At 39.6% G+C, this 144,179-nt stretch overlaps 3 protein-coding genes across 14 annotated transcripts; 2 read left to right on the forward strand and 1 right to left on the reverse strand.

The window, feature by feature from the left end:
- The first annotated feature begins 16,457 nt into the window (after positions 1 to 16,457).
- Positions 16,458 to 93,337, forward strand: LOC131258353 (uncharacterized). 10 transcript variants are annotated; one of them, XR_009178072.1, is made up of 13 exons: positions 16,458 to 16,881; positions 18,871 to 18,946; positions 49,373 to 49,458; positions 50,420 to 50,513; positions 50,622 to 50,698; positions 50,786 to 50,913; positions 58,265 to 58,336; positions 61,176 to 61,246; positions 79,349 to 79,424; positions 91,763 to 91,906; positions 92,106 to 92,194; positions 92,332 to 92,436; positions 93,278 to 93,337. XR_009178072.1 is itself a non-coding variant. In XM_058259617.1 (12 exons), the coding sequence occupies exons 1-11, from the start codon at positions 16,579 to 16,581 to the stop codon at positions 92,143 to 92,145; spliced, it is 1,167 nt and encodes a 388-aa protein (XP_058115600.1). In that variant the 5' UTR covers positions 16,458 to 16,578; the 3' UTR covers positions 92,146 to 92,194; positions 92,332 to 93,226. The 10 variants fall into 10 exon arrangements, 6 of the variants coding, with proteins under 6 accessions (XP_058115600.1, XP_058115601.1, XP_058115602.1 ...); XR_009178073.1 differs by having other exon boundaries at positions 93,275 to 93,291; XR_009178070.1 differs by having other exon boundaries at positions 16,459 to 16,881; positions 92,317 to 92,436.
- LOC131258356 (uncharacterized) lies at positions 28,113 to 30,177 on the forward strand. 3 transcript variants are annotated; one of them, XM_058259626.1, is made up of 3 exons: positions 28,113 to 28,491; positions 28,573 to 28,648; positions 28,728 to 30,177. In XM_058259626.1, exon 3 carries the CDS (start codon positions 29,252 to 29,254, stop codon positions 29,978 to 29,980), a length of 729 nt encoding a protein of 242 aa, XP_058115609.1. In that variant the 5' UTR covers positions 28,113 to 28,491; positions 28,573 to 28,648; positions 28,728 to 29,251; the 3' UTR covers positions 29,981 to 30,177. The 3 variants fall into 3 exon arrangements, with proteins under 3 accessions (XP_058115609.1, XP_058115607.1, XP_058115608.1); XM_058259624.1 differs by having other exon boundaries at positions 28,113 to 28,648; XM_058259625.1 differs by having other exon boundaries at positions 28,573 to 30,177.
- LOC131258355 (uncharacterized) lies at positions 62,778 to 64,185 on the reverse strand. Its single transcript, XM_058259623.1, has 3 exons — positions 63,708 to 64,185; positions 63,339 to 63,629; positions 62,778 to 63,261 (listed from the first exon to the last, which is right to left on the reverse strand). Exons 1-3 carry the CDS (start codon positions 64,123 to 64,125, stop codon positions 63,215 to 63,217), a joined length of 756 nt encoding a protein of 251 aa, XP_058115606.1. The 5' UTR covers positions 64,126 to 64,185; the 3' UTR covers positions 62,778 to 63,214.
- Positions 93,338 to 144,179: the final 50,842 nt, after the last annotated feature.

Raw genomic sequence — 144,179 nt, forward strand, 5'->3', positions numbered from 1 at the left:
AGAGAATATTAAATATGCACAAAGTAGCTTAAAATGAACACAAACTTATCTCAGAGTGATGCCTTGATTTTTATTGAATTGGATTGTGAAACTCTGAAATTCGTGCTCTACTTATAGTTACAGAAATCGCATCTTCGACTGGTCTTGAGGACACTACGACTGGTCGTAAGTTGAATAGATTTTTGAATTTTTGAGCACGATCGGATAAAACCATTTCACGACTGGTTGTAGGCTGTTCACGACCGGTCATGAGCCCTCCACGACTGGTCTTGACCAACCCATGACTTGTCGTGAGGCGCCAAGTTCCGTTGTTGTAGTTTGAGTCGTAGCTGCTGGACTGGTCATGAACGAATCGTGCACTGTTCACACGATCAGTCGAACAGAGTCCAAGACTGGTCGTGGCTCAACCAAAAAATTTTGAAATTTTGCAATAACTTAGGACTGGTCCTAGAATTTCTTGGACTGGTCGAGGTAGTGCTAGGACTAGTCTTAGAATAGTCCAAATTCACTTAAAGTGATTTAATTTGAATTATGTATACAAAAGGACCTACCCTAAGGTCAATCTAAGGTCTTTCATACCTGGGACATGAAGTATGAACATTGAAACTTCATTTCTTCAGATGATGGTTGACCTTTGACGATTATGAAGCTTAAGATCTCTACATGATGTAGCTTGAACTTGAGATCTTCTAAAGCTTGGATTTGTCGTTCTTAAGTTGTTCTTCATCTTGAGTTGAACATTATCTTGAATCTTGAATAAGCACTCGTCTTTTCGATGTAGCTTCAAAAACTCTGAACATTGAAGCTTATAGAAGTGGACAAAGTACTTGACCTTGCATTTCTTGATGTCGATCACCATTCTTAACTTGAAGCATTGTGATGTAGTGTCTTGATCATATAAATCAACATGCTACACAAGACACAGATTGTGTTTTTGGCACCACAAAATTTGACAACCAAAGGAGTAGGAAACCATAGCACTTACAACTATGTTCCGTATGCTACAAGCACAACAAAACTAATTGTTGGAAGAACATAAGGAGAGGGAACGTTCCTTCTTTACCAAAGATTTGCCTATTCCCAAGGATCACTCCTTTCTTGACTCGCAAATCGCCATTTACTAGGCTTGGTCGAAAGTGAGCTTAGCTAGGAAAAGAGAAGCCGAGAATCGAGTCTCCACTTATAGCATCTGTGTCGACCAGCTCCTTCATCTTCTTCCAATCCTCATTGAAAAAGAATGTCTGGAAATCAAAACAAGAGCAAAACGAAGCCGAGAAGCAAAAACTCCTTGAAGAGTTCGATGAAATGAAGGCTAAAATTTTTCGAATCACTCGGCCTCTTTGTTTCCCCTTTTTTCTTTTATTTTTCTTTTGTAATGCGGTTGACGACCAGCATATCTTTGAATTAATTTCTCTTTTATTAACTTTCCGTATATGTCACAATTGATTTTTGTATTATATCATAGAAAGAAATTCTTCTTCATCAAATTGTCCTTCTAGGATATTGACCCATTTTTTCACTATTACAATCAGTCACATTTTAAGATATTTGGAGCGATCGATTAACTCGAATTGCTTATCATTATGACATGAGATTCGTCAACTAACTGCCCTTGGTCGATTAAAGGTACAATGTTACCTGTCTCATTGACATCCCTCTTCGACTAAACTTTTTCCATCGTAACTTGACCGCTTAACACTTAGCTCTTTACACACACACACACACACACACACACACACACACACACACACACACGTAACCAAGTGCTTACTAGATCGTATTGAATGTGTGCCGCTTTCTATGGAAACTCATTTACTCATGTTGTGTACTTTAACCTTCTAGGAGTTGAAACGACACTCCAGCCACTTAACTCGGGTTTCCCAACCATTGAACCCTATCCAGTGCATGCATTTATTACTCCTAGTGATGCTTATAAAAGCACCACTCAGCCAGCTTCACGTTGCATTCACAACTTTCATTTTAATAGCGAGCCTTGACTTCCACGGCTTCTTCTCACAATCACTGATTATGCTAAAGGAGACGCTCGAGAAGGGGATTAAATACTTCTCTCACTCTCCTCTCCTTCACAACATTTATCCCTTTACCAGTGATGCCGTAAAGGCAACAAAAACTGATGAACCTTTACGGGAGATCCTAGAGGTTCTTTCTAACTTAAAGTGCCTTGGGGACATATACTCCAAGGCCAATTTAGAGTTACGATGGTGTGCCATCCTTCTAGAGGAACAATTAGCCATTCGTGTTGTGCCCAAGATCCTCTTAGCTCATTATGACGATGCATGGAAGGACAAGCTACACTGGACTCGCTAACATCGCTTTGACAAAATAATGTTGCGATCACTGGAGGCTTGACACAATAACCTCTTTGCCGATCTCTAGGAAGCTAATTAAGCATCTCTACCTAGGGCGAGATCGGTCAGATTCTTAAGAACTCCTGACTTCATTGAGTCCCAGATAGAATTCTATCAGACTCTTAAAGAATCTGGCAGGTTTGAGAAGCTGAAGGCCGAGCAAGAGGACATAGCAGTCAACCGATGCCTTAACATGGTGATTGCCCTTCTTCACTAGTCCACAAGCGAGCGCCCGTCATGTAGGAGCAAGTACGAGCGAGCTAAGTAGGCAATGGAGTTGGCCACTAGGAAATTCAAAGAGTTCAAAGCAGCCTATCTATAATATGGCCGATTGGCCGATTATTTCTCCCTTTCTCTATTTTCACTTTTTTGTTTTTCTTTTTGTAATTAGGTGGCCTCTAAATTTAAGGCCATTTTTCTTGTAATACAAATTTGTTTGCATTTATTCTCCTGCCATAGTAAAATACTGTAATTCCTCTCTTTCAAATTTATTTAGTTTGTTCTTATACCACTTCTCACAACAAGGAATAGTGAGTTTTTAGGAATCAGCCGTTAATTGGAGCCTTTGCAACTTTTCCATTTATATCTTTTAAGATATAAGCTTCACCTTTGAGGACTTGGATGATGATATATGGTCCATCCCACATGGGAGACCATTTTCTACCTAAAGCACGATCTGTATGCCAGATTGGCAACACGACTTTCCAAAGCATTTCCTCTTCTCCGAAGGACTTTCCTTTTACCCTCTTGTTACATGCCAAAGCGACGGTCGATTTGTTGACAATGATAAAATCAAGGGCTTTCATTTGGATTTCATCCACCCTTTCAAACTCGTGTAACATTACCTCTGTAAACTCAGGAGGGGTTAACTCAGCTTGATGGGCGATCCTCAAAGATGGCATAATGACTTCCAGGGGTACCACTGCATCATGCCCATATATTAATGCGAACAGGCTCATCCCAATACTAGTATGAGGTGAGTTTTTGTATGCCCAGAGTGCCTCCTCAGATAGTTTCATGTGTCATTACCAAGAATTTTCCTCAATCATCTTTCTCAAGATATTCTTAATTACCTTATTGCTAGCCTCAACTTAACCATTGACCTTTGCATAATACGAAGTCAAATGTAAATTTTTTATTCTATACTTGTCTGTCATAGCCCTCACCTCTTTTGTTGAAAATGTTACTCCTCGGTCCATAGTGACCGACTCTGGAATCCCGAACCGATGGATAACATTATTTTCAATAAATTCTATGATTTCTTTGTAGCCAACCCATTTCATGGGCTTTGCTTCTACCCATTTAGTGAAATAATCAATAGCCACAATAATAAATGAATCCATACGTGTCGAAGGTGGGTGGATTTGACCTATCAGATCGATCGGCCATCCTCGGAAAGGCCGGGGCTTTATGATTGAATGTATTTCAGTGGTAAGCACATGTTAAATTGGCTAATTCCTTTAGCAAGCCTCACAACCTTTGGCATATCAGATGCAATCGACCATTATTGTTGGCCAAAAATACCAAGAGTAAGTGTGAGCCTCATTTTTCTTCCTACTTAGTGAGCTCCACATATTCCTTCATGGACTTCATCTATTGCCAATAAAGCTTATTTTTTAGACATACATTGGAGCAAGACTCCATTGGCCCATTTTCGGTAAATTTCATTATCAATCATGACATAATTGGCGGCCAACCTCCTTACATTCCCGCCAACCTTAGTGCATGGGCTCTGAAGGTAACCCATGAAATGAACTCTCCAATCCTCCCTTTCTAACTCTACTTGACATATCTCCATGGAAACTTCTCTTTCGAAAATCGATGGCAGGGACCACCTTTGGACAATGACCGTCCTTTCGACCGATCCCCTCATGACATCGAGCCCCACAACTACCTGTGCTACTTTGTTAGCATCCAGGTTATGATCCCTTGTAATATGCATTATCTCGACTTCCTCAAAACTGTCTATCATCTAAGATGCTAAGGCGTAGTATGGTAAAAGAGTTGTACTAGTACATTTGAAAAGCCCTGTCATTTGGGTAATAACCAATTGTGAATTGTCCATAATTATCACACTTCTGGCACCCAGTTCCAACAATAATTTCAAGTTAATTATCATGGCTTCATACTCGTCCTGATTATTAGTCCACTCAAACTCCAATTAAAATGCAAATTCATGTCTATTTCTATTTAGTGCAATTAAGATAATACCAGCTCTTGATGCTTTATGGGTCTTTGATCCGTCGAAGATCAACTTCCAAGGGGTTAACTATATGCAATATAGATTTAAAATATCTGGAGAGATTTGATATTTTAAGTTAGACGGATGGTCGACCAAGAAATTGGATATGGCATGGCCTTTTACTGCTTTTTGAGAAACATAACAAAGATCAAATTTGGATAAAGCCAACACTTATTTGCCAATTCAACCATTCAAAATCTGTTGATTCAACATATATTTTACTAAGTCAGTTACTGCTCTTATATTTACTCTTTCAACCAACAATAATGTCTTAATTTGGTAGCCGCATGTTAAGTGTCAAATATTGCATATTCTCCCCTATTTTATATCTTGGTTTTATAAACATAATACTGCTTAAAGGTATATTTTATACATGTTTGTGTTACAAGGTGAATCTGAAAGCTTGGAATGTAAAGAATGCTAAAAGCATGGATTTGATGCTCAAGAATCACCAAGGCAAAAGATGGATCTTAGGAGGCCAAGATTGAAGAATTCATATACCAAAGATCCAAGGAAATTAAGTGAGGAATGAAGAGAATCGAAGATTTGATGTTATGCCTTGAAAATCGGGGGTCGAGCAAAGCTCAAATCCCGAGTTCCAATGCAACTCTTATGCAACATAGATTATAATGATTATTATGAGTGCATTCAAACATGAGTGGGATTATACTAAAACAGTATATCATACTTCAGGGATAACTAAATTAAGCAAGCAGAGGACTGTGATAGATATATAAAGTATATAAGTGGTTTTAAATCCCCTGAGTATGAATATATAACAGGGCTGAATATATACATGTTTTGTGTCAAATTATACAAAATACCAAAATGTAAATGTCCAACTAATCCGTAAACCCCTGTAATCTCATCGAATCAGCATGAGGTCTACGTAGACCCACCTGAGAGCTAAACGTACGATAATTCTTCCTCCTCATCCATGAAGTCCATTTTAGCTGCATAGACTCCACCATTACCTGTATCTAAACCAAAGTTTGGGTGGTGTTTTAAAAACACCGTCCCAGGTGGGAATGTGTAGCTAATTCAGTGGAACTATAACGCAAAGGTTAACATGTTATCAATTCAGTCAAGCAGTAATGATAAAGCAATATAGCAAGCATTCTTAAGTACTCTGGTTAATGCAAGGATGATATGTTATAATGATGCATGCCCTTACCTGCACTCCCTCTTGCGACAACATTTTACGATCGCGGCATGCACCCCTTCCTCTGTGCTCAACACCAACACCAAAGGCACATGCAAATGCGGTGCATGTACGTGATTAGCCAAGTTCTTAATTAGGCTTATTCATACAGCAGGTTGGGAAGCTAAGGTACCTCCCTTTATATCACTACCGAAACAATGATCCTTCTAGTGTCGTCAATCCTAGTTAGTCACATACGATATGCAAGTTCGCGAGTTTATACTAGTGGTTGCTACGGGGGGCTCGTCACCACAGCGTAGTCCTAGTGTATACTCGAGGTCACTCCACCAACGCCCTACCAACTGACAGTCTATTTTTGAAGGCTCGTCACCAACCCGACTAGGGACCACAGCCAGGCTGCGCCAGTGTAGGCCGACAGCTCGAATACAGTGTCTCATACCACCGTATTCGGCTCACGAGTTTAGGTTGCCCACTGGTCACTACAGGGAGGCTCGTTGCCCCAGCGTAGGCCGACAACTTGAACACGGTGTCCCATACCACCATACCCGACTCATGAGTCTTAGCGGATCGAGGTACCAAGGTTAAACAGGCTTTCCACTGGTAAGTTTGGTACACCGTGTTCTAAGTTAATAGTCATGGCAAATCCTTTCACAAGGGGATTGTCATATATACAACAACCTCGTATTCTAAGTTAATAGTCATGGCAAGCCTAAATCATGATTCCACTTTCATTCAAACATTTCAATAAACACATGGAATGCATAATGCATTCACATAGTTCACATACATGTATAGTTTATCAGATACATCGCAACTAAGATCATATGACTGCAATCAAGTAGACATAAATCATTCCCGACGTTGAAAGCCTTGAAAACCATAACCTAAGGATTTATAGTCCGCACCTTTCACCAGTAAACCTGTATCGAGCTCAGTTTGAACATTACGTCTTTGTCTACAGCACAACGGCTACCTGAATCACAAAATAGGTTAGCTATTTCGTCAATTCATCTACTCGGATACCTAAAACAGATTAGGGTTAGGATTTCTTACCCATAAATGGATTCAGATTCGTCGGTTTAGTGACACGGGGGAAGGGATTCAACCGGTGAAATGGCAGGAATGAATCTCAGCATCAAACCACAACTCTCTCTCTCACTTCTCCCCACTTTCTCCTTCTCCTTTCTCTCTTTTCTCTCCTAGGGTTAGAAAAATTGTATGGAATGAGAGAGGGGTGGGTTTAGGTCCATATATAGGCCTAGAACTGATGAAAATGGCCCCAGGGCCATGGTATACTTAGGTTATAGCCAAAGGTTGTATCTCATCTGGAGGCCCATTTCATGCATACGGTCTGGAAAAAGTTCCCTGACATCGAATCTAGGTCAGGTTAAGATTTTGGTCCGATCGGATCAGTGGATCGACCGTGGAGGACCCGTTTCAGTTCAACGGTCACCGGTACTTGATCAGGGCCACAAGTGCATTGACATGTGTTGGAAATTTTCTCTGATCTGAGGGTATAGTTAGGTCAGAATCTAAAGGTCTGAAACCATAAATTTGGCCTGGAAGTGAACGGCTCAAATTACTTAAGTTTAAGTTCATTTTTTAAAGATATTCGCATTTCCCACACACTTCACTCGAGGCTCAAGTTGTGCATTTTTGGATACTATCTGTATTTGATTTTTGAGATTGTTGTCAAGCCCAGTAAGGTGGTCATAACCGTATAGTTTCGAGATAATCAGACTTTCGACACATGGTCCAGGTCTGATACGGAGTTTCAATGTGCTCCCAAGAGCAATTGGGTTTTGAGATTGCCCCTAGGTTTTTAACTAATGTTGGTTTAGTGATTATAATGGGTTTGGGTCTTTTATTTTGTATATAAAGTGGTTCAAGCCAAATCCATCGATTGTTTAGTTTAGTACTTAACTAAATTCTACCCTAATTATGACAGAATATGGTCCTAGGACAGTTCTATGCCACTTTTTGAGATTTTTAGAGAGTATATTATTTTAATTATTTTTTTAGTAGTTTATCATCAAGTCTACTCCATCTCCACCAAATTTCATTAGATTTTGTGTTGTAGAAAAATTCTAAAAATTCTAAAAGCAGCAGCTGTCCAAACTAATAAATTCTGGATAGTTGTCACAACGACTTATATTTAAATATATTAAAAAAATTTATATTTTTTTACTTATTTTTATATGAAACTAGACTTATCAAGCTTCAATCTGGATTTTGAATCACGTAAATTGGAGTTATAACGAGGGAGATATGACTTTTCGAAGTCGAACAAAAAAATTACAAAAAACTGCAGGAAACGGGCCGCCCGACCCGTTGCGGCCTGCTGGGCCTGCTAAACGGCGAGGCCTCACCGTCACGGCGATGCCATCGCTGACTCGCTGTCCTGTCTAGTGGTGGTTTCGCCACCCAATATTTAGAATGTGTGTATTTTACAAACCAGAATGAGTTATTTGATATGCAATATATGATTTTGGGGTAGGAGAAGATGATCTATCCAAATAGCCTAGTTATTTCATGATATTTCAAAATTTTAATGGTCAAAAACCTATTTTATTTATTTACTAAATATTTATAATAAATTTTAATTTCATTATTGTTCTTTATCATTTAAACTTTAGGATTAGTGTCTAATATGAAAGTACTTAGAAACATTTGAAGAATAGGGTGGTGAAAAGTGAGATTTTGAAGGAAATGGATTAAAAAAGGGATTTGAGACTTTGGGATTGAGTTCTGAGAAGTTAATAAGGTGTCAAGAACGACCCACTACCTAAGGATGCCAACTCCAAATTGGCAAAAATTTGGGGTGTTACATTTGAAGTGAAGAAAAGGAATACAGGTGAAATTCGACTAACCCAAGCGCTGTTCGACTAGCCCAAGCTCTGCTTTGACTAGCCCAAGTTCTGCCTCGACTAGCCCAAGTTTTGCTTCGACCAGCCCAAGAAACTTCGGCTCGGATTCCATCAACATTATCTTTTAAATTTGTGTGACCTTCGACCAGTCGAAGATTCTACTTGACTAGTCAAAGGTGACCTTCGACCAGTCGAAGATTGCCCTCGACTAGTCAAAGGTTATATAGATTTTGCGTGGACTGCATAAATTTGAGGCGGTTCCGGACTTTTCCAACTCATTGCGAAAGTTGGATTTCCCCAACTATGAATAGGAGTTCCTAGGATGCTCCAAAGCATCTTATAGGGTTTAAGGAGTGGAGCAAAAGTGTGGAGAGCTGCTACCAAGAGTTTGCTTCTTCTTCCTTAGTTTGGTTTTATATTTTTTTTAAGAGTTCTTAGTTCAATCATGTCTATGGTTGGCTAAACCTCTTAGCTATGGCTAAGAGGTGAAGCTTGTAGCATGATTGGGATATTTACTTTGCTTTAATTCATATTTATGTTGAAATTCATTGAATTCTAGTTTATTTTAAAAAATATTTTCATTTTTCAATGGTTTATTGTGACTTAAATTACAGTAGACGCTGCGTTAGCTTTAAGTATCTTCTTTTCTTATTTGAGATTATGGGATTGGTAAATCCCATTGTTTGTCATCGTCTCCTGGGCATGGTTTGGTGACGAACTCCCTTCCAATCTTCACAATCCTCTTTCATTGAGGCTAGATCAATGAGAAGTTTAGATATTTGATTATCTCTCTTTCTAATTGGATAAGATAAGACTCTGATCCAATTGGATCTCTTGAATCAAGTAAGGTAGCATCTCAAGAGCTATAAGTGGATCCTTGGCACCCTAGTTCCCACATTTAAATTTATAAGTTTCAATTACCTTATTTAAAATCACTCTCTTAAATATTTCAGAGTTAGATTTACATCTTCTTCTAGTTCTATTTCTAGTTACTTTCAGAAACATACGAGTTAGTCCCTGTGGATTCGACCTCGGTCTCACCGAGATTATTACTACATCCGACCTTACAATTGAAACTTGTTCACAACCCCAAGTGTAGGGTCGTGATGTAGTAATAATCTCGATGAGACCGAGGTTGAATCCACAAGGACTAAACTTGTACGTATTTTGAAAATAACTAGAACTAAACTAGAAGAAGATCTAAACCTAAATTTGGAATAAAAGAGAGTAATTGTGAAGGATTTATCAAATATCAAAAGGGAACTAGCATACTAAGGATCTGCTTGTAGCTCTTGGGATGCTACCTTTCTTGATTCAAGAGATCCAATTGGAATCAGAGTCCTATCTTATCTAATTGGAAAGAGAGATGATCAAATCTTTGAACTTCACAATCTTCTTCCATTGAGGCTAGATCACTGCGAAGTACAATAATAAGCATAACTTTTTTATGGCAGAATAATGTCTCTTGGTGTCGAGTAGTGTTTGGCTCAGATAATAAGCAGCACACTCTCTCCGGTTATCGTCATCCTGTTCTAGGAGAGCTCCAATCAATTCTGCTGATGCTGCAACATACAGCTTGAGTGGTCGACCTTCAACTAGCGGCATCAACACTGGTGGCCTCATTAGTTACTCTTTGATCTTCTCAAAAGTTTGCTGACACTCTGGCTCCCATTTAAATTTAAGCCCTTGCTTCAACTTTATCGATGGAGAAACTATATTGGTCTTCCCTACATAGTTGGATATGAATCTTTGCATGAAATTAACTTGCCCGGGAACCGCTGCAACTTTGGTTTGTTCCTTAGCGGGTGAGCATGTATAATCGCTCGAGCCTTGTTCTAGTCGACCTCGATCCCTCACTGATGTACCAAGAATCCTAGAAAATTGTCGGCCGATACTCCAATAGCACACTTAAGGGGATTCATTTTTAACTTATGGAGTCTCATCCGTTTGAATGATTTGTGCAATTGAGCGACGTGGATCTCCACGTCGGCCGACTTTACTACTATGTTGTCAACGTGATAATAAACCACCCGATCATATCGTAAAATATAGGATTCATTGCCCTTTCATATGTGGCCCTTGTATTTTTAAGCCCAAAAGGCATTACCACCTAGCAGTAGGTCCCTAGAGGGCCCAGGCACCTAAATACCATTTTCGGCACATCGTTCAGCGTTATGTAAATCTAATTGTACCCAGAATGGTCATCCATTAAGGACACGACTCTATGCTCAGCAACCCTATCAATCAACTGATTGGCCATCACCATCAGGTATTCGTCCTTTGGCGTAGCTAGATTAAGATTTCAAAAGTCAATGCAAACTCATAATTTTCCATTCTTCGTTATGACCGGGACTACGTTTGAAATTCATTCAATTTATTTGATAGGCCTGGTGAAACTAGCCTTCAAAAGTTGTTTGATTTCTTCCTTTATTTTTTAGATCACTTCCACCATCATTCATCTAGGTGGTTGTTTATGTGGCCAATACCCTTCTTTTATAAGTAGTCTATGTTTGACCAAACCCCGATCAAGTCCTATCATCTCATGGTAATCCCATGTGAAGTAATCAACAAACTCTTTGAGAAAATCGGTCAATTTCATTTTCAAATCGCTGATGAATGTAGGCTTTGGTCTTACTCAGTCACTAGGTTCACCTCCACTTGAGGATCTTGAACTTGGGCTTGAGAATCTTCCAGCTTCCAGGAGCCTCCCTAAGCTCCATGTTCTCTTCCCCGACTGAAGCATCTACATCGGCCATATTCACTAGACAATTGTCGTTGATATCTTTCAGGCTTTCTTCAAGCCTTCTTATTCTGGCCATAAAGTCAGCCCGACGCTAGTTATCTTTTGGTGTACCAATCATGGAATTTTTTCAATGGTACAATGTGGAGCCGTCCAAAAAGGAATAATGTACTTCGGCAGGTCATCAACCAAACAAATCACTTCTATGATATCTTGCATAATGTTGTCTTGATTCTTTTTTATAGATATTCCAGTCGGTAGACCATACTTATTTCTCCCAGTGAACCGGATCGCCCCTACTTCTTCGCCATAATAGTAAGCTTCATTTACATTCAACGTGCCCAATAAGGGTTTATTATCGGCCAAAACCAATTCAACTTTATCCTGATTCCAAAAAAATATGAATTGGTGTAGAGATGATGGAATAAATATAAATGAGTAGATCCAATCTCTGTCGAGTAGAGCATTATAGGTAAATGAGGTATTGACCATAAAAAATGGGGTCAATATAGTTTTAGTCCCAACGGTCAGGTCAACTGGCAGGATGCCATGAGGATTTGTAATGTTGCCTACAAAATTACTAATCGTGACCTTAGACGGGATCAAATCGGCCACTGTCTTCCCCAATTTTGGCATAATTCTTAGTGGTAGGAGATTAACAATAACCCCATTATCGACTAGAATCTTGGTGACTGGGCAACCATCAAGTTGGGCAGATATATACAATGGCTTAATATGCTGCATTATGTCATGAGTAGGTCTTTCTATGACTACGTACCCTTTTCGACGTGGTTCCTGATTCCACTGTAATTGTGTTCACATGTGGTATTTTGTCTAATCCAGGTTTCCTTTTAATTACTTCCTTCGATGGAATAGAAGCATGCAATATTACTACAGGAGGGCTAAATTCCTCCACATCGCCCCCCATCTTTCTTGGTTGGGCCGGTTTACCCTTAAAACTGGAAGACAAAGTGAATACCGTATTGCAATGGAATACGACGGGTGGCAATGTCCCGAACATAATCTCCACACTCAGACATTGCCCCATAGTACTTCTAAGCTCTCTTGAGTATTAGATTTTCGAATGTGCTCAGTGCTCTCGTCGGCCACAATGTCAGACGATGTGGTTGTTGGTGAGACCACTTGTAATGCTTCGGCGATCGCTACTAGTTCATTCACTAATCACTTATCTCCTGGGAAGCATTCATCACTGATATAATCAGATAGATTATCATAGTCGTCTTTTTCTTTTGGTCCCGTCGATTCACAAAGTTGGTCGAAAATATTGGCATCCTGTTCACACAACACACGAGGTAGAACCACTTCGATCGGGTTAGTGCCCATATATTCTTCAAGGGAAGGGATTTTTCAAAACGGTCGTGGTTGTACTATTCTTTTTTGGGGCACGTCTTCAACTTTTGTTGATTCCCTTCTCATGGCCGCTTTATGCCTTTACCCACGACATTTTCGAGTTTGAGTCAATGCTTCTGACACTATTGGGAATTTAGGATGCATGACTCGTTTCAAGACTCCCTTCTAAGTTGCTGGAGGTTTAATCATTTTTTGCTTTGACATTTCACTTTGAGAGTAACGACCAGAGGGTGAAGGTGCTCCCTGCGGCTGATGTTGATTGTTACCTTCAATTCGTGGAGCCATATATCAGGCTTGCAACCTTGGTTGAGGTGGGTCACTCCATCGTGGAATGTTCCTCTTGGCACATTAATCACATAATTGTGCGCCTTGACCGTTTTGCCGAATTGCATTTGGCGAAGTAGTGATCGGGCGAGAAGGTTGATGTCGCCCTTGCCTCAGTCACTGCAGTGTGCTTTCACCACTGGTTGGGCCAAGATCAACCCTTATTTGTGGTCAATTAGCCTTCCTCAAGTCTGTTGTTACCATATTGACTTCAAGGCTAGGCGGGAACATATCTGTATTGATTAACATCGCTTCCTCGCCCTTCTCAAGGAATTTCAGTAGCTTACGGTCGATATTGCCCTGGTCTATGTTCCTTAATATGACACATTTGTTAGTTGAATGAGAACAAGTTCCATGCTATTTATAGTATTATAATTTTTGCAATTCGTTAGCCAAAGGTATCTTATGATTTATAGGAAGCTTGATAAACTTTTCAACCAACAAAATTTCAAAAATCTATTCGGCTTGCGGGATATCAAAAGTGTAAACTTTTTTGGGCCTTTTGTGCGATTGATATGGTCGATTCCGCCTTGACCAATGCTGAACATATGAGTGGCTTTTTAGCTACCACTTCAGCAATTGTGACCTCGTAATTCGGGTCATGATAATATGTCCCAATTGATGAGATCTTTTGCCTAGTACCTTCTTGCAAGAGTTCTTCGTACCTGGAGACCTTCCTATTTAGGTCGTACAGGTCTATGAACTCTGTCCCAATGAAATTCTTACGAAGTTTGTACTTGAGCCCATCTTGTGCAAATCGCACAGATTCAACTTCAGTCCTAACAACCTTATATCAGCTTTTTACCATTTTAAACCGAGTAATATAGCTCTCACATATTTCTCTCAGTGGCTGTTGGAAATGGACGAGATCGGCGATAGTTATTTCCCTGTTCTTAGAGAAAAACTATGCATATAATTTTTCTTTTATTTTTTGTCAAGTATGAATTGAATTTGACAATAGATTAAAATACCACATGAAAGTTGTGGCTGTTAAGTGAATGAACGAATAATTGTAGTTGTTATAGTCATTGTTCGCTAACTCGCCACACTTCATAGTGAATCGACCAACGTGCTCGATGGTCGACTGGCCGGGATCACTCGAAAATAAGGAAAAATTTGGACGATAATTCCATGGTAACGGATGTTGTTAATTGATCCATTAGAATAAGGCTTATGGTAAACTGGAATAGTATTGTGGCTGAGTACTTGGCATGCAACCTCCTGGACCATTTGTATGATTTGGTCATGATCCATCCGCTGAGGTTCAACTACCAATGGTGGATTGGGATTAAATTAGTTTGGACCCTATTGGAACAACGGATTCTTAGAGAATTGTTGGGGGTTATATCCTCCCGCTACACCCTAATTTCAAATTTCATGAATGAAATTCCTAGTCTCCCGCTCTGTTCATCTAAACTCAGGAGGAGACAGAGCATTCCACGTCTCCTGAACTAGAATTGGTGGTGGATTCCTCTGAGGAGGAGGCACAGATGGTGGCTGAGTTGTATGGCCAATTTAACTTTCCTCAGCATTATATTGCACTGTTGTTGGAGTTCGTTTGGATATCACTGCCATCAATCGATGCATGGCCTCAGCCTAACTAGCCATGTACCTATTAGTATTCTTAGTTTGAATATTGAACTGCTCAACTTGGGCCCTTCCATATTCCTGAACATGCTAGATACTCATCTGTACATCACGGAGTATGACTGTTATCTCTTCCAGAGAAATGGTTCGACAGGTTGATGCCCCTTCTTGGTTCCCGGTGACGAGTGTCGGGCTATTGTCAAGATTTAATGCGGCCACTTGAATCGGCACATCCTCGGTTGGAGGCAGTGCGATTAGTGTAGAGGGTTTAACCCCAACAATTCGATTGCTTCTTCTATTTATAATTCTAATTGGTAAAGTTACGCCAATAAGTTAGAGACAGGGTCCCACCAGGCATGCCAAAAATTTGTTGCTGCTTTGCACGACTGGTGCACAATAAATATTTATGGCAACTAAATAGTTTGTTGTCCCACTGGGCGTGCTAAAAGCTTGTTGTTGCTCTGCACGACCGGTGCACAGTAAATATCTATGGCAACCAATTAGTTTGTTGTCCCAATGAGCGTGCTAAAAACTTGTTGCTGCTTTGCACGGCTGATGCATGGTAAATATTTATGGCAATCAAGTAGTTTGTTGTCCCACCGGGTGTGCCAAAAACTTGTTGCTGCTTTACACGACTGGTGCATAATACATATTTATGGCAATCAAGTAGTTTGTTGTTTCATTGGGCGTGAGAAAAACTTCTTGCTGCTGGTTTTTGACAGTTGGAATGCGGGTGTGCCAGAATTGAATTTGCGGCTCAATTCAAACTAAACAACTATGACCCCAATCGTTGAGATAGACAGATACGCAATATATAATCGAGATCGGATGCCTATTTAGCCACTCACTTAGTGTGTAAAATAGGATCAGACAATATTCAAATGGTAGGGTTCATCCTTTGATGATGGGTTACACCTTTACGTTTTGTAGGAAAGGATTTTTTTCGGTACAAATAAAAGAGAATAGAAAAGGATTCTTACAGTCGGTCGCGGAGAACAACTGCGAAACAACTTTCCGAGTAAAGAATTAAATTAAGCGCGTGAGCATAAATTCAAATTACAAGTAAGATTACCAACTACTTGATTAACATGCTAAGGATTGCACTATGAATGTTAAAAAGCAAGTGGAAAGTAAATGATTACACTAATAAATATAATTTACTTGACATAAAGTAGAAATGATTATACTAATTGAAAGTATAAGTAAAATATGAATTTGGTTTGGTTTGGTTTGGTTGGTGTGAGAATTCTTTTTCTAATGTATTTCTATTTTATTTTACAGCCTTTTGGCCTTTCGTAGACTTCCTTGTAACCAATCTTAATAACCACTTCATACCTTTTTGCTTACTGGACTGAATTCTACTCGGCGGCTTACACAATGTTGTAATCTTATTTTATGCATTACAATACAATCCTCTCTATATTAACACAAATCTTCGAATACATTAGGCGGATTCATTCATATCACACGTAAATTGCTCATACTGGTTCCCACAGGAAATGTTGACAGTTGGGGTGAACAAAGACAATGTTATTCTCTAGTTCGTGTATTTTCAACGGTTATTCCTGCTGCTAGTTTGACGGTTAACCGTGTCTTCTGTAATTTTTCAGAAATAAACCATCCCTGTTAGGGTCCTGCACATGGGTGGACCTGATTTGCAAACGACGCTGCCACGTGTATCTTAGAAATGGACATACCTTATCCACTTCTGCGGGCTCCACTGTATCGTCTCCCCATCCAAATGAAGATGCTGTGGTGGGGCCCATTAGCCTCAACAAAAGGAGAGGTGCACTCCTCCCCGCCGCTCACCCATTACATATTCATACCATTTGAATCCACCAAACATCCAAATTCCCACTCAAATTCCAGAAGAAAAGAAGAAAAAAAAAAAACCAGAATAAAAGAAAGAAAGGAAAATGAGTTGGGCGCTCTTCTCATCTCCTTTTCCTCCCAACCTCCTTCGTCCACCGCTCACCTATTCTAAAAACAACGATGTTCTGATGATGGCATTGACACCCAAAAGAAAAATTCCGAGAAGACAACTCCTAATAGTCTCTGCTACTTCTTCCTCTTCCGACGAGAAGAAAGGCAGTCAAGGAGATGACGACAACCCTTCTTTCAATCCCTTTGGTTTTGTCACTGATAACCCTTCCAGCCGTAGTGCAATTCAGCTCCCTGAATCCCCTGCTGAGGATGGAAACGTCGGCCAAATGCTCTACGTATGTAACCAACTATTCAAGCCATGAGTTACTATAATCCACAATGAATTCTTCGTATTTTGCCATGATCATGGCTGGCGGTTGGATGATCACAACCCTTTAAATAAGGGCCTGCAAAATGGATGGTAGGATTAGTGCTGCAACTTGGATCTGTGTCAAACCGATCCCGACTGACCTGAACCGAGTTTGAGTTGGATTTTCAAGGTCCTCCGGTCGGTTCAGTCTAAAAAACACCAAACCAATTTCAGTTTGGGTTGGGAATAATCACATGTATTTGGGTCGGGTTGGTTGGGACCAACACACCCAAGTTGCAACCCTAAGTAAGACCATCTTCTTTTTTTTTTTTCTCTGTCCATTTTGCACACCCTTTAATAGTATGGCCATGATTATCTGTTCATGGTATGTTCTCAGACATGTGGAATCTACCATCATTCCTCTATCTATTTTTGCGTTTCAATTGCGGAATGTTTTGATACTCTGGCAGAGTGTGATGTTTAATACATTGCATGGGCAATTTAAAATTTAAAATTAGATGTATGCAAATGGAAGTAGATTGTCCAAATAGCAGGTATCTGCACTTTAAATGCCCTTGGTGGATGTCTAGTGGATGGTTAAAATGAAAAATAGTGTTCAACAAACAAATGTCCATTCAAATTAGATGTTAGGATTGTCTAATTAATCTGGTGTCAGGGTCATGGAATATCTACAGTGGATCACATAATTTGGTGGTTTAATTTGAGTTATGTTTATGCCATGTGTACTAACTATTTTATGCATATGAACCATCACACCATCCCTCAAGGCATGCAAACACATCTAATGATCTGGTCATCTGCACCCAATTGTAGTTCACGCCACATGCACCTGACATTTGGTCTGTCTGATTATTGATCTTGACTGTCCAATTGGTGCATATCATTATTTATGGGCCACTGTGCTAACATTGTACTGATAAGATTATCCTAACCATCTGATCAAGGGCCTGAAAATGGACTATCCAGCTCAGCTATAACAGAAAAGCTCTACTAATTTATCTAGAAGGTCCATTGGTCACAGCTTGGATTGCCCATGGTACTCCTGTGTCAATTTGATGGCTGCTAATCATCCATTTGACATCCAGTGAAATGTGCAGTTAAAAAAAAAGAAGAAGGTCAAATTCAAACATGGTTTTGGAATGGTGGTCCACAATGAGTGGAATGGCCAGATGAAAGGTTGAAATTTATGTTTTGGACTGTCCAAATATTCCACTATGCATCTGCAGGTTTGTACAGGATTCTTCCTCATGTATGTAACAATCTGATACATTTCATGCATACTATATTACAATAAACATGAGTTGTTTTAGGCATGTAGACAGTCCAATCATTGATCTGGATCATATGGTCAACACACTCTCCATCGACCATATATCCTAAATCACATGATTGGACAATCCTAACCATCTGACTAATGTCCTGCAAGATGGACAGTCCAGACTAGTTGCAACTTGCAACTCAGAACAGGTCCCATTCCCATCATTGATCTGTGGACTGTAAATGTGGGGGCTTAACCTTTGATTTTTTCTCAACAGTCCTTGGATTAGTCGACCTACACATTTGATTGGCGTTTTGCAAAGTGGAGGCTACAACTTACAATAAAGAGGCCTATAGTTAGATGATTATGATTGTCAGGGATTTAGTTATTGAAGCCAATAAAGATCGGGTTGGACTAGTTGAAAGGTCAAGATTGAGGATTGGAACCAAACATATCATATTCACTACAATACCATGTACATGAGATTCCCCTGATATATATTAGCTTTTCTTCTTTGTTCATTTATGGTTTGCTTCAATGTGAAAATTAACCATGAAAGCATAAAATGCGGAATTGCTGCTGAATTGATTCACCAATGATTTGGATGTTTCCTTTTGTTCGACTGCATAGTTCATTGTTTCTCTTAGACAAACTTTCACTAACTTTTATAATACATTGCTGTGTTTTGTTATGCAGAGAATAGAAGACAAAGGGAAGGAGAATGGTTCTTATGTCAAATCTGGGAAATTTAGATGGTTTGTTAGAGAAACAGGTACCTTTTCCCTTATACTTGCCTTACAAAGATACATGTAATAATACTAGATGAGTGATATAGAAAGAGAAAACAACAAAAAGGGAAGGTGGAGATTGGGCATTGGGCAATGATGTCTACTGAGTTCCATCATTCTCAATTTTGAGTCCTAGTTAAAAATAATTGATATCTCAAGCTATTTTATTTGTTAAGTGACGTATGCAACACATTGGATGGTCAACCACTTATGTATGTTTTCTGATCAACCTATCTCCATCACTCAAAGAACTTAATGTTGAAGATATAAACTCAGCTCACTTTTTTCTCCTTATCCACACACTCACACCCACACACCCACACACACTACATGGGTCACTCAAACCCACGACCTCAGTGTTGAAACGCAGCTCACTCACTACCCATTGAATTAGTTGTTAGGATCGACTCAATCTGTGTATCTCAATTACGCATAGGAGTCTCGTAAAGTCCTTCATTAACTTTCTAAATAAATCTATTGATTTCTTATTTCCTCGTTTGTGACTCTTAAACATGTGCTAACCAAAGACCACAAATATTTTCTAGTTTTACAAAGCTTGTGGAAGTTTGAAGTAGTCAATGGTGTTTGAGATCAAGAATAAATCATCATCATCATAATTCATAATTTCGTGCTATCTATCTGGGGTTGGTTTTGTGGATTCTATTTTTCCAGTCACATCAGGTTATATGACATTACAATTAAATATTTATGTTATGCCCTGTTTGGTTGGCACTTAAAAATGATTTCATCTTATTTTATTTAATAATTATGTATTAGAGATCATAGTTTATACAAATTATGGGCTATCAAGGTCCCAAAAACTCTATCATGTAATTACTTTTAAGTTTTAATTAAAATAAGATGAAGTCATTTTTAAGTGCCAACCAAACAGGGGCTTGAACATATGTAATATAAAACTAATATGCAAATTCATAATAATAATATTTCAATAATAGTAGTTTATTTTGCATGCCACTCAGGATTTATGTCAGTGAATAATGTTATTGCGTTAAAATATAAAAACTTTGATTCAAGTATGACATCTTATATAATGCAAAAATTTGAATGACATTACTAGAAAATTAGGAGAGAATCACAACTACATAACAGGGTCTGAATTTCGGTCAAAATCCAAAGATGAATGATGATCAAAGATTGAGAAAATGGAAGAGAAATTGAGGTGAAATAAAAATAGGGATGGCTTGAAACACTTGAAGTCTCTTGTGGCTTCTAGAGCTTAAATAAAACAATGGATATTGAAAAATTACAAGTATGAGTTTCTCTCCATCTTGCCATTCACCTTTGTCGGATTGCATTAGCTTAATTGAAAAACACTTTAAGTTTGTTTTGCTGTGACCATGGCTTAGTGGGCAATGGACCTCTGGAGATTTGAGAAAGAAATGTTGTGTTTGATCTAGGAGGCTAGTGGATGCCTTTGTAGGGTCCTATGGGCCAACATCCAGTCACCTGGCTGCATTGATTGACACTACTCTTTAATTCATGTTTGAATAGAGAAGCAATCAACATCAAATGTCGCAACCCATGATTAGGCCATGTGGGGGTGCCTTATCTATGGTTCATAGTATCCAATCTAAGAGGATGCCAACAAGCACCACGTGACCACATAACATTCAACTGTTAGGACCCTAACTCGAGGACAATTCTCTCTAAGAAGGGGAGTCTATGTGGGAACGTGGCCGTGGCCTTGGCCTACTTAGATGGATCAGATTGGGGTATTTTTAAAGTTAGTTTTGGGTTATTGGGGTTAGTTGTGGTTAGCAACTAACCACAACCCATGGCCAGGCCCCATGAAGCACATGTGGGATAAGGTCAAGGGGGGTATTTTTATTTTTATTTTTTTGGTTAATTTTGGAGTTTGGAGGGTATCTTTATAATTTCCTTCTTGTATTGTTCTAGTTGCTAGTAAGGGAATTATAGAATTTGTTAAAGTTAGTTTTGGGTTATTGGGGTTAGTTGTGGTTAGCAAATAATCACCACGATTAAGTAGTGCTAGTCTTGATTAGTTTGGAGTTTGTTGGAAATTAGTTATGTTAATATTTTTCTTTTTCTTTTTGGATTCAATGTCCTCATTGTGAGGTTCCTCTGTTTATATAGAAACTCTAGGCTAATTACAAGGCTAAATTGCAGCCATTAACATCAATCTAGGCTAACAAACAAGGAAACAATAACTATACAAGATCTATACAATCAATAACTATACAAGATATATGCAGTGTTCGAGTTGTCGGTATTGCTACAAGCTTCGCTGGCCGGAGATAAAGATATAATATCGTTATCACTGATAATATCGCCGATAACCGGAAATGCAGGGAAAAAGGGGGAAATATGGGGAAAATAGTGAAATTTTTTAGTGAAACTTCAGGACATGCCTAAATACACATATTTACATATTCAGGAATGAAAATTTTGCAAAAAGAATGCATTAAATTAGAAGTTTCCATTTAATGGGGGCCAAAAAGTATGCGTTGTCGTAAGAAATCACTCAAATAGTAACCAAAATTAGTTTATATAATACAAATGCAAGCTTACAACAATTAAGAAATGCAAAAGTAAGTAAATTGACAAAAATACACATTTCTGGCCATGTTTCATCCCCACATAGAGTGACGAGGTAGCTCGTAATCATTGTCCGGATCCTGTGAATGTATTTGGCAATATTGTTTCCATGTCATCCTCTGCTCGTACCAATTAAGGAACTCTTTCCTCTTCAAACTGTACGAGTACGCCTAGACATGGGAATTGCGTGACATACATCGATGAAATTTTGCATGGAGAACAATCAAGTCCAACCCGATTCCATTGAGTTTATTTGGTAATCATACGGTATAGAATATCCCTATCGAAAGGGTCAATAACTTAAGAACTATCTTCCTACTGTACCCATGGGTAGAAGAGCGTGACTGAAGAGCTGTCATGGCCATACCCATGATATCCCCATGAGCATAAGGTGGGACAGAGGTGAAGCTCCCCTGATCTGAACTTATGTCCATAAATGACAATCCCGTGTGAGAGCATACGACGTGGTCTTGGGACTCTCGAACATATTGGTTATTTGCTGGATGGAGAGATCCATGATCCTCGTTGTGAGTGGCATGGTCAAAGCATTCCTCTGAACTCACCAACGGATTCTTGGCTAGCCGTTGTACCCCACCATCACCCCCACCCCACCGACATTTACTAGGGTACCTCCGTCCCCTCCTCATCACCGTCTCTGTTCCGTCATCGTCCCGGCCGTCTAGTGGGGTTGGCTCATCATCATCATTCACTACGACTTGATGATGAGGAGGGGGTCGTGAAGATGCTTCCTCACTCTCATTGGAACGTGCCGAACGCTTCACCAAAGGATCAAAGGAGTCCGTATTCGCCGTCTGTTCATCAACTACCTGATCGACATCGATACCCAGAGCTGCTGCTCCCTCGGCTACCTGTGGAGTAGGGCCTCCATCTGCATCATCTAAAACTGCCTCTCTCTTACCTTCCTATTGTAGTTGCAGTAAACAAGCTTTTGTAGCGGCAGTAAACAAGCTTTTGTAGCTTCTTATATGCCAGCCTGTTCCTCTTACTGGTGTGTATGAGTGACCATGTGCTTCATTTCCTCTCACACGGTGAGGAGGATACAGTCTGTGCGAGAACAATGCGGGCGTGTTGACTCCGTACATCGCCTACCACTCACCTATATATCCATGAGGAGCTTGTTTTAGTTTGAAGTTTAAACAAAAAATGCAATTACCTAATTATATTACCATACTCACACGGCATCATTGTTTCAATCGATGCTTTTGCTAGTGCGGATGAGAACTTACCCCTCGCATCCTTAAACCGCAACAACTGTAAACACGGATTCACAGATCATTATTTTTAATCACCCATATTTCTAGAGGCTGTAAGGAAGAAATTTTATTGCATCACCTGGTTACCGAAATCTGCTTGCGCTGTTGATTCTGGGAACAATTGTTCAAACACCTCGTGGACGGCCATCGTCAAATTTTGATTCTCATGGAGTCGACGTTTATAATGAAATTTGGGATTCAGGTAGTATGCTGAAACTCAAAATTTTAGTTACTCAGTTGTATTAACATGCAAACAGAAGTGATGCTTAAAGTACTCAGTTGTCAACAAACTTACCAGCTTGGTGGAGTGGATGCTTGAGAGTCCCAGTCCATCGATGATCGATGATATTGATCACCCACTGATACGAAGTGGGGATTGCAGTCATTATCCCCTGTCTCATAATTCTCATAAGCTCATACATTGACCCCATCGAAGGCTACATCTCATTATAAACGGCTCATAGGACCTTGTTCAACGGATGTAGGAAGGAAACGACGTTGTGAACTTTATCCCAGAAGGTATCGGAACACTATATTCGAATAGGTCTTTGCACCCTCAGTCTTCTTTTGATTCCACTCCAAGTATCTCTCGGATCTGAACAAATTTCTGAGACCCACGCGATGCCTGTATAAGCTGTCGAGTGCAATGAGGTTCGTGGCGAATCGTGTCTCGCATGGTCTAATGATGTCCCCTCCACAACACTCACGCATTACAGCTAACAACCATGAGTGATTGTATATAAAGTCTGGAAAGAGTCTGCAGATTGCATACTGAGTTAACTTTATGGGGCCTACTATGATTTATACATACAATTTGATGGGTCCATGTAAATGGTGGAAGTTATCTCCCAACTTATTCCTCTCGTGTAGCCCATTTAATTAACTGATCATCCTGATTTTTGGGAATTTGGAGTAAAAATCACAGTTTCATAGGATGGACGGGTTGGATTTTACTTTATGAATGCATGTGCATGAAAGCCACATGGAGCAACGGGTAAAGGATTAGGTGCGGCCCCAGCCTCATCCACGATAGTGCGGTCCCAGCCCCCACCATGATGTATATGTTTCATCCATTTTTACATACCATTATAGGGCTTTATACCAAAAATGATAGGAATATAAATCTCAGGTGGACCACACCACAGGAAAATAATAGTGATTGGATATCCACCATTCATCATGGTGGGGCCCACAGAGCACTAGCCATCGGCCATTGGTTGCAGGGGCGTAGACAATTTTAGGTCATGAGCCTAAAAACGAAGTATATCCAAACCTCAATTGGACCACACCTTAGTCAACAGTATAAATTGAAATCTACCGTTGAAAATTTCTTGGAGGCTACAGAAGTTTTGGATCAAGCTGATCTTTGTGTTTTCCATTCATCCATGTCTGTGTGATCTTATGAACAGGTTGGATGAGAAATAAACATCACTGGGGGCCCTAGAAAGGTTTTAACGGTGGAAATCATTATTCCAACTGTTTCCAATGGTATGGTCCACTCGATCTTTGGGTATGCTTAAATTTTTGTCTCAACGCCTAAAATAAGATGAAAAAACGGATGGACCGCAAGGATCGACCAGATATATTCTAAGTGGGCCCAGAAGAATGTGCTCGGTACGTAGCGTACGGAACCACGTACGCAATCCCATTTACGCCCGCCCGATCCCCATTTACGCCCGCCCGATCCCCAAATTCCAAAAACCCATTAAAAATTTCAAATTTTCATCTCCATCCCACCGATTTCTCCAAAATTTCAACCGAAAATTCCTCTCCCTCATCCCAAATAAGAGAAAAAAACCCTCAAGATCTCGCCCCGCAAGCGGATTCGAGAAGTTAGAGGATTTTTTGACGGAAAAAAGAAAATTTTTGGGGTTGAATCTTACCGGATATTGCCGATCTGCACTCAAGGCTTTGAATTCGCGTCTTCCTCTAGATCCAGGCGAAAAGTAGGTAATTTTTCGATTTTTTTTACATTTTTTTTGCCGACAACTTCCCGTTTTATCGACAAAGGGGGTTGTTGGCTATAGTTCTCACCCGTGGTTGGTGGGAACAGTGAAATATCAACGATATTTTGGAAAATACCGATAATCAGGCGAGATTATCGGTGATTTTTGAGAGCGAATCGAAAAAACGGGGTTTTGGTGTCGCATAGCCAGTGACATCGATATTATCGGCGATATTTTGATAATATCGCCGATATTTATACACTGATCGGGACAACATATATTTAGCCATAATTAGGTCATCTAATTATGGCATGATTGTGTCAATCGGGACAACATATTTAGCCATAATTAGGTGTCGCCGACTATGCGACACCGAAACCCCGTTTTTCGATTCGCTCCCAAAAATCGCCGATAATCTCGCCTGATTATCGGTATTTTCCAAAATATCGTCGATATTTCACTGTTCCCACTAACCATGGGTGGGAATTGTAGCCAACAACCCTCTTTGTCGATAAAAGGGGAAGTTGTCAGTGAAAAAATGTAAAAAAAATCGAAAAATTACTTGTTTTTTCGCTCGGATCTGGAGGAAGACTCAAATTCAAAGCCTTGAGTGCAGATCGGCAATATCCGGTAAGATTCAACCCAAAAAATTTTCTTTTTTCCGTCGAAAAATCCTCCAACTTCTCGAATCCGCTTGCGGGGCGAGATCTTGAGGGTTTTTTTTCTTATTTGGGATGAGGGAGAGGGATTTTCGGTTGAAATTTTGGAGAAATTGGTGGGATGGAGATGGAAATTTGAAATTTTTGAAGGATTTTTTGAATTTGGGGATCGGGCGGGCGTAAATGGGATTGCGTACGTGGTTTCGTATGCTGTTAACGTACCGAGCACATTCTTCTGGGCCCACCGAGAATGTATCTGGTCGATCCTTGCGGTCCATCCGTTTTTTCATCTTATTTTAGGCGTTGAGACCAAAATTTAAGCATACCCAAAGATCGAGTGGACCATACCATTGGAAACAGTTGGAATAATGATTTCCACCGTTAAAACCTTTCTAGGGCCCCCAGTGATGTTTATTTCTCATCCAACCTATTCATAAGATCACACAGACATGGATGAATGGAAAACACAAAGATCAGCTTGATCCAAAACTTCTGTAGCCCCCAAGAAATTTTCAACGGTTGATTTCAATTTATACTGTTGACTACGGTGTGGTCCAATTGAGGTTTAGATATACTTCGTTTTTAGGCTCATGACCTAAAATTATCTGCTAAAATGGATGAACAGAGTGGATAAAATACATAAATCACGGTGGACCCCACAGTTGAAACCTTCCTGCTTCACGTTCTACTACTCAAGTGAGTCGTACTAAAGGAAAAATGTGGTTTGGGAAATTCCAACCGTTGAAACCTTCCTGGTTCAACAGTGATGTTTAGATGCCATCCGTACCGTTAATAACGCCATTACTGTTGAGATGAATTGAAAACAAAAATATTGGCATGAATCAAAACTTCTGTGGCCCCACAAATATTTCAACTATGGACGTTTAATTATCACTTTTTAGGCTCAATTGAGCTTTAGATATGGTTTGTTTTTGGCATCATGTCATAAAATGAACTCACAAAACTAATGAACGGGGAGGATGTTTCACAAACATCACAGCAGGCCCCACCTGAGCTTGCAGCGCAGGAAGGAAATCTCAGTCATGCGCTGCATGGGGTGGAAAGGTTTCAAGGGTGGAAATCATTATTTCCACTATTTCCTGTGGTATGGTCCACTTGAGACTTGTATAAGCTTCAATTTTGGGCTCAACGCCTAGAATGATATGAAAAAACGGATGGAAGGTGTGGATAAACCACATAAATTCACAGTGGGCCCAACTTAGAGTGTACTGAGTAACTTAGTAGCTAATCCGATTTCTGAATTGGCTACTGACAAAAGCCGTAGCCAAAGACACCTAGAACCATTGCTCAACTCGCAGACTGAGTGGAGATACCTCGTTTCAATCCATGGCATCGATCCCAGTAGGGTGGCTAACCCAAATGGCTACTGATGTGACGTCACCGAGTTATGTGGACCCAACCATGATGCATGTATTGTATCCATACCATCCATTAATTTGGAGATATATTTTTATGTCATGAGAAAAAGAATGAGATAGATCTAAAGTTCAAGTGGACCCCACCATAGAAAACAGTGGGGACAGTGACGTCCAGCGTTCAAAACTTTTTAGGGGCCACTGAAGTTTCTGATCAAGCTGATATTTTTATTTTCACTTCATTTATCTCGATGTTAACTTATGAATGGATTGGATCTCAAAAATACATCACAGTGGACCCTATAAATATTTCAACGGTGGGTGTGATTGCTCCCACAGTTTATTGTGGTGAATCCACTTTAACTTTAGATCTATCTCATTCATTTTCTCACACAAAACGATCTCTGCAAATGGTTGGATGGTATGGATACAACACACACATCATGGTGGGTCCACATAGCTTGGTGACGTCACTTCAGTAGCCACTTGGCTACTGCATCTAATCCACGTCCAAAAAAAAAAAAAAAAACGAATTGTCTACGCCCCTGCAACCAGCCAATGGCTAGTGGTCGGTGCTCTGTGGGCCCCACCATGATGAATGGTGGATATCCAATCACTATTATTTTCCTGTGGTGTGGTCCACCTGAGATTTATATTCCTATCATTTTTGGTATAAAGCCCTATACTGGTATGTAAAAATGGATGAAACATATACATCATGGTGGGGGCTGGGACCACACTGTCGTGGATGAGGCTGGGGCCGCACCTAATCCTTTACCCGTTGCTCCATGTGGCTTTCATGCACATGCATTCATAAAGTAAAATCCAACCCGTCCATCCTATGAAACTGTGATTTTTACTCCAAATTCCCAAAAATCAGGATGATCAGTTAATTAAATGGGCTACACAAGAGGGAATAAGTTGAGAGATAACGTCCACCATTTACATGGACCCACCAAATTGTATGTATAAATCATAGTAGGCCCCATAAAGTTAACTCAGTATGCAATCTGCAGACTCTTTCCAGACTTTATATACAATCACTCATGGTTGTTAGTTGCAATGCGTGAGTGTTGTGGAGGGGACATCGTTAGACCAGGCGCGACACGATTCGCCACGAACTTCATTGCACTCGACAGTTTATACATGCATCACGTGGGTCTCAGAAATTTGTTCAGATCCGAGAGATACTTGGAGTGGAATCAAAAGAAGACTGAGGGTGCAAAGACCTGTTCGAATATTGTGCTTTTCGATACCTTCTGGGATAAAGTTCACAACGTCGTTTTCTTCCTACATCTGATGTACAAGGTCTTAGGAGCCGTAGATAATGAGATGTGGCCTTTGATGGGGTCAATGTATGAGCTTATGAGAATTATGAGACAGGGGATAATGACTGCAATCCCCACTTCGTATCAGTGGGTGATCAATATCATCGATCGTCGATGGATTGGGACTCTCAAGCATCCACTCCACCAAGCTGGTAAGTTTGTTGATACAACCGAGTACTTTAAGCATCACTTCTGTTTGCATGTTAATACAACTGAGTAACTAATATTTGCGTTTCAGCATACTACCTGAATCCCAAATTTCATTATAAACATCGGCTCCATGAGAATCAGGATTTGATAATAGCTGTCCACGAGGTGTTCGAACGATTGTTACCAGAATCAACAGCGCAAGTAGATTTCGGTAACCAGGTAATGCAATAAAATTTCTTCCTTATAGCCTCTAGAAATATGGGTGATTAAAAATAATGATCTGTGAATCCGTGTTTACAGTTGTTGCGGTTTAGGGATGCGAGGGGTACGTTCTCATCCGCACTAGCAAAAACATCGACTGAAACGATGATGCCGTGTGAGTATGGTAACGTAATTAGGTAATTGCATTTTTCGTTTAAACTTCAAACTAAAACAAGCTCCTCATGGATATATAGGTGAGTGGTGGGCGATGTACGGAGTCGACACGCCCGCATTGCAGTTATTGGCAGTCCGTGTTCTCGCACAAACTGTATCCTCCTCACCGTGTGAGAGGAATTGGAGCACATCGTCACTCATACACACCAGCAAGAGGAACAGACTAGCATATGAGAAGCTACAAAAGCTCGTTTACTGCTATTACAATATGAAGTTAAGAGAGAGGCAGTTGTGGGTAGATCGAGACATGGAGGAAAATCAAGACCCGTTAGACCTATTGTCTATAGGTAACATGGCACAGATAGGTGATGATGATGAGGACCCACTTTATGAGTGGCTCAAATCAGCTGATTTAGATGATGCGGATGGAGGCCCTGCTCCACAGGTAGCCGAGGGAGCAGCAGCTCTGGGTATCGATGTCGATCAGGTAGTAGAGGAATAGAAGGTGGATACAGACTCCTTTGATCCTTTCGTGAGGCGTTCGGTACGTTCCAATGAGAGTGAGGAAGCATCTTCACGGCCCCCTCCTCATCATCAAGTCGTAATGAGTGATGATGATGATGAGACTCAACCCCCACTTGACACTGGTCCTGGGGACGACGACGACGACGATGACAACAGTGATGAGGGAGGGGAAGGAGGCACCGACACTAGTATAGGTGGTACTAGTGGGGGTGGGGGTGGCAGTGGTGGGGGGTACACAACGGCTCAGAGCCAACGATCCGTTGGCCAGTTCACTAAGGAGCAGAGCTTTGACCATGCCACTCAGGACGAGGATCATGGATCTCGTCCACCATCCAGGGCGAGAGCATCAGAGCCCAGATATATGTTCGAGCGTCGTTCGAAGAAGAAAGCCGGACTCGCCGCAGCTGATGCTCTCACACGCAACTTGTCATCTATGGACATAAGTTCAGATCAGGGGAGCTCCACCTCTGTCCCACCTTATGCTCATGGGGGATATCACGGGTATGGCCATGACGGCTCTGACATTCAGTCACGCTCTTCTACCCATGGGTACAGGCAGCCGGAAGATAGTTCTTCGAGTCATGACCCTTTGACAGGAGGATATTCGGGGTACTTGTATGACTGGCAGCAATACTATCAAGGAGTCGGGGTTGGACTTGATCTATTCCCTCAGTACCCTGCTCAGGAAATGTCGTCGATGTATGTCACACAATTCTCACGTCTAGGCGTACTCGTACAGTTTGGGGAGGATGACTATCAGAGGTACATAAGAGAGTTCCTTAATTGGTACGAGCAAAGGATGACCTGAGAATAGTACTGCCAATATGTTGGGCAGCAGTACTACTCTCAACTGCCACGGGATTTGAACAATGATTACGAGCCACCTCGTCACTCTATGTGGGGATGAAACATGGCCAGAAATGTGTATTTTTTTCAATTCATTTACTTTTGCATGTCTTAATAGTTGTAAGCTTGCATTTGTATTATATAAACTAATTTTGGTTACTATTTGAGTGATTTCTTACAACAACGCATACTTTTTGGCCCCCATTAAATGGAAACTTCTAATTTAATGCATTCTTTTTACAAAATTTTCATTCCTGAATATGTAAATATGTGTATTTAGGCATGTCTTGAAGTTTCACTGAAAAATTCCACAATTTTCCCTATATTTCCCCCTTTTTCCCTGCATTTCCGGTTATCGGCGATATTATTGGTGATAACGATATTATATCTTTATCTCCGGCCAACGAAACTTGTAGCGATACCGACAACTAGAACACTGGTCTTGATTGACATCCCCCCTCAAATTGATGTTGGTCGATCAAGTAGCATCAATTTGCCCACAAGGAACTGATGGCGCTGTCGTGTCATGGCCTGGTAAACACGTCAGCTATTTGAAGGTTAGTGGAAACATGAGGAAGAGAAATGATACGAGTGTCTACGGCTTCCTGAATAGAATGACAGTCCACCTGAATGTGCTTCGTTCGTTCACGGAAAACAGGATTAACAGTAATCTAAATGGCACTAGTATTATCAGCATGGAGAGGTGTAGGATCAGACTGGGAAAAACCAAGCTCAGCCAAAACTCACGAAACCAGACAATCTCAGAACAAGCAGCAGACATGGCACGGTATTCGGATTCAATAGAAGATTTAGAAACACAAGGTTGTTTCTTACTCTTCCAAGAGATCAGGGAATCACTAAGAAACATGCACCAGCCTATGACAGACCGTCGAGTATCAAGACATCCGGCTCAATCCGCATCACTATATGGAACAAGGCGAAGAGGAGAGCCGGTTGGGAAGAACAACCCATGGCTAGGGGACCCTCGAAGGTATCGGATAATACGACGAATGGCAGCCAAATGTAAATGGCGTGGAGTTTGCATGAATTGGATAACCTGCTGGACAACGAAGGAAATATCAGGCCAAGTAATAGTCAAATAGTTCAAACTGCCTACCAACTGTCGAAATAGAGTAGGATCAGACAGGAGATCACCCTCCTCACGACGATACTTCGTGTTTACCTCTAAAGGAGTATCCACAGAAGAAGTATCCTGAAAACCAGCTAAAGCAATCAAATCCTGCGTGTACTTATGTTGATTCAGAATGATACCAGAAGGATCCGTGTGAACTTCCAACCCCAAGAAGTATGTAAGAGGACTAAGATCCTTCATATGAAACGAGGCCTGAAGATGCTGCTGTAAACGAGTGATCAAGTCTGAATCCGTCCCGGTGATAACAATATCATCAACGTAAACAAGAAGAAGAACAATACCAGCAGGGGTCTTACGAAGAAATAAAGAAGAGTCATATTGACTTCGCTCAAAGGAAAACTGAAGCAAGGTAGACCGGAACTTATCAAACCATGCCCGGGGAGCCTGTTTTAACCCATACAGAGATCGCTTCAATTTACATACATCAGAAGAAGAGGAAGTCAAGCCAGGTGGCAGAGCCATGTAAATTTCCTCTTTGAGATCACCATGAAGAAATGCGTTTTTAATGTCCATTTGATGAAGTGGCTAGCCTTGGGACGCTGCAATAGAAATAACCATCCGCACCGTAGTCATCTTGACGACTGGAGCAAAAGTCTCCTCATAGTCCACCCCATATTCCTGTCTGTTACCAAGTGCAACCAACCGGGCCTTATAGCGATTTAGAGTACCATCAGAACGCAGCTTAATTGAGTAAACCCATTTACAACCAATGGCTTTAACATTCGCCGGACAAGGAACAACATCCCATGTGTGATTGTTCTGAAGAGCCCGAAGTTCTTCGGCCATCACCTCACGCCAACATTTATGCTTAATAGCCTCGGAATAACATGATGGAATTGAAATAGAGGACAAAGTAGCATGAAGAGATGTATGAGAAAAGCCATACCGATCAGGAGGACGAGAAACTCTAGTAGACCGGCAAGGAACAATGTCAGAATCCGGATCAGCCGCAGAAGGAACAGTCTGAACAGGTTCAGATGTCGGGTCAGGCTCAGGAAGGGGCAAAGTTGGTCGTCGGCGTTCATACACAAATCCAAGTTTGAATCGCTCAGGAATAGGAGTCAAGTCATCAAAATGAGGAAAAACATTGATCTCAGGCAAGGAGGCAACATGAGTAGAAAGGAAAGATTGATTTTCAAAGAAAACAACATGACGAGAAATATGAAATCTGTGAGAGCATGGATCATAGCAAACATTACCTTTGTGTGAATTACTATAACCCATAAAAGCACATTTAACAGATTGGGCAAAAAGTTTGTGTCATTCATGCGATGGCAAATGAACAAAACAAACACAACCAAAGGTATGCATATCAAGATAGTTGGGATGCTGATGATGAAGATGATAATAAGGAGTTTCAAAATGCAAGACACTTGAAGGCAACTATTAATTATATAAACTGCCATGGATAAGGCTTCCACCCAAAATTTAGAAGGAACTAAAGATTCAAGCAATAACGTTCAAACAACCTCCAACAGGTGGCGATTCTTATGTTTAGCAACACCATTCTGCTGAGGTGTATAAGGATAAGAACGCTCAGAAACAATTCCTTTCTGCTTGAGAAAGGCATGGAATTCATGAGACATATATTCACCACCCGAATTGGACCTTAACACTTTAATGCCTGAAGAGAATTGAGTTTCAATATAAGCCACAAATTGTTGAAACACAGAAAATACCTCAGATTTAGAACGAAGAAAATAAATCCAGGTATATCTACTATAATCATCAATGAACGTGACAAAAATATTTATAATTTGCATGAGATATAACAGGAGTAATACCCCACACATCACTATGGATCAAATCAAACAGCTTTCAGCACGACTACCATGAGCAGGAAAGGAAAGAGACTTACTCTTACCTAATTTACATGTTGAGCAATCAAAAGAGAGATGAGAGGAAAATTGATCTTTATTACCCAACGAACCAAAGTTTACTAAATGAGATAGAACAATAGAGTTAGGATGACCCAAACGTTTGTGCCATACTTTACCCTTATTGTTTACAGTAGTACAAGCCAAAGAAATGCAAGAAGGAATGGAAAAATGTGGAGGAAACAATCGTCCAACTTTAGGCCCTTTCACGAGTATCTTCCCCGACACCTGATCCTACACAATACAACCATCACGAGAAAACCCAACATTACAGTTGTTATCAACCAATTGTCCGACGGAAATGAGACTAGTAGAAAGCTTAGGAGATACAAAAACTTCTTTAACTAATGAATTAATATCCCCAACAGCATGAATAGGTAACTGACTACCATCAGCAATTTGAATGTACAATGAGCCATGATAATTCCAATGTAACGCCCTGAAAATCGGAGGTCAAGCATCACCTATGCAACATGGATAATGATGATTAAATGTTGTCTGTGTTGGTGCACTAAACATGAGTGGGATTATACCAAATCAGCATATCATACCCCAGAGACAGTTAAATTACGCAAGCGGAAGACCATGATAGGTATGTATAAAACATATAAGTGGTGGTGTGTCTCCAGAGTATAATCATGTTCCAGGTTAAACAATTACATGTATCGTTTCAAAATACAAAATATCAAAATGTGTAGGTCCGTCTACATCATGAAATCCCTATAGCCCCGATGATCAGAATGCGGCCTACATGAACCTGCCAGAATACTGCATATATGAGAACTGCTCGTCGTCATAAAAATCAGGCTCCGCTTCATAAGCTGAGCCATCATCTGCAACTAAGATAGAGTCTGGTTGGTGTTTTAAAACACCATCCCAGAGTGGGAGTGAGTGATCAACTCAGTGGAACTATAAGGCAAATGTTAACATGTTATCAATTCAGTCAAGCAGTAATGATAAAGCAGTACATCAATCATGTCCTAGATTACTCTTATTAATGCAAGAGAGAGTGAGTGATCAACTCAGTGGAACTATAAGGCAAAGGTTAACATGTTATCAATTCAGTCAAGCAGTAATGATAAAGCAGTACAACAATCATGTCCTAGATTACTCTTGTTAATGCAAGAATGGTATGCAATAATGATGCATGCCCTTGCTTACACTCCCTCAGTGACTTCATCTCACGTTCGCGCATAGCATCCTCCCGAAACGTGTGCTTCCTCGCCAAAGCACATGCAGTGCGGTACATGATCGTGATTAGTCAAGTTCTTAATTAGGCATATTCATGCAGTAGGATTGGGAAGCTAAGGTACCTCCTTTCATATCATTTACCCAAACATTGATCCATCTAGGGTCCTCAATCCTAGTTAATCACATATGAAGAACAGTTCCAGGTAGCTATGGAGCGGCTCGTCACCTCAGCGCAGGCCTGGTTTATACTTGAGGTCACTACGGAAAAGCTCGTCGCCTTAACGTAGTCTTAGAGTATATTCGAAGTCACTACGGGCTCGTCACCTGATCGTAGGTCGACAGCTCGAATACAATGTCCCATACCACCGTATTCGGGTCACGAGTCTGGATTGCTCATTGGACACTATGGGGAGGCTCGTCGCTCCAGCGTAGGCTGACAACTCGACCACAGTGTCCCATACCACCATGCCCGACTCATGAGTCTTAGCGGATCGAAGTACCAAGGTTAAACGGGCCTTTCGCCAGTAAGTTTGGTACCTTAGATTCAAGCAGTCGCGTCCAAACATGGTGAACATACATTGGGTCAATCGGGTTACTTGACAAGCTCGACTGGTACGAGCGTACGTTAACTTGATCGACATGGAGTGCGTAAGCATTCCGCGTGGCCTAACCACTGTCGACAAACAGCGTACGACTTGGATTTATCAGGCGTATCTGTTGTGGCTAAGTAGTACAGCTACCAATCGTAAACCATTACCGATTGCCTGGACTACATCATAGCCCCAATCACACTCCAACCAATAGCATCCACATGTGATATTCCAAGACAACATGTGACAACCAAATCTAAACATAAATCCCATTCGAGCATTTCAACAAACACATACCACACATGTCATCATACATAGGCATTCATCTGTAAATCACATAGTAGTAAGATAGGTGACATAAAGGAAACTGTAACTATATATAAGGGAATTGAGAATCCTATCTCAACACTCTTAGTAAATACATTACATCAAGCATTTTCTCATTCAGGCATTTTATCAAACACTTAGACCACACATATTGCATACAGGTAATAAATTCGTTAAAAACACATACTATAGCTAGTCCTTTCACAAGAAGTAGCCACGTATACAACGATCATGTATTAGCGATCAATAATCATAGCAAGCACAAATCATAATTCCATACTGATTCAAACATTTTTACAAACACTTAGACTACACACTTCAACATACATGACGTATGTTGGTCATAATATGTATTAGGGCAAATCCTTTCACCCAGGAGTTGTCACATATACAACAATCATATATCCATGACGGATAATCATAGCAAGCACGAATCCAAATTCCATACCCATTCAAACATTTTTACAAACATATGAATTACACTGTATTCAACGTAGTTCATATATATCTGTAAAGCGAGGTAAACATCATATCTAGCATGAGAAATGGCAACCAAGTCAGTTATAAATCATTAACCGACATTGATAGCCTTGAAAACCATAACCTAAACATTTATAGTCCGCACCTTTCGCTGGTAAACTCGTAACGGATTCAGTTTGAACACTTTCTCCTTGTAAACTAGACTTTGAATACCTAATTAATAAAACGGGTTAACTATTTCACCGATCTACGTATTTGGATTCCTAAGACAGGTTAGGGTTAGGGTTTCTTACCCAAGAACGGAATCAGAATCTCTAGTATAGCGACACGGAAGCGGTAGTTACGTACATGGAGTAGTGGGATCGAATCCCATGAATTATCTCACACTCGCTCTCTCACTTCTCCACTTTCTCCTTTACTTTCTCTCTTTTTTCTCTCTTAGGGTTTAGAATTCGTATGGAATGAGAGATGGGTGGGTAAAGGCCCTTATATAGGCCCAGAACTGAAGGGAATGGCCCCAGGGCCATGGTATACTTAGGTTATAGCCAAAGAGTGGCTGTTTCGGTCCAACGGAGCACATCTGGAGGGCCCTTTTTTGCATACAATCTGGGGAAAGTTCCTTGACATTGGATCTAGGTCAGGTTAAGTTTTCGGTCCAATCGGATTTACGGAATGACCGCAGAGGACCAGTTTCAGTTCAACGGTTACCGCCACTCGATCAGGGCCACAAGTACACTGACCTGCGTATGAAATTTTCCCTGATCTGAGGGTGTATTTGGGTCAAATTCTGATGGTTTGAAACCTTAGAATTGGCCAACAAGCGAACAGCCCAGTTTACTTAAATCTGAGTACATTTTCTAAAGATATTCGCGTTTCTCACACACTTCGCTCCGGGCTAAAGTTGTGCGTTTCTGGATACTATCTGGACTTGATTTCCGAGATGGTCATCAAGCCCAGTAAGGCGGTCATATTCATATAGTCTCGCGGTAATCGGACTTTCGACGTGCGGTACAGGTCCGATACGGAGTTTCGGTGTGCTCCCGAGAGCAACCGAGTTTTGAGATTGATTCTAAGTTTCAGGGTAATGTAGCGTCAACAAATCTAGACGTTTTGGGTCTTGCAGTTCGTATTTAAAGTGGTTCAAGCTAATTTCACAGATAATTTAGTTTAGCACTTGATTAATTTTTGTTTAATTTCTAAAGGATTTGGTCCTGAGCGATTTCTGCCTGAGGTGGAACTCGGGTCTTTGTACAGATTTTTTCCGAGACGTTACATCCGAACATTGGTAAGAGTGTTGGAGGAACTAGTCATATGATTAGACACAGCAGACTCAACAAGCCAAGGTAAAGATGGTAGTGTACTGTTACCTTGAAGCCCTAAGGCTGAAAAGGCTGAAATAATCATTTGCTGAACTGTTTCAGGAGTAAGAACAAAGGGATCACCAGTTGTAGAGGAATTAGCGGAAGCAGAAGTACCCACCGCAACTTGATAGGCATTAGTGTGGCGATTCTGGGGACGAGTCGGACAGTCTTTGATAATATGTCCCTGCTTCTTGCAATAATTACAAGATTTCTTGGCACAGTGAGCAGCAATATGCCCATATTCCTTGCAGCTGAAGCATTGGACCTTCCGCATATCCCTACCCTTGCCTTTCCCGTGAGTTGCATAAGTGACGTCATTAGAGGTCATGCGGTTCTGCTGAAAAGTAGCTTGTGTTGCAAGACGCTGCTCTTCACGAACTAATTCCCCAAAGCACACATCCAAAGAGGGAGGAGGATCATGATTCATCAAATTGGAGCGAGTTGCCTCAAATTCCATCCGTAACTTCATTAGAAACTGATCTCTCTTGTTCTGTTCATGAACCTCCTGAACAGCAGCGAGAGATGCGGCTAGTATCTTAGCATAAATAATGTGAGCAAATTCATCCCACAAGTTCTGAAACCCAGAAAAATAATCTTATATGGAGAGATCGCCCTGAGTGTAATTGGCGATCTCATATTCCAACTGAAAGCGTCTGGCTGTGTGGTCCTGATTGTAAACCTTCTTTAAATACTCCCACATATCGCTTGCGGTCTTGTATGACCTCAGATTTAGGACAATCAGCGGATCAACAGATCCTAAAATCCATGTCATGACTCCAGCATCTTTCACTTTCCACTGAGCCAATGTAGAAAGTTTAGTAGGAGCTGGATCACTTCCATCTATTTGACCCGATAACTCTTTCCCCGAAACAAATAGGCGAAATTGAAATTCCCAGGCAGAATAATTCTTGCCCATAAAGCACACACCAAAAGAATCCGAGTTGCTAGTAGACATGGTGCCCGAAACACAGTAATAAAGACAGATAATACTAAATCCACCTCACCCCTAGTCCAAAAACAAGCCTACAACCAGCAAGCCCAAAACAAAAGGAGACCAAAATGAGAGTTTCCAGCAAGAACTGGACACGCTGACAACCACTAATCACCACAAAATGAGAGTTTGCAGCAAGAAAGAAACATCCCACCCTCAACAGAAATTGCCGAACAGCAGTTTATAACCCACCAGAATTGTCTACACCTTCCTTTGAAGGTATTGACATCTAAGGAGACCAACAGATTAGTCCTAACCTGACCTAGAAATCTTAGAACGGGTAATAGAAAGCTCTGATACCATGTAAATATATATATATATATATATACATATATATATATATATATATATATTGGATTCAATGTCCTCATTGTGAGGTTCCTCTGTTTATATAGAAACTCTAGGCTAATTACAAGGTTGAATTGCAGCCATTAACATCAATCTAGGCTAACAAACAAGGAAACAATAACTGTACAAGATATATACAATCAATAACTGTACAAGATATATGCCATAAATAGATGACCTAATTATGGCCTGTCCTGATTGACACAATCATGCCATAATTAGATGACCTAATTATGGCTAAATATATGCTGTCCCGATTGACAAGTTGTAGTACCTTGTAACAATCATTGTAAGGTATCTTTGGCTTTTATATTAGAAATTGAGAGAGAATTGAGGAGGGCTTTCTTTTTTGTGTTGAGTGTTTTGGATGCCAAATTGCATTCCATTTCCCTTTTAGATCCCAAAATATTTCCTCCTTTTTCTAATTACAAGGCAATGCTCATCCATAAACCACCGAAGCAAGCAATCCGGGTCAAGTTAGCCCCTCATAGTTCTAACAAAATGGGGAAAAGTGTAGGACAAAAAGAGTAAAATGATCCGTAGTACTAGATAGTACAAATGCACAATATAAGTACACTCTAAATGTACCATGTGCTCTTTCAAGCTCCCCCTCAATTGATGTAGAGAGCCATGCAACATTAATTTTCCAATGATAAATGCATCACAAAATATGCTCAAGCTTTAGTAAAACAATTCCACCCATTGATCATGAGAAGAAACATGTGGTAGGTCTGTAGATATGTCCTACAGAGAAGTGTTGTTGGTTGAAATGGGAATCCGGATCCATGGACTTAGTGCATTCATGAAACATTGGATTCGAGGCAATTAAATGTTAATTATCACATGCGTGGGCTTTGTGATGTTTACTCAACCGACACATTTTGCACTCCAAACTTGACACCTTCGGAAGGGATGGAACTAGAGTCTGTAGTTTCTGGAGAGATGGATGACTAAACGACGATGCAACCAAGTTGCAGGACCCTCACGATGCACTACAACAATACCGATTCTATCTTTAGATAGTAGAGACCATTCCTGTCACGACCTCCACCAATCGTCTTGCTTGTCTTGAGGTTTTGATGTAGGATGTGGCACGGATACATTCCTAGCATGACTGGACCAAAAGAAGGCCAAATGAAAGCTGAAGTAGTCTGTCAGATCTGGGTCCAATCCTACATAGGGCATGACGTAATTGGGCCTAGGCACATCTGGTTCGAAGAAATTCATTTCGGATTGGGAGAAACTGTCGTTTGAAGTGTGAACCATAAATCAACCATAACTTTTGATCCGGGTATCGTTACAGGATGCACGACCTATCAATCTTTACTGTAACGGGTCATTGTGGTCAACTGACCCATAAAGTGGGTCGCGTCAACCTGTTTTGTGAGAAAACGTATAAAGAAAAAATAAAACCCTAATTCAAAATTACCTAAAATAGCAAAATTCTAACCCCAATTGAAAGTTACCCAAAATAGTAAAACTCATATAAAGTCTAATTTGCCAAAAATAGAAAGTCCAAATAAACTTTATTGGAGGAGTCCTAACATGATTACAAGTAATTTCTAAAAAAAGATGGAAATCTAAAACTCTGAAAATAAAGAAATATGACAAAATTTGGAATTACTAAAATATTTTTTTTTTTTTGTAAAATCCCGATTTTGATCTCGAAGCATGTGTTTTCTCGCGAAATGGACAGACACGACCCACTTTATGGGTTGGTTGGTCGGTTGACCCTGATGACTCGTTACCGTAAAAACTGATAGGTTGTGCGTCCCGTAACGATACTCGATGAACTAGTATATTATCACCCACTTCAAAAACCTTCCATCGCCGATGTTTCTCAGCATCTTTCTTATACTTGGCATTGGACTACCACAACTTCTTCTGGACGTTGGCATTCGAGTTTTATCTCTTTTTTCTTGTGGATTCAAGGCCTTTTAATCACTTGAGGAAGACGGCGATCTTTCTCATTATCTCTTCACTCTCTCCCCTACTTCAGGTTCTGAAAACCATAGTGAGAAGGAAAGAAGGTGACCGAACAATTTAAAGATTTCGTTAGTTTACTTATAGTTAAAAGATGAAGGATTTGGGGGCATATAAGATAGATGTTATGGGCACGGATACAATAGGCTGAGTAGTACCATGTCCAACAATGTTGGATGAAGTGCCATCAACTAACATAACATACATATTGGGTGAAACAAGATTAAAGGAAGAAAAAGAACTACAGTTACTAGAAATATGATTTGATATTCCACGATCAATGATTTAGGGAGTGGAATCAGACAAAAAAGAGACACTCTTTACCTGATTGGGCCAAAGAGACTATTAAGGTGGAATGCACGTTGTTAGATGTAGAGCCACTAGAAAAGAGGAATCACACATTTTCTTTCAATGATAATATTACATTAATATGATTGCCATTGGCATTCGACAAAGTAGTGGGTTTTCCATAACTAGAAACATTATCAACCACAAGTGCTTTATTGGCCCTCGGAGATTTTCTTTGAAGATACTTACAAAATCCACATAATGATTAGTCAAGCCATAATGAGTGCATACACGATCTCCTCTACCATCGTGACCACCTCTACCTCACCCCGACACCCTACCATTCTGCCACCATGGAAAACACTGTGACCAGTTTGTTTGCCATGACCTCCACCCATACTAGTGTAACCAGAAGTAGCCAAGTTGGACTTACCAGAACTAGTAACACGAGGACTATTGGAATCATTTCCAATAGAAACTCTCTAAAGTCCATCATAAACCTCTGTCACTGAAGGTGGATTGACACATCGCCCAAAATTTGATATTTAGTTGACTGATATTCCTTTGGTAGGTTGGACAAGAGTTTTACAACTTCTATGTTTTCCATCTGCTTCTTCATTAAAATTATATCTGAAGTAATGGGATGATAGACTTAGAGTTCTTCCCACATAGCAATTTATTTGGCAAAATATTCACCAAGTGATTTATCGCCCTTTTGGAAAGAGAAAATCTCCTCATACAACTGGTACATATAGGAGATATTCTATTTAAGTAAATCATTTTCACAGTATCCCATACATCCTTCATATCATTCAAGAGAACTTCAGTGTCCATGCTATTCCACAACCAATATCTAATCTGGTCATCATCACGCGTTCACTGTCTATACTTAGGATCAGATTCCTTAGTTTGGGTTCTGTGAGGAAGTGATCCTTCTCTTGGGCTAAAAGAAACACTTAAACAAATAGCCCAAAGTAAATAATTTTTCCCCTTTAGTTTCATGGATGTTTTTTTCTTTTTGGGATGACTACAGGGTGTCCCCGCCCCTTTTGAAGTCTCGTGGATGTTATTGATGCATTAAATGAATAACTACGAATTTCTCCCAGTGATGAGGGATCAAAACCGCACATTTTGGGTCCATAACCCATTTGAAATCGATTTACTTAAACTTACGGAAAAACTCTGATCTATGATCAGATTTACAGAGAACCACACTCCACGACAATAACAAATATGAGTTTCTAACCCTTCATCATCTAGGATTCACTCCACCATTAACTATGCATCTCAATACTATGTCATGGATAGCATAGATCTGCCAAAAACCTGCCTTTCAACATAATAGTGGAAGAAAACCACTTTAAACATCAGCTTTATGAAACAATCAACAACCCTTCATCCCAAGCTTCCATGTTCCCTTTGTGAGCGGTTGCATTTACTTGATGAAGAATGTGGAAAACACCGTGTCTTTTGCAAGAAAACAGTGAGAAATACTCTTTTTTAGAGGTCCAATAAGCACACTAGGGTTTTTGGGGCCTCCAAGATGATGTGGGCATTAGGGTTTAAACTGAAGAGGTTTGAGATTTGAATCACACACAGATTCACTTTGATACCATGTAGACTTGTAAAAAAGATAGAAATAAGGAAAATAAAAGAGAAAAAAAGGAGAGGAGGGGAATAGACAGAGGAGTGGAACTGCTGTTGTATCTCACCCTTACACGTCATCATCCCTTTTTATTTTAATAGGGCTTCACTTAATGCTGAAATTACAAAATTACCCTTCTTGCTTAAGTAACTTAAAGAGAAACATATCCATGGGCCTAAAATTCTACCCAAACATTCACAAATTGAAGCCCAACAGCCCATAGAGCCCGCAAGTTGGACAATTTAGAATTTAACAGAGGTAATTTGGATAGTATTGGTATTGTGTACATGGAGTTGTCAGAGTGGTCATGGTTACCTCAAATTCCTGAGAAGTCGCGAGCCAAATAATATCACCATTTGTTGATGACATTGCTCAATATTCAGCTTCAACCTTTAGCAAAAGATTTTGAAGAGATTCCCCAGTCTAGCCCTATGCCAGTAAAAGCTGTCCAATGCGTTAAAGTTCATGGTGTACTGAGTCACTCCCTGTTGAACTGTATCCCCCTAACACTTCTGGCCCTTGTAGCCAACAAACAAGGGTGGCCATATATGAAGTTGGTCACTCTCCTTGTAACCTCAATGGTGGACCTGACTGAGTCTCTCTACCCTGTCGACTCAAGCATGAGGTCTATGCAGTGATCTGCGCACTGGGTCAATATAAGTTGTACTTCTTGATCAACTTCTTTAGCTCTTTGACGAACGCACTGCCATTGTTCGTCACAACCTCAACCGCATTCTTCAGGCCCACCTCTTTGATCACTCCCTTTAGAAGATCATATATATAGGACTGATTCTTTGTATGAGTGGAAGTATCAATGGACCTCAAAATACCGATTTCTCTTTATAGTAAACTATGAAGTTGATAATCGACAACTTCGTGGGCCTCGTCCACCCATCACACATCACTATCAACCTATAGGTCTCCCAGTTCAACTTCAAGTCCTTTACCTAAGCATGCATCTCTCCATACTCTTGATTAAGGTAGACACCCTAAATCTCCTCCAGCATTGGAGATTTCACGCCTTGGTCAACGCATTGGATAGTGTTGATCATGTTATGGAAGTGTGGCTGGCCATCATTTGTGCTGATATGTGGCTCGAAATGAACCACCTAGCGATAACACTCCCCACGGTCTCCTTAAATCCACCTTTCCTTTATAAGTCCTTTAACCTCTACTTTCTACCCACAATGGGCGCATCTTTCACATGAATGTTCCGGGTATGCTGTAGGCTAGCCTTGCTTAAACTAGAACCATCACCCCCTTACCGTGCTCTCACCCACTTTTGCTCCCATCAACCTCATGTCCAGAGCCCTTAAACTTCGGCCTAGTTTCCTCAAGCTGTTACCTCTAGTAATTATCCCAACCTATAGCCAATGACTCGTGCAGAGCTTGTCTGTACTATATGTCCTCCCCTCTCAATACCACAATCCTGGGGATATGCTAGGCTCACATCATCATCATTATCATCATGATCCTGCTCCTCAATAGTCCCTAGACATTGTCTAGGAACACGAAACTCATCCCTAATCTCCCTCTTCCATGCTTGTTGTTGCTGCCTGTGTGCCTTACCCTCTCTCAGTACCTTCCCTATCTCCATTCTCACCTTCTCTGGAATACATGCAATCTTTCACGTTCTTGTACTCCCCTGCAAGTGCTCCTTCAACCTTGAAAACCCCCCACTCCTCAAGGTATGCCCATAATAGTTACAGATCATTCCATATCTAGTCCCCTCCATTTCCCATCCACATTTCCACCTGACATCCCTTGTTCTTTTTCTCAACATTTTAATTTATGCTACCTTTATAAAAATAAATAATATTCGAACACGCCTTTCAAAAAAAATAAAAAAATGTTAAGAACACGAACATCACTTAAAGGTGTTTTTAAAACAAACATCCATCTATATGCCCATGCATGCATACATACATGTCTAACCATCCATTGATCCATCCATTTATACATACAAACAAACACTAATGCAACTACCATCCACATACATTAATACATCCAAACATGGCCATCCATCAGTCCATCTATCGATCCATTGATCCATCCATCCATGCATACATACATTAATAAATTCATCCATCCATCCATACATGCATAGATGCATACAAACATACATCTATCCATCCATTTTCATACATACATTAATCCATCCATACATGTCTATCAATCCATCGATCCATCTATACATATGTTCATGCATATAAACATTAATACATCCATCCATACATGCATACATACATTAATAGATCCATCCATCCATCTGTCCACGTATACATGCACATAAACATACATCCATCTATCCATGCATGCATGCATTCCATCCATCCATCAATGCATACATACATACATACATGATCCATCCATCCATCAATACATACGTACATATAGACATGATCCATCCATCTATCCATGCATACATATGTACATACATAATCCATCCATCAATGCACACATACATACAAATACACACACGTTGTTTTAAGTATTGATGATATCAGCCGATATATCCCATGATATATCTTGTATCCCACCTATGCAATCTGAAATGCACAAGTAGTGGGATATATCCCACATGTTTGATCAAATTTTATTTTTTTCTATAAATCATGTTTTACATGAAAAATCATGGATTGGGAGATTCGATTTCGAGATTTAGAGGAGATGGGAAGAGTTGCGGAAATTTGAAAAAAAAAAAAGAAAAATTCAATTTCTTAAAAATCAGTTGCAATCTGTATCCAAACATAAAATCAAACATGTAACATGATCTAGTGATTCTTCTTTAGCTTTTGAATGTATTTCTTGTGTTTCCACATGTCTTCTTACTTCTATAAATTATATGAATAGACTTTGAATATAGTTGTATCACTTCAGTTAAACATTACATTGATAAGGATCCCATACAAAGGAAATCTATTATGTGCACTTGTTTTTTTTTTGTAATGTTTTAATTTATAAGTGTGTATTGATGTCTTTTTTAACAATCACTGAAGTTTCATTGAAAAATTCGACCAATTTCCCAATGTTTCCTCATGTTTCCAACAATAGCGATACATTACGTGATACAACTGATCTATCCCATGTGATAAACCAATACATATCCGTATCCCAAGGGTGTGATACGTGACGCAATACTGACATTTCAAACACTACACGCACACACACACATGCATTCATCCATTCATTAAAAAATGCACCAATCCACACATACATCAAGCATCCATCCATACATTAAAAAAATTTACAAAATGAAAAGTTATTTTAAAAAGAAACAGTTTTTTTTTTTTTTTTCATAATTTTTAAATCATTGAAAAAGTAATCTTTTTCTCAAAAAATGGTAGACATCATTCATCAACATCCATCCATCAATAAAAAACAAGTGTTTGATGAAACAACATTTTTTTTTTTTTCAAATAAAACAGATTTTTAATTCAATTTCATAATTTAAAATAATTTAGAAAAAAGTTTGAAAATTGAAAACTTTGATTGAATTGATTGATCGGCCAACTCTGAATCATATACTAAAATTTCACTCCTCAATTACTAATTTTAGGGGAGAAAATGGAGAAAAAAAAATTGGATTTTCTCAATTTCTCCCAATTTCTATTTCCAAATGTTAATGTTTTCAACTCAAATCCATGTCAATACATGAGAATCATGCATAAACATGGATTTCAGTTGAAATCCATTCTAAGATCTTAAGGGAAAAAGAAAATTTCGAAAAATTTCTCACATTTGAAGTTCCAGCCTAGTTTTTGCCAATATGGGCTTGCATCATTCAATTCAGTTTGATTCTCCCCATCCTGTAACGTTTTTGGGCCTGGTCGATATGCCCACCGATACCATTATTGAAATCATTACTTCCTTCAATTCTGCTTAATGCCTTCTTCTTGATCCATGATTGATAGGTTTTCAATGTTAATGTTATCTTTCTCACATCTTTTGCAAATGCATAGGTGTCTTCCCACCCATCTTGTATGGCTTCGATCACGTTTATTGTTATTATTATTATTATTATTTTCACTGTCAATCTGACATGCATTGCACCTTAGTTCATCACCATAGGTATGATTAAAAAACATCAATTGCAGATGAGAGGGGAATGTTTGACCTACATCTCACCACACTTCACCTAAAACCCGTCCATCCAACCATGTGTTTATTTCCTTGATATCAGCTTACATTTGATGAATCTTAGTACCTTATTAGACTAAAACATTGCTGCAATACAATTATTATCAAGTATCACTTTTGTCTAATATAAGCTCTCTAGACTGCTCATTTCATAACTTGTGTTTCTATAGACCATGGTACAACTAGTTTATTCTACAAGGAAGTTGCAGGCAAGGTTTTACGCATCGTTACCATTACATGTATCGCAATTCTGGGATATGGAAACATGTACCGATATCATCAATAATATTGTGTATACTGGGTATATCATTGATTGAGGGAAATATTAGGAAAAGTGTGGAGATTTTAGTGAAACTTCGGGAGATAATAAAAGACACATGATTACACACTTAGGACTCAAAATATTACAAAAACAACTATATATAATAATAGGTTTCCATTGTATAAGGGCCTAATCCATGCGCCGTCGAACAGAAGCAATGCAATTACATCCAAAACGAGTTCATGTCTTTCAAATATCATATAATACAATAACAATATTGTCCTTTTTAATAAAATTTTAACTACTTAAAAAATAAATTATTTTTTTTCTAAAAAGTATGATCATACTCTTCAATATTCATCAACATATATTTTTAATCATCATCATCATCATTACCATCTATGCCTTATCCCAATTAATTGGGATCGGCTGCATGAATCCTGTTCTGCAATTTAACAGATTTTTATTTTTATTAACTTTTAATTATTTTGGAAACATTTTCGTTTCCAAAAAAGGAAAGAGTGTGGCCAATCCATAGATCAGACAACGCTCATCAACATATCAATTTTCCACACCTGCATTACAGTTTTAAGGGGTGAAAATGGATAAAATTAGGATTTCCTCAATTTCCTCCATTTTTCATGGTTCCAAATCTGATCTTTTCCCCTAAAGTCCATGTCAATGCATGAAAGTAATTCATAGACATGGATTTCTACTAGAATCCATGTTAACATGTGGAAAGAAAACTAATGTTCTAAAATTTTTCTCCCATTAGCGTTCCAGCCTGTTTCCCCTCTCCCCCAAATTTGTTATTTGATGTGAGACAACTTGAGTGGAGCTGGTAAAACATCCCTAGGAAGAGATCTCCCAAAATTTTCAATAAAAAAAATGCTTTTTTATTGTTTCTTGAATTTTTGTTAAATTTTCTGTTATTCACCTGTAATTTCGCTTGAGTCATATCGGCATTAACTTACATTTATCACAAAAGGGATTGTGCCGGTATCTATCGTGAGATATTGGTGGTGTTATTATTGATACTGTTGGTGATGACTTGTAAACTGTGTTATTACCCGTAGTATCTGTATCACTGAGGTGTGATACATATAATGTTGGTCATGTTATTGAATATTGGCAATATTTTGAATACTGATCACAGGTTCATGGTTTTGCTGTACTTTCTTGTCTTCAAAATTCATTGAGTGGCTTTGTAGGGGCACCTTTTTCCTTCTCTCTTATGCTTTTGCTTTTCCATTTATACATTGTATCTGAGTTAAGCTAGGTTCAATTTGGTCACTTTATCATTCTTTTACAATTATAATTAAGCTGGAAAGGATTCTGTAATAAAATACTAAAAAATGACATCGGAAAAAAGCACACAAATCTCTCTCTCTCTCTCTCTCTCTCTCTCTCTCTCTCTCTCTCTCTCTCTCTCTCTCTCTCTCTCTCTCTCTCTCTCTCTCTCTCTCTCCATAGTTCATTACACAAATTCGTCTTTCTATTGTTCTTTTCGTTTTTCGTGATATCTTGCCCTTATTAACTTCATGTCTATTAGGATGACATTTTCTTATTATTTTGGTTCGATTAGTTCATGTTATTTGAACTAATGACTTAATATTTTAAAGAGCTACGAGCCATCTCAAGAACTTTCTATTTATGAAAGAAATGCACATTGTTCTTCTTGAAAATGAATTCATTCGCCTTAATGAAAATAGGTATTTTATGTACAAACTTTAAAATCCAATAAATGCGTGGTTGCTACTTTGAAGCTATATGCACACTTCTAAATTCCAGTTTTACGTTTACCGTTGTGCCATGCCTGCTGAAGTTGCCATAGAAAATGTTGAAGCCCATTATATTTTGTTGAAAGTGAAAGGTGATTTACTTTTATTTTATAATTCCCATTACAAAAACGTTATTTTGAATCCAGTTCATTGCCCTTGACCCGTTCAGGCATATTATTTAGAAAACTATCTTAGCTGACATCACAGCTGAACCAATATATCACTGTTAGTTAGCATAGGTAACCTTTTGGTTCACTCTCAGATTCCCTCCCATGTGTATATTCTTGCATCCAGATGGTAGCAAAATGTCCCCTTTTTTCACTCTTGAGCCTTCAAATTCTAGGAGCTCAATCAATTTCTTAAGAATTTCTTGGTTGCTGAAAATATCCATCCAAAATGGTAAACTCATATCCAATTTCTCTAGCTCCCCTGCAATCATGTCCCATTAGCCCGTTTGAATGCTCTTGTGAAAAAGGGGGTTTCAAGCTTGTTTTTTCGGTCGACTTAGTGAAAACCAATCTGATTGGTTTTCATCATGTCGGCATTTTAACACTTATTTGTCAAGTGGATGGTGAAACGTGGGTCTGTGAAGTGCATCCGAATGCACATTAAAAACCCTGGTTTGGCTCAAAAGGGGGTTTACGCGTCAAATGCCCCTTGGAGGGTGTCCAGATGGGCCCCAAGTTTTTCAAAGTCTGCCTATTTTGTTTACTCCATATGGTATACTATACCCTTTTCATGGAAATGGTGTTGAAGTATACCAATTCTAAACAATCTGATTACATCTTAGAAAACAATATGTTTAGAGATCATTGTTCATGGTATTTCTTAGTAGACATGCACTGGTACTTTGCTTCGTTTAGCATGACTCATAATTTTTATTTTTATTTTTTTGGTTTGATACCATTGCTATGATAATTCAGAATTGTCCTTGTAGGATCCTCGGAGAGCCGACGTGGCACCATTGTTTTTATTCACGGGGCTCCAACACAATCTTTTAGTTATCGAGTGGTTATGGCTCAGGTTTAGTTGGTGGTTCTCCTTTTGGCTAATATAGAATAGCTCCAGTTATATCACATTATGTGGACAGTTTACATTCCGCTATCCATATAATTGTTTCTACTTTCTTCACCTCATTAAGTGAAGAAACACCAAAAATCTTCTTATATTGGTAAAGCTTCAATTAAAGGTACTGACTACTGAGAGCTTATATCCCCCTTGTTTAGTTACTTTGCGATCATTTGTGTTGCCAATATATTATAGTCTTTCCATAGTTTTCTTATATGGAAAGGATAAATTCAAAAAATCTTCAATAATTCTCTGGGATCCATTTGGTCTCTGCTGTTTTCCTCTCATGTATTATCAAAAGAGAATAGTAAAAATCATTTACCGAATTGGCTATCTTTTGACCACCTTGATTGCAACTGTTTGGCTCAGATGTGGAACCTCCATGGATTTTAGAGACTTCATGTCCATACAGTATAGGCTACAGACCTTTTCTGAATGCTAGAGAGGGTTTCTGTAGCTTAAAGTTGTACTGCCTTGTATTTACAAAACTAAACATCAAACAAAAAGAAACCTTTGTTACTACTTACTATTTATATCAATTGTTCACCCTTTAGCCCAAAGTATTTGAATCATTTGCTATTCTCCCTTTTCTATTACAGAGGACCATAATGCCAACGTTTTCAAAGTATCCATGGTGCAAAAAAAAAGAAAAAAAGAAGAAGCCCCCCATTGAAATATTTGCTGTATATCAGCATAGTTTAAAATTTATATACAAGTGTGAATAAATTTGACTCGAAAAATATTACCCAGTTAGAACTTAGTCATGCTTACTTTTTATAAATAATCGTTGGATTGTATGTAACTAAAGCATATAATATCTGTTGGTAAAGTTTCATACTCTTGTATAGTTTCATTTAGATGCTATTAATATTCCTTTTTTTTTTTTTTTTTTTCTGAAAATTATTGTGTTAATTAGATGGCAGATGCTGGCTTCCACTGCTTTGCACCTGATTGGATAGGATTTGGTTTCAGTGATAAACCCCAGCCAGGATATGGATTTAACTACACGGGTTTGTTCAAATTTTGATTAAGTGATTCCCTTGTTACTTCCTTTATATTTCTGTGCTCCTAGACATCAAAATTTCCAAATTTCAACATCTTTGTTGCTTAAAACACAGAAAAGGAGTTCCACGAGGAATTTGACAAGCTTCTTGAAGTGTTGAGTATCAAATCTCCATTCTTTCTGGTTGCTCAGGTTAAGATAAATTTCATGATCATAATAAATTTATTATACACCACTAACGGAACCGGTTAGGTGAAGACTTTTGTATTCTTCTTGTAGGGATACCTTGTAGGTTCTTATGGATTGACTTGGGCTCTGAAAAATCCAAATAGGGTGTCAAAGCTCGTGATTCTGAACAGTCCGTTGACTGCTGCATCTCCCATTCCTGGATTGTTTCAAAAGCTAAGGTTCAACCTTCATTTTCTATGACATTTTCCCCTGCTGGTGGCAATAATAATGCATTTGGGTCCGGTTTCATATGTTCATAGATGCATCGTGCAGCATACTGAGTTTGAACTAAATGTTGGTAACTATCACTTGATCAATTCATCATGTGGCCATTTAGTTCAGTGATGGCTTGTGAGTATTTTACTTCAGGAGTTTTGTGACTAAGCTGCATCATTTAAATGGGCAAGTGACATATTAAATGGGAGTCCCAATATTTCAATTATCAACAATATTATCAATAATATCTGTGTTTGTGGGTTAGCAATACCGAATCCCCAAGTAAATAGAAAATGTAGAAATACCGGCGATATTTCAATAATATCAGCAATAATATAATATTGCAGGTGTGTCTCTTGAGCCCAGTATATATCTTCCCTAGTATTGGCCATACTGGCGATATTGTCGGTGATACCTGCGATATCATTGCCGAAACTAGGGAGACACCCAGAAATTTATGAAAAATTCCCCAAAAATTGAATTTTCATCTCTTTTTTGTAGGATTTTTTTGGATGAATTTATTCTTTAGCTGATTTTGACTACTTTTTGTTTATGTTTTATTACTTGCATTGTATTTGAGTGATGTAAACTCATTTTGGTTATAGTTGCACTGGTCTTTTCCAACAACACATGGTTTAGGCTTTTATTAAATAGAAACTTATTACGCATAGTTGTTTTTTGCAATATTTTGATTCCTAAATGTGCATACATGTGTTTTTTAACATCTCCTGCAGTTTCACTAAAAAATTCAACCTCTTTCCCTATGCTTCCTTCAGTCAGCGACATTTTTTCGGGTATCAGCAATAATATTGGCAATATCGATACATGTTTCTGTATCCCCCGTCTTCAATACATGTGACAATACCAATACTCTGAATAGTGAATACTAATTGGTACTGAAAGGAGAATTCCTCGAAATGGTCAATTGCCTATTTTAATCATAGTTGAATGCAAGCGATGCTGCAATTTTCATCTCACTTTCATAGTTTTACTTATACTGAGAATGGTAGCTGCTTTTCTGAATTAGTATTTTGATGATAACAACAAGTATCTACGATTGTTACTCTGGAGATGTGTATGATGATGTAGATGTTAATCAACAGCCAGTTCCTCAGATGGTTGTCTTGTATTACCTTTCATCTGTGTTTCAGTGCACTTTTAAGGACATCTATACTTCTGCCTTGTTCTGTTGTTCATATCTCAAAAGTTTAGGTTCCTTGGTTACAATTTTCATCAGAGTGTAGCAGTAAATCATTGAATCTTTTTGTGTTTTTAGTGGATATCATTTGTTATTTCATCCATTCTGCAATGTCTGTTATAAGTTGTTACCAATGCAAGGCCATTTTCACACTGGGCTTGAGTGGGGTGGCCTGTGGGATGCAGGGGCACACTTGGGGTCGGCAGCCCATGTGAAGTGGAACCCATGTGATGTGAGGCCCACGATGTGGGTTCAGCCGAGGACCTAATCCATGCGATGTAGGGCCCACGAGGGGGGTTCGACTGAGGAACTAACTCATGGGATGTGGGGCCTGGGCTATGAGATAAAGGGATTGATTCGCCGCGCTCTATCAGTTCGGGCTTTTAGAGCAAGTGGTTAGTTGTCCTGCATCAATTACCCTCTGCATAACACACCTGTTAGGGATTGCAAGATTTCTCTTATGAGATTATTGGTAATGAGATTTTCTCAGCCAGAGCAGTTCACCTGTAACCTTGACCTCGAGGAGGAACAGGCTGCCACACTTTTGCAAGCAGCAGTGAAACAGCTTCCAAATCTGTCAAAGCAGAGAAGGATTTGGAGGAGAAAATCTTGGTTGACTATTTCCAGATTTTGTATCTTCGGATGATGAATCAACACTCATAGTGTACAATTTACTCCAAGGCCCTTCATAGTTGCTTTTTTTTTTTTTTTGGTCTTCACATGAATTTCTTCAAAGAGACACATTCCAGGATATTGAGCTGTCCAAACAATCAAAACAGTCTGATGCCTTTGCTTCCTTGTTCACAGAAAAAGTAAAAAAAGGGAAGGCTCCAGCCAGTGGACACTCCTTAAGCCAGATATCCAGCCAAAACTGACCTTTTCACCTCTTCCAAGTTCCAATAACAGACTCCAGATATTGACACACTGATCGATTTGAAAGAGAGGTTGCTGTTATTTGCATTAACTAGTCGTGCGAAAGCACTGATGGCTTTCCACATGTTTGAACGAACCCCATTGGAGGTACTATACTTTCAATGAATTACCAAGCTTCCAGATCCTTGCCAAACTTCCACCACCACTTCTCTAATAACGCGGCCCAATTCTTTTCTTTGACACTTCCCAAACTGATTATACCATCTCTCTTAGACTTTTGCACAACCTCCCACTGCACGAGATGGAATTTGTGCATCTTGTTTCTCCTTTCCTAATAAAATCTCTTTGCAACTTCATAATTCTCAAAGCCACAACAGCTGGATCTTGAAAAGCGAAAGATAGTATGCTGGCAAATTAGATGGAGCTGGAGGGATGCTGGAAATTAGACTAGCTAGGGGGTAAACACAGAGCTAGAACTATGGAGGGATGCTTTAGAATCTAAAGGTTTTAAAATTAGCTGGACAAAAATAGAAACATGGAATGTAATTTTAGTGACAATGAAGTGGAAATGAGGAATTAGATAAGATTGGTGGCCAAGAAGTATGCAAAATGACTATTTTTTATTTCTTGGGTTGATAATTCTTGTGAACAGAGGGACTGAGAAGGATGTAGCTAATAGAATTAGAGTTGGGTGGATGAAGTGGAGATTTGCCTCTCAACTTTTATGTGATCACCACATACCAATCAAACTCAAGGGGAGGTTTTAGAGGACAACTATAAGACCAACCATGCTTTTTGGGACAAATTGTTGGGCAATAAAGGAACAATAGATTCATAGAAAGAGTGGGGCTGAAAGGAAGATGTTGAGATCGATGAGTGGCAAGACGAGGAAGGATCAAATTAGAAAAGAATGCATTTGATAGAACAGACTAGTTACACCTCTAAATAAAAAGATGAGACGAAGTAGCCTAAGATGGTTAGGCCATGAGGATTGGAGACCAAGAACTGTACCAATTAGGAGTGAGCTGAGCTGGTTCAAATTGAAGGCTATAGAAGGGCAAGGGGGAGGCCCAAAAGGACATGGATGGAGGTAGCAAGAAAAGATTTTATGGCCTATTGTTCAACTGAGGATATGGTCTGTCATAGAGTGGACTGGTGGAAGAAGATATGTAGCTGACCCCTATTAGTATCGGTAAGGTTTAGATGATGATGATGAAGGTTTACGATTAGCTGTTTGATACATATACCTAGAACGAGTTTGATATCTTTGAATGAGTTCCCTTCTTGATATCTCTATAGCTCTTGATTTGACATTTGGATATATGTGATCAAAATCTTCTTGATGGGTCTTCATGATTTTGCTGTTATTTTAGTGGTAACATCATGTATTTTTTTTCTTGGAATATAGGAATATTGATAGGCAAGAGTATTGAGTTAGTAGATACAATGAAATGAATTATATAGGAATGGACAATAATAGAAATGGGGTAGGGATAGTGGTAGATAACGATTTAAAGGATAAAGTTGTAGATGTTAGGAGAGTAAATGATAGGATTTTATTAATAGAACTTATTTTAGAGAGGAGATAATCAATGTTTTTAGTGCATATGCACCACATGTAGGGTTACAGGATAGATCAAGAAACAATTCTGGGAGGATATGGATGAACTAATGCAAGAAATTCCAAATGGAGAGAAGATATTTGTAGGAGACCTAAATGTTCATATAGGAAAAGAATGTAGAGGATATGAGAGCATATATGGATGATATGGTTTTGGAAGAAGATATGAGATGGGGGATACTATCCTTGATTCCTCTATGGCATACAATGTAGTTCTAGCAAACGCATACTTTAAAAACAGAGACAAACTTTTAATAACTTTCAAAAGTGTATCATATGCAAGCCAAATAGATTTCTTTGTACTTACAAAAACATAACAATCAATATGTAAGGATTGTAATGTTATACTGGGAGAGAGTAAATGTTATGTGGAATAAGAAGTAAAGCAGAATGTTGAGGAATAAGTGAATGTTATGTGGAATAAGATGGCTGACTACATTAGGAAAATGGCAAGAGATGTTTTAGGAATATCTAAAGGGAAAAGCCTTAGGGAAAAGCCAATCACATATGGAAACTCGGTGGTGGAATGACAATGTACAAAAAGTTATTCACAAGAAATGTTCATGTTTCAGAGCCTAGAAAGGGACTAGAAATGATAAAAAAAAAAAAATTGAAGAATATAGAAATGCCAAAAGATTGTTAAGTAGTGAGGCTAAACGTAAGACTTATGATGATATTTACAATAGATTGGGAACAAGAGAAGGTGAGAAAGATGCCTTCATACTTGCAAAAATGAGAGAGAGGAAGAGTAAGGATCTAGTTCATTTTAGATGCATTAAGAGTGATAACTAGAAGGTATTAATAAAAGACAATGAGATCAACGAAAGGTAGAGAAGCTATTTTCAAATTTTGTTAAATGACATCCATTTTGAGAACATAGTAATAGAAGGAATCATAAACTCAAATGACCTTGAATACCATAAATACTTTCGTAGGACTAGGATATCTAAAGTGAGAAAGAAGCTTTGAGAAAGATGAAAATAAGAAAGGTCCTTAGACAAGATGGTATACCAATAGAGGTTTGTAAGTGTATGGGAGATAATGGGTTATTTTGGTTAACAAAGTTGTTTAACAAGATTGTAAGATCGAATAAATTGGCAAAGGAATGGAGGGAAAGTGCCATGGTACCTATTTCTGTTAATAAAGGAGGCATGTAAAGCTGCACTAACTATCGTGGGATTAAACTTATGAGTCCTACCATGAAACTTTGAAATAGAGCGATTGAGCAAAGAGTAAGGCATGAGATGAATGTATTAGAAAATTTGTAACAAGCCGACCAGCACAGTATGATATTGTCCACTCTGGGCTTGTGCTCGCACGGTTTTGTTCTCAGGGTTTCCCCCCAAAAGGCCTCATACTATGAAGGTGCTAACTCCACATATAACCACCGCAACTTTGGACAATGCTTCCGATATGGGACAACGTTCTGCCCTCACTGTGTACACAGTAGCCTGCCAACCACTGGTAGCTTGCCCAGACCCTTAGGCCCTGCCCACATGCGCCTACCCACATGTGCAACAGTGACGGGGCGTCACACTATCCCCCACCGAGGGCAGAGCTGTCGTCGGCTCTTATACCATTTGTAACAGCCCGACCAGCACAATATGATATTGTCCACTTTGGGCATGCGCCCGCACGGTTTTGTTATCAGGGTTTCCCCCCAAAAGGCCTCATACTATGAATGTGATAACTCCACATATAACCACCACAACTAGGCCTGGGCAAGCTACCAGTGGTTGACAGGCTACTGTGCTGGCAGGCTACTGTGTACACAATGAGGGAGGAACGTTGTCCCACATCGGAAACCCTGAGAACAAAACCGTGTGGGCGCAAGCCTAGAGCGAACAATATCATACTGTGCTGGTCGGGTTGTTACAAATGGTATCAGAGCCGAGGACAGCTCCACCCTCGGTGGGGGATAGTGTGACTCCCCGTCACTGTTGCACATGTGGGCGGGGCCTAAGGGCATGGGCAAGCTACCAGTGGTTGGCAGGCTATTGTGTATGCAGTGAGGGCGGAACGTTGTCCCACATCGAAAGCGCATGTCCGAAGTTGTGGTGGTTATATGTGGAGTTAGCACCTTCATAGTATGAGGCCTTTTGGGGGGAAACCCTGAAAATAAAACCGTGCGGGCGCAAGCCCAGAGCAGACAATATCATACTATGCTAGTCGGGCTGTTACAAAATTAGTTTGGCTTCGTCTAACATTGAAGCTATTTTCCTACTTGGACAACTAATGGAGAAATTTGAGGAGAGAGTATCTGCTCATGACTTAGAGAAGCATACAATAGGTTCCTTAGAGAGTTTATCTCATTGGTGTTGGAAAAGAAAGGTGTTTCAAGAGTATATATTGACATGATCGAGGATATGCATGAGGGAGCGGTAACAAATGTGAGGACCACTAGTGGAGAGAAATGATTCCCAATTACTATTATAGGCTTGCACTTGGGGTCGACATTGACCCCACACCATTTTGCATTGGTTATGGACGAGTTATCGAGGCATTTGCAAGAAGAGATCCCGCGGTGTATGTTGTTTGCAGATGACATAACATTGATGACTTGACGAGCAAGGGTGTAAACAAAAAGCTAGATTTATGGTTGGGTGCATTAGAATCTAAAGGATTTAAAAAATTAGTCGGACTAAAACAAAGTATATGTAGTGCAATTTTAGTAATGATAATTGATAGGAGGGAGAACGAGGAATTAGTTAAGATTGCTGACCAACAAGTTTTCCAAAATGACCACTTTCGATACCTTGGGTCAATAATTCATGAGTGGAGAGATTGAGAAGGATGTTGCCCAAGCTGGGTGGAAGAAATGGAGATATGCCTGTGGAGTTTTATGTAATTGTCATGTACCACTCAAACTGAAAGGAAATTTTGTAAGGAAGCTATAAGACAATCCATGCTTTATGGACAGAATTTTAGTCAGTTAAGGAACCACATGATGTTTAGATGGATGAGTGGCAAGCTGAGGAAGGATAGAATTAGAAATGAACGCATTCATGGGAACTTGGGGACAACAGGTCGAATTTAAGGTATGACCCTTGATAGAGTGGAATGGTGGAATAGGGTTCATGCAGCCAACTGTAATGAATTGGGATGAGACTCGGATGATGATCATGTATATTTTCTTTGAGCAATTTGACTTAAATTCACCCATTTACATCCTATCTAAATGCTTTTCTGCATGGCTTGATGGATTAATTTCTGAGAAATATCTGGATGCTACTGCTATAATTTGTCTTGTATTTCTTAAACGATTCACTTCGATCATTAAATAAGAACCATCGCATGTTATTCATGATTTTTAATGATTATGAAGTTTTGCATCAATGTGTGTTGCAATTACAGGAAAGGTATTTCCTTTATATGAACTGCAGTTTTACATAGAAATATATTGCAATAACAGGAAACAATTCACATCATCCATTTTTTCTTTTACAGATCTGCAAGCGTTGAGTAATCTGTTTGAGTTTTGGATTTGCTATTATATTTCATCTGTAATGCATGACTCTTACCACCATTACCGTTATGTAACTGTTTTGGAATACCTTGCGTATAACTTACTGTAATTCTGGCGTTGTGGCTTTTCCATGACAACAAACTTTTCATTCCTCAGAATTCCACTTTTTGGTGAATTTACTTCCCAGAATGCTGTTGTGCCCGAGCGCTTTATTGAAGCAGGTAGCCCGTATGTATCCACAACTACATCTCTGCAGAAGTCATAATTTTCATTTAAGTTCTCAGTTATAGCCAATGTCAATAACCTCATTACTATTTACATTGAATCATGGTTTTGCTTGAAACTATCCTGATGAAGAAAGAAAAAGAGAAGTATATTCATTGCTATATTAGAATTTCATTTCGTACTTTGACACAAAATGGTGAAATGATCACTGTGTTCTTCAGTTCTGTCATTAATGAATGATGTGATTAAAAAAAAATAATCATGAAAGAATATTCAATTGGCAAGATCGTAAACTATCTCTGAACAGACTAGCCTTGGTTCAATCAGCTTGCCAAACATTACCACCAATGATGAGTAGCAAGCAACTGAGTGTTGAGTCAGACTATATAGGGCATGTATAATTTCTTCAAAAAGTATACACGAGTCAGCCATTTTAGTTCTCTTAGCCATTTCAGATCTTCTGTTGAACAAGTATGTTTAACGTAGGTACTTTGTTCAATTCCTTTTGTAATACAAGAATCCTATGAGGCAAAATTTAGTAGTAATGTGGGTGTCAAAGAAGGGGAATGGGTTATTGGATGCAATTCAAAACTTTTAAGTTCACTAGGTTTACTAGTGTTATTCCCATACTAACCAATGCATATATGTCACATAGTTTATTATGCTTTCGTATGCTTTAATTAAAGTTTAGTAATTCAGTCCATGAGGTAATTGAAAAGAGGGCGGCTCTATAGAGTGATTTTTCATTTATCTTTGATTAGTATACAGCATAATTACCAAGAAACATTTCAATGAGCGAACATGCATTTCATTAGAAATGATTTCTTGAAACTAGCCTGGAATGGTTTTCATTACAATCATGAAACCATTCCAAAGGAGATTCATTTCCTGTTTGCAGGGAAACACTTTTTTGTTTCTGGAAAACCCCTTTTTGGTTTATAACATGTTTACTTATTCTTGGATTATAACACATTCTTGTTTAATTAATTAAAAAATAATATACTTAAACTTTAAAGTGTACAAGAAACCTTTTTCCTGTTAAATGAATTAAATTTAATATGTTTTGACTTTATAATCGTAATATGGATCTAGTTACTTCAAGAAGGTGCACGATTCTTTGATATGGAAACTCCGTTTTGTTGAAGTTTATATGGACATAAAATTTGGAATTCTATATCATGATCAGACAGGTTGGTTGCAAATCATGGGCTAGATATTGCTTAACATTATCTAACTCAAAAAAAAATAAAAATAAATTCTAGCATCAACTAAGTGTGGACCACTTTATGAAACAATCTCACAATTGACAACACAACGCTTCATTTTTTTCATTATATTTATCTAGGAAAATCTAGAATAATCATTGACAAATGAAATTAAGTACTCATAACCAAACATGGGAACAATTGGAGCAAGGCCCCACGCATTAGAATGAACTAAATCAAAGGAGCAACAATCTTATAATTACAAAGAAGATAAGTAGTTTGGCAATGCTCACCCAACTGACTTGTATCACGCTGAAAACTAATATCATTAGAAAGTTTAATTGGAAATAACAACATAAGCAACCTAACTGACACATAGCCTAGATGCGTATGCCATTACGACACACTCTTTATTACCAATACAATACTCTCAAAGAAACACAGTAGGAGTATGACTAGCATCAAACTGATACAACCCTTTAACTAAACATTCACCACCAATTAGAGTTGCCCATGGGTAGCCAGACCCATGGTTTTCTGAGGGATCCGGCCTTATTTAAATGGGCCGCAGTCCAATTTCTGACCTGTTTTAAAAGCCAGGACAGGTTTGGGTCCACCGCCTTTCACCTGTCTAGAAACAGAGTTTGCTCGGGTCAGGAGAGGGTTTTTATTTTTTAAATCTGAACTTTCCATTTCAAGAAGAAACCCTCTCCTGACCCGGAGACGGTGACCTGATTAATACCAAATATAATATATAATACATAATTAAATACTAATATGATTAATGGATGTATTAAATGTAGTTTTTTGTTGAGTCATATTAGGAAGAAGAGCCATAATAAGAATTTTTGAATTAAGAGAGGATTTTGCTAAGCTCAATGATAATGTAATTAATGCTGAAAATCATGTTTTCTTAGCGAGGCTGGTTCTTCGACAAGGCTTTGTAGAATGAGCTTATTCTGTAAGGGCCACACGTGTGCCCCACTGTCTATGCATATGGCGTCTCGTGAATTTGGAGGTTGTTGGGTGGTTGCAATTGTTTTCTATGTTGTGGCCCGCATGATGATTGAAAAGGCCTTATTTTTGGAGCATCCATCATCACGATGGGGCTCACTTAATGCGTGGGTTGGATGAAATACACACACCACGTTGTGCCCTTACTGTGTACTTGTTAGTCATGGCTGATCTCTTTTTTTATATACTGAGAAACAACTATGGTTGAGAGTTTAGTTTGTCATTTAGATTCCTTGTGTTTCTGTTAAATTGTTTCTTAATTTGAATATTGTGTCTGTTTGCTTTGTAGGCCTCATGATTCTTTGTAGGGCTGGCAATGGGCCAGGCTCCCAGCTGAGCAAATAACATATTCTGAAGATGCCTGCCCTGATAGGCCTGGCAACTGTATTAAAAATTTCAGGCCTGGGATCTTTCCGGGCCTGACAACTGCCACCCCTATATTAGAACCTAAGGTGAAATTGAGTAGGTTTTTGGAACAAATGTCTGATATGATGTTTCATCTAGAGTTACAGATGCATAATTGATGCATTTGCAAGTTCATAATACTTGATAAACTAGATAAAAGCAAATAAGTTGTTCTCTCATGTCAATTTTTTCTTATAAAGCACCTTGTCTTTTTACAGTTATGTATTGAAGAACGAAAAAGCAGATGTATATCGCTTACCATATTTAGCAAGTAGTGGACCTGGATTTGGTTTGTATTTGACCTTCGTTCTCCGAATTACTAAGCTTTATTCTTAGAAACTCTTTCATTATGCTGGGAGGTCCTTGTCATGTTCTATCCATGTTTGTATGAATCACATTTCAGAATTTCCTCATTTAGTTAGATATTTAATAAATTTAAATGCATCTATAAGCCAAAATTTATGTTGGGAGCAGTGTTTTAAATATTGACGATATCGGCCGATGTATCCCACGATATATCTTGTATCCCACCAGTGTGATACGAAACACACAAGTAGTGCGATATATCCCACATGTTTGATCTGGTGAGCATTTTCGAATTTCGATCCTTTTATTTTCTGTAAATCATGTTAAATTGGTGTCAAATTGTTATAAATCCATGATTTTTCATGTTTTGTATGAAAAATCATGGATTGGGAGCTTCGATTTCGAAATTTGGAGTGGGGCGAGTTGCGAAGAATTGAAAAAAATAAAAAATTCTCAATTTATCACAATTCGTTTGCAATCTGTGTCCAAACATCAAATCAAACATGTATATAATATAATCTAGTGATTCTTCTTATGCTTTTGAATGCATTGTTTGTGTTTCCACACGTCTTCTTACATTTATAAATTATATGAATAGACATTGAATATACTTGCATCAATTCAATTACACAACGCATAGATTAGGACCCCATACAAAGAAAACCTATTGTGTGTACTTGTTTTTTGTAATGTTTTGATTTATAAGTGTGTATTGATGTCTTTTTTAACAATCACCGAAGTTTCATTGAAAATTCAACCAATTTCCTAATGTTTCCTCATGCTTCCAACAACAGCGATACATTACACGATACGACCGATATATCCCATGCGATAACTGATATGTATCCGTATCCCAAGAATATGACACGTAACGCGATACCGATATTTTGAACACTGCTCCCAACCAGTGTTTGAAATATCAGTATCGCACTATGTATCGCACCCTTGGGATACAAATACATATCGGTTATCGCACGGGATATATCGTTTGTATCGCATAATTTATCGCACTTTTTGGGAAACATGGGGAAACATTGAGAAAATGGTTGAATTTTTTAATGAAACTTTTGGGATTGTTAAAAAAGCCCTTAATACACACTTTTAAATCATATCTCAAAAAAAATATGCACATAATAAGTTTCTTTTGTATAGGGTCCTAAGCTATGCGATGTTTAACTGAACTAATGCAACTATATTTAAATTGGATGCATGATATTTATAAATATATCATAGTCATGTATGAAAACACAACCAATTCATTGAAAAGCAAAAGAGGAACTGAAGAAGTAAAATTTGAGAAATATACATATCAAAGATGGGGACTAGTTGTGGTCTAGACCCACTTAGAGTTGCGTGGTGGCTCGTAATCATCATCTCCATCTCGACGGGGCTAGGCATAGCACTGCTGCTCCACAAATCGACAATATTGTGCCTAGGTCATAGTAGAGTAGTATCAGTTAAGATACTCCTTGGTGTCAGATAATGTCTTCCCGCCACGTGTCCCACGTGATAGTGACTGCCACGGGCTGCCCTCCGGTCTCCTCGTCAATGGGTCGAATGCCTTAACAGGAGACCTTTGTTGCTCCACATGTGCATTAACATCAATCCCTTGTGTCTCTGCTTCCGCCGCAACATGTGGCTCTGATCGCCCATCTGAGGTATCCAAGTCATCTGACCTAACCCATTGGTAAACTGGGTCACCCTCCACATCCTCAGCATATGCATGTTGTCCGACCGTCATCAGGTCCAGTGGGTCTTCCCACGCTTTTCTTCTTCCTTCCGTGTAGAGCAGCCTCTCTCGTAACTTCATATTGTAGTGACAATACACTAGCTTCTGAAGCCTCTCATACCTTAGTCTATTACGTTTATTTGTATGGATGAGGGAGAATGTACTCCAATTCCTTTCACAGGGTGACGAGGACACCGTCTGTGCAAGCACACGGATAGCCAGTCATTGTAACGTCTCACAGTCAGTCCCATACATGGACCACCATTCGCCTGCATATCATAAGATTCTTTCATTATTTTAGATTTTCCAAAATAATATAACAGTTAAGATTACCGCAGTAACTCACATGCCATCATGGTGTTCCTTGACTTCACTGCAAGGTGGCACCCAAACATTCCAACCGCGTTGCGAAATTTAACAATCTGTTGATGGCGTATAGCAACCCAGAATAAGTATTGAATGGTTGAGATGAAGATAATGAGAATGTAAGTGCAGAACATATTTACCTCACTACCAAAGGTGCCTTTCCCCTGACAGTCGGAGAATAAGTGATCGTATACCTCATTTACAGCCCTCTTTAAGGAATTATCTTTGAAGAGATTCCGGCTGTAGTGGTATTTGGGATTCAAGAAATACGCTGAAAACCAACATATACATATCAGTACAACCCTCGTTTATTGTTGCACATGGAAAAAAAAATCATATAGGTACTTACCGGCCTGATGTAGTGGGTGAGAAAGCGTCTTTTCCCAATGGTTGTCTATTATTGCATGCACCCAATTATACGCATTGGGAGCTTTAACCATGATGGCCTCTTTCATCAGCTGTATGGACGGATACAGTGACCCCATCGATGGATTTGTCTCATTGTCCACCATCCTCAACACCACATAAATGGGCTCTAGAATACCCACAACAACGTGCATTCGATCCCAAAATGAATTTTCCAGCAGTAGTTCCTCGATGTGGTAGGTCGCTTTCGTCAACCTCTTTTTCCATTCTTCGTAATCATGAGAGGCGAAAAGCTCTCGTAACCCCTGTTTGTGTTTAAGAAGGCTACTTAAGGCAATATAATTTGTGGCAAACCGCGTCGCCTCGGGGCGCACTATATCCCCACCACACCTTTCGCGCATTGCGGCTAATAACCAGGTGTGGTTGTATACGAAGTTTGTGATGAGCCATGCATCGGTAATTACAGTCTTCACCGACGGCCAATCTCCGATCGCCTCCAGCATAAGATCGATGCAATGGGCTGCGCAAGGGGTCCAGTACATATGATACTTGTGCTGAATATCCTTCCCCGCCTTGACAAATGCACTCCTATTATCTGTAACAAACTGCACAATGTTTTTCCTCCCAACATCTTGCATGACGTCGTGCATTAGTTTGTAAATGTAGTTAGAATCTTTAATCTTACTACTCGCATCTATACACTTTAGGAACACTGCCCGTCCCCTGGAATAGACCATAAAATTTATGACCGACATCTTCGTCAATCCGGTCCAACCGTCACACATGACGGTGCAGCTGTACATCTCCCATGACTGCTTATACGAATCGACGTATGTCTTCATCTCTGCATGTTCATCATCCAAGCATTTCCTCATGATTTGTGCGGGTGTGGGCGGCTGCACACCCTCACCCCCACGTTGCACTTATCATATTTTTGAAGTGCGGGCTTGTTGCGGCATTTGCGGGGATTTATCGTATATAAAAAACTTCGCTATAAATTTTTCAACTTTTTTCCTCACATCCTGCATGCTACTACTCCTACCCATGCCTCATATTCCTCCCTGCCTACTACCTTCCCCTGATCCACCCCTAACACTCTCCCCTGCTCCGCTCCCCCCACCACGCTCATGGATAGACCCCTCAAATCCAGGCCTACTCGTGTCCCACCTCCAATCCTGATCCCTCTCCCACTGATCCCGCATGGACTCTTGAATTGCGCGTCTGTAATCGGGATCATCATCGCCATCGAGATCCACTACATCCTTCTCACCTACATATGGTGGCCGCCCCAACTCCTCCCTAATCTCCCTCTCCCGCGTATATCGTTCATCTTTTGACTTCACATTTTTTTTTTCGATATGGTCCTCATCTCTTCTCGCACATCCTGTGGGCACTTAGGGCAATCCACAACATTGCGATACCCTCCTGCTAAATGCTCCTTTAAGCGGTTTACCCCACCACTCCTCGATACATGGTGACATAAATTACAAATACTCCCGAATCGATTATCGGGAATGGGCCGACTATACGTCCACCCTATATCAGGTTGTCTCCCTCCTCTTCCTCCCGACATATTTTATCTGTAAAATAATATTTTATCTATCCATTGAGATTGGATAGAGCCAAAATCAGATAGATCCACCACTCAGATGGGCCACACCAATGGAACAATGAGAATTGATGCCAACAATAGGTTAGTATTTAGGGGCCACCATGATGTGGACCTTCAATCAAAGCCGTTAATCAGGTGTAACTCACTAAAATAAAGAGAAGGTACAAAATTCATCCTAATAAAAGAAACTCAGGTGGGCCTCACTGTGTGAATTTATCAATTTGGAAGAAGTTTTACATCGTTCCCATGGGTGTGGCCCACAATAGTTTTTTAATCAGGCTTATATTTTGTATGTACGGATCATCGGATGAACGGTGGATTTACATTTACAACATGTTTTACCCTACAGAGCTGTGACTGTTTTATTCCCAGCATGTTTTCACTTCATACAAGTGTGTACATGAACATATCAACAGGTCGGATGGAAAGTAAATGACATGGTGGACCCTGAAGTGACGTCACCAAGTTCTGTAGGGCCCACCATGATGTATGTGTTGTATCCACACCGTCCATCCATTTAGAGATATCATTTTAGGCCATGAGAAAAAGAATGAGTCAGATCCAAAGCTCGAGTGGACCCCACCACAGAAAATAGTGGAGAGAGTGACGCCGACCATTAAAAATTTCTAAGGGCCACGAAAGTTTTCGCTCAAGCTAAAATTTGTTTTTTCCCTTCTTTCATGTCTGTCTTAACTTATAAAAAGGTTGGATCTCAGATAAACATCATAGTGGACCTTAGGAAGGTTTCAATGGTGGGCGTCCCTCTCCCCACTGTTTTCTGTGGTGGGGTCCACTCCAGATATGGATCTGACTCATTATTTGTCTCATGCCTTAAAATTATCTATCCAAATGGATGGACGGTGTAGATACGACACATACATCATGGTGGGCCCCACGGAACTTGGTGATGTTAATTCAGTAGCCAGTTTGGCTACGCAACATGTTTGTATCTAATCCGCGTCCTACGCGGGAGAAATTCCCCTGATACCAGCCACGGTTGGTGCTCTGTGGGCCCCACCATAATGTATTTGTTTCATCCATTCCGTTCATCCAGTTTTACGGATCATTTTAGGGATTGATAAAAATAATTATAGGGATATAAATCTCAGGTGGACCACACCACAAGAAAACAATAATGATTGGATATCCACCATTTAAATCCTCCTAAGGCCCACTGTACTGTTTATTTGACATCCAATTTGTTGATTGGATCATAAAGACCCAGATGAAGGGAAAAAAATAAATATCAACTTGATCCAAAGCTTTTATAGCTCCCAAAACATTTTTAATGGTCAACGTTCATTCAATACTATTTCTGTAATGTGGTCCACTTTATATTTCGATATACCTCATTTTTTCTCTCGTAACATAAAATGATCTGTAAAAATAGGTGGACAGAATGGATGAAACACATACATCATGGTGGGGCCCACAGAGCACCAACCACCAGCCATTGGCTGGTGCCCGTGGGAGTAGCCAATCCGTTTCATCCGCGCGCGGCTCACTCAATAGCCCATGCTTACTGTGTAAATTTTGTGGGGTCCATCGTGATTTATGTATTTTATCCACTCCATCCATCCATTTTATAAGATAATTTTAGGGCTTAATGAAGTATATATAAACCTCAAGTGGAACACACCAAAGGAAACAGTGTGAATTGAATAGCTACCATTGAAAATTTCTCGGGAGCCACATAAGTGTTGGATCAAGCTTGTATTTGTTTTTTTTTTTTCCCTTCGTCCATGTCTGTGTGATCGTATGAATAGGTTTGATGAGAAATAAACATGACTGTGGGCCCTAAAAAGGTTTCAACAGTGGAAATCATTATTCCAACAATTTCCTATGGTATGGTCCACTCGATCTTTGGGTATGATTAAATTTTGGGCTCAACCGTTAAAATAAGATGGAAAAACCGATGGACGGCATGGATAGACCACATACATTCACGGTGGGCCCAACAAAGTTTACTCAGTCGGATAATAGGTACTGAGTAACTCAGTGCACAATCCGATTTCCTCGTTGAGCGGGCACAAGCGACGTCACCAAGTTCTGTGGGTCCCACCATGATGTATTTTTTGCATCCACATCGTCCATACATTTGAAGAGATCATTTTATGGCATGAGCCAAAAAATGGGTCAGATCCGGAGCTCGAGTGGACCCCACCACAGAAAACAGTGGAGAGCATGACGCCCACCATTACAAACTTAGTGAGGGCCATCCAATCTGTTTTTTATCAAGATGATATTTTATCCGATCCGTCCATCCATTTTACCAAATAATTTCAGGGCTTTAGCCCAAAAATAAAGCATATACAATGTTCAAATGGGCCACACTGTAGAAAACAATTGAATTGAACATCTACCGTTGAAAATTTCTTGAGGGCCACAGAAGTCTTGGATGAATGGATCAAGCTTATATTTGTATTTTCCCTTCATCCACGTCTGTATGATCTTATTAACGGTTTGGATGACCAATAAACATCACTATAGGGCTGAGAAAGGTTTCAACGATGGAAATCAGTATCACCACTGTTTCCTGCGGTATGATCTTAGATTTTTCTAAAATTTCGGATCAACCCCTTTAATTATATGGGAAAACAGATGGACGGCGTGGATGGACCACATACATTAAAGGTGGGCCCAAGTGAGTTTATTGAGTACGATAAGTGCATACTGAGTAACACACCACGCAATCCGATCCATTTTTAACCCCCATCCGCGCCCCTCTCTTTCACTTTACCTCTCCTTCACACATGCAAGGCTTCCGTCCCCTCAAATCTCATTCCGGAAGGAAGGATTCCTCGATCCGGCCTGATTCCTCGCCGGAATCTCTAAAAAATCCCCACAGACACGCTCCAATCAGCGAAGAAAGAGGGAAGTTGAAGAAAATGGCGAGAAAATTCATTGAAGAAAGAGGGAAATCGTACTTACCTATCGAATGGCCCACCTCTAATCACCTCTACAGCCAGGTACTCTCCGATTTCTCTTCTTTTTTTTTTCTAATTCAAATTTTTTTTATTCTCCACAACCCGGATCGGATTTTTATGGTCTTTGTGGGTGGTTAGCTACAGCTGGACTCGTGAGTCCCCTGCAATCCACCCGTGAGTGTTCGTGAGTGCGTTGGTCAATGTCCGACAATAATGGAGGAAATTGCGCGATATCAACGATATATCGGCCAATATCTGGATTTTGGGTTTTTTGGTATCTTCTGGGGGTTATCGCGAGGGTTTCATCTCGCAGGGGTGTGATAACGATAATATCGGCCGATAGTATCGATATTTCGAACACACTTATATCTACTTTGTTATATTGTGCATTCGAAGTATTCCTTTTCTTGGAAACGTTTATGTTCTCCTTGATCGATAGTAGAATTGAGCAAACAATACCATTTGACTCCCTCTGAGTCTCATGGATTCCAACTATCATCCACATAATTAAATGGTGTGAATTACTTCAGTGGCGACAACTGTTGAGGTTTTTCTGACTAGCTGGTGCAAGTTGAAATATATCACATCATCTCAACATCAGGAAGCTACTACTGTTTATAATGATTAGGTGGTGGAAGATGCCCAGATTCGTACTCTTTTGTGGAATAGTATGGAACCCAACATAAGTGCCAATGTTTTGTTAAAACCTCAAAGGAAGTTTGGAATACTTTAAAAGAAATGTATAAGGGGAGAAAAATATAAGTTGGACATATGAGTTGTATGAGAGAATATTTGAACTCAAACAGGCTGATAGAAGTGTTGGAGAGTATTACTCAGCTTTTTAGATCTATTTTCTTCTAGGATGCACTTATTCATTCAACAACTCATTGATCATCCACTATCAATCGTTAGGGTTATAGTTCATGATAAAAGTTTATAGGACTCAAGGAGATGGTTTATGATGACAAATGCAATGAAGTCATTGTCAAGATTACACTTTCTTCACTACTCACTAATGCATTCTCACAAATTTGATTGTGAGATTGAGCTTTTCGGCCTTGGATGACCCAAAAATTCATCTAGAGATTTTCAAGCAACATGATAAACCTGTGCTAATCCCTTCAAGTGGGGTGGTTCTGGTAATGACTAACTTAACCAATTTTGTTAATTTTATGACATCTCTGATACTGTTCCCCATCAACCTAAGTCACACCCATTGGTCATAATCCTGAAACACAAACAAGGCATATAACTCACATCCACTTGAATTAATTACCCTTAGGCAATTCTTCAACCTTAAAGAGTAGGTTAAGGCTACCATTTCCATCCCTACTACAAGCCTAGTAGTGTCTATATTACTCTATTGCAGCTATAGTGCAATTAATTTAGCTGACTCCAATTTGTTTAGACGAGGCTTAAATGATGATGATGATGATGATGAGTAGCATTGCAATTAATTGCTATAAGATGTACACATCCACATTCACTTACATGATGACTCTAAATCTAAATCTAGTGTTTATCTTTTAAATCCCTTAGTGAGATGTTACAAACCATGAACTTGTCAATTATAAACAATTATGGCTTCCCAAACGACGAAAGTGAAAACATGTGCCCTTCGTGCTGCACATCCTAAAGGATTGATGTCATATATATAACTCTCACAACCACCATTAGTGGTCTTACTCTTTGGGTTAAGTCCACTATTGGTGTTTTATAAATAAGTGCAAAACTCATTCTAATAGAAAGTCAGATCATCTAAGTGGTTAATTGTCCTGCATCAAAGTGGTATCAAAGCAGGAGGTCTCGTGTTCGAGATTCCTCACCGGGGTTGATTAACGCAAGGGCATTTTCACACTAGGCTCGAGTGGTTTAGCCTGTGGGATGCAGGGGCACCCTCAGGGTGGGCGGCTCATGTGAGGCGGGTGGCTCGTGTGAAGCGGAACCCATGTAAATTGGGATCCACGAGGGGGGTTCGGCGAAGGTCAACCCATGGGATGTGGGGCCTGGGCTATGAGATAAAAGGGGATTGATTCACCATGCTCTATCAGTTCGAGATTTTAGAGCAAGTGGTTAGTTGTCCCGCATCATCATCTTTGGCTGATCATCAATTCTTACTATAGTGGGTATTGTTAAATATTTTAATTTAGTTTAGCATATTTTAGCCTCATTAACCAAGCATCATGGGAATCATTTGCTGATTATCTGGATCAAAATATTTGTGACTTTGAGCACAGTATCATGAATGTGATATGATAAACAACATATTATAATGAGTAATGACATGCACTTTGTCCCCTCTTTCCTTCAACCCACAAAAATATACTACCATGGGAAAGGTGATTATGATGTTAAGGTAACAGGGTTGACATTTCTCCATATCCGATGGCATGGCCGAACTCATACCCCTTGCTGAATGAATATTCACCTCATATTGTAAAAACACAAGGCAATGTTGTGTCCCTGACTTAGATGAAAAAACAATAACGAAGAAGAACAAGACAAGAGATGAAAAAAGGAGAATAAGAGGAGCAGGAGTAGATTATGAAAGGTATTTTCTTTTCTCTCCCTCAAGACTTCGGAGAATTATTGTGGGGCCCATTCATGCGATCCACACCGTACATCTATTGGGCTTCGCAGTCAATGGTAAATGTAAGAAAATCCAGGTTATTTTGTGTGAACATTTGTTCTTATTTGTAATTGTTAGTAATGGTCATTTTCATTGTTTTATACATATGGGGATGTCATTATTTAACTGTTGTTAATGGAAGTTGTGAAAAACCAACATAATGTGTGTATTTGCAATAATGGAAAATTAACCGTGTAGTTATTTGCAAAGTCTTTATGTATATATATGTGTGTGTGTGTGTGTGTGTGTGTGTGTGTGTGTGTGTGTGTGTGTGTGTGGGTATTTACTCTATTATTGAAGTGGAAATGCAAAACCCCAAAAGAAAACCTGCATGTTTTCAGAATATATGTTTGGGCATGCTTTTTTGTTGGTTATGACCATACATTCAATTCTTAAACATGGCTACTATAGTTAAGCATTCCTAGGATAGACTGTGTACGTATGAGGAATGATTATCCACGTAACTGAACAATGACATTGACTCTCTCCAAGCTCCAAGTTTGTGGAGTAAAAGGATCATAATGGAGTGCTTCAAGGATGATGGACGAATGGATGTGTTGGAGGAAAAAAAAAAATCACTTCAAATCATACAGAGATCAACCTTATTGCACGATAACACAGATGAAAGGAAGGAGGTAGATTATGTTCCATGATTGTGCAACAAGGAAACATTGCGCGGTCGCGCAATGAGCAGAATTGTTAGGAGAAGTGGTTTTGAAGAAGATTGATTCTGAATGAGAGAAATGCCCATTGCGCGATAGTGTAATAAGTATGTATTACATGAGCGCACAACAGTTATGTTGCGCGGATCCAGCTCTTCACATGCATGGTAGCCTATGAATACCCCCTCTCATTTGACTCACTCACAAGTGCAGAGCTCCAGAGAAGCCAAAGAAATTCCAAGATTTCTTCAAGTATTCTATGGCGCAATACAAGAGGAGAACAAAAAGAAGAAGGGAGCTTCGAGTTCCAGGCCAAGACCTGTTGCACGGTCGCGCAACAGGCAGGAGGCACCCATTGCGCGACCGCGCAACAGGCACATTTAATGTGCATTTTGAGGGTTATTGATATTCTGCCGCGAGATTTGAAATCCTCCGCGATTGCATCTTAAGCATGTTGGTGAAGGAGTCCTTGCACCCGTACAACTTCTCTGTCATTGCAACGGATGTTTCGCAAGCTGAGATGCTGCCGAAATCACCATTTGAATCGCTTTCTTTCTTTTATTGCATATATTAAATGCACTTTGTTTTTTGAAATCAAGAGAAACATGAGGATGTAATCGGGACTCAAAATTAATAAAATTAATTGATGATGATTATTCTTCCGTCTTTCCTTTGTTATTATTGAATGTAAATATTCCAACTGAGATACTTTGTTTCTTGTCGAAACAAAATGGCGACTCTGCTGGGGATCGAACCTAGAATCTCTGGTTGGAATATCTATGTTTAATACTTTGGAATGAAATCGGAAGAACACTTATCGTCAATTGGCGCCAAAATGGCGACTCTCAACGGGAACATCCTTCCCTTCATCTCCAAAACAAAGTGTATTATTGCTTAGTTCATATTACTAATGCACTGTCATTTGTTTTAGGAACTTCAGCCTTTCGCTACTACGATGAATTCTTTTCCGATCAACACGGTCTTTTACTTCACCCCTAATGGATTCGCCGTTGATTACGTCAATGACGTATGAACATCACTCAAAAGCTTAGTAAAGGTCCAGTCAACTTCGATCAAAGGCAACAGGCCACGGGCAATGACTGGGGTGGTTTCCGTGTCACCAATTACACAGAACAATGAAAAGAAATGGACAATTGTGTCATCCAGAAGAGCGAAAGCTCGATCTTCTCCAACAAAAAGTCTGATCCCACTGTAGACAGTCAGAGGACCCATTACGCGCCACGCAGCAAGGCAGAATCTTGCATTGGCCCCGCCTCCACTTTATCCATGGTAGGTTGAGACTATCTCCTTTACTTCGCGGGATTTTCCGGCCCTCCTAGTTGCAACTCCACGATGGACTCGTAGAGAAAAGGGGAAGTCTCCCTTGATAAACAAACCGTCATCGCCAGGATTCACTTCAACTACATTGTTGCCTACATTAACACCGGATATTCCCTCGCCCAGGTCACCAGGATCCTGCGGGAGTGCTAATGGGTCTAACGAAGGTTCCTTTTCTCCGAACTCTCCTGCGGCAACATATTATCCCTCCCCTCTGACAACTGGGCAATTGACAAGTGGGGAAGCGGCCATTTACACGACGGGGACGAGACAATCATCCACCATCTACAGATGAACATTTAGCTGAAATGGCTCACGCACAAAGCGCTCTCATGGAAGAATGTAGGAGTCTCAGGGAAGCATTAGCTATATTGGCTCATAATGTAACTCGGGTCGTTGCCCCTCCCACGATGACTACGATAAACGGCAATGATCAACAAGCAAAGGGCTCGCAACCACCAAGGGCAGGATCGCATGGGTCAACACCCACGACTCGTATGATAACCTAGGATGAGATACGACAGGTGGTGGCTGAGGCCATCTGGACAGAAAGAGAATGGGAACACCCTGAGAGGTTCCGCTTCAGAACGTCATACCCTCTGAGGTCGAGGATGTGCCATTTCCGGCAAACTTCAAATATCCGGACTTCTAGAAGTTTAATGGGGATAGATCGCCAGAAGAACACCTTATGTACTTTATTACGACTATGGGCAATTTCTCTACTGTCCCATAGTATTGCTTGCAATTGTTTGGGTCATCGTTGACAGGAAAAGCCTTCAAATGGTATTCTAGCTTGACGCTAGAATCTATACGTACATGGGACCAAATGCAGGATACATTTATGGTGAATTTCTTCTCATTTGACAGAGATGTCAGTATCACCGAGCTAGCTTCCGTGCGGCAGCGGGAGGGTGAACCGGTAGAGAACTTTATTGACCGATGGAAGACTCTGGGGCATCGTGTTGGCAGCTCCCCAGGGAAAAGGAACAGGTGAAAATGTGCTTGAACTCCATGGAGATGGGAGTTGCATTCGGACTAACAAGCACTGATATACGAACTTTTTGTAACCTCGCTACAAAAGCTCATGCACTCGAGGCCATGACCAGAAAAATGCCCACTTTTCAAATCAAAATAGTAGGCGGGGGTCGAGCCGAGGAGTAGGAAACGTGGCCGAACAAGAAAAAAGGAGGGAGGACCCTCGGCCGGCAAAGGACAGACATGAGAGAAGACAGGGATCATTACAGGGATAGAATGGCCGACAAGGGACCCAGGTAGTATGACTATCATGAAGCATACACGTTCGAAAAGGAAGACGTGCTCCCCATGATGGATCAGCTACTGGCCGCCAGAACGATTAAGTTGCCCCATCCAAAATGTCCGGAAGAAGTGAAGAAGACGAAAGAAAAAAATTACTGTCACTATCATCACATGCTAGGAAATCTGACCGAAAATTGCTTCATGATAAAGAATATACTGCAAAGAATGATCAATCGGGGCGAGATCGTGATGGAAAAGGACAAGGAACGGACTAGGAAGGCAACCGCAAACACGGTGTCTGCATGGAGCACTAATGAGAAGGCCGAACATAAAAGGATTAAACAAGAGTCGCGCAAGCCGCACGTACATGATGGTCAGAAAAGCAAGAGTTGTAACGTGATCGTCATCAAGTTGTCTAATGAATTAGCTAGGTCGCCATCGGCAAGCACACGTAAGGCAACGATAGTCACATTGCGGTCAGGTAAGAAAATAGCTAGCCCTTCCCGAAGACAAGAACTTGCGACAGCGTAGAATAAGGCCCCGAGGGTATCATAAGGGAGAGAACCCTCGTATAACAAAGAAAACCAAAGGAACAAAATGTCAGTTGGTGAGTCCTCGTTAACTAATAAAGTAACATACGACATCGTAAACCACCTGAAAGGCATCCTTGCTCGACTAAGTATATACGATGTGCTACATCTATCAAAGAACTTCCGTCAGACGTTAATCCAGGCTTTATCAAATGTTACTGTGAGAGAAGCACTACTTGTCGAAATGGAAAGTACGAGGGTGGAAAAGGAAAATCGTATGGTACAGAGTGATAAACCTGAAGGAATGGAGGCAAACAACTGCATGTCTATTATCACCTTCTCCAACGACGATTTAATATTAGGTGAAAAGGAACACAATAGGCCGTTGATGATCGTCGGCTATATCCATGAGAAACAAGTCAAGCAAATAATGTTAGACAACGGCTCCGCAGTAAATTTATTACCGTTGAATATGCTCAATAAATTGGGATATCACCATTCGATCTGCGCACCAGCGGAATGATGATTCGAGGAATTAATTAGGATGGCCAAAGAGCGCTTGGGAAGATCACGTTGGTGTTAGAGATAGGTGACATGGTAACAAACGTTGTGTGCCATGTAATTGATGCAGTGACAATGTATAATCTCCTTTTGGGGTGGCCATGGATGCACTAGTATGGCATTGCACCATCCACCTTGCATCAATGCTTCAAATATTACAAGGACGGTCTCCAGTATAAAGTGATGGCCAACAAAAAGCCATATACAGTAGCAGAATCCTTCTTCGCGGATGCAAGCTATTACAATGAATTCACGATAGAAGAAGATGGAATAGAAGGCAGAGGAGACCTGACATTAAAAGTCGACAAAACTCAAACGATAGAAAAGAAAGTCGCGTAAGTGAAGTTGTCTGAAGAAATAAGCAATAGACAGTTGAAGAATCGAGGACCAAATGCAACGATCGATAAGAAGAAGAAATTTTACTTTGTCCCGAAACATTCGAGGCAACCCGGCCAGTCCCCCTTAACCAGTGTTCGTAATATCGATACTATCAGCCGATATTATTGGTATCGATGGCGAGCGATACGAAACCCCTCAGAAGGCCCTTGAAATATAAAAAATTCGAAGAATCTTGTGTATCGTGTGATATATTGCAAAATATCGTGAGATATCGCAAAATATCGACAGATATTATCACTTCTACCGTTTTTTATTAGGGATTTTAACATTTTCTTTGCAATTAAAGGGACGAGATTGACAGAAAAATCTGAAAAAAAAAAATCGAGACAGCCCCAGAAAATCGAAAAATAGAAAAATAAAAGGGGAAAACTTTCAAGAGAGTGTATTTCGGTACCTATAGAAGAGATTGCCTAATCGGAAGTTGCATTTGGTGGGCCAATCGATCGAAGCAGTGCACCATTCGTAGGTAAGTGCGAAAAAATCTTCGATTCCCTTCGATTTCGGCAAATAATATTGAAAATCCGGAGATTTGGAGTGTATTTGAGAGAAAAAGAGATTTTTGAGTTTTAGGGTTCCAGACAGGAAGGACCAAAACCCTCTCTGGTTTTGAAAAAAAGGCTTCAGATGCCTTTTTACGGACGCGGATTTGCTACTGACAGGTTTGAGTAATCTTCACCCTTTTCCTAGGGTGATTCTCGACTAGAGGGGAATGAGGATTTGCAGGTTCGAACTGGTGAGAAGGAATTGTTTGACCCTGTGAAGTGGCGAGGTTCCTCTTAGTTTTGGCCATTTGGAGGTTATGTTAAAAAATTCAGCAAAGTCTAGGTACTTGAAGGGATTCGCTGCCAAAGCAAACTATTGCGCGGCGCACAAAGTATATTAGTTGCACGTGCGCGCAATGAAGTATGATTGCGCGGTCGCGCAATGGAGAAACAAAACTCGGGGGAAATAAGAGGCAAAAGTAAAACTGAATGAAGCTAAAGTCGGTTTATATAGGCGAGCGGGACCCAATTATGTGTTGTGTGGACCCGATCGTGCAACAGGTATTGTGCGTGCACGCAATGAACGGCAATTAGTTTTTGCGCAAACTGGAGATTAATCCTCCGTTTAATTTCTATTTATGAATCAAAGAAGGATCAAAGGGGGCATTTGTTGGAGCACAAAAATCACTTCAAATCATGTAGAGACCAACCTGATTGCACGATAGCACAGATGAAAGGAAGGAGGCAGATTTTGTCGTGCAATCGCGCAAAAAGGAAACGTTGCGCGGTCATGCAATGAGCAGAATTGTTAGGAGAAGTGGTTTTTTGAAGAAGATTGATTCTGAATGACAGAAATGCCCATTGCGCGGCAGAACAATAAGTATGTATTGTGCGAGCGCGCAATGGGTATGTTGTGCGGATCCAGCTCTTCACACGTGTGGTGGCCTATAAATACCCCCCTCCTCTCATTTGACTCACTCACAATTGCGGAGCTATGGAGAAGCTAGAGAGATTCCAAGATTTCTTCAAAGCCTTCTTCAGGTATTCCGCAGCACAATGCAAGAGGAAAACGAAAAGAAGGGAGCTTCAAGTTCCAGGCCAAGACCTGTTGCGCAGTCGCACAACAGGTAGGAGGCACCCATTGCGCGACTGCACAACAGGAACATATAGTGTGCATTTCGAGGTATTGTTGATATTCTACCTCGAGATTTGAAATGTTCCGTGAGGTGATCTTCAGCGATTGCATCTTAAGCATATTGGTGAAGGAGTCCTCGGACCCGCACAACTTCTTTATCATTGCAATGGATGTTTCGCAAGCCGAGATGTTGCTAGAATCACCATTTGAAATGCTTTCTTTCTTTTATTGCATTTATTAAATGCACTTTGTTTTTTGGAATCAAGGGAAAGATGAGGATGTAATCGGGACTCAGAATTAATAAAATTAATTGATGATGATCATTCTTCCATCTTTCCTTTGTTATTATTGAATGTAAATATTCCAACCGAGATACTTCGTTCCTTGGCAAAACATGATGTATCCCAATTCTGATATTAGATCAGTTTTGTATGTGCAACTAATTACAAGTTCACCATCGTAAATTAAGCATGATAATAGTGGTTAAAAGAAGAAAATATGAACAGTTGAACACAGCTGATTGTAAAGTTCAGATTGTTCAAAAGTTTGAGGTTTTGGATGCTGATAAACTGGAATGACTAGAATGGATACTCTGGATTCACAATCAGATCCTAGAAGGGGTGTCACTCCACCGATTACAGATCAATGGCGTATCTCTGCCTGCCTACTGAAAAGAAAACACTCGACTATTTGAGCTTCTGTTATTGCACATGAATATGTATCTGATGAATGCCTTTTGGAGTACAAATATAGACAAGGAAACACCAAGAGACCAACCTGTTTTGGAGTCGTAGTTGCTCCATCAGTATTGCAATTCCAGACTCCAAAAACATGTAGCCAATGCCCTTGTCATGGCTACATTTCTATCTTTAATTGAGAAAATATGATTAGGATAACCAATATGTGCTAGTCAAGTCGCATGGTTCCTAATCCTCCCATTCTTATTAGGGTCATCATGTCCCTCACATGAGTGTACCCAGTGATTTAAATATCAGTGCCGATGCATGTATCACACCCTTGGGACATGGAAACTTGTCTGTATTGCATGGGAAATATCACACGTACCAACGAATATGTCTCTGTTTGAGGGAAACATTAGGAAGTGATGGAATTTTTGAAAAAGTTAGAATACAAAAAGTTTAAGGGAAACAACACACTTAGAATTCCAAAAGTCACAAGAAACAAGTATGCACAACAAGTTTCCTTTTATATGATCCTAAACTATGCGTTGTTTGATGCAATCATATCCAAAATGAGTTAATATAATTCATAAATCATACACTACAAGTATAAAAACAGATTCTCCCAAATAAATTTATGATAAAATGGATTTTTCTGGGGGTTTTTTGCAAATTTTTTTGAATTTCCAATAGGGGAATGTACTGCAATGTATCACCGATACATATTGCAATATATCCCAATGTATTGACAATACGGGGGAATTTTATGAAGGGTTTTTGGCAAAATATCACAATGTCTCAATATATCGGAATATATCGGTGATACACTACAATATGTTGTACGATATATGGGAATGTAATAACTCCCCCTGCATATCGTATCAGCCATATGCGATATTCATAGTATCGGCCGATAGTATCGATATTTAAATCATAGAGTGTACCTGAAACGAAATCTACACCATCCACCATATTGTAGTGTATCTAAACCATCCATCTGACAATCTAACAATAGGACATAATTAGGAGGTGTTTAGCGTGTTAGCAGTAGGTCAAGCCAAGCGACGTGGTTCCTGATCCTCCCATTATTCTTAAGATCATCACACACCTAATGTGACTGTACTTGAAGCAAAGTCCAAGCCATCCACCATCTTACACATCCCATGATCCAACAATAGGACATCATGCACTCTCACAAAATCTAATCCAATGATCAAATGACCCACATAATGCCCATATTTAAACTAGTTCGAGAATTACAATATTAACCATCTGATTGGTTACATCCTACACTTTGCTTGATTATTCCTAAATGGGACCAAATTAGTACCTCATCATTTAGTATGTTGTTCTTTTTCTTCACTATTCCCCATGAACAATAGTAACTGTAGATGAGTTTGCCTTGTTTGCAGCTTTGCTTGAAGCTGCAAGAAAAGCTAATTTCAAAGATATTTCAAGCCAAATAGCAACTGGATTTTCATCCGGAAGGTAAATTTCATTTTACAAACATTTCTTATCTACGATAGTGACTTATTGTCTCCTTCTAAATTTGAATTACATCATACATTTGTTGGTCGTTAACTTTTTACCCATTTTGGTTGCGTAGGCAATTTTTTTCCTTTTAAAATGTATGGTTTAGGACATTATTTTAGGTGATTTTGTTTTTCATCTTGGTTGTGTTGATGTGTTGTTCAAATTGCCTACTAGAATGTCTTGAAATGAATTCATGCTATTGAAAGAAGCAATGAAGCATGTCTTACAGTGTGGTGGAGTTGGAATAAGTTTTTAACTCATTCATGAACCTCAAAATTATCATTATCCTTAGTGTGGATGAATTATTGTCCCAAAATGGGTGACCGACTGCACCATTTTTGGGGTTTTTGACAATGCATACACCGACTGCACGGTGTATATTCCTACGTTCTGTGTTGATTAATCTCCATCTATTGTTGTTCTCTATATTCATTCTCCTTGTTTCTCCTTTTTTATTTGTATTTATGGATTCCAAGTCTCTTGGACATGGCCTCGATGGACCACTTTCAATTATGTCTACGAAATTTAACGGAAGTAACTTTTTTTCTTTTCTCTTGGGTTGTTTAGATGTATATTGTTGGCAAGGAAAAGCTTGGGTATCTTATTGGCACGAAAAAACAGCCTTCATCCTCAGCGAACACATGGGATTCCTCCAATGCCATTGTTATGGGCTGGTTACTCAATTAAGTGGAACCCAGTATTGCTTTTGGATATTTCTTTTATGAGATTGTTTTTCTTTTCTTTTTTTCTTTTTTTTGTTAGCTTGTTATTACACCCCACTGTCAATTGACACTTCATTGTTAGCCACCCCCACTAGGGATCGATACCAAGACCTCAGTGTTGAAACGAGGTATCTTTCACTCAGTCTACCACTTGAGCTATGGATCAGGGTGTCTTTTATGAGATTGCTGCTGATTTATGGAAATCACTCAATGACACTTATGGAACGGTCTCCAATAAGCCTCGCATCTTCCAGTTGAATCCAGACTTGTATGTAGTGTTCAATTTGTCATTGATAATATTGATAATATCTCTATATTATCGATATCACAACATGCGTGATATTGAGACCACAATCTTTTGTTTCCTTTCCAATTGTTGATGATTTCTTGGTGAAATATCATGTGTTGTTGATATTTTGTAATACCGATGGATGTTTGGGTGAAAGGTTGGGTGGTTAAATAGGCTGGATGGGATGGTTGGACTGATTTCTTACAACAACACATGCTTTTAAGGCCTCATTAAATGGAAACTTGTTATGTATGCATTCTTTTTTGCAAATTTTTTTTTATTTCTAATTATGAAAATATGTACATTTTAACATCTCCTGAAGTTTCACTGAAAATTCCACTGTTTTTTTCCGATGTTTCCCTGCATTTCCGGTTATTAACAATATTATCGGCGATATCGATATTGTTTCTATATCCCTAGCCAACGAAACTTGTAGCAATATTGATACTTCGAACACTGGTCCTAACCCATGGGATGTGGGGCCTGGGCTATGAGATAAAGGGATTGATTTGCCATGCTCTATCAGTCTGAGCTTTTAGAGCAATTGGTTAATTGTCCTGCATCAAGATATCCTCTGGATTACTGGCTACTTCATTTGTCAAATTTACAGAACAACTGGTAAACATGTTTACAAAGGCTTTCAACTCTCCCATGTTGCAAGAAATCTCTAGCAAGTTGGGTATGACGGACATTCATACACCAACTTGAGGGGGAGTGTTGGAATATTAGGTTAGCAGGGTCATTTATGTAAATATGATATTAGTGGGCTGTTATGATGAAAAAAAAAAAAAAACCCTACATATATATTGAATAAGATAAGAGAGGTCCCACGTTCTCTCTTTCTCCAAAGCCTCTCTCTTACATTTTTCTCCCATCTCTCTCACATTCCTCCTCTTTGGTTCTTTCATTCTTCACTAGTGACCCTATGAACTGGTTGGATGGCTAATAAACATCATGGTGGGGCCCACAATCGGTAGGTCCCACAAAGGAATTTGACTCAAGCTGATTTTTGTATATCCCCTTCATCTATATACGTGTGACCCAATGAAGGGATGGATTTTGCTCCAACTCAACGGTGGGGCCCACAGTCAATTGGTCCCACATCCTCATCTCAACATCATGATCATCATCATCCATACCATAAAAATAAAAGAATATGTGAAAGGGGGTGTACTCACCTTAGTTGTTGGTATGGATCTCCTTAGATGGTGTTAGATGGACTTGATCTATGGTCTTGATGTGTGGCCCACTACTCTTTCTCTCTCAACTATGAAAGAGGTTAACAAGGGTTGAAATTTGGGTACTAAGGTGCCCAAATTTGTGTTAGAGAATGCTTATTTATAGAGGTGGAGGTAATTAGGGAAGGAATTTCTAGATTAAGGGGTATGTGGAATCACCTCCTTATTTCAAGGGTGATTGGTCTCACTAATCCTTAAGGGTGCTAATGATACCCTAATAGCACACAGGATTTCTTTTCTAGAAAAGTGGGGGACAAAACAGTTGGTCCCCCTTAAATCATGGAAAAGAAAGTTGGCTTTTGGTGTATGGTCTTTATTAAGCTTAATATAAACCTTGGTTTGAGCTAATTATGTAGACTTATGGGACCTTAATTGTGTTTAGATCATGGCTAATGGTTTCTAGAAAAGTTGCGTTGGCATTCTCCCCTTAATTTAAGGGATTTAGTTGACTTTTGGTCCATACTTCTTTATTAGGCTAATTAAAGTTACATTTATTCAACTTAATATATTGCTTATGGTCCTTAAGTATGGTTAATCAAAACTTAACCATTTTATAGAATAAATGAGTTGTCACTCTCTCCTTAATTTATGTAAATGCATTGACTTTTATGAAAAATATCCATTATCGTTATTAAAAGCTAATTATGATGGGTTAATCTACTTTATGACCATATTATGGCACCATTAAAGCTTGATGGATTTTCTAGAAAAGGTTGAATTTGGGACACTGTTTCAAGGGTCCTAAAGCTCCTTGCGCACATGAGCATTACCTGTTCTTCACACGGTAACTCGGTTCGAGTCAACGCATCGACGTGCAAGAGGTACCATTGGATTCATAACAATGGCGCAGTCGCATTGATGTTGGTCACGGGTTCTCGGGGTTCTGTTCACTCGGGTGTGTACTTACGCACTCGATTCAAGTCCCATCGGAAATGTCGGAAGACCCACTGAAGGTACCATAGGTGTACGGTTCAAGTAGTATTGGGTTACTGGTTTTACACTGGAAGTCGCACACATGTACTCAGAAGGGCACCAGAGATACGGAGTATTACATGATGTGTGGGGATTGGCTCGAATCCCTAGTTTATTAGGTTTCAAGTTCTTTGTTCTTTTTATTGATGATTATTCTAGGATGACGTGGTTATATCTAATAAAGCACAAGTCAGAAGTCTTTCATGTATTTAAGAATTTTCATAATGAAATAAAAACTCATTTTGGGGTTAAGTTGTGTGCTTAGATCGGATAATGGATTGGAATTTGTTTCTCGGGATTTTTAAACCTATTTACAATGTGATGTAGGACCAATGCATGAACTCAAATAATGTGAGAGATCAATCAACGAATTTAAATTAATTAATGAAAACTATAAATCTTGCTACCATCATCACAAATATCAAGATTCTAAAAGGAAATCATGCATAATTTAAGCCTAGGTTGCCAAGCATCATCCTACAAACCATTAAACATGTGAAATTAGGATCTAATGGATTTAGAAACATCCAAATAACGTAGGTTAGGCCTATTTTAAATGTCTAATACTACATAGGGTTTACTAGATTTGGGTGTGGGTGAAGCTAGGGTTAGGAAAGCTTGGGGAAAAGATGAAATTAAGGTTAATGTGGGGAATTGAATAAAGGGATTAAAGTATTTAGATATTAGGAGACGGGAATTAAGGTTTTGGATATAGGGAAGTTAGGGATTTTAGGTTAATTGAAGGATTTGAAGATCTAGGGTTTGAGAATTTGGGAAATTGAGAGATTTGGGATTTTAAGGTTAGGGTTAGGGTTTTGGACAAGGGAAGATATGGTTTTGGAGGAATGGTTCAAAGAGGCAAGGGGGACTAGAGGAGTGGCCGTACTACTGATGTTACCTTTTTTTGAAAATGTTTCATTTTTTGGTAATAATGAGTGTATTGTTGAAGCCATGTCTGTGGAAGTTCCATTGCCTAATGTGTTTCCTTCAGACTTTGATGTTGGAGTGCCACTACCATAGAAAGATTTTATGCAAGCATATTATAGAAAAAGGAGAAAAGACCAAGCATTATGGACTTTTCCTTATCAGTCTACACAATTGGCTACTGCACCCACTGAGGTTCTAAGTTCTTTCGAGTCTTTTGATGTTGCCAATGATTTACCTATTGCTGTTTGAAAAGACAAACATTCTAGTGTCTCATCCAATTTCTAATTGTGTCCACCTTTAGCCATATGTTCATAAATTATCTTATGTTTGCTCTTACCTTGTTTGTTGTCTCCATTCTTAAGTTAGTCTGGGAGGCATTGTTGGATAAAAATTGTAAAAGAGTCATGGATAAAGAGTGGAAGCCTGTACTCCAATGATACCTGAAAATTGACTGATCTTCCATTAGGTAAGACTCCAATAAAGTGTAGATGGGTTTACGCTATAAAATATTTGCCTGAGGGATCAATTGATCGTTACCAAGCCATGATGGTCGCTAAGGGGTATACTTAGGTTTATGAAGTAGATTATTTGGACACTTTTTCACCAGTGGCTAAGCTTAATTCAGTTCGGGTTGTTATATCAATAGTTGCTAGTTATGATTGGCTTCTCTTTCAGCTAAATGTAAAGAACGCGTTTTTGCATGGAGAGTTGCTTGAAGAAGTATAAATGGAGCAACCTTCTAGGTATGTTGCTTAGGGGAGTCGTTTGAAGTGTGCAAATTAAACAAGTCGATATATGGATTGAAGCAATCACCACGGGCCTGGTTTCAGAAGTTCAGTAGTGTGACAGTGTCATAGTGTCATTTAGCTTGAAAAGGAATAAAGTGGATCACTTTGTTTTCTCAAAGCATTCTTTCTCTAGCTGCATAATACATGTTGTGTATGTGGATTGTATGATAGTGATAGGTGATGATTTGGAAGGTATCAAAAAGTTGAAATTGTATCTTCAAACTAGTTTCAAGCCAAAGACCTTGTTCTTCTTTTTTTAGCGTTGAAGTGGCAAGATCTTGAACTAGAATTAATATTTGTTAAGAGAAATATGTTTGTGATTTGTTGGATAAGACAAGTACGTTGGATGCCAAACTTGAAACTAAAGAAGGAGAATTGTTAGAAGATCCTAGTATGTACAGAAGTCTCGTTGAGAAGCTCATCTATTTGACTATTACGGGGCATGATATTGCTTTTTTAGTCAGTGTCGTTAGTCACTCTATGCAAAGTCCTGGATCACCATATCTAATAGTAGCGATGAGGATCCTTAGGTATTTAAAGGGTTCACTATTCTATACAGGTCTTATGGTCATCTATGGGTAGCTGGTTATTTAGATGCAAATTATGCTTGGTCAAGATATGATAGGTGGTCCACAACTGGTTATTGCACCCAGTGTTTGAAATATTGGTATCGTGTTGCGTGTCGCATCCTTGGGGTACAAATACATATTGGTTATCGCACGGGATATATCGTTTGCATCGGGTAATTTATCGCACTTTTTGGGAAACATGGGAAAAATTGTGAAAATGGTTGAATTTTTCAATAAAACTTCAGGGATTGTTGAAAAAGACCTTAATACACACTATTAAATCATAACATCTCAAAAAAGTAGTGCACATAATAGGTTTCCTTTGTATGAGGTCCTAAGCTATGCGCTGTCTAACTGAACTAATGCAACTATATTCAAATTGAATGCATACCATTTAAAGTGTATGTGATTATCATTTCATCAAATACTCCGAAATACTTAGAAATTAGTCTCAATTGATAATTGGTTGAAGGAAATTTTCAAAACATAAAAATAAAATGTAGAACAAGAATAACCAATGGATATCGAAATCAAAGCTCCAACTCCATGATTTTTCATGCAAAACATGAAGAACTAATGGATTTATAACCATTTGAAACCGATTTAACATAATTTCAACCAAAAAAAAAAAGGTTCAGAAATTCAAAATGCTCACCAGATCAAACATCTGGGATATATTGGCACTACCTGTACGTTTCGTATCGCACAGGTGGGATATACATCGGCCGATATCGTCGATATTTAAAACATTAATTGCACTTGGATAGTAATGTAGTCACTGAGAAAAGTAAGAAGCAAAATGTAGTTGCCAGGTCCAGTGTTGAAGCTGAATATAGGTCGATGGCTCACATAACTTGTGAACTTATTTGGTTGAATTCTCTTCTTGAAGAGTTGGCGTTTGTGGTTGAGGTTCCAATGCCTTTACACTGTGACAATCAAGCTGCAATACATATTGTCAGCAATCCAATGTTTCATGAGAGAACGAAGCATGTAGAGATCGATTGTTATTTCATTTGGGCCAAGATATCTCAGAGGGAGATCCACACTCATATCTCATCTCACGATCAAGTTGCAAATTTATTCACCAAAGCCCTTGGGAAGTCTCAGTTTGAAAAGCTCATCTCCAAGCTGGACATTCAAGGTATCCATGCTCCAGCTTGAGGGGGAGTGTTAAATCTGTAAAAACGTTAGGATATATTGTTTATATTTGTTATTGGAATTGCTGGCTAGGTTTTACTAGAGTTTGGGTCCATGAGTTACTGCTTTATGTCATTGCTTAGGTAAGAGGGTATTTATGTAATTTTCAGCATATTGCTGGGAGCCCTAATAAAATAAGAGGCTGGAACATGTGGGGGCTGAAAACAGTCTAGCGGTTCTCCGCTTTTCTTCTCTCTTCTCTTCCTTTCTCTTATTTCTTCTTCTTTTCTCTATTTTCTCTTCTATATTTCTGTTTGATACCAGTTTATACCCACGATCCCCCAAGCTCTCCCTTGTTAAAATTTGTGAACTATATAATACCTAAGACATAAAAATGATTCGATATTTCACACTTTGGAATACTACCTCCACTGAAGACATCATATCATTAAATGATTTATCGTTCCTTTATTCCAATATGGACTATACCATTACGAGGAAAGATACTTGCCGCAAAGTTGATTTCTTTTTTCCCTTCATTCCTCCAAACCAAGAAAGAAAATATTTGTTGATGGATCCTGGGACCATCCAAGAGATGCCAAAAAGGGCCCAAAGCTTGCACCATAGCTTATGTACAAATGGGCAATGGATGAAAAAATGTTCCACTGACTCCTCCACTCAATGGCACATGATACAACCATTAGTCATCACATTCTTGTTGTGAAGATGATCAATAGTCAGGATTTTATTTTTGACCACCATCCATCCAAACGCAACCACCATTGGTGGAGCTGGGATATGGAAAACAAGAGCTAAGGCCTCCTTCGGATTACCCTCCTCGCCTTGTTTTAAAAGACAATAGAGGGATCTAACTAAGAAGCTTCCCAAGGAATCCAATTTCCAACCCCATTTATCATCTTTCATACCATTCAGAACCACACCTTGATCTTGATCTTGAAGTTGCAAGAATTCTTCAATTTCCTGCTCTGTTAAATTTCTACAGAACCAAGGGCTCTAGATATGCCCGCCTTCCTCAGTTGAGGACCTAGATTGAGTCTCTTTTTTGTGCAGAGACACTATACAACCTTGGAAGCAATTGGCATAGCAGCATATACCCATACCTTGGAAATAATTAGAAACTTATCACCCTTCACGATTGCTGCATCGATAGACGAACTGTTTTGCATACCGTATGTGTCTAAACTCTTTCAATCCATGCATTGAAATCTATCACTTGATATATCAATCCAGAACACAAAGGCTACCTCACTATCTCTCCTTTAAAAGTTCTTTATGAATTATGAGAAATGAATTGGTCTCAAACAGTAATCCAAGTCACTACTTGCAAGCAAAATATCATCCACCCACAAGACCAGGAATATAAACTAACCTCCACTGACCTTCAGATATATGCACTGATCAACAGTGTTTTCCTGAATGTCCAAGCCCATCAGATATATGACAGCATATGTGAACTTTCATATGCAGTTGCGACTTCCATGCCAGCATATCAAGGATGTTGAACATACAAGCCCTGCAAAGGGTGGACCGTATAAAAAATAATAAAAATAAAAATCACCTAGATAGGTTACATTTATTTGTATATGGATAGAGAATATCATGCTGAATGATCATATACATGTAACGTATGTGAAGTTTCACATGCAGCTCCTCTTTGCTACCAACATATCAAGTATGTCGAACATCCAAGCTCTATGAGTGGTAGGTTATGCTAAGAAGAGCACTATCATATATATTGTGAATTGTGATGAATGATCTCACACACAAATGCATGTGAACTTTGACGTGTAAGCTCTATCTTTGCTATCAATATATCGTGTGTTGGACATCTGACCTGCACGAAGGGTGAGTCACAGACAATGTTTTAAATAGCGAGTAGCATGTAGCGAAAAGTTCACCCCTCTGAAGTGTAAGGCGTAAGCTACATAGAGTGTAGCATAAGCTACACACTACTTCTAGACTTTAATCAAGGTTGCGCTTAGTTGATTTAATTTTATGAAATTTTTGTTCCAAATTAGATTGATTAATAATGAAAATTAACAAATTTTCATTATATTTGGTGCAACCAAACGCAACTTGAAGAAATAGGAAAGGGCAGGTATTGAGGTAAAGAAAGAGCAACAGAATTGATTTAATACTATTACTTATATTATTTACTAAAAGTATTGACAAGATTAACTAATTTCTATTAAAAATAGAAAAATGTAATAAATCATTAAAAATATTAATTGATTTTAATGTTGTAGTGAAAAATAACTTGTAATGTGAGTTGTGTAGTGTGTAGCGTCTGTAAATTATCATGTAGTGTAGGGCCTGAGGGGGATTATTTCAGGGTCATTTCCGACTAGATTTAAGTCAGATTCAAAGATCGAAACTTGTTTTCTTTTTGCATCAAATCAAATGATCCAAAGCTATCGGGCCCAATTTTGCAAAAATTGAAAAAGAATCCTAACAAACAATAGTATAAACCATTTTGATTAAATCGTCAGTGATTTGATCTTGATTTGCTGTTTTTTATTATTATTTTATTTACTCACGAATTTTCTGAAAATTTCAAAAAAAAAAAAAAAAAGTTTTTTATATTGATTATTGTTAAGATGCTTGAGAAGTCTTCTAATACTTTGGATCTAATGATTTGGTCTCAATTTGTTTTTTTTTTTTTTTTTTTTTTGTTTACGCATGATTTTTTTATAAATTTCAAAATAAAAAATTTATTATTATTTTTCTATAGATTATTGTTATGATGCTTACAAAAAAATGTCAAAATAAATTATTATTATTATTATTATATTATTATTATTTTCTATGGATTGTTGTTATGATGCTTGAGGAATCTTATAATTCTATGGGTCTAGTGATTTCACACATGCATTGATTAAAAAAATATCTTCTACAATTTTTATATTTTCCGGTTAATTTTTTGGGCATTTTCTTAATTTTCTTGAAACTAACTTTAGGGAAATGATATGATAATGAATGATATATCTAGGTTAATATATGCTTGTTTTGAACATGGATCTTCCATTTACAGCTAGATTTAGTTTTTTTTTATTATTATTATATTCGAGCCATTTTATCCATTTTTTAGGTACTTACTTTGATTTTTTGTCTTCCAAATTTTATTTGGTGGAATGATAGATCTATGTTATTTAAGTTGTTTTAACAAACATTTACAATTTAAAGGCTGTAAATTTTTTTAACGTATTTTAGCTTCTTTTTTTTTTTGGCAATTTTCAAAAGTTATTTTTATTGGTTTCAAAAATCAACTTAGATATTACTTTTATTAAATTTTCAGCTCTTACTTGTATATTAGTACATGTTATACTTATACTTCGGCAATTTTCAAAAGTTGTTTATTGGTTTCAAAAATCAGATTGGATATTTACTTTTATTAAAATTTCACCTCCTACTTGTATATCAATTTACTTTTCTCTTCATCTTATAGTCCTAAAGTCTTATTGTGTAAAAAATGTTTTTAGTTTATTAGTTCATTAATCATCACGCAAATCTATTACAGTTCATATATCAACAATATATATATATATATATCAACACCACACCTTACAATAGGTCAACCCGTTGGGACAACATTCTTACCAAAGGATAGTCTACTACACCATTGCATATATGGTCAAAACACGAAAAAAATATGGATTCTTTGATATTTCATTTTTCCCAATTTGTTACTATTTTTTCGTAATTTTTTGCTTAAAAAAAATTCTAACCGATATAGGCTGATATGGCCCCGATGCCGATACACGATGTTTTATTGTATCTTTTTTTTTTTTTTTTTTGCTAGACCAATACCAATACATGACATCGTATCATATCATTTCTTGGCAACTTCTCTTCTTCCTCTTCTTCTTTAAAAAGAAAAGAAAAAAAAAATGGTTGTATTGACCTATATCAACTAGAGAGGTCAATATAGCCACAAGGCCCCTTTTTTATTTTTTATTTTTCCATTTTTTCTTTTGCTTTCTCCACTTTTTTTTTCATTTCAACCATTAAGGAAGCTTATAAACTAATTTAGGCTAGATCTAGGCTTATTTTAAGGATCTAGAAACAAGATTTGAGTAGGACTCAACAAATTGAAGTGGAATGGTCCATTGTGGCCAAATCGAAAGGAGGCATAAAAAATCACCATTTTTTTCATCTTTTCTTTTTTAGGTAAGAGGCCCTAATCCACCAAATGACACTTGATTTGTATAGGGCCTATTTAGTTGGTTTTCAGAAGGGGAGAGAGAGAGAGAGAGAGAGAGAGAGAGTCTGGTTTTCAAAATTTTTTCCTGTTTTCCTGATGATTTTCCAAAACTTCAACCACAAAAATTTTGGGCCCTACAAGCCTATACCGTCTAATATGGGTCTGAAACAGTCCAATACACCACATCCCCAATCGGCTACCATTATCTAGCCTAGAGCTATGAAACAAAGTTGAATAAAATGATGAAGAGAAGAAAAAGATGTAGCACTCTCTAGGCTACAGGCTCTTGCTTGCAACAGGAAGTACACTTGTAATACACAGTACAATTTTACAGTTTTCAACTATACACAATAGAATGTTCTCCAGTTGTAGCACTCATTGTTACACATTAATACTATTTTCCCAATACAATATAAGCCACCGGGCTATCACCCAGTCAAATAGATGTAGTTCTCACCTGTTATTTTATTTGTCACTTGCTTGTTTGGGAGCTTGTAATTGGAGGTAAATGGGAAATGGAATTGGGAATAAATGGCTTACATAGTTGTGTTTGGATGGGAGTAAATGAAATGCATTTGAAATCCAAATATTCTATTTGGATGGGAGTGGGAGGAATTGGAATGCATTTGAATTTTTTGGTATAATCGCAGGAATATATACGACATCCCAAATCAGCTTTAATATCCCAACTTAGTGTACATATGCGATATTTAATAGAATGATTGTAATAAGCCCATTGAAATATATACTTTAGCAAAAAATGAGGAAATTTGGAGCCTCGAGTGAGCCACAAATGTAAGGATCACAAACAAGCAACTTGCCAACTTTTTTAACTGTCCATTTATATGGCCATCCTTTGGACAGTTTGGATCATTCTTTTGGTGTAATTTTAGTGTTGTAGCCAATTATTGGATTATTTCAAAGTATCATTAGCATGACACATGTGGCGGGCATGTGCGTAATGGCACCTTTGTTTACACGTGCGACTCTCCGAGGGAGCTAAAAAAGGCATTTCACCCCATTTACTTCCAAATCCTCTCTTGTAGAGAGGATTTCATTTACATGCATTTACTCCCATCCAAACGCACCTCAGTTACCATTTACCTTCATTTACTCCCAATTACACCCATGTACCTCCATTTACTCTGTCCAAACAGCCCCTTAGTAATAAGATGTCCATCAATGTCAATTTTGTCATGGAAATTCTAGACTGCTAAAAGACTCAAAGACAACATGTAAGCATTTTTGCTGCAGATGACCCCATGGGCATTGCTTTTCAAATTATTAATGAATACAGCTCTTTATTTCAATGTTTTTCACAACGTTCCGGTTGAAGTGATTTTCTATATCTTAGAGAACCTACCTGCATATTTCCCTGACATTTATTTTCCCACATTTTGATGGTGACTAAATTAGTTCTGGCCTGTAGGTGGGACAAACCAATACTGCTTGCCTGGGGAGAATCAGATAAATATTTAGCTAAATCAGAGGCAGAGGAGTTTCAGAAAGGAAATCCTTCTGCTGTCAAGCTTAAGATGATAGAAGGAGCTGGTCATATGCCACAAGAGGATTGGTAATGAAAGACCCACAATGCAACTTGTTTTTTTTTTTTTTTTATTTAATATTATTATTATTATTTTGACATTCATGTGTAGTGTGCCGATAGGATTCTCTATTTTGCAAGATTCTCCTGTTTTCCGTGAATCTGTTTTTAGCTTTGTCTCAAATTCCTCATTTTCTACAATCATGTTGATAGCATACCGTACATGCAGGCCGGAGAAAGTTGTTGCTGCTCTGAGAGCATTTCTATAAAACAAAAATGCATGGACGATGGCCTTGTAATTTTTTTATTTATCTCCAGGTTGGTCTTGCATGGAACAGTAAAACTACATTGCTGAATGGTTTCTCCCAAGATATGCAAACATGGTTTTTTTTTTTTTTAGTTTTCCATCTTTCCTGATTCTCACTGGTATTGATTTCCAGATATCAGCATTGCAGGGTTGGGGATTTATCATGATTTTAATCAGAGGTAGCAGGTATGCAAGAAGATACTTCAATACATGAAGTTAAATGCATCTGAAATGGAATTCAAGGAGATCCTTTGTAAGTGAAATTTATGTCACTTTGTCAGGCTTGTGTCATCAAAATGACCGTCTCCTATTTGACCTAACCTAGACAAACATGTTCCTGAATAAAAATTCTTCATTTAGATTAGGGATAATTGTAAACAACTCCCGTTTGCTTTATGGCAATTGTAAATACCTCCCCTCTGGTTTGGATTATTGCAAGCACCTTCCCTCTGTTAAAGTCATTAGAGGAATCTGTACCAAATAACACAAATACCCTCATATTAGAAGTTCTTTTTGCCTGTCTCTGGGCCCCACCGTTATGTATGGATGGTATCCAACCCATCCATCAGGGTCCCTCCACCATCAATACTGGATGTCCAGAAAATCAGGCTAGTCCAACATCAGGTGGGCCACACCAAGAAAATAATGGAGAATCACCCAGAAACCTCCAAATTCACATGGTGGGCCATCTAATGGATGGATCAGCCTGATTTTTGGTGTGCCACATGTTCATGGACTGACCATGCTGAATGGGCTGGATGACATATACGCACTACAGTAGGCCCATGCATCTACAGCTAGTTGTGCATGAGATAGGGGTACGACGGTCAACTGGTCAAAGATAATGGTGTTAACCAATAGTTTGGAGGAATCTGCAACGAATCTGTAAAACATAGGGGAGGTACTTGCAATAATCCAAACCAGTGGGGAGGTGTTTTCAATTGTCATAAAGCAGATGGGAGGTTTTTACAAGTATCCCTTTAGACTACAAGACTAGTGAAGCTGAAAATAGAGAGCTCTTGAATTCAAAGTACTTATTTTCCTTCCTGGGAGTTTTGGGGACGATCTGATGGGGTTCCTTGCAATTAAAGCAGGAACATCATCAGCGTATGGATGTTGTTGTCATGCCGTCCGTGCCTTTTCCTGCCACTGTAATTGACTGACCTATCAATCCAGATTGTTAAACTAAGTAACTTAATAAGGGTTTGGAGCAGTCCACAGATTCAACTCTTTTCTGATTCGGTGGATGCCACCCATGTTACTCTGGTGAGATGAGATAGTTTTCTATTCCTCATTTTGACTTATAAATTCATAACATTGAGTAAGCTCTGATGTAATTTTCTTAATGGTATTGACATGCATCTCTAGGAGATCTTAAAGGATGTTATGTAAACGTACACCAAGATTTCTCCATATCTAACTTCATTGAAAAGTTTATTTGATTTTCCCACAATTTGATTGGGATTTTCATCAGCACATGCACTGGCCACTTTATAGGCACCCTTTCATCAAGAATGCCTGCACTAGCAGCTTTATGTAGGAGAGAGAGTTCTGTTTAGTGCTGTAACTTTCTAGTCCAGAAAGTTCAAAATGCAGGTCAGGAATAAGTAGGGCTTCAATTGAGAGGAAATAGGTTGGGAAGGTGATGGGAAGGCAGATTTTATAGAGGGCTCAAGCTTCCAAAGTGGGTTAAGAGATTTGGGAACCAATGATAGATGGATATTTCATAGTAAGTAAAGCACCAGTTTCATATCATGCCAAATACATTGGTTTATGTGGAAAATCTTTATCCACGGTGTTCAGGCTATATCTGCATACCTGGATATCTAGTAACATGCATGCATGCACACACACGTGTAATAAGTCTATTACATTGCACCTGTGGCAATTTTGTGCTCTTCTTGCAGTCCAAACCCAGATGGAGGGGGGTTGCGTTAGGTTGGCAGCCGGCTTCAAACTCATGCCATAGCGTCCGTCATGAATCTAAACAATATGATGTTCCAAATTCATGCTAGGGTGTTCGCTATAAGTGATGCACTGGATCGGAAATTGGGCGTAATGAGAAATGGGCAAGGGTTGGCTAGGGCATCCCCCAAAAGTGACGCGCTTCAACAACACCCGGTTGCTGTGAAAAGTAGTCCAGGGTTCTTGCGCCATTCTGATCGCAGGTAAAGAAGCTAGTTTGGGAGAATAGGATTCGTCTTGCCACATGGAATGTAGGAACATTGACAGGTAAGAGAATGGAGTTAGTAGATACAATGAAATTAAGAAGAGTTACCATAGCTGGCATTCAGGAGACAAGTGGAAAGGGCCAAACTAGAGAAATTTATGGATATAAACTTTGGCATATAGGAAATGACAATAATATAAATTGGGTTGGATAGTGGTAGATATAGATTTAAGGAATGAAGTTGTAGATATTAGGAGAGTAAATGATAGGATTTTATTAATAAAACTTGCATTAGGAGAAGAGATAATCAATGTTATTAGTGTGTATGCACCACATATAGGGTTAGAGGATAGAATCAAAAGACAACTCTAGGAGGATATAAATGAACTAATGCAAGGAATTCCGACAGAGAGAGGATATCTTTAGGAGGAGACTCAAATGGTCATGTAAGAAAATAAATTAGATGATATGAGATCATACATGGAGGATATGATTTTGGGAGAAGAAATAAGATGCGAGATGTCATCCTTGATTTTGTTATAGCATAAAATCTAGCTCTAGCAAACACATACTTTAAAAAGAGAGATGAACATTTTAATAACTTTTAAAAGTGGATCGTATACAAGCCAAATAGATATCTTTTTACTTGGGAAAACAAAACGATCAATATCTAAGGATTGTAAAGTTATACTAGGAGAGAGTCTGAAAACACAACATAGGTTAATGGTTATGGATGTAAACATTGAGAGATGGAAGAAGCGGAGCGAAATTAATAGGTGTCCAAAAATAGGTGGTGGATTTCAAAATAAGAGAAAATAATGTTATTTAGGAATAAGTTGATGGAAGGAAAGTAGAATGTCGAGGAAGTAGTAAATGTTGTGGAATGACATGTTTTAGGAAAGTTGCTAAAAAGATGTTTTAGGAGTATCTAGAGGGAAACATAATCATATAAGGAAACTTGGTGGTGGAATGACTATGTACAAAAAGCTATTCACAAGAAACTTTCATGTTTCAAAGCCTGGCAAGGGACTAGAAATGATTTAAACAATATAGAAATGGCAAAAGACTGCTAAGAAAGTAGTGACGCTAAACGTAAGACTCATGATGATCTTTACAATAGATTGGGGGACAACAGAAAGTGAGAAAGATGTCTTCAAACATGCAAAAATGAGACGTTCCCTGGCTCATGTTGTTTGCCAATGACAGTTTTGATTGATAAGACAAGGGAGGGCATAAACACAAAGCTAGATTCATGTTTAACTGGACTAAAACGGAGTATACGGAGTGTAATTTTAGTAATAACAGGAGAAAAGACAGGAATTAGTTAAGACCGCTGACCAAGAAGTTTCCCAAAATGACCACTTTCAATACCTTGAGTCAATAATTCATGAGAATGGAGAGATTGAGAAGGATGTTACCCATAGAATTCAAGCTAGGTGGAAGAAATTGAGATGTGCCTTTGGAGTTCTATGTGATCGTTGTGTACCACTCAAACTGAAAGGGGAATTTTATAGGATAGCTATAATCCTAACCATGCTTTATGGGACAGAATGTTGGGCGGTTACAAAACAACATGTTCATAGGATGTGTAGCTGAAATGAGGATGTTGAGATGGATGAGAGACAAGAAGAGGAAGGATACAATTAGAAATGAATGCATTTGAGGGAACATAGGAATAGTACCAATAGGTAATAAGATGAGGGAAAGTAGACTTAGATGGTTTGGTCATGTGCAATGGAGACGAAGAACTGCACCGATTATGAGTGAGTTGGTACAAGTTGAAGGCTCCAAAAGGGCAAGAGGCAGGCCCAAAAAGGACGTGGATGGAGGTAGTAAGAAAAAAAAAAAAAAAACTTGATGACCTATGGTATAGCTGAAGGTCTAGCCCTTGATAGAGTGGAATGGCATAATAGGATTCATGTAGTTGACCCCAATTAATTGGTATAAGGCTTAGATGATGTTGATGAGATAGGAACTCTCTATGCGACTCTCAAATCTTTTTAATTTTTGGCCGTTGGGTGCATTTGTCATAACTTGTATGGGATTGTGGTTCTCTTTCCTTATGCTAAAAATCCTATATGGAATCCTTTTTTACTCGGAAAACCCAATGGAAGGGGGAGTTGTAGGCTTAGGTCTATCTTTAAGGTATTTAGTCATAAAATATCTGAATTTTCAGCTTCTACTAATCCTAGAAACAATTAAGTTTGAATTCAATTGTGATTGAAGTAAAGAGAATGATCTTGATCCAAAGAGCAGTTGGTGGCAAGTTGGACTTATAAACAGTCTCATTGGTTAAAACACCCTTAAGTCAGTTTATTGTTTAAGAGGGCTATTTAATTTTACAAATTGAGAATGAGGTGGTAATTGGTCATAAATTAGAGTCCAGATTGTATTTCATGTGAAATTTTTGTAAAAGAGAACTTTGAAACCCATATTGAAGCTAGCCTTCTCTTAACAAATGAAGCTTCCTTCAAATCATTGTTTACAACCAGTTCGAGTTATAAAGTTGTAGTTTAGGACCCCAAATAGGCATCTGCAGATGGCATTGTGAAATAGGTGGTACAAAGAGGATTAGATGTCTATGGTTCTGTAATGTCAAACAGGATAATCTCTTAGGTTAATTGAGGCCAGAAGAAGAAAAAGAGGGATGGTTGGGTTGTAGGTTGGTGGAAATAATATTTTCACCAAAAGTAGAAGAAAAATAAAAATAAAAAAAAATCAATGGAAAACAGATGATGTATGCATCGACAGTGCAGGTGTCAAGTCTGTAAATTCATGTGTGGGTATTCTCAAATATCCTATATTTTTTATGCGTGAGTGGTTTATGTGGCTTCCTGCACACTAGCATCTTGAGGGTAATAACATATTCCCAGCCTGCATATTTGGACAAAAATAGCAATGCAATGATGATTCTGAAAAGATATCTCAAACCTGATTGCAATGCCTCCTGCTCATTGTCCTCTCATCATCTCCATCCTCGACATGGATGGGTGGTTTATCAGGTGCTAGTTCTGGAGTTGGTTTACTGACAAAGACACGTGAATACATTCCAAGAGTGCATGTTAAGCTAATGATAATGGTGCACCTGTTCTTGTCTGTTGTGCACATTCACATATGCATGAAATGTACAAATAGTCACAAATATATTGCCTAGAATAGAGGAACAAGATTCGTGTAGCTGACCCCATTAGTTGGTATAACACTTGGATGATGATAATGGAAAAATAAATAAACTTACATGATTGTGAAAAAGTTGTGTATTCTGAATGTTCCATTAGCAGTATGGGTCTCTACATATGATGAAAATTGTCTTTGCAAATTGGGTTTCTACATATGATGAAAATTGTCTGTAACATGAGAATGCTTCAGACTTGTGCTTCATGAAATAAATCTAAATGTATCTTGAAAAGTCATCCACAAAGATGATGTAATACAACGAACCACCAGGAGCCATGATGGGAGATGGACCCCAAACATCAGTATGAACGAGATCAAACAGATTCTGAGCACGAGAGTTACTCAATAAAAAGAGCAATGCAGTAGATTTATACACTTTGCAACTAACACAATTCATATCAATGGAAATTGGACTGATATTAATTTCATCATTCAAAATGTCAGATCTAAATAAGAAAAGCATGTTTTTAGATTTTGGATGCCCTAAACGACTATGCCAAAGTTTCCAGCATTTATTAGCAAAAGAAATATCATGAGAAGATGGAAGGGAAAAAAAAAACAATGCGATGAGACAACTCCAGGACCGAACTCCAAAGTAAAAAACTTTCCTCTCTTATGGCCATTCCCAATCAGCTTCCCTATTTCCTGATCCTGTATGAAATAATCAGACCGAGAAAACAAAACGAAGCAGTTATTTTCCACTAGTTGAGCAACCGAAATCAAATTGGCAGATAATGTAGGAACATAAAACACCTTGCGAAGAAAGAAATTGCGAGATGACGAAGGTGAGACTTTCAAGGACCCGATATGAGAGAGAGGTAAATGGTTCCCATCCGCAGTGTAGATGGAATCTATTCCTCTATAGGGGACACAATCAGTTAGACAAGAAAGATCCTCAATCATATGATTAGATGCCCCTGAGTCAATATACCAAAAATTTATAGGATCAATCTATCGCCTCAAGGATTTGCTAAATTTGTTTGGGGGAAAGTAGATTAGGTTGCACCGATGTGACCATAGATGATGAGTCAGGCTTCTTAGCAGAGGAAGCCAGAAATGCACGTCCACGTCGTTGGTAGTGAGGAGGTAGAGAGGAGGGTGAGTTGGGCAATTGGCTATATCATGTCCTTTTTATTTGCAGCATCGACAAAACAGAGTACTTGGTCCAGAGGATTTCATATTTGCTTTCTTATTGGGACGAGTAACCACATGACCAAATCCATTACACTCAAAACAATTAACTTTCGACATGTCTCGTGACTTTCCTGAAAAATTGCGAGTAATGAAGGCAGCATCAGGCACAACCTCTCTCATAGAAGCAAGGGTTTCCAAATGTGTCTCTTCTGCCATCAAATCAGATAGAGCTGCCTCAAGAGATGGAAGTTAAGGCCGGTTCATCAGAGCGGCTCAGGTTGGTTCAAACTCTGGACGAAGTTTACATAGAAATTGCATCAATTTACTTGTGTCGGGAAGTATCTTTATTGTCTCAACTGCCGCAGTGGGAATAATTGGATCCATAAGTTGAATCTCATGCCAAATGGAGGTAAGTTTAGAATAGAAATCTTGTATACTCAGAGCTCATTGTTCTAATTTTGACCGCTCATACTCTACTTGATAGCAACAGGCATGATTTGATTGTTGATAACACATTTTCAAGTAAGCCCATATTTTAGATGCAGTCTCGAATGATGTGAGGTTAATTGCAATGTTGCTCTCAATACTGTTAAGGATCCATGTGACCACCTTCGAATTATTTGTGGTCCAAGATAAGAGTTCATTTTCATCATTTGGTTTGCCCATTGAATCATCCACATAGCCGTAGAGGCTTTTTCCTACTAGAAAAATGCTTAAATTGAAACTGCAACAGGGAAAAAAATTTCTCATCCAACCTAACATGGATAGTTTCAATCTTATCGGAGGGATTCATGGATACCATAAGAAAGAAAAACCACGAAGAGGAAATGTACCACTGATTTCTGGGTGAGCAGGACTGAATGTGATGAGCAGAGGTAGAGCCGTTGTTGTCGATGGAAAATAATCAACTTGATGGGTTCAACAGATCTCAAATCGATGGATCCAGATGCGAAGACAGAGGTGGTGAGCTAGAGATGGGTTTAACAGATATCAAATCAATGGATCCAGATGTGAAGACAGAGGTGGTGAGCCAGAGATGGGTTTCAACGGAGAGATTCATCGAATCAAGTCAGAAGCGGCATGCCAGAAACAGAAGAGAAGATGAGTTTCGTAATCTGGAGGAGTCGCTAATGCGATTTGATGGAAATGGTTGAGGTTTTGGGCAGAGACGAGCGTTGGATCTGGAGGATCTGGAGGTTTTGTGCGGCAGGTATGGGCTGCCAAAATCAATAGGGGAGCGCCGAAATCAATGGAGGAGCGGTGGCTGGTCGTGCAGCAGGTTCAAAAACCTATCTTTGATACCATAACTTAGGATTTTGGAGATGTTTTTCTGTATTGCTTCAACCCAAAGGTGGGTTTAAATAACCTCTCTATAAGACTATACAAGGAAGCTTATTTAGAGCTTCTCTATACATAGTATGTTACAACTAATGATAATTTATATATACAATATTCTGACAAACCTCACTTGAGCTTAGTGTGAAAATGTCTTTGCATTAATCACCCCAGGTGAGGAGTCTCAAACATGAGACATCCCGCTCTAATACCGATTTGATGCAGGACAACTAACCATTTACTCTAAAAGCTCGTACTGATAAATCGTGGCGAATTAATCCATTTGTCTCATAGCCCAGGCCCCACATTGCATGGGTTAGGACCTCAGCCGAACCCCCCTTGTGAGCCCCACTTCACATGCATTCCGCTTCACAAGAGCCATCCACTTCACACGGATGGGGCCCGCCTCACATGGGCTGCCCACCCTGAGTGTGCCCTTTCATCCCACAGACAACCCCACTTGAGGCCGGTGTAAAAAATGTCTACCTTACTCTTGAACTTATTTGTAGTACTTGGTTGTTTGATTTATTTTGTAATTGTTGACCACTTTGTCATGATGAACTGTTGTAGTCGTGACGTCTTAAGAATCATGGGCATCGCATCTCTAAAGAGTGTGAACCCAACTGCTGTAGGACTGTTTTTTGTTGGAAATACATACCTTTTGTTTAGTGAATCAAGTAATCACTTCCACTGTTGGGGTCGTCCAGCCTGGACCCAAGGCCCAAGACCATCATGGGCCTAGCACAACAGGCCCAACTCTTGAGCCTGAAAATTTTTATTGGTTCCAGGCCCTACCTGGTCTGGACCCAGTATTGCTAAAATCCCTTTTCCATTTGAATGGTCCTAATCTATCCGTTGATCAAGTGAGCCACACATGTAGCAAAAAATAGACATTTTTAAAGGAATGAAACCAATGTTGTACACTCAAGATGGATGGGTTGCCTAACTCAAGGATCGGAATGGAGAATATTTGTAGGATATAACATATACACATTTAAAAGCTAGGTTGGGCTAAAATGACTTGAGCCCAAGCCTAACCCAAAAATAGAGACTGGCCCACCAGTCAAAAGTAGGGTCAGGCTCGTTGGGTCTGGTGACCTAGCCAGCCCAATCACTATAAAAACTGTCTCATATAAGCTAGCACAGGCAACACGTGGAGAGGAGGTGAAGAAAATTTCAAATTTGATATGCTATCCTAGGATAGGTCATCACCGATTTTAAAATGATGGTGACTCTTTTAAGGCAATCCAGACCATCCAAATCGCTAACCCTGCTTTGGACGGGGCAAATCCTGAAAATTATAATGATAAAATAATATTTTACCAACTGATATTTCCTTTCAAATTCGGACTGCTCAGTCCTTTGATAGCCATTGGAACACTTTTTTTCATTTTTATCAGATAATCAAATAATCTTAATTATTTTATTAATACAATCACTTTCGACCCATGTGATGAATGATCTGAATCAATATTGGTCTGTTTCTAGTATTAATACAAATCATCAAATTTCCCTAGCCACTGATTGGATTTTATTATGATTATTATTATTATTATTATTATTATTGTTATTGTTATTTTGAGATGGATGGGCAATCGGAGGGCCCACGTGATGAATGATCTAGGTCAACGTTTGAACCAATGCTAATTATGGACGGCCCACATTCCGCCACACGTGCCAACATGGTAGTCATTACATGGATGCGAGATTCGAAGAGTTCATAAGTAGGTGTCCTCTCTGGGTTATCTACAATCCAAAAATCAATTAGGCTGTAGAGCCGCATACATACAAACGCCAATTCCACATGTGGTGTAGAGGCCTAGACATCCACTTAAACTCACACATGCAAATATGAACATGTGTGAGAGATCTGAACTTTCCATAAGGTTGGAAGTAACGCTTAGATCCTCTCTTTAAAAAATCAAACAATTTCACTATTTAGGCAGGCCACAGCGTCTAAAGTATATTATTGGTCAAGAAGATTTATTTTTATTATTTTTTTTTTTTTCTAGCCATTCATTTGTTTCAATATGCTGTGGCCCACCTGAGGTGTGAAATGGCCCATTTCTCATACATGTGTCACATTATGACATTTTTGGACCATGTGAATTAGTGTGGAAAGGGTGCAGATTCCGTGTATTGTTATTTCTGAAAATGCCCAAAATAACCAAATAGAGGCACTGAATCTGTTCTCTTTAGAATTAGGTGTTTTACAACTACTTATGTGGGGCGATCGGGCCACCATGATGTAGGGCCCACACCCATTCCTTTATATGCAAAAAATCAGGCCATAGGGAACAGTTGAGATGGGGACGTGAACCAGATTTTAACATTCTATCCAGTCCATTCATAAAATGATGGGATAAATAGTAATCTAAAACTCTAGGCTATTTGGGCCACTCCACATTATTTTAGTGGCATGGGCTATTATTTTACACGGTGTGGCCCACCTGAGTTTTGGACCATCCTGATGTTTGACTCCAATAAGAACATAATGTGATATGAATGATGGACAAAGTGGATGTCAATGGGCCCCCAATCGTAATTATAAAATATGCTTTAAAAAACAATGCAAATGATCTTTGGAACTTTTGTCTTTTTGGTAAACGAACCTTGAAAGCTCATCTTACAGAGATTTGTTGAAATAAAGTTGTTATTTGACACTTTGGCTACACACGAAGCCAGATACTTGGGCACAAAGAAATAGCATAGTAGGTGTTGGTAGGTGTTGATGCATAAATTTGGTTAGCCTTCAGGGGACTTGTGAACCAGCACAAAGAATAGACCAAAAAGACTTTGGTTCATGCCGGGGACCTCCGATGCCTAAGTCAAGAATCTAGGTCTAGTTGAGTGTTGAGGGTTTATGGCTAGAGATCGTGCGTAACTTTCACCATTAGAGATACCTTATTTATAAGTGAGGAGAGGCAGTGTTGTAGAGGGCACATATCCCTGTTTGGTAGGAACTGATTATAGTAGGATTCAGACTCCTTATGCAACGGATCTTTCTAAATCCTTGACTAGAATTTCGGGGTGATCCGTGTGGAAGTCGGTTTTCGTGATCTTCGACTAAGAATGCAGACAGACCTAATTAAGGTCAAGTCAGATCCCACAGAGGGCATGTTCAGCTGTCCCGAAATAGTCCGAGCTAGGGCACAGCCGAAGTCGGTGTTGTGTCTATCTGAGGATGGGTCTCGCCGACTTGAGGTGAGTTAGTTGGCTTCACATTGTAGTTTAGTAAATGTCTTGACCTTGTGCTTAGAGGTCGAGCTCGGCCTTTTCCCGTACTTAGTCGATGAGGTCGAGCTCGACCTTTCTCCACACTTGGTTGAGGAGGTCGAGCCCAGCCTTTCTCCATACTTGGTCGAGGCGACAGAGGTCTAGTCACTGGATCACACCAGTCGCTTGTTTGAATTGTTGACCTGGCCTGTCAATAGTAGGTCAACCTATTTCCCCCATAACAGTAAGTCTCCCCTACTTTCTAGTTCACATAGTGGACTTGATAAGTATGAGTTTGGCCAAGTCAGACAATCTTAAATCAACCTTGAAATTGAACCGAAGAATGCTGCTGAGCAAGTCGGGAAGTCAAGGAGGACGGGTTGCCTGTTTGCCTCCATGGATGATAGGGGGCGGTGGATGCGGACCTCAAGGGTGAGGGTAATGATGACGGCGTATCTTCGGATGACGGCGTCACTTGGCCTTCAGACGTGTGATAGAGCACCAGTTGTCTGTGGCTCAACACCCTAGGTCGCTACATGCTACGTGCCTTGCAGAAACGGCGTTCTCGTGTGACATTACAGTTCCTCGTGCTCAGACATTGATTAAGTCTCATTAATGCGTTGGGCTGGATTGTATAAGAGGGGGTGAGACGCTCAAAGCTCCTCACTTCTCCTCCTTTCTCTTTGCTCTTCAGCGGACCAGGCGATTTTCGGTAAGTCGGAAATCCTCCCTATTTCCTTCTTTCCGGCAGTTTTCCTTTCTCCAGCCTCTTTTTTCCTCTTTTTGACTAGCTTTTTCTTTCTTTTCTTGTTCAGCCAGGATATCGGACTGGTCTAGAGTTAGGTCGGTGTCAGGGGCCTTCCACAACAATTCGTACTACTCCCTCAAAGACACTCACCTGAATAGAGTCATCCCCTCTTCTTTAGACATGGGGGATAAAGAGGTGCAATTTCAGGGTTTGAGCAATGAAGGAGACCGGCTAGGACTAGAGGGTCCTGATGTCGAAGTTACGGAGGTCGGTACTTTCGGCTCCACTATGACTAAGGCCGACCTAATTCGGGTCCGGTGAGATTATCAGATCCCTGAGTCGATCGTACTCTGAGTTCCGGAGTTGGGGGAGGTGCTTAGCCAGCTTCGCGCAAGCGAGTTGGTCGTCTATGTTGTGGCTTTGCAATGCGGCCTTCGTTTACCCCTGCACTCCATGATCCAGAGGGTCCTTGCCCATGTGAGGTTGGCCCCTGGTTAGTTGATCCCGAATGCTTGGAGGGCCCTAATCGAGACTTGTGTCCTTTGGCAGCAGCTCGGCTTTCCTGAGCTATCTGTGGCCGAATTTTTGTATTTGTATAAAGTTAAGGTCAACCATGTGAACCTGGGTGGTACTATTTTTCCACCTGGGCCAATCAAGGTAAGGCGCTCATCATCGGCAACCTTTCGCTAACAAGAGGTGGAAAGACAAATGGTTCTTTGTGTCCGAGGAGTGGGCAGACCTAGCAATCGGAGTTCCCACTAAGTTCATGACTCCAGGTCGAGAATCGTTGAGTTGTAATTAAGTTGAGTAGGGTTCGGATTTGTTGTTGATCTTTTTTCCTTTGTGCAGTGGGTTCTTCTCATGTTCAGCCCAAGCTCTCTTCTTCTCAGCTTAAACATATTACTCGGGCACAACTAGTGAAGGCTTCTGATCGGAGTTGGAAGGTGTTAATAACTCCTTTGACTTTGTTTCAAGCTAGGATTGCCCAAGTCGAGGTATGTAGTTACGCCTTTACCCCCCACTTTTTTGTGTCGAGCTGTTGTTTATCAGTTTGTTGACACTTTCATCTTTGTAGGCATGTTGGCTAATCATCGCCCTTCCAAGAAGATGAAGCTTCCTCCTCCTGCTGAGATAGATTGGCTTAGGAAGAGGATGAAGGAGGGCATAGTCCCTCACAGGACTCAGGGGCTTAAGGGGGCAATCCCGGTTGCCCCTAAGGAGGGAGCTCGATCTGCTCCTGATACTAGATCTCCGGTCATCGGGACAGAGGAGGGAGCCCAGTCTGCCACTGGTGCAAGGGCTCCAACCCATGAGGCGAAGGGGAGTGGCTCGACCTCCGAGCTAGGTCCCTTAGCGAAGAATGTCGGGTGAGCTTCTTGCCATGTTAACGAGCAGGAGATCCTCATTGCTTCTATCCTTCACCCAATGGACATTCTGCGGGAGGTGGTTGTCTCCCTCCTGAAGGTATGTTTCAGGACCATTAGCCGAACTCTATTCGTGTAGTCTTTATCACTTTTCTGACTTCGTTTTTATTTTCAAATTACTTCAACTCTCTTAAGGGCCTGGCTGATCTTTAAAGAGGTTGGCTTCGATTTTGAGAAGCAATGGGCCGATCTTTGGGTGAAGACCACCAAGCTCCAGATCGTAGCATGTGACATGGATGCTACCTTGGCCCAGCTGGAGGTCCTGCATGGGGCCCTGTGCGTGCTTGGGGATGACCGGAGGGTCTTGAGGGCTTAACTTAACGACGCCCTCCTGGAGAGAGCCTCGAGGCAATCTGCTTTAGAGGACTTGAAGGCTGAGAAGTTGCGGTCAGATGCATCTCTGGAGGCTGAGAGGCTGAAGTTGGAGGCTACTCTTGCGAAGGCAGTCTCCAAGTCGGTGGAGGCCTCAGCTCGATTGGTCAAGGTCGAAGCCTCTATCCCCGACATCACGTCGAAGGCGGTGGAAGTCTTCAAGGCTTCCGAAGAGCGCACCGATGAGCTCGAAGACTACTTTAGTCTGGGCTTTACTCGGTGCGAGGAGTTGGTTAGGCTGAGGTATCCGAGCATAGATCTAGATGGCTTGGCCAAGGTTGCTCCTGTGGCTCCCACTCCCGCTGAAGTTCCTGCTCCCGCGGAGCCTAAAAGTGGGGTATTATATTTTATCTCTTATATATATATATATATATATATATATATATATATATATATATATATATATATATATATATATATATATATATATATATATATATATATATATATATATATATAATACTTGTAATTTTTTAAAGTATATTAATGAAAATGGAACTTTTTGCTGCAATGGCTTGTCAAGTGAATTTTCTAAGTGTGCTTGTTGATTCGAGTTATCATTTATGGACTGCTTGTCCAAGTAGTGTCGAGAGTTGAATGCCCAACCTCTTTAAGGGTCGGACCATGGGTGAAGGTATCTTTTCCCTTGCTCGGGGGGAAGCCCTCAGTAGATTTCTGTAGGCCGAGCACTTAGTAAATTGGAAAGTATAATGAAAAAATTCCCTTGACTTGGTATTTTTATTGCAATTTCTTAGAGAAGTAGATTTCAACATTGTAGATTCAGCATAGTAGAAAACTATAAACTCTGATCTTGAGCTCAGTTGGTCATGTGTGGTAGATTTTCAGGTGCTTGGCATGCCAAGGATGTGGTAGGGGTCGTCCCTCCATATCCTCAAGTCGATAAGTTCCTGGTCAGCTCGTGCTCGTCACCGTGTAGGGGCCTTCCCAGTTTGAGCCCAAAGTTCCCAAACCAGGTTCCTTAGTATTCTAGAAAGTCCTACGGAGGACTAGGTCCCCCGTTCAGAATCTCCGCATTTTCACTCTGAAATTATAAAAACGAGCTACTTGCTGTTGCCGAGCTGCGACTTTGAGTTGGGCCTGCTCCCTTCTCTCTTCAATTAAGTCCAGCTCTAAAGTCATCTGCTCGTCGTTTTGTTCTTCATCGTAGTAGTGGCTCTAAGCAGTTGGGAATCCGATCTCGACTAGGACAATGACTTCCGTGCCAAAGGCCAAGGAAAAAGGTGTTTCTCATGTGGTTGTTCAAGCAGTGGTTTGGTATGCGCAGAGGACAAGAGAGAGTTGTTCTGCCCAGGCCCCTTTAGATTTTTCGAGCTTGGTTTGAAGGTGGCCCTTGATGATTTTGTTGACCACCTCGACCTGACTGTTGGCCTAGGAGTGCCGGGGCGACGAGTAAATGTTCCGGATTTCGAGATTTTTGTACATGCCTCGGAATTGGTTGTTGTCGAACTGTTTCCCATTGTCTGAGATGATCGAGTGGGGGATTCCGTACCGGCATATAATGTTCTTCCAAACGAAGTCGGTGATCTTTTGCTTAGTAATGGTTGTCAAGGACTCGGCCTCAGCCCATTTAGTGAAATAATCGACCACAACAACTACGAATTTGGTCCGCCCTTTGCTAGTTTGCAGAGGTCTGATGATGTCGATTTCCCACTGGGCGAAGGGCCAAGGTCCGGTCATGGGAGTTAGTTGCTCGGGGGGTTGATGGGGTATTGTCACAAATCGCTGACACTTGTCGCATTTCCCGGTATACTGTCTGGCATCTACCTAAACGGTCGGCCAGAAATATCCTTGTCGGTTAACTTTATGGGTGAGGGCCTTACTGTCGAAGTGGTTACCACAGATGCCTTCATGCGTTTCTCTCAGGACATAGTCGGACTTATCACGTCGGAGGCATCTGAGGTATGACAGGGAGTATCCTTTTTTGTACATGACGTTTTCAACCATGGCATACCGAGCTGCCCTAGACCGAAGTCTTCGTGCTTCTAGTCGATCTTCAGACAATTTTCCTTCTTTGAGATAGTCTATTATTGGATCCATCTAAGTTGGTCCTAAATTTATGGGGAAGACTGTGCTTGAGTCATCTTCGTCGATGCTTTGTCACGCCCCAAACTCGGAAACCAAGCTCAAAAAATTCCCAATTGCTAAATCCGGTGCCGACAGCCTCCGTAGTACGCCACTCTCGGCTCCCAGAGCCTATACGTCAGATTTTGATCCTGAGATCCTACAAGAAGGATTTTTTAACATACATTTATCTCGTAAGAAGCATAACCATGAGTTTACCCAAATCACAAAGGCAACATCATCATCATATATCCACTAATATAAACATTTGAATATAGTGCTGAAAGGGAAATATACATATATCGAAAATCAAAGCTCCAGAAGATAGCTGCACGCTCCAAGTTCAATGCTGCTGCGACCTAACGCCACCTGCACTTATCTATCATGCATAAGCTTATAGAAAGCTTAGAGGGTGGTGTAAGTATGTGCACAAGATAAGGGCCAAGTATGCAATATCAAAGTAAGCAGAAATACTGGCAAATCCATAAATTAAACAATATCAGAGCATGCAATGTAGATCGGCTTTGCGAACGCGGAGTCATAGTGAACTAAATGCAGAAACATAGCAACCCAAAATGCCATATGCCGCATATGTAATGCAATATGCAGTATGAATGAAATGACCAAGCTGGAGTGTGAAGTCGGGTTGATAGTATGTAGTATTGCAGGCTTTGGGGTCCATCACAAGGGACTTCTATCCAAACCAGTCCCATACTTAAATTTAAATAGTGAGACTCAATGTGGTAAACTCCTGATCTCAGGTTAGTCGCGCGCCCCAACCGAAATCCTAGTCATTGCGAAGGTACACAATAATTAGTTGTACACCACCAGCCCAAGTGGATAGTGAATGAATGCATGAGTAAAATGCTGAGTATGCAACTCCTGCTCAATAAGTCCACATATCAGTACTGTCCATCTCTGGAATCATCACCAGGGTCTAGTACACTCTATGCCAACTTGCAGCCCCTATCCGAGCTCACAACTGGGTAAGTGGAAGAGACCTCACTATCCGCCTGCCAATATCCGACCCAGCTCATTGATAGCGAATCCATTTCTCAAGCTGGTCAAACTCAACCTAAATATTGTCCCCTCACTTTGGCGGGTAAGGTCACACCCCTTTCCAACCGACCACGACATAGTGGGAGACGCGGCCTACTGGTATACGGTCCTCGTGCGCTCATGTATCCATTCGGTCTCGATGTTGGAGCATCCTCTGGTACCAAGAGGGTTTAGGGACTTTCACCCAAGGATATCTATGGTACCCTATGTAAAAAAAAGATTTCCAGTATCTCATCTGACCACCCACGACATGCATGTAGAGGCCATGACCCTGATGTCGCTAGGGCGTAAGGTGGTCATATCATAAAATGTAAGATACATGAGTCACACAGTCCAATCATGCATCAATTTTGCACGTATCGTGCCCTCATGTGGGATGACTCTACCTATCAGGGAGTCCCATAAACAACCTACCCTATGGAATATGCAATGGTCAATCACATCTCATAACAAACATGCAGATGATGCATATGGGCATGTATTATGATGTTATGCTGTCACATACTCATAATTGGTATCGATAACTGGTATCGATAATTGGCCTCGATAATCAGCCTATATGCAAGTTGGGGTCCATAGATGAACAACCGATCTAAACCAAAATATAAAGATCGGCCTTCAGCAGTGGATATGCCAAATCCAGTAGCGCGGAGCCATCCATCTACGGTGATGATGGACCATGCAACATCAATGGAGCCCAATGATTTGGGTTGTCCTAGAATGATGAGAATGGGCCTAATAAAGGCCTAAGGAAGGTCATGATGTGGACATTTAAACATCATTGCCCATCAATGTGGACATTTAACCAACATTGCTCCTAAGGAGTGTCCCACATAAAGCCAAACGTATAGTGGGCCCATGGCCTCACACTAGGGCCTAATATATATCATCATGGGCCTCACTCATGGGCCACATATGCATCACATTGGGTCGCACATGTGAACCACACATACATCATATCGGGCGTCACTCATGGGCCACATACACATCATAATGGGCCTCATCATATGGGCCATATATACATCACATTGGGCCTTATCATATGGGCTAATATACATCACATCGAGCCTTATCATATGGGCCAATATACATCACATCGAGCCTTATCATATGGGCCAAATCACATCAGGCCTGATATCTAGGTCTCAAATACATCAGAATGGGCCTTAGGTCTGGGTCCCAATTACATTACATCGGGCATCATTAAATGGGTCGCACATACAACACATCAAGGTGGGCCATAAACAGTCCAAATGGGCCACAAATACGTCACATTGGCCCTCATCAAATGGGCCACACAAACATCATATTGGGCCACATTCATGAGATTCCAACACATCGGGTGGGCCCTGCACGCTGCAGGTGAACCCAACAGATGGATGGCCTAGAAATAAACACGTACATCATAAAAGGCTCCACCATCCAAAAACGCTGGACGGTGTGGGTTTACAATACATACATCATGACCTCACATCCAAGGGCCGGATGGCTTGGATAAAACACCTACATCATGTGGGATCCACATCCCACAGATGATGTGGACACCACATGTGTGGTGGGCCCCCTGGACGGACGGTGTAGATAAAACAAATACATCACTGCGGTCCCCTCCGTCCAAATGGACGGTGGGAATAAAATACAAGTCACGGTGGATCACATGGCCAGGTGGACAAACGACATTTATGAAATACATACATCAAAGGTGGGTCCCATATATCAGGGCAGGCCCCACATAGCACGCAGATGGACTACTAGATATAGAACACATCATTAAGGTAGGGGCCCAAACAACCTAAAACGGATGAACAATGTGGATGTAAGCCACATACATCAGGGTCGACTGCAATCAGCACCGTCCAAATGGACGGTGTGAATATAGACACATACTTCTTAATGCGCCCCACACCACCTGTCCAGATGGATGGGTGTGGATAGAGAACAGATACATCAAGGTGGGTTTCCACCGTCCAGGTCACTGAACGGTGAGAATGCAAGGCATATACATCACGGTCGGCCCCACACAACCCGTCCATATGGACGGTGTTGATATAATACATATATTAGGGTGGGCCCCACCCCCGCACGTGCAGCACGTGTGGGGTGGGCTCCAGCCCATAAAATGGAAGGACGGTGGGGATATACCCATACATCATGGTGCAGCCCATACAGCACCGTACAAAAGTGGACGGTGTGGATACATAATACATACAGCAAGGTGGGTCCCACCCCCACACGTGCCACACGTATGGGGTGGGCCCCATGTCCAAAGTAGATGGACGATGTGCTGAAATACATCCGTAGAGGTAGGTCTTGCACAGATGAACGGTGCAGATATAATACATACCTCACGATTAGGCCCGTACAGCTGTTGTCCAAGCAGATGGACGGTTTGGATATAATACATACAACGTGGTGGCCCACGTGACTTAGACGGTCTGGATGGCTCACATCCTCAAGTAGCCTCACCGTCCCACGTGGACGGTGGGTGAAATACATGCATTAACGGGACCCACCGTCCGAGCACAACACATATTAGGTAGGACCACCATCCTTGCTACTGGATGGTGGAGTCACCACGTACATGCCAATGTGGGTCCACACGTGTGGCCCACCAGTAGATGGATCAAGGTGATATTTGTATTTTCTCTTCATCCAGAGCCTGCTGGATGACCTAGTGACGGACGGTCTGGATGAAACACCTATGGCGAGCCTACTAGCCCTAGACGACCAAGATCACATACATCACGATGGTTCACAACAGGGGAAAGGAGAGAGAGAAGGGGGGAGGGAGCAAGGGAGAGAGAAATCGTGATGGAGGGGAGGGACCTCGCTACTATGGGCCCTCCATTTCTTACAATGCATAAATTAAATGGGTCCCACCACACGTGGGCCCTCAAATCATCAAGATCAATGGTAGGAATCCTAGATTACCCACCGTTGGATCTTCTTAGTTCCTTGATCTCATGAGCTCCTAAGCTCTCTCTCTAAGGGTTGATGATGAGGTTTTGATGGTTGGATGAGAAGATTGGGTGGGAGGGAGTGAGCCACACCTAGCTTCTCCTCTCCCTTGGATGTTGGCTCTCTCTTGGTGCTTGGGAGAATGGGTGGAGAATGAGAGAGGGGGGGATGTAAGGAGAGAGGGATGGGTGTGATGGGTGTACTTGAGAGGTAAGGTTGTGTTGACTTTTAGGTGAGAGAGATATGGGTGCTGTACTTGATTATTGATGGGATTGATTTGATATTTGATAGAGATTCTCTTGAATTTTGCAAACGCAAGGCGTTTTCCTCGAAATAAATGCGGGCCTACAACTCCTGGCCTGGGTATTGCATCTGCACTCAAGACACAGCGTTGGAACCTCAGCGACGGCACGTCGCTAGGGTACAAGTCTCGGGTTGAGTCGACTCGGGTTGACAGGGTGTGACTCAGGGTCATGCGCAAATGCTATCTACGCATTGCGGGTCGTCGGAATTCGACGGGGAGGACCGTGAGAGTCTAAGGAACGGTATGGTCTAGGATACGGGCCTGACATGCTTGCATTTGTCAGGAATTCAATTGGAGTTGACTTTGGAATATCATCCTCTGATGATGAGGCTAGCTTTACTAGCACGTTTGCCTTGCAATTTTTCAATCTGGGGATTAGGGTAATATTGCATTATCGAGATTTCTATAGGTAGGCTTTCATCCTTCCTTTTTAGCCTAATATTCGCTAGTTATTTGGCTGATGATGAGCTGCGAGTCGCTATAGATTTTCAGATGTTGAGCTCCCATTATTGTTGTCAGCCTGAGTCTGGCCAACAGGGTTTCCTATTTCGCTGCATTGTTCGACGATTGGAATCCAAATCTTAAGGCATATTCGATGCAGGTCTAGTCAGGTGTTTCCAGCACTATCTCGGCCCCACTACCTTTAGAGTTAGATGAACCGTCTATGTGCAATGTCCATGTCTGCCCATCTAGCTTGGCCGGATAGTCTTCAGTTTGTTCGATCTGCTTGTCGGGGCTGGTTATCTGATCGTCCTTGGGCATGAGCTCGACGATGAAGTTGGCCACTACTTGGCCTTTAATGGCTGTTCAGGGCTAATAACGGATGTCGAACTCGCTGAGTTCAACTGCCCATTTCGTTAATATCCCTGAAATTTTGGGTTTCTGGAGTACTTGACGGAGGGGTTAGTCGGTCAGGACCACGATGGTGTGGGCTTAGAAGTACGGCCGAAGACGTCAGGCTGAAACAACCAAGGCTAGGGCGAGCTTCTCGATGTTTGGGTACCTACTTTCTGCCAGGACCAAGGCCTTGCAGATGTAGTATATAGGCAATTGCTTTCCTCCATGTTCCCTGATGAGGGTTGAACTAACCGTGGCTTAAGAGACTGCTAGATATAGTAGAAGCAGTTCGCCTTGCTAAGGTTTTGAAAGTAGTGGTGGAGACCCCATGTATTGTTTGAGTTCTTAGAAGGAGAGCTCACATTTCTCTGTCCATTCTGGTTTTTTGTTTCTCTTCAATTGTTTGAAGAAAGGAAGGCATTTGTCTGTAGCTCAGGATACGAAGCGACTAAGTGCAGCTATTCTCCCTGTGAGGCATTTGATTTCTCTCGTTGTTCTTGGTGAGTTCATGCCGAGCAAAGCCTCTATTTTTTTTGGGGTTTACCTCTATCCCCCTTTTGGCTGACCAGAAACCCAAGGAATTTCCCTGAACCGACTCCAAAAGTACATTTTCTCAAATTTAATTTCATTTGATATTTTCTGAGGATTGCGAACATTTCTGCCGAGTCAGAGAGGTGATCCTCGACTTTAATGACTAGCATATCGTTAACATAACTTCTATAGTGCACCCGATCTGCTAGGTAAACATCTTATTGACAAGTCATTGGTATGTGGCTCCAGCATTCTTTTGTCCAAAAGGGCATGACTATATAACAGTAGAGGCCCTTGTTGGTGATAAAGGTTGTCTTCTGTTTGTCATGAGGGTGCATTGCAATTTGGTTGTAGCTTGAGTAGGTGTCCGTGAAGCTTAAGAGCTCGTGCCCAGCTGTGCTGTCGATGAGCTGGTCAATCCTGAAGAGGGGAAAGCTATCTTTAGGACAGGCATTTTTCAGATCAGTATAATCTACATAGACCCGCCACTTCCCATTAGCTTTTTTTCCCAAGACGACGTTAGCTATCCAGTCTGGATAGTATATTTCTCCCCCGAATCTTGCTTCAAGGAGTTTTTCGACTTCTTCTCCAATGATGGCGCATCGTTAAGCTTCGAATGCTTTCCTTTTCTGCCTGACCGACCGATGGTCTGGGTTGACATTTAACCTATGAACAATTACCCTTGGATCAATTCCGGGCATTTCTTGTTGTGACCAAGCGAACATGTCGGAATATCATCGGAGCAGGTTCATTTTCTCTTCTAGTAGTGTTAGAGGTAGAGATGGCCCGACCTGGACAGTGTGGGTCGGCTTGGATTCAGCAAGAGGGATTGATATAAGGTCCTCCACAGGTCGCCTTCTCTCGATAAAATCTTCTCGGGGGTCGAGGGAAGTTATGGTTATCGCTTGTTGATTTCTCGATACCAAGGAGTAGCATTGTCGAGCTTCTTGTTGGTATCCTTTGATTATCCCGGTGCCATGGTCAGTTGGGAACTTCGTCGCGAGATGATATGTTGACACGAATGCTCGAAAAGTGTTGAGGGAAGGTCGTATGAGGATGACATTGTAAACAAAGGGGCAGTCGACTACCAGGAAGTTGATCATGGTTGTTAATTGATTTTTCCCTTCTCCTGCGGTGACTGGAAGCTGGATTGACCCTTCAAAGGTGATTTTATCTCCCGCAAACCCTAGCAATGGGGTCTTAATAGGTCGGAGTCGGGACCTTTCGATACCCATTTTGTCGAACGCTTCAGTGAAGAGGATGTCTGCCGAGCTTTCGATGTCCACCAAAATTTGAAACACCCAGCGGTTAGCTATGGTCATAACCACCACTAGTGTGTTGTCATGAGGGTGGTGGACACCTCAGGCGTCCTCTTTGATAAAGGCTAGATCGTAAGGTATCATTCCCTGCTCCTTTGGAGGTCTGCTGGTGATGCAGATCTTGTGTTTTGAGCTGCAGCAGCTGATACTTCGGGCATCTCCCCCGGTTAGTCCATCGAAGATAGTGCGAATTTCTCCAATGGGTTCGTTGTTGATGGGCTGCTCGTTCTTCAGGTCACCTTGTTCTTCGTTTCTGTTGACATATTCGCGCAGGTGCCCATTATGGATGAAAGCTTCAATTTCCTCTTTCAAGTCGAAATAGTCACTAGTTGAATGACCATGGTCTCGGTGAAAGTGACAGTATTTTCACTTGTCTCGCTTATCCGCATCGGATTTCATCTTGTTCGGCCATTTGAGGATACATTTCTCTCTGACTTCGATAAGAACCTGCTCAGTCGTAGTGTTAAGAGGGGTATATGAACTGAAACTACTATTAGGTCATATGCTCGAGTGTTGGCCTCTAGGAGGTTCGTTGTCTTTCCTCCTTTTGCTGTTGCTGGTCAAACTCGGCTCCTTAGGTTGTTTCTCCTTGGTCTAGCTTTCCTTGTGTCGAGCTACCCTCTGTAGGCTAGCTACTCCCTCAGCGTTGAAGTATTTCTAAGCTCTATTGAGGAGGTCGGCCATCATCGTAGGAGGACTTTTGTCGAGTGAAAAGAGAAACCTTCCTTCTCTTCAACCTCCCATCATGGCAGTCAGAGTAATTTTCTCTGAGTACCTATATTTGCACCATTTCCAGGTTAAAACACTTGATGTAGTCCTTGAGCAGCTCGCCTTCCTTCTAAACGATATGAAGGAGGTGGGAAGCCAGTTTGAGGTTTTCTTTCCCCCTGATGAAGTTGGTGATGAAGGTTTTGCTAAGCTGTGTGAAAGAACTAATTGATTGCAGCTTCAGTTGTCGGAACCACTTCCGAATTACTCCTGTCAGAGTTAGCGGGAATGCACGGCACATGACCACGGTGGATATGCTGTGCAATTCCATCTAAGCCCTAAAAGATTCTAAGTGATCAATAGGGTCGATGGTCCTAGTGTATGGAGCGATCTGAGGCATACGGAACCTCGATGGGAATTTTTTCTAGTATTGCCTCCACTGAGGTTGGCTTCCTGGGAGTTTGGCGTTCAATCAGTAAGCTTGTCGTATGTCATTGATCTGACCTCTCAGGTCATTTGGCTCGGCTTCCCAAGGGTCGCCGCTTTCAGCTATGGCCTCAATGGCTACCTTGAGTGCCTTGTCACGCTTTTTCCTGTCCAACTCATGACGCAAATCAGAAGCTTCTAAAGTGGCGGTGCCAGATGCGTGAGAAGGTACCGGCCTTGACATTCTGAGTTGCTGACTCTTATGGGAGGTGGCAGGCACCTTGGATCGCTCGGGGAGTTCTCGAATCGCCAGTCCTGCCACTGGCTAGTCCCCTTATGTAAGGCGGGGTTGTAGTTGTTCCAATAGCTGCTTCATAGAATTTATGTTATTGTTCAACATCTCAACTTGTTGCTCGTCCTCGACTCCGGGATCCCTGCGCCAGCCCCGCAAACGTGAAATTAGCCTACAGCTAGGAAGAGGAATCCCGATGGCTGGCGGACTGGTCCGGTAGCGCGAGATCGGGCGCAGTAGAGGAGGTGTAAGCCTTCCTCTTCCCCTTCGCCAATGTTGAGATACAATGGGATGAGAACGGCTTTCAATGTTGTTCCCACAGCCAACGCCAAACTATTGATGTAGAAATCTGGTTAGCCTTCCCTGGACTCGCGAACCTACACAAAGAACAGACAAGGAAGACCCTGGCTCGTGTTAGGGACCCTCCGATGCCTAAGTCAGGAATCTGGGACTAGTTGAGTGTCGAGGGTTTAGGGCTAGAGATTGTGCATAGCTTTCACCATTAGAGGTACCTTATTTATAAGTGAGGAGAGGCAGTGTTGTAGAGGGCACATATCCCTGTTTGGTAGGAACTGATTATAGTAGAATTCGAACTCCTTGCGTAGCGGATCTTTCTAGATCTTTGGGTAAAATTTTGTCGAGATCCGTGTGGAAGTCAGTTTCGTGATCTTCGGCCGAGAACGCGGACAGACCTAATTAAAGTTAGGTCGGATCCCACAGAGAGCAGGTCCAGCTGTCCCGAAGTAGTTCGAGCTAGTGACAACCGAAGTTGATGCGGTGTCCATTTGAGGATGGGTCTTGCTGACTTGAGGTGAGTTAGTTGGCTTCACATTGTAGTTTAGTAAATGCCTTGACCTTGTGCTTAGAGGTCAAGCTCGGCCTTTCCTCATACTTAGTCGAGGAGGTCGATCCCCGCCTTTCTCCATACTTGGTCGAGGCGACGGAGGTCTAGCCACTGGATCACACCGCTCGCTTGTTTAAATTGTTGACCTGGCCTGTTAATAGTAGGTTGGCCTTTTTCCCCCATAACAACAGGCATACAGTAACTGACATTAGTCTTAACTAAATTATGAGATTGTGTTATAGTCCCAATATTATACAGGTAAAGCAATCCTAACCTCTCTTATTTTGTGGACACTTGTTTTTTGAAATAGGACAGTCAGATTTTTTTTCATTATTAATGTCCAATAAATGCCCACTAAGTAACCAGATAGTTAGCTAATTAAAAAGATATCTTTGGTTCATGATAAATGGGACCAAAATTTTTGATAGCTTAATTTAAATTATTATTTGTATTTATGCATATCCTCATGGCAAACATTGTTGGATTGTGCTGCGGGCCAACGATTACACATGTTGACGTCCTTGTTAGTAATAGCGCTGATGTGGAAAGTTTACGACTACTGTATTCCTGGGTATCATCATAGTAAACATTCTTAGGTTGTGTTGTGTGCCAATCATTATGCATATCACCATGTCATCCATATATTTAAATAATTAACTTAGAAATTATTTATTTGTTAATGTTATCATTCTTATGCTTGATTGTGTTGATAACATATGTAACCTAAAAAATGGTACCACTAAGCTAGCTACTCACTCTCACGTAGGACAGTATTTTAAAACATCAACTAGACGATATTATTGACGCAGGTACCATCGAAACCAACACATTAGACAAGACATAGCGGACCTTGTTGATGGCGCTTTGTATTTCTAGTTGTCGAATGGGCAGGCTTGGGCGGAGTGCCTCACTTCTCTCCTTTTTGTACATTTTGAGGGTCTGTATTTTGGAGCCCATAATCCTAAGGTGAACTCCGTAGTTTGGTTTTGTTGAATATATATTGTAGCCCCATATAGTCCCCATTTGGGCGGACACCACCTTTAGAATTGTACATTTTGAATATTACCCATATATTTATGGGCTTAATTATATCTGCTTAACTTTTGTTGGCACTGATTTTAAAGCTACTCTGATTATTAATCGTGGGTGAATGTTAATCGGACTAAGCGAGTACATAGGAACCCGCACACATACATTTTTGTTAGGTTCACACCTGTGAACTTGGGATTGAAGTCACTCGGGTACTTATTTTTAGGGCATGACAACCACTCAAGTTGTATATATATCAACTTTTGCAGAGTCAATTGGAGGTTTATTGGCACAAGATGACAATGACCAAAAAGAGCGTACGATCTATTATCTTAGTTGAACATTGTTAGATACTGAGATGCGGTATTCTACTATGAAAAAGTTATGTTTATTGTTGTACTTTGCAGCTATAAAATTATGACATTGTTTGTTGGTGGAGATAGTCAATGTAATCGCAATAACTGATCTAATAAAATATATGTTAAATTGGCCAATTTTGAATGGGCGAATTGCTAAATGGATCCTTGTACTGTCTGAATATGATTTGGTTTATGTACCGTAGAGGGCTGTGAAGGGATAGGCCATAATAGATTTTATGGTCGATTATCCTTCATGTATAGAAAGATAACTTAATTTAAAAACCTTAGATGTATATGTGGATTATCGGTCACCTAGAAACTAATATTTAATGGTTCAATGACCGATAAAGGATCAAGAGCAGGGATCATTATGATTGATCCAATTGGTAGAAAATAAGAAGTTGCTTTTTCAACTTGAGTTTGATTGTACTAATAATCAAGCTGAATATAAAGCTTTGATAATCGATCTAAAATTGGTAGCCGATTTAAGAGCAAAAGAAGTATTGATTATGAGCGATTCCTTATGAGTAATAAACCAGCTCAATAGTTTGTTCAATTGATCAAGTACCACTTTACAATCATATTATCTATTAGCAATATAGTTGTAAGCAGATTTGATGAGGTCAAATTAAAACATATATCTCGAGAAGGCAAGGTTGATGTGAATGAAATGACACAATTAGCATCAGGACTTCAAATTGCACAAGGATTTGATGAACGAATGGTAACAGTTCAAAGGAGATCCTTAGTCTCAGTGTTTCAGAGGGAATCGACTGACGAGATTTGCCTGGTCGATGCGAGCGATCATGATTGGAGAGCTCCAATTATAGAATATCTTCAGTCTTCATAGATAAAGGTCAACCAAGATATTATGAGGTCATCTCTAAAGTATGTATTGATCAATGATGAATTATATCAAAAATGGACCGATGATATATTATTACGATGTTTAGGAAAGAATCTATGTTAACCATGGGTGAAGTACATTAAGGAATTTATGAAGCACACCAGGTTAGAATGAATATGAGACTTATGCTTCGATGTTATGGGTATTTTTGGTTGAGTATGTTTGTTGATTGTGATCAATATGCTAAAGGATGCGAAGCTGTTAGAAACATAGGCTGATACGAATATGCTCGCAATTGAACCACATTTTATTATCAAACCTTGGACATTTCGAGGATGGGGCTATTGATTTGATAGGAAATATTTACCCTCTGATGTCTAAGGGACACCGTTTCATTATTGTGCCAATCGATTATTTCACTAAGTGGGTAGAAACAAGGCTGATGTTAGGAACAAATCATCAATAAATTGTTGAGTTCATTTAGACTCATATAATTTTGTTGGTTTAAAATTTCTAAATTTATCACGATGGATCGAGGAGCAGCATTTTCATTCAAACAAGTCAAAGTGATGGTAAATGAGTATAAGATTAAGTTGATCATTCATCACCTTATTATACTCAAGCCAAAGAAGTTAGTAACAAGGTTATTAAGAATATTTTACGAAAACTAATTAATGGGAATTCTAAACAATGGCATGTTAAGTTATCAGAGGCTCTTTAGGCATATCATAATTCATCCCAAACAAGTACAGGGATGAGTTCATTTAGATTAGTATATAGAAGTAATGTTGTGTTGCCATTAGAAGTGACGGTCCCATCATTGTGAGTAGCATATCAAGTGAATTTGACTTCGACCAAGTTCACAGAAGCTATGTTGGTTGAACTTGAGGACTTAGATAAAAATCGGTTGAAGTCTTTTGGAACTAAAGATGTTGCATTCCGTAAGTGGTCACCTACATGGGATGGACCATACACTGTGGTAAAAGTTCTTCATGGAGAAGCTTATGATCTTCATGACATGAATGGTAAGAGGGTAAAAAAATCTTATTAATGGTCAATTCTTAAAAGCATATTATATCAGCTTGTGGGAAATATGAAAAGATTAGGCCAAACAATGGTTAGAATAAATGAAAAAAGAAGACCAAAATCGGTTGAAAAATAGGAGTAAACAGAAATATAAATATTATATTAATGGCCAAATGTTATCAAAACATGGTTGACTAACTGATTACATTTAAAAAAAAATAAAAAAGAAAAGAAAAAGAAAAAGTGAAGGTTCGGCTAGTAAACGAATTAGGCATGTGCAGCCTTCATCTCTTCGAATTCCTTAACTTCTCGTTCTTTGACGAGTTTGACTATTTTTCTTTTAGCCTTCCAGGATTCTATGCTTTCTAGCACTCAATCGAGAAAGCGCAGGACTCTGTCAATCTAACAACAGATGACATCGGCCTTGCTCTCTTTCGTTCGTTGCTTTCACGCGACCGAGCCTGGTAGAGATCGATCTGAGAGTTAATGAAATTCAGGAGGGTCTAGGGGTATTATGGACATCTTCCAGGATAAAGTCGTTTAGACTCCCAGATATCATCGTTGATTTCTCTGCATTAAACTTGCAGAGTTCTTAACATCACCTTATTAAAGTGATGTTACCGAGTCCAGTGCATGCGATGGTCGTACTGATCAGAAAGGATGTTCGTTTCCCTATGAATGGCAACACGTTCAATCGAATGAGTGTTAAGATCTTCGAAATCTTTCTTAGCATTGAAATATGCATCACCGATGCTCTGGAACTTGGTTAAAACATCCAAAAATTCAATTAAGGGAGCATCATCCCTGGCAGTGAATTGAAGATCGCAATCGAATGAGTAAACGTTATATTGAAATGTGGATTGGCAAAATGTTTCAATATCCATGGTCAGGATTTCTCACATAAATCTTTGATCCTAATCGAAAGCATACTTGGGAGTAACCACCATTGGATAAGTGAAGGAATGCTTAAAGATTAAAAAAAAAAATGAAATTGGATGTGCAAAGGAATAAGCACCAACGATTCCTTTAGAGAGGCATTTAAGATGAACAATCATGCATGAAAACAAGGCATCGAAGGCATCGTATTGGTTGAAGTACCTCATTATTGGTATGAAATGTTTCCTTAGAAGAGGAAACGAATGGGTGCATGACTTCTCATGAGTAACTTGTTATTAATACAATTATGACACAAAAAAATGCTAAGTACAGGAGAGTATAACATAGATAAGAAGTTTCCTGGTCGATTGCATTCAAGATTAGAGAAGTTACATGGTCGATAGCAGACATGTAAAAAGACAATAAAAAAATTAAAAGATGAAAAAAATGCAATTGCTTCTTGAATATTTGATTGCTTAACTTCATGTTGATGGAGAGCAACTTTGGTTTTGACTTCAGAATGTGCAATCTCGCCATTGAATGGAGTCTGCTCTTGCATGAAGGCACCCAATTGATTGATTTCTCCCTTTTGACCCTGTCTGCATTCGATCAAATATTTCCATTATTCCTTCAATAACTCAGTTTATCTTCCACAAATCAGATTTGAGCCTCTAGATCGGTCAACAACCATCTGACTCCTTCTGGTTGTCGTATGCCACAACAAGTTTCTCCCTAGTGGCTATGAACGTGGTCATCTTGAGGGAGGCGACCGAGTATTTAACTTGAAGTTTGTCGACTGTAGTGATTGTGTCTTGGCGTTCACGAATCAAATCTAAGAATTCATACAATGCAGGTAGCATGGCCAACAAAGTTTCATTTGACTGAGTAAGAGTTTAATATTGGTGAATGAGGAAGTTCAATCTCTCAATCGATCCTAGTGTAATAATGTCAACAACAACAGACTGAATGAGGATGCATAATTCTTTCGGTAGTTGCTAAATTTCTATTGAAGGTGCAGGAGAATCAGCCACCAATATGTCACGTAGAAAGACTTGGTCGAAGGAAGATAGTATGTCTTTTATAGGAACCAATTCTTCCAAAGAAGACAATGTATGAACATCATCAGTCGATGGGACCAGAGGAGTGAAGACATTGATCGTTGTAGTCTCTATACCTTGACCAAGAGCAGTTCTAGTTGATTGAGGTATCTCTTGCTCAAGTGTCTTTGCTTCATTCAGAAGGGCAATTTGATGCTCATTAACTAGAGCAATTGGTTAATCGTTATGGTATGGGGGAAGTAGGGTGAATGGAAGGTAAGGTCGATAGTGCAACTAAAAAGGAGAGCTTAACATGTCATAGAGGAAGAGTGAATAGGACTATGCCAAATAATCGAAATAAGTGTAAAATATGTAAATAAATCCGAGATCTCAATTGATTAAGTATTGAAATGTTGATTCTAAATAATTCGTAGGACAACCTTCACCTAAAGTTTTAGTCAGGACAACATTATTTCACGAATTTCTTTAAAATCAAAACCTCAAACTTGCAAGAGTAAATAAAAATAAAATATTACAACATTCACCACTCAACTTGAAATTAAATACAACCATTCATCACATAAAAAATAAAGGCATTCACCACATAACACTAAGGATTATAGTGGTTTGGTGCTTTAAAAACAATCACACCTACTCCACTCCCAAAATTACTCTCCACATAATTTTGGTTTTTACTATGAAAAAGGTTTTCCCAAGGTCACCTTAAAACCTGATATAATTCTAGTGATTTTCATGAGCTATCACAATCAAACCCCCACAGAGATTTTCAGGCTATCTTAGACAAAACCTGCACTGAAATTTTAACAAGCTATCTCAGAAAAACCTACGCTGAGATTTTAATAGGCTATCTCAGAAAAACCTACATTGAGATTTTAATAGACTATCTAAGAAAAACCTACAAAAAAATTTAGAAGGTATACTTATCTTCACCGTAGAAGACATATCAGAAGCTTACAGCCGAAGAACCGCTTTCTTGAATGTAGATTGTTCCTTGTTCAGTCAGATAGAAAGGGTCTAGGGTTCTATTGATTTTAATTAAGGTCAAACCAATGTCTACTTAAATCAATTCTCTTAGATCTCAAAAGAAGAGTATAATTTACTCTTTTTAGAATCAAACTAGAAATATATGAGATTAAGGGAATTGAACAAAAGCTATATAAATTAAATTATAAATACCGTTCAAATAGCTATTACTTGAGCTTCTCTCTCTCTCTTACAGAAGGATTTTGATAATTAACTTGTGTAATTCGGAATGAGAGAAGAACTCAATTTATAGGCAAAGAAGTTGAATCTTCGGCTAGCCCATGGTAGTCTTTGACTAGCTCAAGTAGACTGGATTCAGTTCAACGGACTTCGGATCGTGCGAAATAAGATTTACCCAAAATTCAGCTAGCCCGAGGTCATCTTCGGCTGGCTGAACAACCCAGTTCAGCTAGCCGAATTTAACCTTTGGGCCTCATGTACATCATAATGGGCCGCAATACATGGACCTCATATACATTAAATGGGCCGCAATATATGGGCCATTTGTAACGCCCTGAAAATCGGGTGTCGAGTAAAAGTCCAACTCCCGAGTTCCAACGCATCACTTATGCAACATATTTAATGATGATTAAATGTTGTCTGTATTAGTGCATAAAACATGAATAAGATTAAGCCAAAGCAGCAAAACATAATCCAGGGACAGTTGTAATACGCAAGCGGAAGACTTACTCAAATACGTATAGCGTTATAACACAGCATAGGTCCCCAAAGTATGTATGCATTGTCAGGTCAATAATTACATGTATTGTTTCCAAATACAAAATGTCAAAAATGTGATAGTCTAGTACAAGTATAACCCTGAAGCCCCGTGGATCCGGATGGCCTAAGCGAAACCACCGGAGAATTGCATATATGAAAACTCATCCTGATCATCATAGTAATTGGGCTCCGCCTCCTGAGTCGCATCGTCATCTGCAACTAAGACAGAGTTTGGTTAGTGTTTAAAACACCGTCCCAGAACGTGAGAGTGAGTGATCAACTCAGTGGGATCATAGAGCAAATGTTAACATGTTATCAATTCAGTCAAGCAGTAATGATAAAGCAGACATATCAGACATTCTATATACTCTTATTAATGTAAGCATGAAATGTAAGCATGATGCATGCCCTCGCCTACACTCCCTCGTGCAACACCATCTTACGGTCGTGGCATGCTTTCTTCCCTCTGTGCTCTTCAACCCGGGGCACATGCAGTGTGATGGAATGAGCGTGATTACCGAGTTATTATTAGTCCCTTTCATATAGCAGGATTAAGAATCTAAGGTACCTCCCTTATATCAATTCCCAAACAATGATCCATTCTAGGGTCATCAGTCCTAGCAATTCTCATATGATATTGCGATTTCTAGGTCGCTGCAAAGGGCTCGTCACCTTATCAGTGCAGGCCTAGTGTACTCTTGTTGCTACATAAGGGCTCGTTGCCTCTACGCAATCTTAGCGTACCCTCGAGGTCACTACAAAGGGCTCGTCACCTTATCAGTGTAGGCTGATAGCTCGAATATAGTGTCACATACCACCGTATTCAGCTCACGAGACTGTGTTGCTCACTGGTCACTACGAGGAGGCTCGTCACCCCAGCGTAGGCCGACAGCTCGACCACGGTATCCCATACCACCATGCCCAGCTAATGAGTCTTAGCGGATCGAGGTACCAAGGTTAAAGGGTTTTCACTAGTGAGTTTGGCACCTTAGATTTAAGCGGTAGTGTTCATATATGGTGAACATACATCGGGTCAATCGGGTTACTTGACGAGCTCGACTAGTACGAGCGCACGTTGAGTTAATCGACATGTAGTGCGTAAGCACTCCGTGTGGCCTAACCACTGCCAACATCCCAAGTACGGCTCGGATTCATCGATCACGTCCTATGTGGCGAGACAACCTCAGCCACCAAATCAGAACTTGTTACCGATTGCCTGGACTATTTCATAGTCCCAAAAACATTCAATTATAACAGATAATCATACAAGCTAATCAGAACAGTAATGGATTAACAATTCCAATCATACAAGCATGTGTGCATTTGATGGATTTCAACTTAAATATGAATTCACACATAGGCAGTGTCTAAGTAAAACAGACAAAGAATATAAGTGTAAGTGCTATAGTTTATATCCCTGACTGTTGTCAAATTTGTGGTGCCAAAATCATTATTATATATAATTTGTGGTGTCAAAATCATTGTTATATATACCTTGCATAAGTGAAGCTCTCTCAAGGATCAACATTCATAAACAAGCAAAGCTCACAGAATACAAGAACTGCTCACAAAACAAGACTCGCTGCAAGACTTCAAGAAGAGTACAAGGCAGTTTGTAAAGAACTCAAGACTCTTTCAAGATTGAGCTACATCAAGATTTCAAGATCGATCTACATCAAGACTTCAAGGCTCATACTTTAAGGTCACTAGTTCCTAATGTTTCAATGTCCATACTTTATGGTTGAGGTTTGACTGACCATAGGCTGACCTTAGGAGTAGGTCATTTTGGATACATAAGTCGAATGTTATTTTACATGAGTTTGGTCTGTTCTTCGACTAGTCCTAAGCCTTCTTCGACTAGTCCTAGAGTTGCTTCGACCAGTCTAAGAAATTCCTTGATCAGTCGTAAGTTTGTTACAAATTTCGGATAAAATCTGTTAGGCTTCGACTAGTCCAGGAATCTGTTCGACCAGTCGAAGGAACAGTGTCGACTGCATCTTCGACCAGTCGAAAATCTTCAACTCAATATACAGCGATGTTTTATAGGTTCTTCGACTGGTCGAAGGAAACCTACGACCAGTCGAAGGTGACCTATGACCAGTCAAAGGAGACCTTCGACCAGTCGTAGAACGGTCAGAGCTTATCCCGCCGGATCTTTCAAATATCTGTTATTACTTCGACTAGTCGAAGAGCTCCCTAGACCAGTCGAAGACACGATCTGCTCACCTATAAATAGTGCACGAATCTTAGAAGAAATCATTGAATTAATTAATCCATTCAAGCCAAGCTTCATCGAACTTCTGAGAGATAATTCTGTGCTCCATCTAAGCTAAGTGTGCTTATTTAATATTCTCTTTCCTTAGCTTTATTTAATTGATTTTGTTTCTGCTATTCCAATCTAATTTGATAAGAGGAATTATTATTCCCTTTCTTTGGAATCAAAATCAATTAAGGCAAGCCCTATTTGGTTTAATTTAAAATCTATTAAAATTAGAACCATTGTAATTGAGTACTGGACATTGAACTTGGACATTCAATCATCTACTCTGATTTGGTTCTACCGGGCTACTACAACGAAGGAGATAATCAGGTATTTTACATTTAATTGTAAATTCCCTTTTGTTTTGGTTTCTTTCAAGATTTGCCAGAAAAATCTTATTGTATTGGTTATCTGAGGAGAGCCAGGAAAATTTAGAAGTGGGGTTTTTTAATTGTGTAAGCCCACAGACAAAGACACAATTGTAAAGGTTTTGGGTGAACCTAAGAAAACCTATTTTGTTAGTGAACGCTAATATCCCCTGTGTGAGGATATTAGGAGTGGAGTAGCATTTTGTGTGGCTGTTGTTTAACAGTTGGTGAACACACAAGCGAACCACTATAATCCCTTGTGTTGTGGTTGAATGATTTATACTTCTGATTTTTAATTATTCTTTTGTGGGATGTATGTATGGTGGTGAATGTTGTAATCATTTAATTCAAGCATTGTGAGAATGTTGTAATAGTTTAGAATTTATTTTCTGCTATTCCTTTATCAGCTTGATATTCCATTTCCTTTAAAAGTTGTTCCAGCAAGGTTGCCCTGCCATTTTTATGGTGTATGGCTGTCCCTAGAACAATACATTTGTGATTGCAATTTATTTCAATTCAGTTTGTATTTATTCTTGTATTCCTCTTCAGTTTGAGATTTGATACAAAGATCTTTCTAGAAATAAGGTTGTCCTACCATAAACTCTGGTTTTTGGTGTAAGGTTGTCCTTAGAACAACATTTGTATCAACCTCTCAAGATTTGAATTTGAGGTTATTTTACTTTCCTGCATTGTGATTTATTTTGGCTATCATATTCTTTTTAATTCCGCTGTTATAAGTTTTATTTGGCATTGTCCTATTCACCCCCCCTCTAGGACATATAGCTAGGCCTTTTCAAGTGGTATCAAAGCCTAATAGCTCTTTTTAATTCTTGGATTTAATTCCTGAGCTAACGATTTAAGCTATTTAAGATATCAAACTTTGATAGCCTTTCAGTCACAAGGCCTCCACCTTTTGATGGCTCCAACTATGCCTATTAGAAAGCCAGAATGAGGATCTTCCTTAAATCAATAGATGAAAATGTGTGGCAAGCCACAGTGACTGAATGGAATCCTCCTATCATGGAAGTTACTGGGGTTGATGGTTCAAAATCTATGAAAGTCACACCATATTATCAATGGACCACTCTTCAGAAAAGAGAGAGTAGTGCAAATGCTAAAGCACTAAATGCAATTACTTGCACACTATCACTGGATGAGTTCAAAAGAATCATTTCCTGTGATACTGCAAAGCAAGCTTGGGACATATTAGAAATGACACACGAGGGTACTACAATTGTCAAAAAATCTAAAGTCCAACTCCTCACAACCAGATTTGAAGAAATTCATATGGAGGAAAATGAAATGTTTATGGACTTTTACACTAGATTGAATGACATTGTAAACTCAATGTGGGGTCTTGGCGATAAAATCCCAGAAAGTAAAGTGTGTGCAAAAATACTACGCTCACTTCCTAAACGGTTCAATTCTAAAGTAACCGCGATCTAAGAACTTCGTGATACGGATAATATGAGGGTAGAAGAACTAGTTAGTTCTCTATAAACCTACGAGTTAAACTTTAAAGCTCCTAAAAGTAAATCTATCGCACTAAAATCTTCTAAATGTAATTCAGAAGAAAATTCTGATTCAGAAGATGATATGGCTCTTTTAGCTAAGAAATTTTACAAGATTTTCAAAAGCAAGAAAAGGGTTGATTTTCAAAAATCAAACGATAAAAAGAAGTTTAGACCCAAATCTCGAAAATCTTTGAAAGATAGTCAATGTTACAACTGTCAAGAATATGGGCACTTAGCAAATAGATGTCCTAAAAGGGACAAACCCCTGAAGGTTCTTCTGAATCAGAAGATTCTGAAACTGAGTTGGGCAATGAGGTTAAAGCTCTTATGACTCTAGCCAAATTCACATTTTCAGATAATGACTCAACAAGTGAAGAAAATCTGAGTAGTGAATGTGAAAATGAAGATGATCTTCAAGACGCTTACAATGCCCTATATAAGGAAAGTCGTAAAATTGCTGTCAAACTTAAACTTCAAAAAGAAAAGTTTTCTAAACTCAAAAATTGTTTTGAATCACTTGTCTTAGAAAAATCACAAATTTCAGATTGTTTTGAAAAATCAAAATGCGATTTGGATTTCAAAAACTCCCTAATTATTGATTTAAAATCTGAAATTGAGAAACTTAAAACTGAAGTATCTTCTCTTCTGAGTCTAAAGGACACATGGAAATATGCCCAAGGTGATCCAAAGTTAGAGAAACTTTTATCCGGATCAAGAAAATGTGGTGATCGATCCGGGTTGGGCTATGATAAAAATCTACCTCCTAAACAAAAGTATACTCCTCCTATGTTTGTTAAAGGAGAGTCCTCAAACTCAAAAGGGAAAAGTACTTATCAAGATTTTTCTAAAAATTCAAAAACTTTTCAAAAACCTAGAAGTAGCCATGTCAACTTTAATTAGAAACGAAATCCACTAGCTGAAAAGATAGTTGATTTACTCAAGGAGCTCTTAAAATCTAACTCTATAGGTCATTCCTACAAATATACTAAAAAGAAGACCAACTATGTTCCTAAACCCAAAACAATTATAAAATGGGTTCCTAAAGTTACCTGCTTGGTTGCTCACACTACTTTCAAAGCAATAAGTCATTCAAAGTGGTACCTAGACAGTGGATGCTCCAGGCATATGACAGGTGACAAAGCTTTATTCACGGATCTGAAAGATATGACTGATGGTTCAGTCACATTTGGTGATGGTAGCAACTGCAAGATTATAGGCCAAGGTACGGTTCAACTTTTTAATCTTCCTGTGTTTAAAAATATTTTATATGTTGAAGGCTTAAAACATAACTTGCTTAGTATATCTCAAATATGTGATAATAACCATAGTGTTTGGTTTTCTAATCAAAGCTGTGAGATACTAAACAATAAGGGTTCTGTAATATTAACTGGACGTAGAACGTCTGAAAATTGCTATATTATTAGCGAATCCAGCTCATCTAATTAAACATGTTACATGGTCCATACAGACGAGACTGATTTATGGCACAAACATCTTGGACATGTACATTATCGAAATTTATATAGATTGAGCAAACGAGAACTTGTAAGAGGTTTACCCAAACTTCAGAAATTAGATAAAATATGTGGTGAGTGCCAGATAGGCAAACAAACAAGGAATTCACACAATAAGGTGAATTTAAATACCACATCAAGACCACTCGAACTTCTCCACATGGATCTGATAGGACCTACCAGAACAGAAAGTCGTGGTGGGAAAAAGTATATCCTGGTAATAGTTGATAACTTTACCAGATTCACTTGGGTAGTCTTCTTAAGGGATAAATCTGAAACCCTTGAAGAAGTAAGAAAAGTTCTCAAAAGGATTCAAACTGAAAAATCTTCTCAAATCAGTAAAATTCGTAGTGATCATGGATCTGAATTTGAGAATAGCAATTTTGAGAAGTTCTGTACCGACCAAGGAATATTACATGAATTCTCTGCTCCCAAAACTCCACAACAAAATGGAATTGTAGAAAGAAAGAATAGGGTGCTTCAAGAAATGGCTAATGTTATGTTGAATAGCATGAAGCTCTCTAAAAATCTTTGGGCTGAAGCAGTCAACACAGCTTGCTATATTATTAACCGAGTCTACACTAGCAAAGATAATAATAAAACGGCTTATGAATTGTGGTTCAATAAAAAGCCTACTGTTAAATACTTTCGAGTTTTTGGCAGCAAGTGCTATATTTTACGTGATCGTGAAAATTTAGAAAAATTCGATACGAAGAGTGATGAAGGTATTTTTCTAGGATATTCCTTAAACAGTCGAGCTTATAGGGTTTTGAACAAAAGGACTGGTGTGATTCAAGAATCTATTAATGTTGTCATTGATGATCATTTAAACATGCCAATTTCTAATTCAGATAATGATGAAGTACTAATCATTGATAAACCCGATACTTCATCGAATCAGACTGATTCTGAGTTGAGGACTGTTAAAGATCATCCAACCACACAAATTCTTGGAAACCCTCTCACCGGTGTTCGCACCCGCAGACAACTTGAGGATATATGTAATTATGTATGTTTTACATCCCAAATAGAACCATCTAACGTAAAAGAAGCTCTTGCTGATGAGAACTGGATTGTTGCGATGCAAGAAGAACTCAACCAATTCGTAAGAAATGATGTTTGGTATCTCGTACCAAGACCGAAAGATAAACACATCATTGGAACAAAATGAATTTTCAAAATAAGTCTGACGAGTGTGGAAATATAATTAGAAACAAGGCTAGACTAGTGGTACAAGGTTATACTCAAATTGAAGGGATTGATTTCGATGAAACTTTTGCACCAGTAGCACGTCTTGAATCTATCAGACTATTTATATCTATTGCATGTTTTAGAAAGATAAAGATCTATCAGATGGATGTGAAAAGTGCTTTTCTAAATGGCGATTTACATAAAGAAGTCTATGTTGAACAGCTAATGGGTTTTGAAGATTCCAAAAATACTGATTATGTATATCGGCTTAAAAAGGCACTTTATGGATTAAAACAAGCACCTAGGGCATGGTATGAGAAATTAACGAAATTTCTTTTAAGTCATAATTTTTAAATGGGATCTGTTGATAAAACTCTGTTTGTTAAAAAACATAATGATCATATCTTAATGGTACAGATTTATGTTGATGATATCATTTATGGATCAACTTGTACTGACTTGACTACTGAGTTTGCAGATTTGATGAAATCACAGTTCGAAATGAGCATGGTTGGGGAATTGACTTATTTCCTTGGATTGCAAGTAAAGCAACAACCTGAAGGAATATTCATTTCTCAATCTAAGTATGCTTTGAATCTAATCAAGAGATTTGGATTTGAGAATGGTAAGAATTTCGATACTCCTATGAGTACTACCCTGAAACTCTCAAAAGACTTTAATGGTAAAAATGTTGACTCAAAACTTTATCGGAGTATGATTGGTAGTTTGTTATATTTAACTGCTAGTAGACCTGATATTTCTCTAAGTGTTGGTATTTGCGCAAGATATCAATCTGATCCAAAAGAATCTCACTTGATTCCACGCGAATTATTAGATATGTCGCAAGTACTATAAATCTCGGTCTCGGTATCCTCATGAGACTAGTGTCCAATTAGTTGGGTAGCTGACTCGGCTGGTAATCTAGATGATAGAAAATCAACCGGTGGTGGTTGTTTTACATTGGAAATTGTCTAGTTTCTGGTTTAGTAAGAAACAAAATTCTATATCACTTTCAACAACTGGTATATAGCTGGTAATGCATGTACACAGCTTGTTTGGATGCAACGAATGCTAAGTGATTATGGAATTAAACAGGATTCTATGTTATTACATTATGATAATTCCAGTGCGATAAATATTTCAAAAAATCCTATCCAGCATTCTCGTACTAAGCACATTGACATTAGATTTCATTATATAAGGAAATTAGTAGAAGAAAAAGTTATATCTCTAGAATATATTCCTACTGAAGATCAACGTGCTGACATTTTCACAAAACCTCTCGATAAAAGCAGGTTCAAAAAGATGAAATTTGATCTTGGCATGTGCATTTTAAATTGATTATTTATGCCTTCTTGTATTATAGTGTATATATTTGCTAGATTGAATTCCAATTTTTGTATAATTTGCAAGAAATATGAATTTTTGGGGCATTCTTCGACCAGTCGTGAGTATACACGACCAGTCGTCCTACGACCGGTCGTAGATACCCACGACCAGTCGTAGAACTCGGGATTCACTTAAATTTGGAGATTTTTGCTTTCTTCCTCATTTCATTTTCTTCTCCTTGGAGCCGTGCGTCGACTTGTCGAACCCATCTTTCTTGTTCTTCAAGGTTAGTGTTCCAAATCCCGTTTTTCTTGCAGATTTGTGTCTAGATTGTTTTCTTTTCAAGCTTTAAGCTTTCTATTTTGAATTTCATTGAGATTTGGGATTTGGATTTTGAAAAATCTGTTTTGTGTAAACCCACTTCTCAATCCTTTGCAACTTCTTATTTCCTTGATATCCTTGTTGCAAATGGCTTCTAGAGGCAGAAAAACTACTTCCCGTGGTCCTTCTTCTTCCTCCAGATCAACCGCTATCTCTAAACGTCATCTTCTTGTTCCCAATGATGATCCATCATATGTTAGGGACATTAGATTACGTAATGTTATTGTTGAACATCCTGTTGATGTTAATCAATTGCACCTTTTGACATCCTTCCTATGCTTGAAGCTATAGGTTGGGTTAACTTATTACATTGGGGTGGGCCTGCATACCGGTCCATTGCCCAATCCATGTTTACATGTATTAGTGCTTTCTCACAGGATAATTTAACTTTTAAAATATCTACTAGAGAAGGGCCTTTTGACATTGATCGTCATTTAATTTCAGCCCTTATGGATATTCCTGTGAATGATGAGGGTATTCCTATCCATAACTTAACTAATAAACCCTCAATATCTGAAAAACGCATGCTCACTAGAGACTTGTGCAACATGGATGTTCAATGGACTCAAAAAGAGAATGCGCTTCCCGCAAGGTATTTGTTACCCAAATACAGAATTCTCCACAAAATCTTTGTGTCTAATCTGTATCCTCGTTCGGGTAATAAATCTGACTTGACTTCATTTATAGTTCGTGTTATCCATGCTATTTCCAATGGTACTCAGATTTGTTTACCATCCTTAATCTGTCATTTCATTCTTCAGTTTAGACTCCATCCTGGTCATAGTGACATTCCTTTTGCCTATTTAATGACTGTATTGGCTACACATATGTTAGTCGATATGCCGATTGATGAGGCACCAATCCATCATCTGATCTTCAACAATACTAATATCAATAAGATGAAGCTGGATCTACTTCCTGAACAAGGTGGTGGTGGTCATGAAGAAGCTGGTGATGACATTAATATGGATGACATTTTTGAGGAACTGGATTCTGACTCAGCTAATGATCCAGATTTTGAACCATCTGATGTTGATGCACATCTGAGTGCATTAGAGGGTAAAGTTGAGAATATAAATGTAAAGTTGGAAAACATGTCTGTTGCTCATGATTTACAATTCAAGTACATGCGCAAATATCTTAGGCGATTAAACAAAGGCATGCACCAACTTAATCCCTCTATTCCTGCTTCGTCATCTGGTTCTGGTTCTGACTAGTTTATATGAGATTTCTGGTCTGTAATAACTTTATAACTTAGCACTTGGTTGACTGATTTTGAGTTGGATACTATCTATGTTTTATGCTGGATATTTATTCTATGTAAAGCTATGCTATTTTGCTATACTCTCATAACTCCTCATGTTTACTCTCATATATCCCTTTATTTAGTTCTCCTTTCTTGTTGTCTCCTTTGTCATATTGTGACAAAAAGGGGGAGAATGGTTTGTTCTTAACAATGTGATTGTGAGAGGAGTAGCATTGATTATGTTACTCAGGGGGAGTATGTTTGAACTAGTTGAATGAAACTAGTTGAATGTTGAATGTTGAATATTGCATATTGATTTGCAGGTAAGCCAGTTGATATGACCTGATTCATAACTCTTTAACCAGTTGTTTTACTTTACCTTGATTATGTGTTTTGTCACCAATTTGACAAAGGGGGAGATTGTAAGTGCTATAGTTTATATCCCTGACTGTTGTCAAATTTGTGGTGCCAAAATCATTGTTATATATACCTTGCATAAGTGAAGCTCTCTCAAGGATCAACATTCATAAACAAGCAAAGCTCACAGAATGCAAGAACTGCTCACAAAACAAGACTCGCTGCAAGACTTCAAGAAGAGTACAAGGCAATTTGTAAAGAACTCAAGACTCTTTCAAGATTGAGCTACATCAAGATTTCAAGATCGATCTACATCAAGACTTCAAGGCTCATACTTCAAGGTCACTAGTTCCTAATGTTTCAATGTCCATACTTCATGGTTGAGGTTTGACTGACCATAGGCTGACCTTAGGAGTAGGTCATTTTGGATACATAAGTCAGATGTTATTTTACATGAGTTTGGTCTGTTCTTCGACTAGTCCTAGGCCTTCTTCGACTAGTCCTAGAGTTACTTCGACCAGTCTAAGAAATTCCTCGATCAGTCGTAAGTTTGTTATAAATTTCGGATAAAATTTGTTAGGCTTCGACTAGTCCAGGAATTTGTTCGACCAGTCGAAGGAACAGTGTCGACTGCATCTTCGACCAGTCGAAAATCTTCGACTCAATATACAGCGATGTTTTATAGGTTCTTCGACCGGTCGAAGGAAACCTACGACCAGTCGAAGGTGACCTACGACCAGTCGAAGGAGACCTTCGACCAGTCGTAGAACGGTCAGAGCTTATCTTGTCGGATCTTTCAAATATCTGTTATTGCTTCGACTAGTCGAAGAGCTCCCTAGACCAGTCGAAGACACGATCTGCTCACCTATAAATAGTGCACAAATCTCAGAAGAAATCATTGAATTAATTAATCCATTCAAGCCAAGCTTCATCGAACTTCTGAGAGATAATTCTGTGCTCCATCTAAGCTAAGTGTGCTTATTTAATATTCTCTTTCCTTAGCTTTATTTAATTGATTTTGTTTATGCTATTCCAATCTAATTTGATAAGAGGAATTGTTATTCCCTTTCTTTGGAATCAAAATCAATTAAGGCAAGCCCTATTTGGTTTAATTTAAAATCTATTAGAATTAGAACCATTGTAATTGAGTACTGGACATTGAACTTGGACATTCAATCATCTACTCTGATTTGGTTCTACCGGGCTGCTACAACGAAGGAGATAATCAGGTATTTTACATTTAATTGTAAATTCCTTTTTGTTTTGGTTTCTTTCAAGATTTGTCAGAAAAATCTTGTTGTATTGGTTATCTGAGGAGAGCCAGGAAAAATCAGAAATGGGGTTTTTTAATTGTGTAAGCCCATAGACAAAGACACAATTGTAAAGGTTTTGGGTGAACCTGGGAAAACCTATTTTGTTAGTGAACGCTAATATCCCCTGTGTGAGGATATTAGGAGTGGAGTAGCATTTTGTGTGGCTGTTGTTTAACAGTTGGTGAACACACAGGCGAACCACTATAATCCCTTGTGTTGTGGTTGAATGATTTATACTTTTGATTTTTAATTATTCTTTTGTGGGATGTATGTATGGTGGTGAATGTTGTAATCATTTAATTCAAGCATTGTGAGAATGTTGTAATAGTTTAGAATTTATTTTCTGCTATTCCTTTATCAGCTTGATATTCCATTTCCTTTAAAAGTTGTTCCAGCAAGGTTGCCCTGCCATTTTTATGGTGTATGGCTGTCCCTAGAACAATACATTTGTGATTGCAATTTATTTCAATTCAGTTTGTATTTATTCTTGTATTCCTCTTCGGTTTGAGATTTGATACAAAGATCTTTCTAGAAATAAGGTTGTCCTACCATAAACTCTGGTTTTTGGTGTAAGGTTGTCCTTAGAACAACATTTGTATCAACCTCTCAAGATCTGAATTTGAGGTTAATTTACTTTCCTGCATTGTGATTTATTTTGGCTATCATATTCTTTTTAATTCCGCTGTTATAAGTTTTATTTGGCATTGTCCTATTCACCCCCCCCCCCCCCTCTAGGACATATAGCTAGGCCTTTTCAATAAGTTACATGGAGGAAATCATACACATCATTAAGGTAGTTGAAAATTTCTTCTCAATACCCATATAATGTACAATTTATTACACACTTGTTCATTCAGACATTTCTACAAACACTTAGACTACATATTCCAACATACATGACTATGTTGGTGATAGCACGTATTAGGGCAAATCCTTACACTAGGGAGTTACCTCTTATACCACACGCATATACCCACGGCGGATAGTCATGGCATGCATGAATCCAAGTTCCATATTCATTTAATCATTTCCACAAACACTTGGGCTACACACTTTAACATATATAACGTATATTGGTCGTGGTGTGATTTAGGGCAAGTCCTTTCGCTAAGGAGTTATCACATATATAACAGGCATATATCCACGACAGATAATCATGTTAGGCACAAATCCAAATTCCATACATATTCAAACATCACAACATAAACATAGAATACACTATATGCCACATAGTTCATATATACTTATAAAACGAAATAGACGATGCATTTTGCATGTAAAATAGCACCCACGTCAGTTATAAATTATTAACCGACATTGAAAGCTTTGAAAACCATAACCTATACGTTTATAGCCCGCACCTTTCGCCGGTAGACTCGTAACGAACTCAGTTTTAAAGCTAAGTCTTTGTTTATGGTAGATTGGCAACCTATACCATAAATTAGGTTAGCTATTTCATCACTTACACTATCTGAAACCCTAAAACAGATTAAGGTTAGGTTTTCTTACCTAAGAACGGGATTAGTATTGCCCGTATAGCGATACAGGAGTGGTGGCTAAGCACGTGGAGCGTCAGGGAAAGATCCCAACATCTATCTCTCACTCTCTCTCTCTCTCTCTTCCACACTTTCTTCATCTCTCTTCTTTCCCTTAGGGTTTGCAAAATTCATATGACATATGAGAAGGAGTGTTTAAGGTCCTTATATAGGCCCACGTTTGATGGGAATAGCCCCAGGGCCAAGGTATACTTAGGTTATATCCAAATATGGACTATTCCGGTCCAACGGAGCACTTCTGGTGGCCCCTTTTCCACATGCGATTGGACTTAAGCTCCCTGACCATGGATCTAGGTCAGGCTGAGTTTTCGTTTCGATTAGATTTATAGATCAGCCGTGGCGGACTGGTTTCAATTTAATGGTCACGGTCACTCGATCAGGGCTACAAGTACATCGACATGTGTGAGATATTTCTCCTGATCTGAGGGTGTATTTGGGTCAGATTCTGACGGTCTGAATCCTTATATTTAGCCCGCAAGTGACACGACTCAGATTACTTAAATTCAGATTTTTATTTCTAAATATTTTCACGTTTCTCACACACTTTGGTCCAGGCTCAAGTTGTGCATTTCTAGACACAATCAAGACTTGATTTCTGAGGGGGTTGTCAAGTCCAGTAATGCGGTCATATCCATATAGTTTCGAGGTAATCAAACTTTTGACGTGCGGTCTAGGTCCAATACGGAGTTTTGGTGTGCTCCCGAGAGCAACCGGGTTTAAGGATGGATTCTAGATTTCAGGGTAATGTAGCGTCCATGATTCTACACGTTTTGGATCTTCCAGATTATATTTAAAGTGATTAGTGCTAATTTCACAAGCACTCTAGTTTAGCACTTGCTAATATTAACCTAATTTTCTAAAGGTTTTGGTCTTGGGTAATTTCTGCTAGAGGGGGTACTCGGTCTTTGTACAGATTTTTCCGAGACGTTACACCGAATTTGTAACCAAAATTAGTTGTTGCTTCAGGATTAAACTTGGGTTGGCCGAGAAAGCTTAGGCTAGCCGAACCAAAAGTTAGGCTGGCCGAATTCCAAGCAAAATAATCATAAAAACCCAAATTTAAACATTTTTTAAAGCACATAGTCCTAAGGTCTTTCTAGGGTTTTATACCACCTGAGATATATCAAATATTTGTTCTTCTTTGACTTGAAGTAAGTCTTGAACTATATCTTGACTTTTGAGCTTGATCTTGTCTTGAACTTTAGTCAATCTTTAGCTTGATCTTTTCTTGATTATGGATTGGCCTTGAGCTTAATCTTCTCTTGATTGTAGACCGATCTTGAAGATCTATTGTCAAGTTGTTTTAGCTTTACGAAATTTGACAACCAAAGTGTGCTTAACATTTTAGCACTTACAATCTCCCCCTTTGTCAATTTCGTGACAAAACAAATAACATTACAAAAATGCAATCTGAAACAAGTCTTGTAATCTTTAGCTTACTTAATGGTGAAGCTCAACTGGTGAAGCTCAACTGGCACTCCCCCTGCTCATACTCCTCAAAATATATCAAAATATACATGATATGATATACCTCTCTCCCCCTTTTTGTCAGAATTTGACAAAGGAAGAATAAGACAAATATCGTGAAGCATATAAAATTTCAAATATCAAGAAGTATGTAGAGATAATCATATGAAAGTGCTAATAACATGAAAGCATTAAGGAAAGCTTATAAAATTCAAAGCAAGTGTCAATGCAATCATCCAAGTATCAAGATAGAAAATAAAGTTAAGTTACAGAACCATCAAAGTAAGTTTAAATAGAAAGAAAATCTGGCTCAATCCGACCCAAAAGAAGGAGCAGGCATTGATGGGTCATGTTGGCTCAAACTCCGGCTAATGCGATGGAAGTACTTCTTCATGTACTTCATTGTAAACTTTTGGATTTGAACCAATGAATCCTGCGATACATTCAACGCTTCAGCTTTCTCCTCCAGTGATTTAAGTTGTTCATCAACCTGAGAGGGCAAGTAATTGGAATCAACTGGATCATCTGACTCATCCAACTCATTGAAAATATCTTCCATAGTGGTGTCGATAGCTGGCTGTGCTTCCTCCTCTTCTTCATTTTGTGATGTAAGACATGAAATTTAAATATGATATGTAAGATTTCAGGCTTAAATCATACTAATTCAAAAATAATAACAGAAAAATTTCACATCCCACACAAAAGTTTAAACATTCAAGCAAGGTGAATCTGTGCAGGTCCAAGCCTACACAGGCTAGGACTGGATCAGTAAAATTATAGACCAAACGATGCTCAAAGTGAAATAGAAATCATTCACACATGTACAGTAACCAGTCCCTAATCCAAGGGATTCACCAATTTCAATTCAAGGAAGCCTAAGATAAAAAAAGGACAAATAAATTAAGGATAATGCAATCTAGGGTTAGGGTTTATGGAAATAGGTATAAAAAGAGAAAATAAGAAAGAAAACCTGAACCGATGAAAGTCCACGCATGCGGATAGTGGTAGGGCCTAGCGCACATGTGAGCGAGGCCCGATTCCCCAAATAGCCTCCTTGGTCTTGGTGGCCAGGGGAGGTCTTCAAAACCTCCAAGTTTCGTGGTGATTCGACGTATGATCTGTGCGCAGTGCTCCGCTGAAGTTTCGGCCCTCCTGCAGGGCCAGATTCTGGAAATTAGCTGTAGGGATAAGAACGACTGCAAAAACTAGTGGATTCAAAGCAAGAATGATTGTAGAAGGTGAGAGATATGGATGGAAGAAGGTAGGGATAGATTGGGATAGGCATGACTTCACACCATAGTAGTTAGCCCTTCGAAAAGGGAGGGCTTCACACCTACTTGGATTTTTTCACAACTCAAAACTCACAGAGTAGAAAAATACACACAGGAATTTTTTTTATTTCTTCAATGATTCAAAATAACTACAAGGGGTGCCTATTTATAAGAAAACCCTATACCCCAAAACTCGTGCGTTGTGCGCAACCTATTACTTGGTGATGAAGTAAACCTAAACAAAAATTAATCAAAGAAATCTAAAGCGTTAATGATGTTCTAAATAACATAAATAAGCAAAACCTATAATATGAACTTAATCAGACTAGTGGGCCACGATCATGAGATCCCATGATGGGATTTACTTGACTATCGAGCCCACTCTTTTGAACCAAAACTCCATCTTCTAACCAGTAGGCCCTCCTTGGACATCGTCATCAAGCCAGATCGATAGTGGGGCCCTCCTTTTCAGTGCGTACTTGCGTAGGGGGCGGCGTGCATGCCCGTGTGCGCATGATGTCCCCATCAACTATCTCCGGCTGCAAAGATTTTGCCATTGGCGAAATAAAACTCTTGAACCGCTCCAGAATATCAGGATCAAGTCTCTAAAGCTCCTCCTCAGTGAGTCACGTGCTATCTGAAGCTGGGCGTGACTTCCATTTAACCAGGTACTTCTGAAACCCGTCGTCCGATATTGAAACTATCTCATGGTCCAGGATATCCTCTATTTCCTCTCTAGGTGTGTGAAGTTTAAGTATGGGAGGTAGAGGGGTGAGAAGAAAGGTCGGGAAGAGGCCAAGGATCAAGGGATAAATCTGGAGAATCAGGATGGGTGGGCGAAGGGCCAGACAAAGTATCAGTGGTTTCATGAAAAGTAACTAGATCCTCCACATTGAATGTGAAACTAATTCCCATAGAATGTGGAAGATCAACCTTATATGCATTGAGACCTTTTCGTTTTATAATTTTAAAGGGTCCAGCGCTACGCGCGTGTAACTTACTAACGACTCCAGGAGGATACCTCTCGAGCCTAATGCGGACCATCACAGAGTCCCCAATATTGAATTCTTTGAAACGTTTATGCTAGTCTGCATAAAATTTGTAATGTTCATTACTAGTAGTGATTTTTCGCCTGATTTCTTAATGCAATGAATGAATGTGATGTGCAAAACATTCTGCAGACTCTGATGGCCTATGGGACAATGACATATGAATAAAATCAATCGGCTTCCTAGGCTTATAACTAGTAATGACTTCAAAAGGACTTAGGCCTGTGGACCTATTGACAGAACAATTGAATACAAACTTGGCTATGGGTAGTATGGTATCCCATGTCCTAGTATGCTCCCCCACTAAACATCTGAGAAAACTCCCTAAGCTCTTATTAACCACTTCAATCTAACCATTGGTCTGAGGGTGATAGGCAGAAGAAAATTGGTGCTTAGTATTCATCATGTGTCATAGTGTCTTCCGAAAGTAACTCATGAATCGCATGTTACAGTCAGACACTATGGTTTTTAGTAACCCTTGCAATTTGACGACCTTGCTAAAGAACAACTTCGCAACATGAGATGCATCAGAGGTCTTAAAATAAGGAATAAAGTGTGTCATTTTAGAGAAATGGTCAACGATAACAAATATGGAATCGTGTTTCCAAATAGTCTTGGGAAGTCCAAGCACGAAGTCCATACTGATGTCCTGCCAAGGAATGAATGGAACCGGCAAAGGTGTGTATAATCCTGTATTTTATTTTCTTTGCTTTGCCAGTTGACAAGTATGACATTGCCCTATAATTTTGACCACGTCTTGCCTGAGGCTTGGCCAATGAAACCTATCCTCCACTAGGGTAATGGTCTTGTCTTGACCGAAATGACCCGCGACCCCTCCCGAATATAACTCCCAGACAAGAAAATCACGGAGGGAGGTGTGAGGTATGCACAAGCGGTCACTCCTAAATAAATATTTGTCTAAAATCAAGTACTCACTACTAGCTCCCAACGAACTTTCTAACAACGACGCGTACATAACTCCAAAATCTGGACACTCAGAATAATCTTCTTTGATGCGCTCAAGGCCCATAACTTCAACGCTCATGGAGTTGAGTAATGTGACTCAACGACTCAGTGAGTCGGCAGGCTTATTCTCTACATTGGCCTTGTACTTAAGCATAAAAGTGTACTCTTGAAGGAATTGAACCCACTTAGCATACCTAGGGTTTAATTTCTTCTAAGAGTTCAAATATATCAAGGCCTCATGATCTGAGAATAGGATGAATTCTTGTGGCAATAAGTAATAATGTCAATGGCACAGTGATTGCACTACCATATAGAATTCCTTGTCATGGGTGAAATATTTTTATTTTGCCTCATTTAGTTTCTCACTAAAAAAAGGCGATAGGATGCCCTTCCTGACGAAGTACTCCTCCTATACCGACTCTTGACACGTCACATGCGACTTCAAAAGCTTTTTAAAAATCTGGGAGTTGCATGACTGGAGATTCGGTCATCTTGAACTTTATCTCCATGAAGGCCTTCGAGGTTGCCTTCGTTCATTGAAATTCTCATTTTTTTGCAATCCATGATGGGAGCCATAATAGAACTGAAACCTCGAATGAACTGCCTATAGAAGGTGGCTAAGCCGTGAAAGCTACGCACCTCATGAATATTGTGGGGCTTGGGCCAATTGATGATGGCCTTGACCTTCTTGGGATCTGTCGATACGCCCTCAGCTAACACAATAAAACCTAAGAAGATCACACTACTCGATAAAAATGCACACTTCTTTAGGTTGGCATACAATTTCTCAGCCCTAAGGATCCCACAAACTTACCTCAAATGGTTGAGGTGTTGCTCCTTGGTCATGCTATAAATCAAGATATCATCAAAGTATACGACTAGAAATTTCCCCATGAAGGGCCTCAACACTTGGGTCATCACACACATAAAAGTGCTTGGGGCGTTATTTAGCCCAAAAGGCATAACTAGCCACTCGTATAGCCCATCCTTCGTCTTGAACATCGTCTTCCACTCATCACCTGGGCGTACACGAATTTGGTGATAACCACTCTTGAGGTCAATTTTTTAAAAGATAGTAGTATTGGCCATCATATCTAACATATCATCAAGATGCGGTATGGAAAACAAATACTTGATTGTGATTTTATTGATGGCTCTATTATCAACACACATCCTCCATATGCCATCCTTTTTAGGTGTAAGAAGGGCGTCACAGCACACAGGCTCATGCTCTCTCGAATGAAACCCTTTGCTAGGAGCTCGTTAATCTACCTTTTCAACTCCGCGTGCTCCTTTAGGTTCATTCTGTAATGCAGGAGGTTTGGCAAAGTCGCTCAGGGACTAAATCAATGGCATGCTGTATATCCCTCATGAGGGAAGCTCATTCAGTAGATCATCAAGAAAGACATCGCAAAACTTATGCACTACCTGAATGACCTCAGTGGGTAACTCTACACTAGCCTCTGGTACACTCTCCCTAGCCATAAGGGCATATACCATCGAGTCCACCTCCGTTTCTCGCTCAAAGTCTTTGACATTCAGAAGATGGAGAGGTTTGGGCTTGGACTTCGACTCCTTCACTTCTTTTGAGCCGTTCACACCACTTTGTGTAGTGGACTCCTTTCCAGCCATACTCTTAGGTGGTAAAGGATTTAGCTCGACCTTCTTGCCCTCAAACCAGAATATACATACATTTGAAAGACTAGATATGGTGACATCCCTGTCATAGAGCCACGGTTTGCCCAGAATAATATGGCCAACGTACATGGGAACAATATCACACTAAAGTGTGTCTTTATAAGATCCAAACTGAATAGGAACAAGATAATAGTGTGACACTAGAATGGAGGTTTCATCAACCCAAGACACTTTATAGGATTGAGGATGGACTTTCAGCTTCAAGCCCAAATGGCTCACAGTGCTAATCGATGTCACATTGGCACAACTGCCACTATCTACAATCAACTTACAACTCTTTTCTCCACATTTTGCATAAGTGTAGAAGATCGTGTTGCGATGCCAGTCATTAATGTTCTTGATTTGAGCCAAAGTGCAACGCACAATTGCGAGGCTTGTAGACTCTTGCGCTCCCTCTTTCTCATCATTAGGGGTCTCTACAGGCTCATATTATTCCTCTTCACTGTCACTCTCTAAGGGCACTACTTCTACTTGCCCATCAATAAAGAATACTTTGGTGCCCTCTCTTGTGCCGCACTGGTGAGCAAAATGACCAAATTCCTGACACCTAAAATACCTAGTGGCCTCACTTTCACGTGAACTAGACCCGGCAATCTCTCTACCCTTATCATCCTTGGGTCTGGGCTGAAAATTGTTGGAAGG

The sequence above is a fragment of the Magnolia sinica genome, chromosome 10 (genome assembly GCF_029962835.1).
Source record: "Magnolia sinica isolate HGM2019 chromosome 10, MsV1, whole genome shotgun sequence".
NCBI classification, from domain to species: Eukaryota; Viridiplantae; Streptophyta; class Magnoliopsida; order Magnoliales; family Magnoliaceae; genus Magnolia; species Magnolia sinica.

Bases quoted from the DNA above. Each gene is read 5' to 3' on its own strand.
- LOC131258353 (XM_058259617.1), top strand. From the start codon at position 16,579: ATGAGTTGGGCGCTCTTCTCATCTCCTTTTCCTCCCAACCTCCTTCGT. The intron at 50,699-50,785 runs GTTAAGATAAAT...TTCTTCTTGTAG, and splicing joins CATTCTTTCTGGTTGCTCAG to GGATACCTTGTAGGTTCTTA. The intron at 79,425-91,762 runs GTAAATTTCATT...TCTGGCCTGTAG, and splicing joins ACTGGATTTTCATCCGGAAG to GTGGGACAAACCAATACTGC.
- LOC131258356 (XM_058259624.1), top strand. From the start codon at position 29,252: ATGAGTGATGATGATGATGAGACTCAACCCCCACTTGACACTGGTCCT.
- LOC131258355 (XM_058259623.1), bottom strand. From the start codon at position 64,125: ATGCGCGAAAGGTGTGGTGGGGATATAGTGCGCCCCGAGGCGACGCGG. The intron at 63,630-63,707 runs GTAAGTACCTAT...GTTGGTTTTCAG, and splicing joins TCACCCACTACATCAGGCCG to CGTATTTCTTGAATCCCAAA. The intron at 63,262-63,338 runs GTGAGTTACTGC...TATGATATGCAG, and splicing joins AAGGAACACCATGATGGCAT to GCGAATGGTGGTCCATGTAT.